This window comes from Patella vulgata, chromosome 2 (assembly GCF_932274485.2).
Source record: "Patella vulgata chromosome 2, xgPatVulg1.2, whole genome shotgun sequence".
Lineage (NCBI taxonomy): Eukaryota > Metazoa > Mollusca > Gastropoda > Patellidae > Patella > Patella vulgata.
The window spans coordinates 30,949,121-31,093,299 of NC_065880.2; the positions used below are offsets into that span (position 1 = coordinate 30,949,121).

The 144,179-nt window shown below is 35.8% G+C and overlaps 1 protein-coding gene and 2 long non-coding RNA genes across 4 annotated transcripts; 1 reads left to right on the forward strand and 2 right to left on the reverse strand.

Moving 5' to 3' along the window:
- The first annotated feature begins 3,226 nt into the window (after positions 1 to 3,226).
- On the forward strand, positions 3,227 to 101,181 carry LOC126811076 (vesicular acetylcholine transporter). 2 transcript variants are annotated; one of them, XM_050536547.2, is made up of 14 exons: positions 3,227 to 3,755; positions 62,012 to 62,146; positions 74,336 to 74,530; positions 77,112 to 77,230; positions 77,493 to 77,546; positions 79,124 to 79,301; positions 80,003 to 80,180; positions 81,350 to 81,540; positions 81,794 to 81,894; positions 82,960 to 83,082; positions 93,249 to 93,371; positions 94,629 to 94,767; positions 95,462 to 95,662; positions 96,172 to 101,181. In XM_050536547.2, the coding sequence occupies exons 2-14, from the start codon at positions 62,096 to 62,098 to the stop codon at positions 96,400 to 96,402; spliced, it is 1,884 nt and encodes a 627-aa protein (XP_050392504.1). In that variant the 5' UTR covers positions 3,227 to 3,755; positions 62,012 to 62,095; the 3' UTR covers positions 96,403 to 101,181. The 2 variants fall into 2 exon arrangements, with proteins under 2 accessions (XP_050392504.1, XP_050392505.2); XM_050536548.2 differs by lacking the exons at positions 62,012 to 62,146; positions 74,336 to 74,530; positions 77,112 to 77,230; ... (8 more) ...; positions 95,462 to 95,662; positions 96,172 to 101,181 and adding an exon at positions 39,346 to 43,856 and having other exon boundaries at positions 3,417 to 3,755.
- On the reverse strand, positions 27,186 to 32,022 carry LOC126811096 (uncharacterized). Its single transcript, XR_007675398.2, has 4 exons — positions 31,920 to 32,022; positions 29,321 to 29,482; positions 28,111 to 28,156; positions 27,186 to 27,548 (listed from the first exon to the last, which is right to left on the reverse strand). It is a non-coding gene; the product is annotated as an uncharacterized LOC126811096 (long non-coding RNA).
- A 38,008-nt stretch (positions 101,182 to 139,189) lies between the features above and the next one.
- On the reverse strand, positions 139,190 to 143,361 carry LOC126811095 (uncharacterized). The gene is made up of 4 exons (XR_007675397.2): positions 143,015 to 143,361; positions 142,426 to 142,488; positions 141,504 to 141,734; positions 139,190 to 140,476 (listed from the first exon to the last, which is right to left on the reverse strand). It is a non-coding gene; the product is annotated as an uncharacterized LOC126811095 (long non-coding RNA).
- Between the last annotated feature and the right edge of the window lie 818 nt (positions 143,362 to 144,179).

The window sequence follows — 144,179 nt, forward strand, 5'->3', positions numbered from 1 at the left end:
CCCTCACTGGGGCAATTTAAATTAAAAATAAGTAAATTCAATCTTTATACCTACCGCACACTTATAAATAACCTGGTAGAGTCAGCAGGATACGACTGTTAATAATTAACCTCTCGTGACGGGATGCCACAAACTTGTTACATTCACATCCCACAGAAAACGTGTTATTTGTATAATCTGAATTGTTGTGTTTTAAGACAGATCAGGCCGTGGTATTATGAATATTTTATGGTCCAATCAAGATCTGTGGAAATTATCGCGTTTAGACATTGATTCATCTTTGTAACAACAGTTAAACTAAATATGCGTAGTGTTTCCAGTGGCGTCCTTTGTTTGGTGCTGACCCGTAAGCGTACCACTGCGGTGTAGAGCCTCGGGCTGTAATGATAATGATATACGGTTTACCCAAAATGAAAACATACTCACAAGGGAGACAATCCACTAAAATGGAAATATTTCCGAAACCTCGTGTCAGTCATGACCAGCTGTGTGTTTACATGACAACTGAAGATGACGTTTTATCGAAATTAGGCAAAAACGTAAGTCCCAAAACAAGAACTATCAATAGAGTTCAAAACATTATAAGCGTTTGCAAGATATGAGTGTATTAAATATACACGTAAGTCTCTTTTTAAAAAAAACCCCCAGAAAACCCATAGAATGGGTTATGATTTGGTGCACAAAAAGTTGGTATCAAATGTATCATAGGTGATTTTTATTGGAAAGTATTTTATTTCTGAAGCGTTCAAATTGAATGAATCGGTATGAAAAGAACTGGCTAAGGTAGGATCAGAGCTGCATTCATCCTACAGTGCGAAAGTTGGTGAAAGACGTTCACGAACACAGTCATTAAGGCATGTTGGCCTTTGATGCATACGATTAATTTACGGACATACAGCGAAAACATTTCATTTACACAAAGTTTGATATGAATAGAGGGACGTTTGGATTCTGTTAAACCCCTTCATGATTATCATCATTTGTAGATAGTAAACTTTTTAACTGTAAGCGCTACCTGCAGAGTACATAATTACTTAGACAAGATGTGTGTAACAGTTGACTCTTTTCAGCAAGTTGTTTGAGGAAACAGATAAAATGATTTCTTTTGTATCATTTATGAAAGTCCATATCTGATTCTATAACAATTTCAACGGAATATATTTTATAATCCATGTCAAACACAAACGGTCACAATTATGGTTATCATAATATCGATCCGGTATCTACGTTAATAACAACGCAAAACATTTCAGTGTACCATTACAACCCTTGTGCCAAAGAGTTCGTTTTAGCTTTAGTTGTGTGCATTGCTCTTCCCACATCCCATTTGGAACGCATGATGGGGTCATCACTTCTGTGGCGAGACGTTAGAGTCCAGTGACACACAGTTCTTTTCTGGCCGATTAAATATACTGGGATAAAGGCCCCATGTACACTTTACACGGGCTAGAATAGCAGAAAACGCATTTACGGTAATTAAATTTTCAAATTTTTCTCCGGAGGGCGAGGCCTCCATATACCGCGCGACGATTGATTGGTTGTTTGGAATTCGGGTCAGCCAGGTAGGCTATATTGGACCAAATTGAAGTTGCTGTATTCACAGACTGGAATAACAGGAAAACGCGTTTGCGGCAGTTACATTTTCAAAATTTTCTCCCAACGGTCCCGTCTTCGTTGACTGTAAACGATTGATTGGAATTCGAGTCAGCCACCTTAATAAGGCTATAATATATATTCGACCACTTTGAAGTTGCTTTGTTCACCGGCTGAAATAGCAGGAAAACGCGTATGCGACAGTTAAATTTTCAAAATTTTCTCCTAACGGTCCCGTCTTCGAGAACTGTAAACGATTGATTGGAATTCGAGTCAGCCACCTTAATTAGGCTATATTAGACCGCTTGAAGTTGCTTTGTTCACTGGCTGAAATATCTGGAAAACGCGTTTGCGGCAGTTAAATTTTCAAAATTTACTCCTAACGGTCCCGTCTTCGAGGACTGTAAACGATTGATTGGAATTCCGAGTCAGCCACCTTAATTAGGCTATCTTAGACCACTTTGAAGTTGCTTTGTTCAACGGCTGCAATAGCAGGAAAACGTGTTTGCAGCCGTCAAATATTCCAAAATTGTCTTTGGGGGGGGGGGGGGGTATACAAGGTCGCTGCTGTCTGTAAACCCGAAATTTTTTCGGGCATTTCGAGCCCCTACGCCTATGATCATATAACACTTGGTATTTTGATCGAGTATTTTACAGCAACATAAATCCAATAAACAATTTATTTTTAGTTTGAGTGGAAAGTGCTACAGGTGGTAGATAATATTTAAATAGAATAACGTGAATCATATATATTGTTTAACAAAAGCAAACTATCAGTACAATCAGTACATTGTAAAATAAAGTCCTCCACAAATCCAGTATTGTATACCGCAATGGACACCGGTGTCCTGATTGACCAAGACCTTGCGCCCGATTTCACAAAGAGTGATATCGTCGTCAACTGTTCTCACTATGAATCTATTTCCTTGATTTCACATTCGCCTTTTACGCTTGTATTTGTTTCCCCCCAAGATAGATTTTTTAAGTGCAGTTTTGTTACACTTACTGTTGGGACACGTCCCTATGCATGTATCATAGTGCAACATGTATGTATAGCTGTTGTTTCATCATGAAGTAACTGTTCTTTTAAATCTTAAACGCTTGGTCCATGGCAGTAAGGCTGTCTTTACTATAGAATGTCTAAAATATAATAATTGAAACTGATACAAATGTGTTGGGAACGCAGTGGTTGTATTAAGCGGGCGGTGTGGGACGGGGGATACTGTTTGGCGAATTACATACTTTACTCTTGAGCTCTGCAAACAGGCGGCCGATTTTATTTTTAGTAAAGTTTGAGATATCTAATTTGTAGGGTTATACATTGACTTACTTTTCGTCAAGTAATATCAAGTTTATTATAGTTTTATCGATGTTGTAATCCGTTCAGAAATATTAGATGTATTTTAATTATCATTGATAATCGTTTTTTAGGCAAAAGCAAAAATAAAAAGAAGAAAAGTTAAATGACACTGGGACATTTTATGTAATTTATTTATGACAACTATGGTTTTTAATGAGCATGAAACCTGTGGGTTTGGACACAATCACACCTTTAAGACTTATTAATAGCTTCATTACCTTCCCAAATCTAATGTACCAATTACTATAGAGTAACGATGTGGGGCAGATATTGAATCGAGTATTGTGTATGTATACGACGATTAGCTTCGTTTCTGCGAGTGATGCCATTAATCAAGTAAAACCCCAATAATGTAGTTATAGTAACGATTCAGATCAATGTTCGATTCATGTTTGCTTCAATTCGCTTCACCAAATCTTTCTTACACGATGTTTTATACTAACTACATAGCTAGAAGGTCCGAATCTTGATAACATAAAGGGCGTGGTTTAATATGTTAATTGAATTCTTCTACCCCCACTATTCCATATACGGAAACGAGACATCGATTCTTGGTCGTATTATCATCATGGAATCAATCACGTGACTTCATTATATTTAAAACATTTGCTACTTGTTATACGACTGCCATTTGGGAAATTTTAACCACCAAAAGACGCGGGTTCTGCTTCTTAAAGGGTTATCTGATCTAATCGCCTGCCAGGAACAATTATCCCATTCTTCAAAAAGGCGATACAAAACACAATTTGCCTCTGTGTTATAGAAAACTATTCAATTCCAGAAAATTGCACTGAATTCTAAGGTAAGAAAACTTTAATTTACGTGTGTATCCACTTGTTTCTATGTAAACATATATATAAACATTTACAAATGCATAAACGTTTATAATTTCGCTCATAGAATATTAAACATACGTTTTTGTGATATTGTGTAGGAAGGCCTACTGGGATAAAACTAACAACTTTCTAATTAATGATGTGACTTCTTGTTGAAACTTAAGTGATTAACCTCAACCCCACACCATACAGCAAAGCTTCAAAATGAAAAACTTATATGCTGACAAGTTTTGTAAATGAAGTTTTTGAAGTATGAGGACACGTGTAAATTCTTATATTGATAGGTATACGTGCGACGACCTTATAAATTAGATACATTTTGTTAGTACCTGCGATATGCACTGAACAGTAAACATGTAAAGGAACTAGTAACATAGGTGATCAGTCTCATTCCGATTTGAGTTAGTGCCTTTCAAAATAAAGGCATTTGTAGAGATTAATAATGATTCACGGTAAATTCATTTCAAAATACTATAATTTAAACTGTATTCAATTCCTTTAGACTTTATAATGACAAATAATGTACTATGTAGTATATCCGCAGGTCTCTGTTATAAATAAATGTACTTAACTCGCATAAATTTAAAACAACATAATATAGTAGATTTCGTTTATGAAATATAAAAATAAATGCAACTTAAATTGTTTAATATATTTTCCCACGTAGATTATGTTTATATACTTACAGTAAACAAAACATCCGACGCTTAATTTTTTATAAACGGGTGTTAATCTAATTAAAATAAACTAACAAAATGTATTTTTTTGTTTTTTTCAAAGAAATTTATTTTAATTTTACAATAACCATATAATATATTGTCTTTATTTTATTTATGCTGTACTTACGAAACTTGGTCTTCTTTTGCACTACCCAATCTTACGTTTATTGAAATTTTTAATTAATTAAAATCTGAGGAATTTAAATCATCTTAGAGGCTTTTAAGTTTCACGTTTTAGATGATTTTGTGATACCTATATAATACACATGTCCAGATATGTTGTCATATTAATTTAAGATGTATAATATGAAACCATTATTTTTTACTAAAGGGTAAATTGGTATCCACAAGCATGTGGGGTTGGGATGGGTTAGAGTGTCGCGCTTCGAGCTGTAGCTGGCCGGTCATCCCTGGCTTGCGGTCGTGTTATCGATCCCGGATATGAGCGTATGTGGCTTGGAGATACGTGGGCCTTCTCAACCTCGTGGGTTTACTCCGGGTTCTTCTACACGTAAGACCCCTGGGTGTGCGCTGAGCATAGTAAAATAAGACAACTTGTCTGCGATATCACCCTCGGTGTAAACGGACGTTAAGCATTAATAGAAGAATCCTCCACATGCAATTGTGTGGTAGAATTGGATTTCGAACTTAAAATAGTAAATAACTATATTTCTAAAAATAACAATAGTTTCCAAGTTAATCTCTAAATATTTAAATGTCATATATTTAATAATGTCGGTAGTTGGTCAGATTACTTTAAATCTGTCGAAATATTTTACCTGTTGACAAGAGGTTGACAAGGAAAGTATTGTCTAGTAGTCGTTCACCCATGTACATATTGGCGCACACATACAAGGACCCTCGGCACTTGTATGTCCAACTAAAAGGGGCCGATTTATTGTTTCCTTTTGATTATACTGTTCTGGTGGTCAGTTATAATATTCTATGGAAAAGGCAGAAATAACACAATCCGGGGGCGGGGGATTCTTCGAAGCTTCGTACGTTTGACCATACACAAATTTACTGGTATTTTCATCTCAAAATGACCGAAGCATTAGGTTTTCTCTTCATAACGTTAAATTTTCAGCGGTTGATTTAGCTATTTTGTGCTAATAGTGGTTGCCATATGGATTACGTTATCATTGCAATACATCATCAGAAGAAGATTTTACTTAGATAAAGCCCAATTTATTCCTAGGTTTTATATAGAATACATGCAGAATATTTATTTGAATTTTAAGTTTTAACAAATGTTATCTAAGAGACATGCGTTTGTTTATTCTGGTTTTTAAAAGATTTCTCAGATGTCAGTCATTTTAAACATGTATCAGATTTAAAGCCTGGGGATAAATTATTATTTTTATCTTTTTTTTTCAATTCTTGATCTGTGACCCTAGCAACGTGTTTGTTTATTTTTCTATTCATATGACAAATGTTAAAACAAGACCAGGATTTATTGGCACGTGCAGAATAGAAATATAAGAACACGCCTGTAAGACTTTAAGACATCGGATATTATTCTTTATTCTTGTACTTTCGACATATGTCAAAACTTTTACCAGATGAAGTAACCAAGATAAAATGTTCCAAACTGAAGTACAACAGTTGCGCGACATTCCTCAAAAGTGGTTTTACAGGGGTTCTGGAAATAGTAAAACTAAACTGCCAACGTCGTCCACAACACCCGTCACTATAAATGGGTTGAACGCCAGAGCTATAAACGCAATGTATATCATGATTGAGGCAGGGTGTACTTATTCTTTTCGAAAAACATGATACTGCTTTGCCATAGGAATACATATTCCCTTGCTCCTTGAAGACCTTGTCTTGTTTTTTCACAAATTCGTGAAGCTTGTCTTTTAGGATTGATAGTACTGTATCTTATTTAAACATGCGTTCTTGTTCATTTAGATCGGATATAATTCAGAAGTAACACAAATAGTGCATATATTTGACTTTAAAAGGAAATAATATCGGTTCTTTATTCGAATTCTCCCAAAATACGAAAACGAATACTTTAAAGTAGTGTAATAGTATATCGACCGTTTCCTTTGATCTAAAGAGATTATTCCCTCTGTAGAGGTATGCAGGTTCTTTATTCTACATAACAACCAGGTATGAGGTTATTATTGTATATAATAACCCAATATCGGGTTAGTATAAACAGGTGTCACGGTATCATTCTGAATACTAACCCGGTTATTTTTTACTTTTAAGTAATTATCAGGTCTTAAATTTGTCCAATATGTTCTCTTTTGTTCCGGTTGTAATTTTTTGCAGAATAGCATCGGGGACGTGCATTATCATTTGCTATATATTTTGATAGTTATTGTTAGTGGTACAGAACCGTGGACCCGGGATAAAATAACACCGTCCAGTCGTTCGGACAGGACGAAAATCCGAGAATCTGTGAAGATGTTGGCGTGCACGCAGAGTAACCCGCGAGAAGGCGCACACATTCCTTCCTAGCACACTGAATGGCGCATGCATTTCCTCATAAAAGGGTTGGTGCAGAACAGTAGGACATTTAAATTACATTTCATTTACATAAAGTACGATTGGTAACGTCTTTTATTCTTCGCAAAATGAGAAGTTCACGAAACAAAACACTTGTCATCACTGTGTGTGAACCAGGTTTCATTTTTAACTTGCGTGTTACTGATTTTATATGATAAGATTACAATCACAAAGTAAAAACATGGTGTCTTTATTTTGATTGCTATTGCCTTGTCCAAGTACAATCCAAGTTATTGATAAATTAGATGTATACTTATTCCCTGTTTTAACTTGGTTAGCCTAGACTACCGGAAGATATAGTTACTTCTTCATGAATTTTCTGTTCCCTTTAATGCCAGATTCTACTAATGTGATTTGATAAAACCAGTTTTATCCATGCCAAAGCATCTTCGCATTGGCTTGATAAGAAGCCTGGTCAGGTCAGCGGAACACAAACTCCTTACTTTGGGTCTTAGTGTGGTATGGATGTAACAAACTTAAATAGTTGAAAAGAAACGAGGCTATGACCTACATTTATTAGACTGTTTTCTTCTCTTGACACTTTCTTATTTTAGAAGAACACCAAATTAGCGATATGAAACGGATTTCTGCGAATACATAGCGAATATAATCCGGGTTCTATTTTGGAAAAGTATGGGGCGAATCACCAATGTCCGGTGTTGAGTTTATCGCAGCTTTAGTCTAAAAGTAAAGCGTCGACAGAGGAACTTTACACCCCATTCCATTATCTAAATTCTACATTTAATTGTTTTTGTAGTTACCCTAAGCCTTAAAAATACATGTATATAGAAGCATAATTTCTTAATCCGAGACCACTTCATCCGGTAATCTGAATTCGTTTTGCTTAATACACTTTTAAGTAATTTCATTATTACATTATATGCATAGCAAATTTTACTATAAAAATAACATTCTAGTGACTATTTTTGAATTTGTGTCCTGTATTTATTATCCGAACAACAAAATACATTACCGAAATCCTCGAACATTGACTGTATCCGCCAAAAGGTAAAGTATAAATTCCTATTTTGCCAGCTTTATCTATGTAGATAATATATTCATATGACACAGCGTGAAAGAGTTACTATCAACCTATTCATTGTCAAGATATAGGCGTTTTAAGGTTTAGTATTGCTATGTGCAGCATACCCTGCTTTAAGTAAATAATTTTAAGGTTATTTTGTTATATCAAATTAGAGCTATTTAATTTCTTGGTGAAAGTGGTGAAAAAAAAGTTACTATCAACCTATTCATTGTCAAGATATAGGCGTTTTAAGGTTTAGTATTGCTATGTGCAGCATACCCTGCTTTAAGTAAATAATTTTAAGGTTATTTTGTTATATCAAATTAAAGCTATTTAATTTCTTGGTGAAAGTGGTGAAAAAAGACGGTTAAAAAAGTTTCAGATTGAGTGGGTGGATATTTGTTCTTTATTATATAAACGTGCTAAATGTCTATACAATTACTTAAATTCGCATTTTTAACTTGAGGATTATCCACATTTACAAGCCATAAATACTAGAATTTATGCATATTATCCCTTAATAAAAATTTCTATACTGGTGGGTGCTTTTGTATATTAGCTGATGGACTGGATATAATGTCTAGCTATTAGCATGTATTTAGAAGTTTGTATCATAAATTGTGTATAATGCCACCATTCGTCACACGATATTACTACAGACTTAAAGTCTTTATAGCGTCATTCAATAAATCATGCTTCGTTCTATTCAGACTTCATATCTTCGTCCAGAACATTCTTACTGGTTGCTACATTGCTGTCTGATGGATAAATACAACAAAAGGAGGGCTATATACAGTGGAATCTTGTAGATTAGTTCAATTATCCTCATATTTTGATGATTCGATTAACAGTATTCCTTTCATTGTACACCCACGCAGAATCTACAAAATAGCCGTCTTCTATCTAAACTCGCCTATCCTACCTCGTGTACGACACGATTCACTATTTATCTGCCAAATAGAGATAGAGGATTTCTGTGAAGCGAACATATTTCGGTATAATATAACCCCGAGGGCATAGGCTACTGACTAAGTCACCATTCCTGCGATATTTTCTGTTAGATTGCGTGCCGCAGTTAATTCACCTTGGACTACCGTACCGTTACCGTTTAAGATTGGAGAATGGGACATCAAACCAATTTGTTCATATACATACGGCTTTAAGCACTATGCCATTTCATAACATGCACGTATGTGGTATATCTAGAACTGTAGCCTACAAATTACACGTATTTATACAATTGGAAACTGTTACAATATTTTTTTTCGTTAAAGATACTACTTGGCGTTTACACCTTTTCACGTCTAATGTCCAGATTGTTGAACATAAATGTATGGTAAGGGCGCAAAATATTTCTTGCTCGGGCACATAAACATTCCCTCGGCGGCCCTAGATATTCTTTTCATTAAAAACTCCGAATTGACGATCAGCGGTTTTAATACTGCAACCAGTAATGTGTGTAATTATGAGTAGGACGTAGAACTTTGTCTTTGGTCTACATTGTGAATTTAGAGGAATGGCTTTAACCTACAACTCCAATAGTTATCTTGTGAATGTTACAACTACTGATGCATGTAATACACATTTGTTTCTGTTGAGGGGAAGAAGATTGCAACAGATATAATTCAGTTGGAAATTACATTAGAGTTAATGACCTTGTCTTATCAATCTTGTGTGTCCCATGGTAGTATCCCCATCTTAGTTGGGAATCTGAAAATTAACAACTATAATATCTAATACAAATCTTGTATCCGTACCCACACCAATTTGGGCTTCTCCGTGTCTATAAAGTTCAATAGAAACTTGAAATTAAGTACGTTCCTTATCTCATTTGTTGTTTTAAATGTAGCGACACTAAATTAAGTTGCAGAAAAGCTCACCCTTTGTGTGAACATGAATTTATCAGAAGTGGTATCAGGTTGTTTAATTCGAGTAAGCATAGTCTTCCATACTACTTGCACAAATATTACAAAAAATATCTCTTCGAGCGAAAGGATGTCATGAATTTTATATAACTTGTAGAATATACCCTCAGAGATAAACCACTTGCTACTACTGCTACTATTACAAAGAGATAATTACAATTTCTCATTTTCGACTTAACTTCGAATTTCACAAACCGATAATGCCTCTATAATCTACTATGTGCTTGAATTGAAGTTTCAGAATAATTTGGTTGTTAATTGCATGAATGTATGAATATATCTTACACTAAATCTGACAGTTGGCTACACCAATATCCCAAGAGACTCTAAATATTCAGAGTTGCTGTCCTTGAAAACAATAGCAGCTCAATAGCAGGAAAATGTATTGGCACAGCATATGAAAAACAAAGCAGTGATGTGGGTTCATGTCCAAATAGAGACTAAAAAATTACTACGTGTACCATGCATGATGCACACACGGTATATAATAATGATTGTTGGGAGTAGACTTAAAATATTTGAATGCAATGAAAAGGGTTATGCCGTAATAAAACTTAAGGGGCAGCTTTTTTGGACCACTCCACACACCATGTGATGGAGACTTAATTAGTAGATCAAAGTTAATTAGTTACGATGATTTGCCCAAGTGGTTCTGTCGATATTATCCATTATATTAGTACTGTAAAGATGGATGGGAATTCTCTTAATTGGACTTAATTAAAAATTAAAATGGTTTTAATAAAGTTTTTGGGTGTCCCCGATGAAAACTAATTCAGTATTAGTCATTTTGAAAAGAGCATAAATTCAAACTGTTTGAAGATAGCAATACTTCGTCAAATCAATGGTTGAAGTATTTATTCCACCGAATAATTTCAGAATGTTGAGCAGCGTTGGTGATGGATTTCCTATACTCGTGTTGGCACCAGACGACGGCAATTCCGTCTCAATCGAAACGCAGCGTCCCATACAAGTTGTAAGATCGTTCATTAAAACTCGGAGATCAATAGTTGGTGTTTTTATGGGGCCAATTACAAGGCAACAAGTGTAGAAGTTCTGATTCACCAAACCGATATCATAGAAACCCGAACTAATGAACTGACCTGACTCTTACTCTTAATAGTTTCTGTCTTCTCAATCCCTCTTATTGGATAACATAGTTTGTTGAGCAATTCATAGTTGACTTTAGCACTAATACTTTCCCTCTTTTATGTGGATTTGTAATATTGACTTTTGTGTGCCTTATAAAAACCCTTTTCTTTGTAATTCATACCAGTCAAGGCTGGTTAATTAGGATTTCATTTCGAGTCCGAGTGGGCCATTGAATTAGTAATATGTCGTGTTCTTTAGTTGTTCATTTTGGATCAACATGGCAGATATTTTACGCGAATCCACATGGGGGTGGTGACATGGTACAATGTCCCAGGTTGGAAGCCCGGTCTTTGCTTGTTAGTCGTGAAGATGGCGAGAATGACAAGTACAGTTTGCATATATATTCGTTTGGATTGTTCGAAAAACGAGACCCACATTTCTGATCCTTGCCTTTGCATAATATAATTTAACCATTGACAGTAATAACTTGATGAAGACTAGGCGGAAAAGGGGCATATATAGTACGTGTTCAATTACAGTTTTAGACGATAGACTATCAAAACATTTTTTTTTTTTTTGCTTCCAATAATTATTTAAATCGATCAATTCTAAAATAAATTATGGTCACTCCAAGTTTGCATTACATGTATATTGATTTCACAGCGCTATATCTTAGACAAATACTGCTATTATTTATAATTGTACTCTCTTTATAATACAAGAAATCCCATTTACACGGAGGTCTTTTTATATTCAGTTGTGCTTTAGAAATTTCATAACGACAGTACATTTACATATTTTTACCTTTGAAATACATGTGAATAATCTGGCTTGTAAGCTTATTCCATTCTTGTCTATTTGGAATCTACATTTATCTTATCCAGCAGCGTTTACCTCCGAAACCAATACCAGTAGTTAGTTTTAACAAGTAACATAAACCCTCTGCCTTGATGGATGAAATGCACAAGGTCGGTTAGGCTTGCCTTTTATGAGAGATCAAATTATACGATTTTCGAACTGTTATGTACAATATTGTCGAGTTCACTACCAACATGTGCATCATACCGAGAACGTCAAATTCATAAAATAATAAAATATGGATATAATATTTTAAAAACCGCCAAAAGATATATTTCAATTCTTAAATTGGATTTAAGTATAATTGGTAGGGAAGAATGTATTCGTTGTTGGCCTTTGCTTCAGTTTGCTCACTACACTGTATTTATTAATTTTTAGCGTTTTCCGAAATTGTATCCAGATCATCGCCTTATCCTCGTTGATTGTTTGACGTTCTAACACATTTTGAGTGAAGCTTGTATCTCCATATACTTGATCTGATAGTTGATGGATATTGCTTGCAATGTCTGTGTAGATTGTGTTTTGTCAAAAGGTTTGCATTTTTGGATTTGTTTGTGTGTAGTGCAGTTCTCCTGCATTTTCTACTATGGTGATTCCTCAACTGACCACTGTTAATTGTATTACACGCGGTTACAAGTTCAAATCTGTTTGTATCAATTTGAACAATTGGCTTCATTTTAAGACATTATACTACGTTAGTATTCTATTTGCTGATATTCCCTATTAACCCACCATGACAGACCTAACTACGATTACCGGCAAACCCATATTGACTTCCAATGACAATTCTTGTACTACAGCACAATACGAACAATACCAAGACGATTTCATCAATACCCATTCAATTCATTTCTTTGTTTATTTCTTGGCAATTGTTTTATTTTACGATAACGTAGAGGGGTGGTTTATTAATTAGTTTTCTCAATTGTTGTATAGTTTAAAGTTATATTCAAATAAAAACAATGCTATACGGAAAGTGGGAGCGGGTATCCTCCCATATCTGGTTTTGCCGTTTTTAATTAAGATTCCTTTGGGTTGTATTCATGATTTAGGTTACCGAATATAGATTTTTAAAAAGCACTGATTTTCAGAATCTATTTTAAGATGACGTTGGTTTGGATTTGTACAAACAGGAAGTTTAAATTCCAGGCGCTCTTTGCTGAATCATTACCCGTTTTGGAAGTACATGTACAATGTCCTCACTCCTAACCGTCCTTCCGTTCACAATCTTTGTAAACGCTGTGTGGATAAGAGATTATGTTTTCAAAATTGAAAATTGATGGAATTGTTTGACTGCACACAATGCAAACCCTGTATTGATTTTTATTGAGTTATTTTCCCTGTCATAAAGGGTCAGAGGTTATATATACACTATAAATCCTCTCAAAATCTATGTTTAAAATAGTTATTGTCAACAAAAAATGGCTGATGGGTGTATGATTTTTTTTTTTTTGATCCACAAATATCGATAAACAATTGTTTCAAAGCTCTGGTGTGTATTTGAATAATTAGTCTTAATTGGGTAAAAAACAAATGCCCCTTATATTTATTCATCTGATTAGTGTGGACGGTTTTCACGTTGCTGTACGGAAACAATCAGTACTTATGGTTTAGTAAGGCGCTAATTCGGTTTCAAACCCCATACCTCTATATATTTACTTCAAGATAACATAAAATTGGTGTAGAATCTAAAAATATATAAACCTGACCACGAATATGTAAAATCTAAATGTAGCAATAAAACTAAATAAATAAATACATAAATAAATAAAAAATTTAAAAAAAAAATAAATTGAAAAATAATAAATTAACCCGGCTACAAATGATACAATGAATGTTCAACCACCCAGAATTAATGAGTGGGTTTTATTTTTAAAGAAATAAAGTAAAAACTTGTATGAAGTGTAATATACGATAGGAAGGTTATCGTAATATGTAATCTTATATATTTCACACCAGTCTTTCTCTACTAGAAGATAAAGTCATAGAGCTCGCATAAATATTTCATCGTAATATAAATACTAAAAATAAAACGCATTTTTTTTTCGCTATGGGAATCCCTTTAATCTGAAGTGCTGGAAGATTGTGCATACTCGTGCACTACTTGTAGTTAAATATTCGAATAATGCCACTTTTCTACCAAGAGAAATTGTCTATTTTTAATGAGTGAATGGACTCAAATAATGACACGTCAGCGCCAAACGGGTGATCGCGACGAGAAAAATCGTTTTGTACATCAATCGGGGTGTCATCATCGATAGATATATTGATATCCCATGCTAGGCTCTGGTCGTTCACCAAGCTCCTTTCAATCGGTTGCCCGAATTCACACAATTAGGTGCCAAATACTCAATTATCTATGTTTTTTTTAGTATAATTCAGTGTGTAAAGGTTTCTGTTTGATATGTATTGCCATTGCAGTACCACTACGCACGTTCAGTTTAATATGTATGCAAATTTTGAGATCGATGGGGCGAAATATAAACTTTTTATCTTGCTTGGGCAAAATACCCACATAAGTGTCTAAATTCCGTTTTACACTCTTTTCGACGAGAGTTTTGATGCCTCTTTAAATGTTGTAAGCTCAGCTCTACCTGATCATTAAACTTATCTCTAAAGAACATATAATGGGTAAAATCATTAGTTTAAAACATATTATAATGTTTGTAAATGATATTATGGAAGTCGAGATAGATCTATAATGTAAAGAAAATGATCCCCAATTAGCGTAAATATCAAAGTAGTCGCACTCCGGCTTTAATCTGGTGATATGAGCAACAAGCAAAGGCGTACTGGAATATTTGATATTTATGGGCCCATGTTCCGTGCCCGAATTTCTCTATTTTTGCCGAAATATCAACAGAAACCGATTTAGCCAACTATACCAAAATGCAACCCTCAATTTCTTTCTCAAAATATATGGATATTTATAACATTAGTGAGATTTTTGTACTGTTGATTGCAATATTACCCTTGAATATTCTTGTTAGAATTTGACCACTATTGGGGGATCACGTGGCTAAGTGGGTAAGACGCTAGCTCGCTAGCCTGGAGGTCGGGTGTTCGATCCCTGCATTGGCCGAGAAAGTTCATCCAGATTTTTCGGCGTGGTTCTCCCTTGTCAGTGATGCAGGACGGATGGGCTGACAAGGAAAGCTGTCTAGTCCTTCGGATGAGACGAAAGCCCAGGTTGGGAGCAGAACAGTAGGACGTTAAACTCTATTTCATTTCATTTGACCACTATTATGAGCAGTGGTTTAATTAGAAGTGCATTTATGTGACCACAGTGAGAGACAGGTTTACTCTTTGCAGAAATGAAATGGGGTTTAACGTCCTACTGTTCTGCTCCTATACTGGGCTACTGAAGACGGGCATACGCCATACTCTTATATCGAATTCCAACTGCCAAGGGATCTTTTACGTGCATGCCAATGTATACACGGGACCTTGGGTTTTCGTCTCATCCGAAGGACTAGACAGCTGTCCTTGTCAGGCCCTCCGTTCTGCATCACTGACGAGGGGGAACCACGCCGGAAAATCGGGATGAACTTTCTCAACCAATGCAGGGATCGAACACCCGACCTCCAGGCTAGCGAGCCAGCGTCTTACCTACTCTTTGTATACTCAGCCAAATTAAAACCTTGACACTCGGGATTTTTGGGACTAGATTTTTAATATTTGGTTTAAGGCAACTATTTTAGTGTTATGTTGTGCACAGACGACCTTGACATCAACAGAAAGCAAGAATACGTCTCGCCGAAAGTCCTTGACATTGATAACGTTCGTGATGTCACAGTACCCCCCAAAATAAAATTTACAGACTTGGAGAACAATCGGAATAAAGTGTTTAGTAACGGTTGTGGCCTCCTCTAGCGTCTCGTACTGGCACACAACGTCTTCTCATGGATCTCAGAACATTAGTAAACACTACCCGAGGAAGACGTCGCCACTGCTCAGCAAGAGCATGTTGAAGGTCCTGCAACGTCAGTGGTGGATTCACTTGCTGACGAACACGTCGACCCAGTTCGTCCCAGATGTGTTCAATAGGATTAAGGTCGGGGCTAAGCGACGGCCAATCCAGGACTTGGACACCGGCATTTCTTAAAAAATTATGGGTAGCAATTGCTGTATGGGGTCGAGCATTGTCTTGTTGAAACGTTAGTCCAGGCCCATGTCTCTGCATAAACGAAAGAAGAAAAGGTTGCAAAATCTGATCCCTGTACTGGACAGCATTTAAGTTCCCTTGGACAACAACAAGAGGAGAACGTCCATGTGCACAAAAAGAACCCCAAACCATGACGCTGCCGCCACTTCTCTGACGCATACTTGAGCGTAACGTTCACCTCGTCTGCGGTACACTCGGGCCCTGCCATCGGCAAATCTCAAAGGGAATCGAGATTCGTCACTAAAGACAACCGAATTCCACTGTCTTTGAGTAAATCTTATGTGTCGTGTGGCCCACACAAGTCGGTTACGGCGACGAAGAGGTGTCAATATTGGCCCATTATAGGGCCTCCGAGCTCGAAGACCAGCAGCCTGCAAGCGATTTCGAACAGTTTGTGCAGTTACCCTTCCACCAAACATCTCTCTACTTGTGGAGGTTGCAGTGACAAATCTGTTTCTAAGATGACGTAATCGTATTGCTTGATCTTCCTGCAGTGACGTCACACGTGGCGCTCCCGTCCTTGGGCGGTCGGCAATAGTTCCAGTTTGAAGCACTCTCATTCTAAGATTAATTATTGTCTGTCGTGAACAATTAAAGGCTCTTGCAACAGTGACCACAGACTGACCAGGTTCTACATTTGAAAGGCGCGGCATTTCCTAACAAAGATGAAAATAACAATTTTAATTTGTTTTTCCAGTTCAAGTTACGTGTGCGTGTTCAGTTTAAACAAAATTGCATAGATTGACTTCACGAGTTTGTGTTTGCACGTGTTTTTCAGTTTTTTCATCTTTATATGCTCAAAAGTCACGTGATCCACGTGACTTTACAATTTTATGAAATTAACGGCTTCTTACTACTTATTATCGTTAGAAACACTTCAAAATTTATTTGACTTACGAGAAAAAAAATTTGTTGAAATTCATCAGTGTCAAGTTTTTAATTTGGCTGAGTATAGAATACCTGCTAATAACACTTATCATTTATTTGGGAAACTTAAGTATGTAACCAATTGTTGTTCTACTTATATTTTACGAGCCAAATTGTACAAGATCAGAAGTTCTGACTTTATCTTTGAACTGCCAGGTAGACCCCACATAACATAAAATTATGTTTTTCCTTTAAATTTAAACAGTTGAAATGCACTAAATTGAATAACTCTTTTACTATCTCTATTTCCATCAATTCAAAAGAAAACAGGTTTATTATTTTGAAAAACACCACAAGACGTCACTGTCTCTTATATTACCCAACGAATTTTTTTTCACATAATGAATAACGCCCTTTGTAGAAACAACAAATTACTATCCAACACTTGTTGAACGACCACAATGAAATCTTTTTAGAAAACTTCAACCAATAAAACCTGTAGTCACCACCGAGATAATTTTACAATAGTCTTATCTTTAGCTACCAGATGAGGCGAATTTCTAGAGCAAAAATTATCTTGATGAAAAGCAACAAGCAGTAATCTCAAGATTTGGGTGTGAACATTTGGATAAGAAAATAACAAGACGGCAGAAAAGTAGTTAAATTGAATATGTTTAGTGGTACTGACTGGGTGAAATATATATTCCAAACAACAACAAAAATAAATCATATTTAGGAACCTAATTATTACACAAATCAATTCAAAAGCAGGTTGGTTCCCTTAATGTGGGGGTAGGGTGGATTAATTAAATTGTGCGCTTTAGATCCTAAGGTATGGCACTGATTCGGGTGGCCTTGTATCGAACCAAAGCTGGAACGTGACAGGCGGACAATGTAAAAAAATTATGCCATACGTTAGTCTCGAAATAACCTAGTTTGTGTCGAGTGGACGTTAACCCCATTTTTCTTTCTCTTATTGTTTGACTGTTGTATCGTATTCATACTATCTGATTTCATCCGTCCAAGTTGAGATAACTATGATTTTATTATTTGCCGTAAATATTCTGAAAGAAACAGACATGTCACAGGTTGTTGTGTATTCTCTCCTATCTGAAGCACAAAATGCACGCTTTGAAAATGAATTTGTTGTAATTGAGATGTTTTCTTTCCAATAGAATTCCCGGCTGTCAGTCGGGCTTTGTTTCTCGATGACGTATTGTACCGAATGCGCTTCAGTTATAATTTGTTTAGGTGTGCTTTGATATAATTTCAAAGCCAATTAGCTTTGTTTAGTTTAGTTAAGTAATGACAAATCACATGTAGAGGGAAGATAAATCAAGTAAGATTGAGTAAATACATTGACAGTAGAAATACTACTTGAGCCAAGAGTGGGTGTGGTCCATATTGACTGAAACATTACAGTTGGTGTTTGTGTGTGTATAAAGATAAATAATCTGATAAACAGACATGATATATCATATATAATGAGTTTACATATTTATCATACTGTTGTCTCGTGAGCACATTATATGTGGTATATGTTCCTTGGTTTCAGTAACAGCGTAATACATGTAATGAAATGGGGCCTACATTTTTGCACCTACTGGGCATATGCAATACAGTGTAGATACAGTGTTCCGAATACGAACTGCCAAGGGCTCTTTTACGTGCACGGGACCTCGGTTCTTCGTTCCATCAGAACGACTAAACACTGTTTTTTCCAGGCCCTCCGTTCTGAAGAGCTTTCTCGACCAACACCGGGGGCGAACCCAAGACCGCCTGGTTAGCGAGCCAGCGGTAGTAGTATTCACGATTTAGATGACGGGGTTACGAAGTGCATTTATACTATTTGTACACGGAAAACATCCAGACAAGTATAACAAATTATATGAATACTATTTCATGGTTATGAGTTTCGTAAAATTTTTAAAGATAAATATTAACTGTTTAATTAAAATACACCCTTTGTGTATCTTTATTTGCTTGACTGCGTTTATATAATCACTGTTACTTTCAAAAGAAAAAATTAGAAATAATACCACGTCTTTAATGAAACAAAAGTTTAATTTGGATTCGTTTATCTTTCGTACTAACGAGCAAAACCATTGCTGATTAGTTCATCAAATATTGATACTAGTCAACCTAATATAAATACGTGGCGCATGTTTTCAATTAATTACCCACTAATTAATAACATTTTATTTCCGACTTTTGCTGATTTTCTGATTGGAGTTTTTGCCTGTTTAATGACATAACGGTAATAAAAACAATGCACTGTTGTCAATATATTCCATGCAACGAGCGGTTTAACTTCGTTTGTAAAAAACGGTTCAAATAAGTAAGTGTTCTGTCGTCGTACTTTATTAAAAAGATTATTCCACAAAATTAAATATAAAAATAGTTTATTTCACCCTACTTTAAAATGTTTGTTTTTTCTCAAAACTCTAAACACAGATAAACTAAGAACATCTACTACTCATACTAATAACAACGCACAACTACCACTAGTACTAACGTCATTAATACTACTACTACTACCACCAGTACTACTATTGCAACTACTACTACCACTAGTACTATCAATGAACTACCACTAATATAATATTAGTACTACTAGTACTAACGTCATTACTACTACTACTACTACCACAAGTACTACTATTGCAACTACTACTACCACTAGTACTATCAATGAACTACCACTACCACTAATATTATTAGTACTACTACTACTCCCACTACCACCACTACTACTGTTACTACTACTACTAGGCGGGTTAAACGACGCCTAAATGATGTCGTACGTAGAACAAATTGAAACAAAAGGTTTTTTGTTTTCTATTGACTCATTATAATGTCCTAAGTAAGGAAAAGAAAGTTTACCAAAATCGGAGTCTAAATAAGGACGGGGGCGTGGCCAAATCCAAGATGGCGGCTGTCGATCAAAAATTGCAAATATCTCTAAAACTATTGGATTTAGATACCATAAATGTATTGCGGACAGATAGGGAGTCGGTACCAACGAGTTCAAAAATGGCGACGTTATGTCTCGACGACGTCACATGACGTCACAGCGGCATATCAGACGTCACATTTCTTCCAAAATTAGTCCATTTATGCATGTTAGCAGTAGAAACGAATGCTGATTCAGAGAAGAGGATTTGCCCATTATGGGTTGATAATCAAGAACCATGTGTTACAATAATGTTAAAGGAAGCTAAAAGTATATAAATATTGCTGCATTGTCGAAAGGTGATACTATTAGTGGCCGTAGGAACACAGATTCATTTCAATTGTTGACAAAAATAGCCTACGTCAATAAAAAGTAATGAAATGAAATGGGGTGATACATACGTCCTACTGTTCTGCTCCAACTGGGCTCCATCAGTATGCTATGAGGGGAATTTTGCCCTGCAGTGGCGCAAAAGCACTCTTATATCGAATTCCAACTGCAAAGGGTTCTTTTACTGGAGAAATGCATTAAAGGTTGAATGGGCGGGGCTGACCAATTTTCACATTTGGGCCACTCCGAAGTAGGTTAATCCCCAAAATCATCATAAGGATTTAGTGTTTTGACACAGGTGTACTCGAGATGTGTTACAAAAAACAATTTTGGCTGTAATGCGAAAAGCGCCCGCTGGTAGTGTTCCTAAAAGCTACACGTTTTACGTTTTAGCTGAAAGTCTGTTGGGATGTATTTTTCCTGATGAGCATGACTAATGGTACTACCCCGGTAGTCAAACACCAGATTAAGCCGTGCGATGGAAATAAAGCAGGGCCTGTAAGAGAGGGGGGGGGGCAACTTGGACACTTGTCAAGGGGCCCGGAGTCTAGAGGGTCCCGGAGGTATGCCACGTAATGGTAATGTTTTAAAAAAACATTTGTTGGTATAAAGTAATTAAAAAATACACTGTTACTTGATCGTAAAGCAGAAGAAAACGGGTAACTTTGCTGAATGTGGGTATCTAGTTCCAATGGTAAGATTAGAATCGGATTCTGTCAGTTCACCTTTTTTGGAAAAATTGGTAAATTTAAAACTATAAGTCACCTGCTTAGTGCCGTGGAGCCCTGACCCGTTCTCGTTCCGTTTGATGCTATCGTCAACGCCAGGGTATCTAATCTAGCATCTGACTATGGTTCTGTAGGAAAGTTTGAGTAGGGAGAATTTTTTTGAAGAAATGTTTAGTGGGTGCCGAAGTAAGTATTTTGAACTTGGGTGGACACTCACCACGTGGTAGGTTATTCCACAATGACGTCATCAAATATGGCCGCCGATATTATATCAATTTTATCCTACCCGCTCTAGTTTTTCGTCAATTTCTATGAAATAAAGGCCAGAATGAAGCTGTTTATTTGAAGAACATATTTTTTTTTATTAATTTTCAAGAAAACACATACCACATTTTTAAGCGAAAAACGTGGAAAAATTTTAAAAAAAAATATAAGGAAATTAGCACATTTACAATGCAACAACAATAAGAATACTTTAATAACACTCAAAAAAGAAGTTCTGTCTTTTTATATAAAGAACTATCTGTGCATACTAATTAATGATGTCAAGCATAGTTACCGCAAGATGTGATGTCACAACACATAGTTACCACAAGATGTAGTATGAAAATATGCATTTAAACAACATTTAGATATTATCTACCACCTGTAGCACTTCCCCTCAAACTATTTTGTGCTTGTACTGTGGAAGTGCATTGAATGTTGCATGGATAGGGTCGACCGATTTTCACCTTTTTGGACTCTCTGGTATTCAGTTCCTATCTGTCCACATATGATCTGGACCCACAAAACGCGACTGTAAAGTAATGCTTTTGTGGAAACCACCAGGGGGTGCTGTTCACATTACTGCGAAAGTTGGTTTTGTAACACATCTCGGTTACATCTACGAAACTGGTGTCAAAATATAAATCTTTCTGATTATTTTTGGGCCAAATGTCAAAATTGATCAGCCCCACCCATTCACCTTTTGATGCACTACTTCTCCAGTAAAAGACCTCTTGGCGGATGAAATTCGATATATGAGTAGGCCGTTGCGCCATTGCAGGGCAAATTTTCCCTCATAGCACACTAAGGGAGCCAAATCGGAGCAGAACAATAGGATGTATAACCTCATTTTATTTCATTTTTTCAACAATTGAAATGAATCCGTGTTCCTGCAGCTACGCTGATACTATCACCTATCGGCAATGCAGCAGTAATTATACTTTAACACCCCCCCCCCCCCCCGTCTCCGTAATAGTAACACATTGTTCTTCTTTATCAACCCAACATAATGGGCATGCTCTCTTGTTCTGCATCAGCATTCGTTTCTGCTGTTAAGATGTGTAAATGGACTAATTTTGGAAGAAATGCGACGTCTGATATGCCGTTGTGACATCGCAGCGACGCAATTTTTGAACTCGCTGATACCGACTTCCTATCTGTCAGCAATACATTTATGGTGTCTAAATCCAATAGTTTTAGAGATATATGCAATTTTTTGATCGACAGCCGCCATCTTGGATTTGGCCACGCCCCCCGTCCTTATTTGGACTCCGATTTTGGTAAACTTTCTTTTCCTTACTTAGGATATCATAATGAGTCAATAGAAATCAAAAAACTTTTTGTTTCAATTTGTTCTACGTCAAATGTTAGTTTGACCAGCCTATACCACCACCACCACTACATTACTACTACTACCCCCACTACTACTATTACTACCACAACATGTCTGTGCATGTCTTTTGTTTCTCACTGCAGTAAGCCTTATATGTAATTAAACGGGCTTTATTAACCAAGAGTTTAATTTAGGGTTTTAGGTTGACAGTACGTGACAAAGTACAATGCGTGTTCTCTTATAATCAATGGTTCGATTCCGTCTTCATTACCTCTACAACAAAATACTTGTTAATACTTTATGAAGCTATACAACGATACATCACGATATCGTTTAGAATAACACACACGCCTTTAATTGTAGCGAGGTTTCGGAAATTTGAAACTTAGATGCTATAGATTAAACAATTAATAAATTAAAAGCTTTGATATAAATAGAGAAAGCGGTTTTTCAGATACACGGCATGTAGAAAGATTGTATAGTAATAAAATAGTAATTCACAGGGTTCTAAAAGGGCAACGTGCTAATTATCGTTCAGTACAAGAGAATCAACATATAAAGACACGATTGTTTAAACGTATGCATGCACAAATGTAATTAACTGCATTCATTAGTAGCTATAAATGCAATTCTCTAAACAATCTAAAGTTCATGTCAGCTTTTTAAATTAAAATTTAGGTGAATCGTAGGACCGGCAATTATATGCATATATAGTTCATTGTAAAATGAAAATGTACTAAGCTACCTTGTTCTGTGGAGCAATAAGAGATATCAGAGTTCTATAAAATCATAAGAAGGGAAGGGGGGGGGGCAAGTAACATCATTTTATTTTATTTCAGCCATTCATTGATATACCCTTTATATTATCCCAGAACCATCTGGGCATATTTATGGAGCCGACAACATACACCATGCCGTGACCGGGCATTTCGGTCATGCATCGATTTATCTATTTCCCTTTAAGGAATGTTGAGTATTTTAGACTGGAATAATTGTTATTTATAATATAAATGAATTGGAAGAGACGAGGATAACTGGTTATTTATCATCATTATCTGATATTATTTATTCACTAGTCAAATCAGATCCAACAACTTCATATCGCATAGTAATAATTGATAATAGTTGATTAATCTTTACGCTGATTCATAACGACAGGTCATTCTTCTTAACCTTGGCTTATTCCAGTCAATCAGATTATGCTCTAATAGTGAATGCCGCCAGCCACTAAATGATGGAGTTGAAATTACGAATTATATTTACACTATTATAGTTACCTAACTAAAACAAACCTGGACAAAAGGAATTCAATGTTTGGCCTCGGTACGACCGAAACTCGGCTGACGCTCGACACTCAATCTCTATGATCGCTACTTCTGGTCCTCTATATAAATGGAAGTCTGCACATGTGAAGAGGTAGAATGAACCCAGTAAATGTTGCCTGCCCAACCATGTATTAGTCCCAAAATGACTTAGTTTTCTTTTGTAGTGAACATTACTTGCCCCTCTCTCTCCCTCTCGGATGGCTTGGTGTGTTATCATAGAATGAAAACGTCGGACTCAATCCACCGATGTCCATACATTGGAACAAAATTATGTGAGGGTGCATAATAATCTACCACTTATTAATTTATTAATTCCGGCATAAATAAATTTAGTTTACACAATATAAACTACTGGGGCTGAATATTCTCTACTTCAAGTTTTAACTCATATATTTCATAATAAATATAGTTTATAAACGGAATTTGTTCAATGTAATGCTACTCTTATATTTCACATACTTTTAAGCACGCCATACGTTTACTTTTTATAATATCCTCTGAGACAACCTCATTATTATGTAAAAAGTCAGTTAAACACGTAATCACAAGTTTACAGCACGTAATAATACGACTAATTAATCTGTCGACAATGGATAGGTGTTGACAACCAGTCTCTTGACACCAGTATTATTGCATTACTGAAATGACACCCCTGGGTATTTATTGAGTATTATATAGTTATGTCCAATGGCTTATATCGAGTGTTTTACGACCGTTAACGACTTTCTACACGATGTAAGTCGTCTGTAAAGGTGTTACATGACACAAACAACCGGACAATAAAATTCTATAAAAGAGATCATTTTTTTACGCTAAATAGCTTTATAAGTACACCGTGCAATTTAAATTACAACAAAAGGTTTTCTCGATTGAATGAAACGCGTATAAGGCTATATTTCAAGGAAATGAATTCGGCCATTACTCTAATTGTAACGAAATAATCTATGTTTTTTTGTAATTTAAAAACGCAATGTCAAATTCAAAGTTTAATTACTGCAACAACTTTTAACAAATGTACATAACAATTGACATAATCGAGAAAACAAGCATCTGTGGATAATTTCCTGAAAGAATTCACTACAAATGCACAAAACCGAAACGTCAGAGAACCATGAAACAAAGCAGTGGTCAGCTGAAGTCAATATCGGGTATGTCCACCCTGAGCTCTTACACATGCCTGAAGTCGCCTTGGCATGGACTGGCACATATGTCTCACTACACGCTGTAGGATTGTTTGGCAATGATTTTGGAGTGCCTGTGCCAACTCTGCAACAGTTCGTGGTGGCACGGCTTAAGTTCGAACCCGACGTCCAATTTCACCCCAAAGGTGTTCGATCGGGTTCATGTCAACGTCGGTAGATACGGTGACGTCCATCAGGAAAACTGAGGTTGAATCGGGATTCATCCGAGAAGATGACATCACGCCATGGTGTGTTGTGCAGATACCCCTTTTTTGCGGGTCATTGCTGTGTGGCAAGTCGATGACGATGCAAAAGGATTTGACTTTGGTAAGGTCGACGGCAGCGTAAACCAAGAGCAGTCAGGCGCCTTCGGGCTGTTTGAGGGCTGATCTGACGTTGCCGTGTCCCAACAGTTCCCCTGGCAGTAGCAGTAGCGGAGGAACCTGTTGCGCAGATGCTGTAGTCGGGTGTGGCGATCTTGAGCAGCGGTTGTTCAGGTGGCGCTCCAGGTCGGGGTCGAATCGCAACTCTTCCAGTGGCGTGAAAGCATTGTCTAAGGCGAGCAATGGTAGATGGATGGACATTAAAGTGTCTGGCGACGGCTACCTGTGAAACCCCCTGACCCAGCATGCCATAGCTCTGTTCCTGTTTTCTTGTGTAAGGAGTGGCATTTTTCCGAAGTGATGAATGTTGAAATTTTGATCTGTATTTAAAGGACAATATTGGTGTCAGTCATTATCACATATGTGATAGAACTAATTAAACACGTTCCAAATATAATTTTATCACAGAGATCATTGCTACGATAGCTGAGTAATACAGGTTTCCTGAATCGGAAGTGACGAACGCCAAAGGAAAACACGAGCCATCCCTCTATGTAACTGACTGAAGTGACGAGTGATAACAGATACATGGGCGAATTTCTGCTCACTAATAATTCCTTCTAAGACCAAAAGTTGTTGTGTGAGACTGAGCCGATCCCCTCACGCAAATAATGTGATGACGCCACCCATATGAAGTGCAGGTGACACTAAACCGAGACGTGCTCGAAGTGAAAAATTTGATATCTGAAATAAAGAAGGCAGAATCGATGTTGAAGTGAGGAAGAAGCCATGCCAAATATGCAAATTAGACTTCAACGAAGTGTTCACTTCAACCACGTGCTTATCGGGTGTTATTCTCACTTCAACTCAGTGCTTATCGGGGTTTTTTGTCACTTCAACTCTGTGCTTATCGAGTGTATTGCTCACTTCAACACAGCGCTTATTGAGTGTTTTGTTCACTTCAACTCAGTGCTTATTGAGTGTTTTGCTCACTTCAAACCGGTGCTTTTCTCACTTTAACCCAGTTCTTATCAGGTGTTTTTCTCACTTCAACCCAGTGCTAATGGAGTGTTTTTCTCACTTCAAACAGGTGCTTATCGGGTGTTTTTCTCACTTCAACCCAGTGCTTATCTCACTTCAACCCAGTGCTTATGGAGTGTTTTTCTCACTTCAACTCGGTGCTTATGGAGTGTTTTGCTCACTTCAATCCAGTTTTTATGTAGTGTTTTGCTCACTTCATTCCAGTTTTTATGTAGTGTTTTGCTCACTTCAACCCAGTGTTTATCGAGTGTTTTTCTCACTTCAACCCAGTGCTTATCGGGTGTATTTCTCACTTCAACCCAGTGCTTATCGGGTGTTTTTCTCACTTTAACCCAGTGCTTATTGGTTGTTATTATCACTTCTACCCAGTAAGGCTGCAGACTTAAACAGTGTGAGGCCTAGCTCACAAACCAGGTGGGGGGGGGCTGTATTTGATCCCAGTGTCGGTCATGAAAGTTACTCCACCCTCTCAGGATATTCTGCACCGTTCGTCTGATCAGTGGATCTAGGCCCTGGCAAAGGATGGTGTTTGTTGTGATAGTGATGGGGCTGAAAAGCCAAAGTTCCATGTAGAAAATGTCGTCCATGTAAAAAAAAGAAACCTGTTTAATTAAAAGAGGACAATTCAGAAAAGCCACATCTGGGCTAAATTTCCCTCATAGCACACTGAATAATCCTAGTTATGCTGCAAAACCGCAAACATGAAACAAAATAACACTTTGATATTTATTATTTATTATTGTTTTCAAAATATTACAACACAATTGATACAATTAACAAGTGGTTGCCATCAAAGATACACCCACATATTGCAAAAGAGAATAAGGAATATAAATAAGGCTAATCCACTCATTGTCCCAATGTTTCATAAAGAATTAGAAAAAAATCTGTTAAAAAAAATTGCAGCCTTATCACGTTCACATGGTTTCCAAAAAAAGTGGGTTAAGTGTGGATTGCTGAATTTATAGGATTTGTCCACTCATGGTCCCAATGCTACACGGCAAATTAAAAAATTGTAGCCTCATCACATCCACAAGCTTTTTTGAAAAGGTTATCTTCGAATCGCTGCATATCGTTGGGGTTTGTGATCTCATGAATCCAATGCTTCACACCAAATCTGAAAAGGATCGGTTAAAAACTGTAACTCCTATCAAATTCAATGTTTTTGGCTATGGGGCATAACTCTGAACTCGGAAGCCAAATCTTCAGCAAAGAGGGGTTAATTCGGGCATGGGAAATGTTGGCGTAAAAAAACTGAGAATTCTAGAGGATCCAGAAGTTAAAAACAATGGATCGTACAATCAGGTGTAATATTCTAGGAAGATACGGTCCAATATATGCCAAAATCCTCTGGATGGCCCACATGCTAAAAACCCAATTTTTGCACAATATAAGGGTCCATAATTCATGAGGTTAGAGTTCAAAATGAATCCGATACCAGATGATTTGAATATAAATATACATTTAAATTTCATTAAAATCGGATAACTGTGACGAGTAGAGTTGTCCACAAACAAATTTCACCGGAGGTACATCTGGACGGACAGGGGCAGGTGTTTTGTAATTTGGATAGCGCCAGGCTATAATCCATTACAGTTTACACATTTCAGGTGTTTTCTTGCATCTTTAACACACCATATTCAACCCACATTCAATGTTGCTATTAATCACCTCTACACCTTATTCGACCACATTCATAGGTGCTGTTATTCTGGTTTAATTAACCTGAAATTAAAACAAAAAAAATGTTCAGTTAAAGATGCATTCCGAAAAAAGTAATTATAGGGAGATTATTTCGAATAAGATATGGTAAGTTTGGATATGGAAAGTAGAGACACCCAATCTTACTAGAAAATACTAAATTCCTGCGGAGAGAGAGAGAGAAATGGGGTTTAACGTCCACTCGATACAAACTAGGTCATTTCGGGTATAATATATGGTTCCATTTTATTTCAATTATTCGATAGCGCGTAGCAGTCTTTAGCAGTGGGAGGAAACTGGAGAAAACCCATGAGATTGGACAGTTGACCCTACTCCTCATCACATACAACTAAGGAATCGAAACCATGCCAGTTAACTCAATGACAGACATGAGCTAACCAACCCCCCAGATTCCCATGGAAACACTAAGAGACACAGTGAAAACAAGCAGATGCCATGCAAGATACACCCACATTTTGTAAGCGGTGGACAGAGAACAAGCCAAAAAAGCGATTTAAGTTTCATCAAAATTGGATAACAATTGTGATCTCTAAATGTGATTTGTACAATCAGTCGCCATAATCCATAAGTTTTGGTCCGATATGCCCGAATATTCTAATGAACCGAGATCTTTGGGATATAAACATACATTTCAAGTTTTATCATAAAAATCGTCACTCTAAAGGGTCCACAAGCCAAAAATGCAATTTTTAATACGATCAGGGGCCATAATCTATAAGTTATGGTCTGGTATGCATGAATATTGAAAGGAAATGAGATCCAGGGAGTTACGACCCAATATGCGCGAATATTGAAAGGATCTGGGATCTTTGGGTTATATACATACATTTTAAGTTCAAAATTGCGACCTCTTGATGGGTCCAAAACCTTGGCTATTTTGTTGGGCAATTTCAGTCTGATTTTCACGAAATTTGAGCTCAACTGTTATTAAGATGTAACAGTGATATAGTTGAATGTTTTTTTAAAATCAGATAATAATTGTGATTCCTGAAGGTTTCACAAGCTCAAAATGTGATTTTTTCAATACAATCAGGTGCTATAATCCATGAAGGAAAGGGGATTAACTAAGGCCTGTATTGTGCTAAGACAAATATGGATAACAGACCACAGGAGTGGATGACGGAAATATATGACTGTATTAAAATGTGGATGCATACAAAGGATTACCTTCCATTGACTGTAATCAACATTGTTAGTGCTGGTACAGGGCGGCATTAAAATCTTCAGCTGTAATGACTGTCAATGACTGATTTATACCAAATACTGTATACAACAACACTTATTATTTGTCTTTCCATCATTCATCCATCCGGGTCACAAGCTCGCCATCTGAAAACATAAAATTATCTTTTTAGATCAGATGGGATGATTCTTCTCAAAGATGCGGGTATGAGTTACATGTATAGTGAAAAAAAGATACAATTTAATTGCAGCAATTTACGAACAATCCCCATACTTACTTTAACAAGCGGTTGCCATGCATGATACGCCCACATTTTGCAAGAGATGGACAGAGAACAAGCTCAAAGAAAGAAGTGATTTTTCATACAATCAAGGGCCATAATTCAGGAAGTTACGATCCGATATGCATGAATATTGAAAGGAACAAAGATCTTTGGGTTATAAACATGTATTTCAAGTTTCATCAAAATCGGCTCAAATTTGTGTCCTCTCTCCAGAGGGTCCAAAACCTTGATATACCATATATTTACAATATTTGCGTACGAGGAGCAGCCATTTTGTCTGGCAGTTTTGGTCCAATTTGTACGAAACTTCGGACTCAACCATCATAAGGGTGTAACAGTGATATATTCAAACGTTTTTTTTTTTAAATCGGATAAAAATTGTGACATCTTGAGGGATCATATCCTAAAAACGCGACTTTTTATATAATCAAGGGCCATAATTCAGGAAGTTACGATCCAATATGCACGAATATCGAAAGGAACCAAGATCTTTGCGTTCTAAATATGGGTCCACAACATTGATATACCATATTTTTACGCTATTTGACGAGGTGTGGCCATTTTGTCTGTCAGTTTTGGTTCGATTTTTACGAAATTCAAACTCAACCATCCTTAGAGTATAACGGTGATATATTCAAACATTTTTTTAAATCGGATAATAATTGTGACCTCTAGAGGGACGACAAGCTATCAACGTGATTTTTCGTACAATCAAGGGCTATAAGTCAGGACGTTATGGTTCGATATGCACGAATATCGAAAGGAACCGAGATCTGTGGGTTATAAACATGCATTTCAAATTTTATCAAAATCAGATGAAAATTGTGACCTCCAAAGAGTCCACAACCCTGATACGCAATATTTTGACACTATTTTAGAATGAGGGCTGGCCATTTTGTCTGTCGGTTTCAGTCCAATTTTTACGAAATTCGAACTCAACCATCCTTAGGGTGTGACAGTGATATATTCACACGTTTTTTTAAATCGGATAAAAATTGTGACCTCTATGGGGTTCACAAGCTAAAAACGTGATTTTTCGTACAATCAGGGACCATAATTCGGGAAGTTATGGTTCGATATGCGCAAATATCGAAAGGAACCGAGATCTGTGGGTTATAAACATGCATTTCAAGTTTCATCAAAATCAGAATTTGCGAACGAGGGGCGACCATTTTGTCTGTCAGTTTCGGTCCGATTTTTACGAAATTCGAACTCAACCATCCTTAGGGTTTAAAAGTGATATATTCACACGTGTTTTTAAATCGGATAAAAATTGTGACTTCTATGGGGTCCACAAGCTAAAAACTTGATTTTTCGTACAATCAGGGGCCATAATTCAGGAAGTTATGGTCCGATATGCGCGAATATCGAAAGGAACTGAGATCTGTGGGTTATAAACATACATTTAAAGTTTAAACCAAATCAGATAAAAATTGTGACCTCAACAGTGTTCACAACCTAAAAACGCGATTTTTCGTACAATCATGGGCCATAATCCACGAAGTTACCGTCCGATACATGCTAATATTAATATCGAAAGGAACCGAGATCTTGGGGAGATAAACCTATATTTCAAGTTTCGTTGAAATCGGATAAGAATTGTGACCTGTAAAGTGTTCACAAGCAATTGTGGACGGACGGACAGGGGCGACGACAATATACGTCCACATGAAAATGTGGGCGTATAAAAAGGATCGGGGAGCGACATTAAAAGTTAACTGGAGATTTTTTTTATCAGACTACATAAACAATCCCACCTATATGACTTAATTATCCCACAAAGCAAAATTGATGCAATTTGTACATTTGGGCAATCAGTTTCATTTTCAGGCAAGTGAAATCATTGAACTACTTGACCTAAGAAGTTAATGTTGAGTTAGGAATGTGTCATGTTTTATTTTCCAGCAACAATCCCAAGCATAATAATTTAATGTCTACTTTTATGCACCCACCGGACTAATGAATACAGATATATGCCATACAGTGACCAATAAGGGAAATTTTGCCCAGAACCAAGCCTACTATATTGAATTATGTCAAGGGTTCTTTTACACCAATGTTTACACCGGACCTTGTGTTTTTTGTACCATCTGATTCTGAACAACTGGATACTGTCCTTGTCAGGCCCTCCCAGTCCCACCACGCTGACAAGGGAAAACCGCTCGAGAACTTTCTTGGCAAACCAAAGACCACTTGGTTAGGGTGCCTGCGTCTTACTAAGCCTAATCATTTCCAGTCTTCTAGGCTAAATTTGACCTGTGAAGAAAGTTTTCTTAAAAATCAATTTAAATATTACCTACACATGTATAAGGTAATGAGTGTCATACACGTCTTTGAATTCTTTACTTTAAAATTGGAATTTTTCTGAAAAAAAAGGGAAATGAGGTTGAATGAAGATGAACATACGCTATGAAGTGGCCTATGACCATGAGGAGGGTGACCCACCATAAATAAATATCTCCAAATATCTCGACAATTACGCCACAATATTTATATATATGCCAAGCCTCAAATCAGTTTCACACAATTATAGTCACTAAATAAACGATCATGTTGTACTTAATAAGCTATGACCATTAATCATCTATAAATAATAGACTGAAAACTATGCTAGGGGTTACCGAAAACTAAATTGTTAATGGTACATTCTTCCAATTTGTGTGAGGTGAATCCATTTTAAATTTGAAAACTGTTGATATGCGTCGTTTTCCCCGCTATGCATACAGTATAAATTCTACCAATTTCCATTGAATTATTTCCTTCGGCATCTTCACAAAGTGTTCGTCATTATGACGGCCATTTTGAAACCGACAAAAAATTGTTAAATTGTACCATCGTTTTTTTAACCTGTAAACAATTGTTCTGACCGTTTTGAATACGACTATAAATGTCAGTTTCCATTAAATTGTTTCCGTGTCTTCAGAATCCGACGTAGGGGCGGGTGCACGGACGGACATGGTTCAAAGCTATAGTCCCTGAGGTTAAAATCATTTCGGACTTAAATTCATAACATACCATAACATACAAACAACAATAACCGAAAATACAAGGCAATATTTTAAATTACATTATATTGATGCACTGACCAAAGAAATAACCCACATCACTGGATCACTGACAAAATGGCGCTTAATATTTCGATTTATTCATTTCCCTAAATTTCTACTATTTGGTACAATGACCGCAGGGTTTTAAATTCTTCTGATAAACAATTTGCGATCATTAATTTGCCGTAAATGTCGGAAAGCGTGGATGAAAATTGAATGTGGCCAGATAAAGTGAATTGGTTAATCACGGGAAAGGATAGACGATGAATAAACCAACGCGTCATGACATATTTGTGTTCGCTTGATTCGTATTTAGGATTGGGAAATGAAGTCGCGTGTAATTTGTCGAATTTCGGCTGTCGTAAAACAGATCACAATTACGGCAACGTCAAAATCATTAAATCACATTATTTCACAGCAGGGCAAGTAAACGACAGTTCTAGGGAATTTATTTGTGTGTCTTCAATTCTATTTTCAAGATTGCAGTGAAAATAATTTATAGTTTCATTTAATCATCGTTGTCAAGATTATACGTTCAAAATGGTTGGTGCTTCAAAATTAGTTTGGGAATTTGGCAAGCACTTATCACTTATTAAGGAGATACCAGATAATTGATGTCAAACAGTCTTTAAATGGGAAGTAGATCAAGATTTTGAAGTTAAAAAAAAACCCCAAACAATTATAGCTGGGTTTCAAATTTTGATACTATTTTACGCTATTTTTAAAAGTGTCTAATAATTAAAATCGGTCGATAGATCAATTTCCGTTTGAAAGTTTTATAGATTTATCATGCAACCGTCAAACATCGAACTCCCAGAACAAAATATCACATTGCGATTGTAAACATTCTATCATTTCCAGCGTTTTCATAAATCTTTGTAACTAAACCGAGTTTCTATATAGGTGTCGATCTTATGATATGATTCTCTGCAAATTTGCAACAAAATATAATAATGGGCAATAAATGATGACAATATCGGTCTGCATTAAAAATAAAATAAATTGACTGGAAATTTTGTGAAAATATTGAATTATTTACATTTAAACTGTGATCAGTTCTACATTTAGAAGGTCTAAATACATATTAAAATAGAAATAAAAAAGATTTTCGATTTTTTCTGTTACTCATCTATCGCCGTTTTCCAATCAAAATATGTTTTGTCTTCTTAACAAACGGTCATAACTGAATACAATATTCTTTTTATAAAAACGTCCTACATCAATACTATGATACATGAAGAATTGGTCTGAAGAAAAGTTATAAAAAGAATACGTTTGAGAAAAGGACTAATAAAATGAAATTAGCAATGGAACCGAAGTGGCACTAGTTATTAAAATCTACACGTTTCGGGCGCCAATCCCTCGAGTTGTCTTGTTAGCCAAAACCTGATTTCAGCAACTTGGCAGAAAAGATGAAACATTATAACCAGTTCTTGATTTATAGCTTTTTATATGGACAATGTTTTTGGCTTGTTGGATGCGTGAAATTATCCACCAGCCCTTCGGGAAATCAAACTGTGAATCTTAACGTCTTTTTCCGTCGAATCGAACGAATCTTGTTAATGACGTAAACTTGTTACAGCGCCACTCAATAATTTTCAATCTTTATTTTTCAGCTCGGAAACACGCCTGAAGGATCAAACACGCGCCTCGTTTATTTTGCCAACATCCCCCAACATGATTTTGGCGAATTTTACCAATTATCCAGTGACTTTTATGTACATTTTCCATTTCTTTTATTGGATATTTTTGTGTGGAAATATTTCAAATCGCTGTAGACTTGATTACTATAGTCTTTGTAAGCCGGTTTTTTGTGCTAATTAGACCATAGAAACAGAAATTCTAGCGTTAAATTACTCGAACCCCATACCGAATTCTCTGCTTTTGCTAATCAATAGCCGCGATCATGTAGGTGTGTATTATTTGCAAGACTAATGATTGATGTTGAAGATAGACGAGATTAACAAGCAAGGTTTTTATTGATTTTTTGAAGTAATTTTTGGCAGCGATTCAATCAAGAGAATAAATAGGCAGCATTCGTTCCTTCAGGCGGCCATATTTGTCATTGCTCTTATCAATGTATGTTTCATCCTGTTAGAAGGAAAGCAAACAATAGCAATTCAATATTACGTTGCTCTTTTAGAAGTTTTTATGTAAGTTGAGGGTCATTAGAACACAACACATAGAAATTAATCATTACAACTTCACTAATTGATCTCTGCCAACAATTATTATTGATATTATCCACTATTCAATTATTATCATTTTTTATCTCTAGTCAATATTTCCGAGTGATGCCTGAAGAGAACCAATATTTATTAAAGTGCCTTGTATAACGGCGTGTTTCGACCATTAATTGGTGTTGGTTTTCAATATTATCCTTGAAGTTTCATCAATTAACAAAACTTGAGACGATAAAGGGACATAAAGGAGATCTTTGTTTGTACATCCGCTAAGCTCGTGTTCATATATTAAATATATGTACTGACTAATGTTTGTTAGGATACTATACATGATTATGGGAATTACTTCTATGTGACATAGAGTTCCTTAACTTTGATTTTGAAAATAGTTGACTTTCTAACTTCCTCAGATATTATGGCCCGATGTATATTTAGCAATGCGAATAATCATGACCTACATGTATATATTATTTGATTCTCATATCCCACGAAATGGGCGTATATTTATGGCTTGACAAGGGCGTATATTAGAGCTTTGACGAGGTCATATATTAAAAGTTCGACAAAATCGTATATTAAACGTTCGAAAAGATCGTGTATTAAAAGTTCCACAAGATTCCATATTAAAGGTACCAAAGGGCGTATATTTAAGGTTGATACGTTTGCCCCCTTTCTGGAATTTTCGGAGGCGGGGGGGGGGGGGGAAGGGATACTTGAGTATCCAACTAAATGGTCGTATATTAAAGATTCGACGAGGTCCCGTATTGACAGGTACGACAAGGTCGTATATTAAAGGCCAATACGTTTTCAAGCCATCTAGTAGAATTAGTCAGAGCAGAATAGTAAGAGGTTAAACCCCATGTCATTTCATTTGAAGTTTCTGATAGTACACACTATTTAAAAAACGGTATATATATATATACCATTTGCTCTGTCCAAGAATCCGGAGTGACTCTTCGTACTTTGGTTCATTAACTTGGGAAGATAATTACCAAGCGTTTCAGACAAGATTCAATTACTGTTTGTTAGTATACAAATTAATATACACTGATTCAAGGTTAATTCGTTGGGGTGTTTCGGTGGCCGAATGGCTTAACGTGCGCCCTTTATATCATAAGGTCTGTCACTGAGTCAAGTGACGTGGTTTTGATTCCAAACTGGTACCTCAAACGGAGTAGGGTTGCTTCTCCAGCCTCGTGGGTTTTCTCCGGGTCCTCCGGTTTCCCCCTGTGCTAAATACCCATATGTTAGTCCCGAAATGATCTAATTTGTGTCGAGTGGACGTTGCCCCCCCCCCTTCCATCTGTAATGTTCTGTAAATATAATTATATGGTTGGATGTTTTGAAATTGATTTCGTGTTTTTATTCCACTAATGGTTAAAAGATTCGCAGTACAAATATATTCTATTACATATGCTATTACAGTCCAGTGACGTGGTTTTGATTCCAAACTGGTACCTCAAACGGAGTAGGATCGCTTCTCCAGCCTCGTGGGGATTCTCCGGGTCCTCCGGTTTCACCCCTGTGCCAAATAACCTTATGTTAGTCCCGAAATGACCTAGTTTGTGTCGAGTGGACGTTGCCCCCCCCCCCTCCATCTGTAATGTTCTGTAAATATAATTATATGGTTTGATGTTTTGAAATTGATTTCGTGTTTTTATTCCACTAAAGGTTAAAAGATTCGCGCTACAAATATATTATATGCTATTACATATTGTTAAAAACGACATCAAATTCGCAGAACGTGTTAAACAGGTGTTCAAGGCTTTGGAATTTATTTTATTTTATTGTAGTACAATAATAGGCTTAAGTAAAATGATTACTGGTTATTTCTCATGATTCTTATAACAATTGTGATTTGATTTTCTTTATACCCTTTAATTTCTAGTTTACATTGTTCAAAAAGATACCCGTTGGCTTAATGGTGTCCATGCGTTTTCTTTGGTGCGTTATACACATGATCAAAGTCTGTTCATATGGCATGCCCATATGTTTATAAATCAGCGTTATTAAAATGAATTATTGTTATTGTCCAAAAATACACACCAACAATGTTTCCAAAGAAATATTTCTTACCTGTTTTCAACAAATGTACAAAGTCTATTCATGCCCTTTGTTTGTTTATAACGCAAAAAGACAATACATCAAACGATGCTAATTACCTTTTGTGGGGTCAGAGTTCATTAATAATATAGATCTAATAATAACTTTACTGACGTAGATATGGGGGTTGTTATTGCTGATATTGGCTCACTGTAAAACCTGAATTTTTCAGACTCAAACCGTATATAGACCAAAAACTCGCATAACATGACGCATAATTATTTCTAAATCTACGTTAAATTACATGTTACCATGGAAACGTTATGTCAATTATCTTTGATTGCATGCCTCGTTTTTATTGAATTTCTGCTCATCCCCCAACTTGGTGTTTGTGTATGTTCATCAATATAAAATTATAGCCCTGTTGAAATGTAATAATTCATAATTCGATTTTTTTTGGTCTCAGAATTGATCTCTTATCTCTCAAATAGTTAGTATCCTTTTATTACCCGCGATGATTAATGATAAACAGCTCATATAATCATAGATTACACATTTGTGGAATTTTCTTCATCTGCGTAACTATCGACACACACTAACAATGCCCATTTCAACTAAATTAGTTAATGAAATAGTGACTTTTTTCGATTTGGAAATTGTGATGATAATTTTTCATTAGTAATTTGGTTATTAATGAATAAACTGGAATAAAAGGTGGATTGGAATGTTTGCTTTCAGACTATATCATATTCAAATTATATCATTATAACTCATGTTTCAGACATTATTTAATTAGGCACAATTTTCTAAAACAAAGAAATTATATATTTTCTATCAATTGTGCATGTTTCTGTTCTATAAAAATATACCCTTTTGAATAGTCTTATGTAAAATCCATTATCTTTATAATATAAGAATTTTGTTATCAATAACAATGGCTTTCATTTTTTGATAAAATATACGCGTCGTGTGGTGCACTTCCCTATTTTTGGGATGCAATATGGATAAAATAAAACCAAGTACGAACAATCCAAACCATTATATTATTTGAAACCTTGTATTTTCAATAAATATTAAAGATTCCTTTCAATTGGATATTATTTGAAACCTTGTATTTTCAATAAATATTAAAGATTCCTTTCAACAGATTTTGAACATTCGTCTTTTTTTTTAAAAAAGCACACTTTTCGATGGAAACAAAAATCAATTAAAAACAATAAGAATTGAAATGAAAGAGAATAAAAGTTGGTTTAATGAACAAATTATTAACTTTGTTTACCATCAGAGAAATAGATAGTTATCTGTTTTATGTGTAACTCAATATTCACCAATCGTTGACATGTATCTGTGAATATTTGGTTAGTGTGATTAGATCATGTTTTTATAAGGATCTGGTATTTTGGGAAATGTCTTCATGGACCAAAATCACATTGCTGCACAGAATGCATTAGTATATAAAAATTATCCAATGAATTCTTCTCTTAAAGTTATATTTTATTTATTGAGCAGAATTTTCATGGTCACTTGATTCAAAAATCAAGGTTATGCGTGAACACTTGCAATGCATGCAAACGACCCTGCATCTCCTCCTCACCCCGACAATTTTATAGAATCAACGCTGCTCTTCTAAACTGAATAGGGACGGCAGTGTCACGAGTTTCTAGACGCAAACGCATGTTAGTTTCAAAATGACAGTATTAAAATATTGACGAGGCATTAAACCCCATTCCTTTCCTTTCTTTGCTGACAGCTATATTCCCTGAATTAGATTTAATTCGCATCTTATAGTGACCAATTGAATTTATCCTCTTATCCACGTACTTTATATGTTAGTTTAATTATAATTATTCTTTAATTTAACATGCATCCAAGAATTTAATTTCATTTATGGAATGAACGTGTTTCCATTATACACACGTATGTATGAACACACTTCTGAAATCCAGTCTCACTACAGTTTTTTTTTTATCTATAGCTAAATCTGTATAGAAAAAAAAATATTTTATGATCAGTAGTGGAATACCGCGTTTTATCATTGAAATAAAAGTGTTATTCCACTGGCTAGTTGTTTTTACCTAAAATGATTGTAAAATCATAAAATAAATAGAACATTTGTCGTTTTGTCGTAAAATATAAGTTTTCTTGCTTCTCGATGAAATAAAATATGTTATTCACTCTAAAACGACAAATATCCTCTAAATATTCAATATTAAAACCTATCTTATATACAATGGCCATATCCATAATTTTCCAGAATGTGTTTTTATATAACAAAGGAGAAATGTATATTTCGTTTCCGTCTATGAAGACTGTTAATTTTGTGGAAATTTATTTAATATTTTATTATTTTATTCTTGGATGGGTGTTTTTAGTGGAGTTTATGTTTGTTTTCATGCGCAAGTGAAGTGTATCACACGTGATATTAAAAATAACTGTGGTTTCCTCTACTTCAGACTTTTGGTACACTGATGCGCATGCCCTTGGTGAATGGAGACTCTACAAGGCAGCTACAAAAGTTAGGATTTACCAGTAAGTAACGAAGACTTACCGAACAACGAATGAAGGGAACCACACAGATTGTTAGAGGGGATTGGACAGCGGATTTAATTCATCGGCCAACATAGAGAGGTAGTGTAATATTGGTGGATGATTTCTAGTGTCAGCTTATTTTTTGGAAGTGAAAATTCGAATATTTCAAAATAGGGGAAACGGTGGAATTAAAACCTCTCAAAATGGGATTAGTGCCTCAACGAGTTTCAGAAAAGACGTCGCTTTATTTTCAAAAATTTCAACAGCGTGTGAACGATCCGACACATCAACGACGACTGGTGCTTGTGACAGTGTGTATAGCCCTATTATTGGATAATATGTTATATATGGTGATAGTTCCTATTATTCCAAATTATTTAAGAGATTTAAATGGAGTAACCTACGGTAATTGGTCAAATTTAACACAATATTATGCTCAGTTTACTACCCCTCGTCCACCTAACGGAACTAATGGATCGGACCACAGCTTTTTTGATCTTAGTGAATGGAAGAAAAAATTGCCGCCCCCGCCCATAACATACGGCACCGAAGGTGGTGCTATTGGGGTGTTATTTGCGTCAAAGGCTATCATGCAATTAATGGTGAATCCATTCACTGGTGCGTTAATCGACAGGATTGGATACGACTACCCAATGATGATCGGTTTGATTATTATGTTCTTCTCCACTTCTGTGTTCGCTTTTGGTGAAAGTTATTTGGTATTATTCTTTGCCCGAAGTTTACAAGGCGTTGGATCTGCGTTTGCGGATACATCTGGCTTGGCTATGATAGCTGATCGGTACACCGAGGAAACTGAACGTTCAAAAGCTCTGGGTATTGCTTTAGCTTTCATTTCGTTTGGTTGCCTTTTCGCACCACCGTTTGGAGGAATACTGTACCAATTCGCCGGAAAAGTGGTTCCATTCTTAGTATTAGCCTGTTTATGTCTGGTTGACGGTATTCTGTTGTTAACGGTGATGAAACCAGTAAGAAAAGAAAGGGCAGCTATTCCTAACGAAGAGAGACCTAAAGGTACCCCTATCCACCGGCTGTTACTTGATCCATTTATCGCTATTGTAGCAGGTGCTCTCGCAATGTCTAATGTTGCTCTAGCTTTCCTCGAACCCACTATATCTCTATGGATGAAGGATACTATGGGAGCTGATGATTGGGCTATCGGATTTGTATGGCTGCCTGCGTTCATTCCACATGTCGTCGGAGTCTACTTGACGGTGAAATTAGCTCGGACGTGGCCAAACAGAACGTGGATGATGGCTGCAGGAGGTTTGGCAATGGAGGGATGTTTCTGTTTAATCCTTCCTTTCAGCCACTCATACGGAGTCGTTATTGTTCCTATCATGGGAATATGTTTTGGAATAGCTCTTGTGGACACCGCTCTGCTTCCAACACTTGGTTACTTGGTAGATGTACGTTACGTCTCAGTCTATGGAAGCGTTTACGCTATCGCTGATATTGCTTACTCTGTAGCGTACGCTTTCGGACCAATCGTTGCTGGATCGGTTGTGCATGCTATTGGGTTCCTCTGGTTGAATATACTTATATTTATAACTAATGTCGGATATGCACCGTTGCTGTTTTTCTTAAGACGAATCTACGAGTACAAACCATTTGAGAATGAATGCGACGTCCTGGTCGACGACCCGCCATCCAAGCATTATATGACGTACGTCCAAAATGGCGGCGTAGATGGCAAACCATCCCCTCTAGAACCTGGACATATAAATCATTTAAAAATAGGAAAACAGAAATCATACGATAGTGAAGAATTAGACTGTTATCCACCCAATGATTCTGGTTTTATATTTGATAAAGATACATCAGGTTTTTATCAACGTTAATCTACAAACGATCTCATTAGAATATCCAATATAATTATATCTCCAGTATTTACCTTAAACTCAACGGGACCTACCACTTACTTTTCAGATTCGATTTTGGTGTTTTTTGAAGTTTATTGTCTTTTTCTTACAAATGACTTTCCGTTGTATTTGGAAAACGTGTGCCGTTCTTATTGCTGTCATATTTTAAAAGAGATTAAAACGGAAATGGAGCTAGTTTAAGTGACACTATTTCAAAGTTTGAATTATTAGATTACAAGTTGTAAATGGTATTTACCCCCCCCCCCCATCCCCTCCTCCAAAACAGTGATGTGTAAACTTAAATTAATTAAATATGCTATCTTGGATATGTCTAGTGAATGTGAACTGTGGTTGTAGAAACTGAAATGTTTAGCTGAGGAACTTACATCAAAGTTCAATTTATATAATATTTTATCTGCATAGCGAGTGGTGTGTGATTAATTAGCTGAAGATTAATAAATTTTGCTCTGATGTATTTATTTATTTATGTATTTTATGACTATGTATATATATTCTTTGTGGAAACTTATTTAATTCTGCAGGGCTGCAATAATCGTTTTAGTTAGTTAGTTATGTTAATGTTCAGCGCGATAATATTTATTCAATTTGCTTGTACTAATCAGTCTCATTATTGTTATAATTATTAAAATAAATGTTTGAAATGAAAGGAATAAATATATTATATATGATGTAGAATGGGATGTAAACTATAAGTTATACCTGTTAAACTTGTTAATGTCTTAATCTGCTGTATTGTAACAAATGCGTGTGATACGCATGTGATGTATCACAGACTGTTAGGTTCCAGGGTTCAAGACTCTAAATGACCCGCGAAAGACATTTAAAGTATTGATTAACTCTCTCCTCTAGGGCATTATGAAATATTGAAATGTTACATTTTTTTACCATAATGTCTCAGAAAAATTATCATGAGAATACCTGGGTAGACTATTTAATATAGCATATAAAATGGTACAAAATTTCAAATTTCTGCTGCCCACCACAATAAAGCTCTAACTGGAGTTTTACTGTAAACCATCCAAATAATGCCCGTAAGAGGTTAAGAGGGAAATGTTTTATTCCCTAGAAAAACGACCCACATGAAATATCATGCCATGTGATACTAATGTCTACATAAACCAAATAGTCGGAAGGTTGCATGGACCTAATGGAAGAGTATGCCCTCTTTGCGTGTTACGTTTAAAATATATAAAAACATTGTTGTTGTTAAAGTATAAGTCAAAAGTGTTACTGTTATCCGTTATTAAAACGTTGTTGTTGTTAAAATATAAGTCAAAAGTGTTACGGTTATCCGTTAGAGTTTTTAAATATACGATTTTTACATCGGTTGTTGTGATTTCAATAATTCGGGCAGGATTCGGTTTAAAATTGCTGATTTACCTAGATAAAGTTTGCTTTTTAGCATGTAATATTTGCCTGGGTTAATCAACAGCAGGGTAGAAAACAATTGTCCCTGTTATAAAGTCAAGTGATAATTTGTAAAAATATTGTATCCAGAATACACTTTGTACATATGTTCTGGGGTTATGTAGGGTGTTAGATAATTACTATAAAATTGTTGTGGTTTTTTTCTTATACTATTAACGCGCTATTTTTGTCTGAATTATTAGCGATGACACTTAGGCCTAACCAATTTAATTGTTAGTTCTTCGGGGCCCTGTTCAATAAATAATTATTGCGTGCGACCTGTTGTTAAAATTTTAAAACTTAAATATTTGGAACTAAAGGCTTTTGAGAAGAGCAAATTTCGTTTTTAAATTATTTTTTTCCTAAAAACATTGGATCTCGATTTTTTGATAGACGTTCCCGAAGATCATAAATTCATATTGGCATGGCCTTAGTATTATTTTCTCAATCAGTTGCCAATTTTTAGAAGGCTGGAAAATATTATTTACTATATGAATACATGACGTTGTGTTTGTGGATAAATGGCGATGTGAATGTTTGAATGTCAAAGTGTGTCAGAGGATGAATGAAATTAGTGAAACAAAAAAATAAGGTGATGCTTACACCAAACTTGTAAATAAATACGGCTCGATATAAAGTGTCACCGGAAGTTCATCTTTCTTTAGTAATGAATCGTAATACAGTTATGGATCTAAAGATGAAAGTAAACTTACCATGACTAACATGTATAGACATATACATACACAGTATTATTTTTAAAACTTTGTGCACGTTTTAAATGTTCGCGGATCACCTGGACATTGTTTCCAGTAAACTGACCCATGGAAGATATATCGTCTGAAATATATCTATTCCATCCTGTCTATTAAATATATTGATCAATTTCAAAATTTATACACTAAATACAGGATGATGCGTTCTAAGTTGTTTGGGAAGAAATTGAAAGATGTATTTCCGGTAGAACACGTTATAAGGCCGCCATCGGAATATATCCTTCATCATATCGATATAAATATATAATATTATATATATATACTAGAGTTCTTCTTAATGATTATTGATTTTATTGTTAAATATGACTTGTAGAAAGAGAAGAATAATAAAATGAAGTTACGATTTCAAAATGTTTTCACATATCATTATTTTTCTTTACAAGATGTAAGAGAAATGAAATGAAATGGGGTTTAAAGTGCTATTTGTCTGCACCACTGGGCTAAAGTAGACGGGTGTAAGTCATACAGTATGTTATGGGAGAAATGTTGCCCGGGATGTGGCGCTATAGGCTATGCTTCTTATGATGAATTCTCATTGTCAATGGACACTTTACGTGCACCTTTTAGTCGTCTTCCCATCCTAACGACTAGACACTGTCCTTGCTAGGCCCTAAGGGGAATCTCTTCCAACACCAGGTTGGTAAGCCATCGCCTTTCGCAGTGAGCCACTGCGGCTTCCAAGATGTAAGCATACAGAGAAATGTACGTAAAGGCCGAAGACGGACATGGCAAACCATGACAAATGAGCAATCCAGGATCTGGGAAGACAGTATCGCTACCGCCGTGAACAGGGATAAACCGAGACATACCGTAGAGAAGCTTTGACAGGCCGTGGTTGAACCGTAGTGGTACCGGGGGTGTATTGTGGCTTACTGTGGTAAACCGTGGTAATAAAAGCTGTAGTACCGGCATCTGTCGTGGCTACACTGCTTTCTCACCAAAATGGCTCCGATTCGCTCCGATCTGTGAACCGGGGAAGAATGGGGAGGTCCTGGGTAAACCATAGCTAATACCGGATTGTATGACCTACGCTTAAAGGAGATTGCTACCTCAGTTGAATTTGTGTACTTGAAATACACATCTACAACAATATATGGAAACCGACATTGGTGGATATTGGACCCTTGCAGTACAATTCAACGTGTGTTCTCGATCAGTGAACACCGAAACAAAGCAAACTGCCCATTTCTAACTCAAACGTGTGTAACAACAATACACACTAGACTACCATACGTTACGTCTTAAAATGGTCTATGTTTCAACTAAGTAACAGTCATTCTATTCTATACCCAATTCAAGAGATTCCAATGATCATTGCAAACGCGTGGAAACCGTTGTTTAATATTTATGGATTAGATACAGAATATTACATGCTACAGATACAATACAGAATGTTACATCATACAGTTACAATAATATAGTTGTTGTAATTTTATACATAATAACGCTCCGTGTTACTCTGTTGTTGTGGTTGTCCACAGATTGCTTTTGCGAAATCCAAGTTCAAGTCCACACTTGCTTCATGTAGTAGCGGGTGTCGATATGAATATTAGAACACCTGATACCAATTTTCGTTGATCAGTCCATATTTTATTGTTCTTTAGAAAATGAACTTTAGATGGATCTAATATAAATATATCAGTACAAACTTCCGTCATTCTTGACGTTATTAGGAAAGATGGATGTGTTTACTGTCTCAAGAAGCAGGTGAGGTTGACGTTCATCTAACGGAACTGTCCGGAAACTGTTCATCTTGTTGACCATCAGATATCATTACCGGTCGCTTGCAACTTCGATCAAAGAGCACCTGTAATCATGTCACGTGACCTGCCAATTAACGTTAAGATAGTGTTATTATGGTATGTAATTACTAGACGAGCCCATATTGATTCCCTTCGCCAGCAATTTTCTCATTAATTTTGAAAAGAAAATGCTTGATGAATGAATGAGGTGAGAATGACGACAATCGATCATGGGTCTTGTGTTTAGAAATGATAAACTTTCTATTATGACTTAACCGTCAGTGTGGAGTGTAAACACAACGAACGAAAGTCTTAATGGCAACCAAATTCAATTTAATCACCGTGGAACAGACAGCAGCATTTTATTCCTAATAATTTTTTCAACCAGTCTTATGAATACCGTTTGTAGGTTCTGATTGTCGTAAATTACATGACGTCACATCTGTCAGTTTGATTGTGTTTCTGTGTCGTTATATCCTTTCTCGTGTTTTTTAATATCAGACGATTATCTTAATTACTTGATTAACTTAATTTAAATTTTATAACACTTAAATGAAGAAATATTACCTTCCGCACTTATTGACACCAATATGTTTCTGGCACACGCCGATATTAAGACTATATGACAGCCGGTGTCAATGGATTGAAGGAACTGATTCATCGAACAACCTGACAAACCCTTTATTAACTAAAAATAAGAATAGGTTTTTGAAGTGGGTTTTGATTATATGAACCTGTATATTAACCGACTTGTTTATATTCTCCGTGAAATAGTAAGCCTACATGAAAATTTCGTGGAATAATATTGACGTGTTTATTGTTGTATTTGGGTTAGATATATACAGACATATACGTAAACTAAATGGGTTCAATTTATAATGCAATCACATTTTTTACCACACAATCATTGAACTATTATGACATTCTTTACACAGATAACTATTATATTACTTTGAGAATAGATTTCTATCCTGCATGTCCGCCATTTTGAAAGATTTGTGTACTCTTTTGTTATTCGATTCTAACCAGGTTCATGCACACAGAGACTAAATAAGCATTTTCAATTTCATTACATATGAAAACTGAAGCGGAATAAATACTATTAGAAATTCTCAAAGTATACTTAGTTTTTTCGACTAAAATCGTCGAAATGGAAAGACAGCATTAGTTCTGTTTGATATAAAGGAGTTCATGTTCATGGACATTTAATTATTAGCCACATCCCATCAAAATGCTTATAAAAAAAACTAACCCCACTCCCATTGTGTGCGCACATGTATTGCAAAATAATAATGCTTAGCTGATTGCAAAATGACTTATTTTCCTATCCCTATGCAAAATGAATATTTCTTTATCCCCGAGCAAAGTGTTCGTGACAAACTTTCTTTCAAAACGGAAATCGATTTTTTGGAGAAGCAAATGTTAACAATTGTATTTAATAAAACAAAAACTGAATTAGCTGTGGCAATTGGTTGAATCTATTAAAGACAAAATTAAAGCGTATAGAAACTATACATATCAATAATTCGCACCGAGAATTCAAACGCTTGCATTCGTAAATCTAATGTTTGTAAATTTATAGCCGTGAGACGTTAATTTAAAACATAAAAAAACAGATTGCTTGATGTGAATTTGTTATATTGTTCACTTTCAGTCGTGGCTGTTTGATAAAATTGGCGCGTTGTGTTACAAGTCACTCGTTTAACGGGCAATTTTGTCCAATCAGTGAACGTAATTGCTTTTACCCCGCAACGCGGATGGTGTTTAAGGTTATTTTAAAGCATGGCTGCTCCTTCATTGCGTTATAGGTTTGAATGAATTCTACTCACGATATGGCAGCCAGTGGAAAATATTCCCTCTTCTGCTAGATTTACCAATTTCTTTTCAGCTAGGCCAACAAATTCTTGCAGACATTTTGAACAAAAAATGTTATAAAACTAAAACTGACAAAGTTGAATACTGGAGCTAATTCTAAGATCTGTGGTTGCAGTCGTAATTTAGGATCACAGATCAAACAATCACGATCTTCTTTTATGGGAAAAAAACTTTCAAACATTGTATCTATTCTAAAAAGGAATACGTCGTGAGTAATCTATATATATATATATATTGAGCAGCGGTGACTCAGTGAGTAAGGCACCCACTCAGTAAGCAGGGGGTTGGGGTTCGATCCCGGAGTTGACCAAAAACATTCGCCGGGATTATCTAATGCCGTTTTTATTAATTCAATTGTGCAGGATGGGGAATCAGGCAAGGAACTGGGTCCATTTGTTTGGGTGGGACGAAAAGGCGAGTTACCCGTGTACACACACCTTGGCCAGCACGTAAAAGAACGCTTGACAGTTCCCCATAACACACTGTTTGGCGTAAGTATTGTTGGTGCTGAAAAGTAGAGCTAATTTTAAGTTAGACCGACAATTCGTCCACCAATGCTAAGACCACGGAGTTAAGTCCACATGTTAAATACGCGCTGATCATGACCAGGGCTAATAAGAGACTATTAATATTAGACAGGTCGTGCAGTGCGTGGGGGTGTCAATCAAATATGCACAAAACCAGACCCAACTTGTCCCCGGTAATATTTACAAATACGACATCTATATTCCTTGATATAATGTTTATAATACTTCCGTCGTTTTCTCCAGGTCCATATTAGCGTAAAATTCATGTTTTATCTCAACGCCTAAGACCGACGCACGATGCGCTTTTCCCAGTCACATTCCCGGAATCCACAAAATTATTAAATTGCTTTGGTCGCCTGTTTCATTGTGAATATAGAAATCGTCGTACTGGCTAAATCCGGGATATTTCGATTTGACATTTTTTTTATTTGATTTTAAAAAGGGTTATGTTATGCAAGATCTTTTGTGAGTCAAAAGTAACCGTATAATATATACATAATGATTAAAAAGTAATAGTGTTGTGAATAACAGATTCACAGCTCCTGTTAAAACATCCTAATGAATTTATATTAATGGGTTTGAACTCAGTAAACAGATGCATTAAAACTTAATTTTATTATGTAACGGGATGCGCAAACGGTTGCCTTTATTTACATTCCAATTAAAAGCTATTAGAAACAGATATTAGGATTTTGGATAAAACATTAGTTCTAGTCGAACATATAAGTAAAGAAACTTTTGGAATATCTTAAATGCACACTTTATAAATGTTCACAAGTACATATGAGTTAGTATTGTACGCTGGTGTTGTTAAATACACTATCATAGTATTTTCACACCTGATTATGCTTCATTGCATTCTTCTATTCTGGAATCATTAATGAAGATCCAACTTAAGTTTAAAGAATGTTAACAAAACCATAAGGATAAAAGAAGTTTGTAGGGGCGCGACCAGGAATTTGAGCGGAAGGGGGTTTCCCGCGAATTTTATTAAATACTCTTCAAAAAAAGTAGGGGATATTGAAATGCAAACACCTATTCAGGTTGTGATATGATAAATAGTCCTTGACACTTGACATGCTTTGAGAGTATGTTCACAGATGAAGAACTTATCGCCCCAACAGAACCACTGAGCCGCACTTGCGACACGCAATAGCGCCATACACGTGGGAGTGGTTCATTGTCAAATTTGACTCTTCAAGAAAGAGTTGACGAAAACTGCCGCGTGCTGATTTATCCTATCCATGTTTGCTTTCCTATCGGTTCTTGCATAAGATTTACTGTTTAGCGTATCTTTGCTTTAGTGTATTACTTTTAATTTGCAATGGGACGTCTTCAACATGATGAACGTCTACGTACTATTGGCATGCTCCAGATTGGTTCTACACAGCGAGCAGTAGCCAACATGCTTAATGTGCCACACTCTGTGATCAGCAGACTGTGGAACCGGTACCAACAAACACACAATGCTGATGATAGACCTCGTTCAGGTCGTCCTGAAGGCACTACACTAGCCAAGGATCGATACATTCGTACACAGGTCCTGCGAAACCGAGGACTAACGCCCAACCAGCTTTCTGTAAACTTATACCAAGTTATAGGAATTCGAGTTACACCCCAAACGATTAGAAATCGGCTACATGCAGCCCATTTGCATACGCGGCGACCGTGTGCTGTGCCTCCATTAACTCGCCAGCACATGGCAAACAGGCATCAATGGTGTAGGCAGCGTAGAAATTGGGGTTATCGTGGATGGGCGCGTGTAATGTTTTCAGATGACTCCAGATTTACTCTGGATTTCACCGATAGGCGTGCTCGCGTTTGGAGGCGTGTAAATGAGCGTCATGCCAACGTTAACGTCAGACAGCATGACAGATTCGGGCGTGGGTCTGTTATGATGTGGGCAGGAATCACCATGACAGGCAGAACGGACTTGCATATTGTACAAGGAAGGGTTCACTGGTGTGTACTACTGTGACCACATCCTGGCACCGTTAGTTCTGCCATTTGCTCAACGCGCGTTTCATCTTTCAAGATAAGAATGCTCGTGTCGTGAATGACTACCTCCAGCGTCACCATACTGTCCATATGCCTTGGCCAGCCATGAGTCCTGACCTTTCACCTATAGAGCATGTCTAGAACATGATCGGGAGACGTGTTCGTCAACGTCAACCGACAACACTGCAAGAATTGGCCGTGGCACTGCAAGAGGAGTGGGTCAGATTGCCCCAAATCGTGATTGGGCGGTTGATTATGACAATGGCACGACGAATTGCTGAATGTCTGAGGATTGGTGGAGCAATTACTCATTATTAAGACAAAAATCAAAAACGTCCATTTTCACTTTTGACAGTGTATCTCTTTGCGAGTGAAATGGGGCCGTCTGGTAAGCTGCCCATATGAACTGTTTATGTTTATGTGTGGGCAATTAGCCTGTTATTAACATACACTGGTTACCTCTAATAAAAACTATATATCAAAAATTCTGAGACATTATGTCTGCTCCGTTTGGTAATAGGATTAGACTGGGTGAGGCCAAGGCGATGGTAATATTTCGCACGTTTCTTGGATCGAACTTATATGCTCTGCGCGAGCAGGGGAGGTCCGGACCGCCAGACCTTCTCTCTGGGCACGCTTCTGGTTTGATGCTTTGGGTTATGTAACTCTGAATCGGGAAAATGTTGAAATCTCCATTTTCCTGCATATCTCCGTGTTTAATGTGGAGATCACTTAATACCTCCAACTGAAACTAAATCAGGCCATGTACAAGCTGGGAATCGAAAGCGAGCAAGCTGACTCAATGACAGACCTTATGATCTAAATCGCACACATTAGACCATCCAAGTGACGTATATATGGTCTTAGGGTGAGTTTTAAATAACTTTAGAGCAAACTGACTAGTCAAAAAAGAATACATTAAGTACGATAAACCATTTTGGCCACATGAACCCTGCAAATGAAAACTTGTCATTAATTCACACGTGCTCCGAGCTCACCGTGTGTTGTGGGAAAGCCCACGAGAACAAATATGTCAGTTATAATATGTGATATTATTGGAACTATTTTTGTATCACTAGCGTCACCATCTACAATACAAAAGGAATAATATTGCATTTTTTTTAAAATCATGACATTATTCCAATCCTTAGCGTCTGCTATAAAGAAGAGATAAATTCACGCTCACCGGTCGTTTCTTTTTAACTTAATAATGTATGAGATCTTTTGTAAAATTGACGTTGAAATTTGTTTTGCCTGCGTAGGTTTGGGGGCTCCCTGATGTGTAGTTCTACAAGAAAACTGTCTTCTTTCACTGAAGAATTGACCCGTAAATTAAGCAAATGACACCGGACACACCAAGAAGCAGGAATTATAATCATAGACAGAAATGATAAACTGAGAATCGATAGAATTCAATTTGTTTCTGCTGGTCTTTTATGGTCCAGAATTCTGGTTGTATCAATAGTTAAAGTGATATATGTCTACTCCATATAAAGACAGGGGACGCTACTAGCTGTCTATTTGATCTATAGAGAGAGGGCGCTACGAACTATATTCTCTTCTGTTAAGTGGTACAGCGCTCAACTAGAGAACTTTCATATATCACTATAGACATTTCCTTTCATACCGAATATCGATCAATATTTTGAGCTTCAAGATGTTTAAATTTTCTGCGACTAGTTTCTAGAAACATTCCCTATCTAGGAATCTAATGAAAGGTCTATACAATATATGTAATTCTTTATCAGTTTTATACTTCGATTGACATCTTTCTTTGTATAACACACGTATAAATACTGCTTCTTTGCCATTTAAATATAATACTCATAGTTTGTAAGCTTCTGAAAACGGTTTTAACTATAATTTAAGAAAAGAGATATTCACAGGCCACTGACTAATCGATGAGTTAATCCTTAATCTGCCTTTAAATACGAATGTAAGACTCAACGTCTTTACTGTCTTCTGTACATATATATAAATATAAATATCTAATAATTCTTTAATCTTCTTTTCACTAATCACATTGTAAAATATTGCACCGTGTATACATAACATGTTATTGTCTCCGATGTCACCGCGGTGGAAGCGGACGTAAAATACAATTAACTCACACACTCAACGTCTTCACAATACAGTATTTTATTCTTACATGATTTTATTCTCCTATTCTTAAACCTTATAAGCCATATAGAATTAGATTTCACAAATTAAAAACACTTAAAGCTGATGGTAGGATACAAAAACCAAGAGAAGATCCAAAAGGTGTTGTATACAAGGTAAATTGTGAGTGTAGTTGGGCGTATACTGGCGAAACATCCCGACGATTTCAGTGAGAACAAAAGAGCATCACACGGCAGTTAGGAAACAAGAACATAGCAAGTCAGCAATAGCAGAGCACATCTACCAAAACCCAAAGCATAAAATCAAATGGGAGAATACAGAAATACTAGCCAGAAATTTATCAACATGGTAAAATAGAATTCTACGAGAAGAGCTAGAAATTCAAAAACATAAGCCAAAATTAAACAGAGACTCGGGACAGTGTCTCCCTTATTAATGTGTGTGTGTTTATTTTTAATCAGTATATGGTTTCCTTCCCCTACTTTTCGATTTCTTGCCTGCGCTGTTACCCCCCCCCCCCCCTCATCTGCTAATTAGTGTTTAATTTGTTATCTATATATTGCTATCTCTCATCTCGTTAATCTCTTACAATTATTAGTTTGATCTGCTAAATTCACCCCGTTTCTAATTGTTATCAATACATTGCAGTCTTTCATCTTGTTAATCATTTGTAATTGTTTATCCATATTATTACTTCTCCCATCTTGTTATCTATATTTTGCACCACATTATATGCTTGATATCGATATCTGTATGTGTATCGAAACGTAGCATGTTAATTAATTCAGAAGTAGTATATCAATATAAGTGTTTTTAACATTATTTCTTGTATATGTAATTTCTCTTGCATTATGTATCTTAAATGTTTATAAGTTTTGATTGGTTTAATTATTGATTTATTTAAGCAAAGGCTACTAATACATATTGGACAGTCATAGTTCTATTTTTATTTCACGTGTAAATATTCGTTAACCTTTTTTTACTATATGTTATCATTGCTTACTAACCATGGCAGCACATGGTTCATAAAATATAATTCGTTAGTCAAAGTTCAGTTTGAGCTGAAAATTGTTGGCTGCACTTTAATATGCGCGCTAAATCATATTTATTTTTCATAATATGAGCGTAAATTGCATATGTACGTAAGCTTTAAGAGCTAAATCAAACAAGCAAATAATTAACTAATTTACGCCTAAATGGCAAATCGTCAGCTACGCCGCCTATCAGGAACAGTGTCGCCTCCTACAATTACACACCTAACGTGCAATTTACAAATAGTGCCTCTGCACAGCCAAGTGAGTTAGCACCCCCTCCCCCCCCCCCATCCTTTTATAACTCATAGTTCATGTGTAAATCTATTGACTTAAAATTGTACATTGTATTGATTTTGTATTTTATTATGCTTTGACACAATACAATATTGGAACTTAAACTCTCTCTTCTATTTTAATTTAAGGACACACGCGTATGCCACGAACATGCCCCTTTAAAGTAACACCACATCCCCGTCCATAGTCATAGTGACACCACATCGCCGTCAATAATCATAGTGTCACTTCAACTTCACTTCCATCAGTCCATAATCATAGTGCCACTACAATTTCATATCTACTTCGCCCATAGTTAAAGAACGGAATGAAATCGGATTTAATGTCGTCTCGTAAACGTACACTTTGGTCATTTTGAGACAAGTATATGGTAATATTTAGTTATGTAGGCCACTCCTGACAAATCCAGTCACATTTCCTACAACTAAAATATCAAATAGAAATAATCCCTACTCTTTCTGAAAGGCTATATTTTATTTGTGATTTTTTCTGAAGTTCTGGTAATAATTTTTGTTAGGATTTTGCAAAAAATAAATTCTTGTTGTGATACTGATTCCATAATGTTAGTATATGCATATTAAGCAGTCCTTGTAGTACAGATTTATAAATGGCCTCCAGAACTAGCCACATACAGTTAACATGTAAGACCATGATCAGATTAACGCCATTTTCATTCAAAAGATATCTTCCATTCAAATATTTATCAATCAAAAGTTCTGATTTTCCTGTGATTTACATGTAGGAGGCATGGATGGGTGATTTTATAGATTACTACACTTAGAACCAATTATGCGTAAAATAATAAACAGCTTAGGTATAGAAAACTAGCAGGATTTCTTCTAATGCCAGATAATTGTTAACACTTCATTTGAGACAACACCTATTGTTGTACTGAAGAACATCGATAAGTACGTTAAATACATCGTTAAGTCCGTTAAATACTTGTAAAGTTGTAGTGAAACATGAATCAATCAGATTAAAATATTTGATGATATCCATTTGATTGCTGAAATGGATATCAGCATCTGAAATAAGTTTTATTTTCAGAATATTGTGGAATTTCGCTAAATCTATGGTGGCTGAAAGTGTCCATAAAGATCGCCGTGTTTCTAGATACTCGAGAGTCGCCTTTTTCGTCGTGCTGACTTAACGGCGATTCTTACGTGACTTAACATGACAATCTAAATGTACGCTTTTAGCCACCATATAAATCTTTAGGGATATATTTGTTCAAATCTGTACAAAGATTTAAATTTATTAACGGAGTGGAGGTGGGGGAATACCATTGATTGGCCAAAGAATATATATCATTGATATGTATCGTTTACGATATAGATGTTTCAATATCGGTTTAATTTAGATGTGCATTTAAAAAAGAGTGCTAACGTCATGACACCTAAAAGGACAAATAATTAAATTCAGACTTATTGCATGGTGACTGAAAAGGAACGTAATATTACAACTTACAAGCCACATTTGTTAGATGTATCGTGTGTTTTAGAAATAGTAAGAATACCCTACCACGTGTACTACACCCGTCGTGGCTTTCAGCCAACTAGAGCAGCTTTCAGCCAACTAGAGCAATGATTTAGACTTGGATTTTAATCTAGGTAGGTGGAATCCTCGGAGCAAAATGCCACCGACAGAGTCGCCATTCCAGTACAACAGAACTAATGGATCTATGTAAAGTGGTATCGTGTATTATCGTAAACATATCCTGCTTCGTACACCACACCATTCACTACGCATAGCCTTATACTCATCTAGAGCGAATGTTTGGACTTGTATCCCAGAAGTAGAAGCTACTAGGTAGACATAGAAGATAACATCGGGGTCAACGCCCACATGCCAGAGTATTCTTTTTTTAAATTTTATTGTTGAATCCTGATAATGGTGGCGTCTGGCCCGATACCTGTTGCTGTCGTTACACCATGGTAATCCAAGGTGTGGTACATAGTTAACATATTGGATATCAATAAAGACTAGTTTAAAGACGGGAGATAAACAATACACGTTGATTGTTGACGATGTCACCTCACTGATCAATACAACAATCAATCAACCATAGATCAATAATCACTTATTAACTATTAAAATCAATAGCAAACAGGTGCGTCTTGTATTCAAGCAGTTAGAAAATAAATAAATGATTAGATACCGTTTTTTGGTAAAGTACCAAGTTTGTTTAGGAATAAATTTGCAATTTACATTCATGACATAATTATCCACATGAAACTCTGCATGCATTTATACTTATTCTCAAATTACCCTTTATATTCTATATTTTTTTGACGCAAGTTGATGGGTGCCGTGCACGATACACGTAGGCTTACTCTTTCCGGAACATCTGATACCACTTGTCACTGCTCTTATCTGTGAAAAATGTCATGTGGCAGTTTCATATAGCTGGAGGTTCATCTGTCCACAGATCATCAATTATGTCCCTATTGACTTTAATGTTAATGAACGCTTTCTACCACAGATGGAGCAATATGAAAAACTTGAGATGCACAAACTGGAAATGGCACACAACTAAACATGCATCTGTCTGCTCTACATTTCAACCTTACCAATCTCTTAACTCTCGAATCCCTCCGCCTCAAACTCATGAATATTCACCGACACCTGGCAGAAAGAGAGAGAAAGACTATAAATAAATTCGGTCCTTACATCGTGGGTGACGAAGTAGGAATAATTGTGTCCATCTTGATTCTCAGTTTATTATTATGCTTCATGAATTATGGCTGTGTGACTAAGGCACTGGTTCACTAACTGAAATGAAATGGGGTTTAGCGTCTTACTTTTTTCTGCACTGTACCATACGCCATGCAGTGTGCTATGACTGGAATTCAGCCCGTACAGCAGCACCACGGTCTACTCTTATTTCGAATGCCAACTGTAAGGGACTCTTTAAAGTTCAAAACCTTTTAAATTTACTTTTCTGTTATTCGATTAAGCTATTAAGTTTGCGTTTTTCATGTGTTTTTCAACTAAAAAAAGCTTACAACGACTGTAAACGTATCTATTCCTTTATGTGTTTGTATCACGACCTCTGATTGGATAATGTCATTGTTCACGTGTCTGCGGTATAGGGCGATAGCGTACCTAAAAGTTCGGGAACATCAGACTAATCTAGCAATGGTTAGATGTTGTAAATCTCGCAATCGTTGTCCCAGAAACATGTTCCTTGTCAGGCCCTCCACGGGTCACTAAACAGGAAGCTCCGAGTACGATCCTGGTGTTGGACGAGGTCCCGTGGTCGGGATCGATCCATTTAGGCATGTGTCAAGTAATAGGGTTATACTTTTATAGCCCTATAGTGCAAATTTAACATTCCATGTTTTACAGTGTGACATACTATTTTATTATTCGTGATCATAGAACGATATTGTCATATTAATAATTGTTCGTATTGTATGTAACCTTGACAATATATGACATGCAACTTAAACATTTGTCAAACGACTTATCACTTACCCTTAATATAATGAAATGTGTGATGCTAAAGAAAAGTTTAAAAATGTGTAACAACTTAATTGGGCGGTGTCTATTTAAACGCGCGAATCGGAAATGTTAGTTCTGATTTGTAATTTCTAGGCAATTCAGAGCGCAATTTTCGATTTTGAGAAGGTCTCGAACCGTTCCAATAAAGGAGATGTCACGTTGTTCAATCTTTAAATAGTTGGTTTTGTTCTGGAAGCTCTGAACTACTGAGTGACCTAAGGCCCCGTAATTATATTTCATGGTGTCAACAATGTGACTTTCATTTTCTCTTATGGCTTTTATGGATTCTAGTACATCATTGACTTTCGCCTTATACCTGTCAGGAAATCTTAATTCAAACCTTTTGTTACCAATTTACGACCAAAAGACAGATGTCAATGAGACAAGGTAGAATTATTTAAATATATAATCGTAGTAAGTTCATATTACATGCATTCACCAATCGACTTGACACTTTCATATTTAGTTAAACTTTATTTCGCCCCGACTAAACATGAGCGTTGATACCAACCATGACCGAATTCCACGACCCCCGAGGACATACGATATTGATCATATCCATAAATAAATATGTCATTTTATTAATTATATTTTATATTGTGAGGGTGTCTTTCCTTATCTTGTCCTTAACAATGCATTCAAGTTGAAAATATTGTCAGGCGATGAACTCTTCTGTCATAAATGAATTGTTATCGCCTTACATTGTACAATTAACGCAGCATAATTTCGTGGTGGAATACTATGGACACTCCATTGTTACAATCTATCTTACCCATATTTTATTGAGTAAAGATAGGGTAGTGTAAGATAAATTTAATGTAGCACTCGGATTTTGTGATAAATACGACATTCGCGAAAATTACGCTCTCATTAAGCACGATTAAAATACGGTGTCCAAAAATCCCGAAGGAAAGCATAGGCCGCACAAACGATCAAATTTCGTATTTCGAGGTTTTTATAATTAACACAACCTTCAATTTCCTACAGGGATACTAAATAAACTTTCAAAAGAATGCCCATTACTTCTGCCCAGCGTAATCCAGTTTATTCTTTATATTGTATAAAGTTGGCTTTTAGTTTTGGTCTGACAATTTCCACAATCGTAGAAACTGAAAATAACTAACTTGGTAATCTTTTGATCATGTTTTTGAATGACTTTTGGGCTAATCAAATTTACACAATCTTGTTATTGCTGATCGAGAATCGAGAGGTTTTTTATAATTCTCCATTAAATTCGAAAACTGTCCTAAAAGAAAAAAATGTTTCGTGGAAAAGTATGAGAAATAAACGAAAATTAGAAATAAAACAATTGAATCATTCATTGTAAGTGGACTATTACACAAAACAATCTATTTATTTTATTCCATGCGATGACCTCAAATCAAAAACAACAAAAAATACATCTATTAAGGTTATTATTTTCGAATTAATTTCTACCGTAATGTTTTTAAAATGGCCATTCAATGGAAAAAAATGGCTACAATACAGAAATAATAATTTAATGATAAATTTGTGAGGAAAGTTTAGCGTAACTTTTCCGGTTTTGCCTCACGGCATACTATTATTGATGGGGGCTAGTGTGGCTGGACGCGTAAGGCGCTAGATGAGTTCTTGGTTCAGAGGCGGTGTTGTCCAGCTTGTTGTCCTCTTGTCATTGGTAGAGGACGGAGAGACTGACACGGAAGAACGCTTAGTCGTTCGGATGAGAACCCATGTGCTTTTTTCATTATTCCCCAATCTTGAAACAGAGCACTCTACTACTCCTTAACACCAGGGTATGTTTCATGTAAAGACATTTATTTAAGTGGTATGTTAAAATTTCTTTGTCACGCGCCTTTCGAAGAAGGTGGGGGACTCTTTTGGGATTGCTGCGCGGGCGTGTGGGGTGCTCACTGTTGGCTTGTATTAGTCTATTTATGCCATATCAAAGATTTTAATGATGAACACGGAGATTCCACAACCTGTTTAATGACCCAACCTTAAAACTAAGTACCTCATTTCTTTGATTGTATCAACAACCTTAAAAGTTACAAATCTTCTAGTCTAGGAACTTTTAAAAAGGTCTTTTTGTGTGCTTTTGTGTTGGCGCGTATGGTCGGTGGACGCTATATTACCATATGCATCTTTCGTTAATTAAAACCATTATAATTGTAATAATTAAACCCTACTATCAGTTATTAGATAAAAGAAGAAAGGCGGTATTAATCAACTATTGTTACCATTGAAGGGTTATTTGTAGCAATCCAATGATTATCGATAGATATAAGGATTTTGAGAACCTAAAAGCATCTGGCAAATGTTGCCGGAACTTGAATCATCCATTATACATAATCTGATGCAAACGACCCCCTTGTTTTTGATATCCACAGAAGACAACGAAATTCCATTATACAAATACAAAAGTAAATGTGAATGGCAGAGAGAGTATGTATATCCTGTTTCGTGCATAATGTGATAGCTAAGCCAGCGGTGTAACACATGAATTACCCCAACAAAATATATTCACCAAACAGAGGCGGTGTAATACATGCATCACCCCAACAAAAAATATTCATTAAAACAGAGGCGGTGTAACACATGAACCACTCAAACGAAATATACACAGATGCGTTGTAACACATGAACTACTCAAACATAATCATATTCATTAAACATTGTGTACTATATAATTTCAACCTACACTTTATTTTAAATCCTGTGATTTAAACATCTTCCTCTACAAAGGGTTATACCACATGGCCATGTGTCCATTTTATTGAGTAAACACCGAAAGCGGTACGTCTTTCACTCTCTATTACATAACTATATATTATATTTAAATAAACGTAAAAGCAGCGACCGGCATATGTACAATATTCGAGACATATGCGGTAAACATAAATTAATGAATGTTTCATAATTTGCAATTGTGAATTCAAATTGATCACGTGGACATTTTTGAGTTTATCACATTTGTGGACATTTGTTAAAGGTGAGGGGAGCAGGGAGCTCATGCGGCGGGGTGATTTGTCGGTTTGATATTATATTCTTTTCTCGAGCATATGTATAGATTTAACAAGAGCAATTGATCTGTTTTATCAGATGCACATACGGAAATAAAACTATAGTAATTACGTAAGATCGATATGGCAGTAGTTTTAAGTCTTGAAAGGTTTGTAAAATTCAGTCGAGATTTCAAATTTGCTACTCTCTGACGCAATATTGTTGTGGTAAGTGAATCTGTTACCTTGCATATAAGTATTATTCTGTGCACCTAATCTTGCTTTAAGTTGATCTACTAATTAACACTGATGGGGTTCTCGTAGACTGCACTTGTTTAATCAAAATATCCCGAGAAAGTTCATCGGGATTTTCCCGACGTGGTTTCCCCTTGTCAGTGGTGCAGAACGGAGGGCCTGACAAGGACAGCTGTCTAGTCCTTCGGATGAGACGAAAAACCGAGGTCCCGTGTATATATGCACGTAAAAGATCCCCTGGCAGTTGGAATTCGATATAAGAGTAGGCGATAGTGCCGCTGTCCGGGCAAAATTTCCCTCATAGCACACTGTATGGCGTATGCCCGTCTTCATTAGCCCAGTATAGGAGCAGAACAGTAGGACGTTAAACCCCATTTCATTTCATTTCATTTCATTTCATTTCATTTCATTTCATTTCAAAATATCCATATGTTTATTGAATTTTATTTCGATTTTACAAAGACTTATTTTATCAAACCAGTGTAGTGGATACATTGTATGCCCTTAAATATTGCATACTTTGGGAAAGTATTGCATGTTTTCGCATGTAGGAACAGTGCAGTCCTCTCGCTTGGAAAAGGGTATCAAGCTAGTAAAAAATGATGTATACTCATTATCTATCACTAAAACAGTGATAGATACTTTAGATAGGAAGAATTCGAATTAAGACAGGTATCCAAATTCCCTTTCCCGAATTTAAGCATGTAACACTATGCCCTTCCACAGATATGTGTGACATGGAACCCACGAAAGATAATAGGCCTTATCACCCACAGCGCTTATATTAGACCATTCGGCCATCCAGCCAGAAATTTAGGTAAGTTGATGATCCAAACAATAGAAAACGACCTCACCTACTGTCTTATATCGTATGTTAAAGTTTCATACTACATACCACGATTATTGATTTTGAAGAAAACAAAAGAATGTTCATTGTTGATAAATTACATCACTTTCAATAAAGGGTGGTTAGGCTCATAATGATAAATGAAACCAGGTTCATTTAGTTTGCAACAACAGAACTTCAAAACTTGGTAAAATAGATAACTGGAGTTTAAATCCCGTTCGGCACAAACTAGGTCATTGCGGGACTAAAATTGTGGGAGAAATTGATTTCTAGAAACATATGTAACAACGTGTGGGTAAAATAGCAAACACATGTGTGTGTGTGTGTTGGGGGGGGGGGGGGGTTGCTGCACAATGACCGTTAAGGATGTATGTATTACATTTTTGTTTTGGTTTCTTTGAAACGTCAATGCCATGAACAATACTGGAGGTTATCTTTGAAATGAAATGTACAGTGCCTTGTTCTTTAAAGAATAAATAAGATATTGAATTGAGTTGATCTACCGTGTTTTTAATACTGGTTAAGTTTTCGTTTCGAAAGATAAGCAGAAGACGACTTGTTTACTAATTTTAGTTTCAATTTTGACTTACTTTATGAACTCAGGACCAAGAAGTTGATTGTATTACAGAATTGGCTTTATATATAGATCGGTGCATTGAACTAAGTCAGATTGTCATCCCACAAAACAAATCAACCCATAAACTCAAATGAAATAGAAATTTTATTAGTAAACCTGGCTGAAAAATTGTTTTTATGGTCGGAAAGCCGGATATTCTAGCTGATTTAGAGGTCTGGGTATTTTAAAGTAGCACACTTTTTAACTTGCCCGGTTGGATACATTTGCTATTTTTTTAGCCAGTTGTCCCTTTGAAAACATTCCATAGTATTATTATTATTATTATTGATTTATCAACTTTTGCTCACTCACTATTATTAGAGGATAAACAACTGAGATTAAAGGACTAATATGATACAACTTTACAACAAATATATGTAAACTGTTGAAAAGCGCATCGCATTAGGTGTTCTCGAAAGCGTAAGTATCGGATGATATCAAAATTTCGGAACACTAAAGCTTTGTTTATGGGTAGACAATCGAGCAATATCGATTCTATCCAATAGAGAGATATATTTTGTAAAGAAATTGGAAAGGAAGGTGGTAATCATAGATATGAGTTTGGATATATTCCATATAGCGAGTTATCTTATTTGAAATTAATATATTATTCGACATGCTTAAATCATCATCATCATCATCATCATCGTCATGTCGTCGTCATATCCACGACCTATGTTATAGCTAATATTATCTAACGTTTGAAACATTACAGGTGAAGGTTTTTAAGTGTATATTGAGGGGAAGGGGGATTCAGTTACAAGAAGAATTAAGAAGATATTCAAGGTTAAAATTCAAAATGGCAGGCAATTCCGGTCAAATAAATGGATCAGCTGACATATTACAAAAGGTATGGAGCACATTAAAACTACTGTAGAATTATGAGTTTCCAATGTTAGTGAGATGACGTTCTTAGTCATAATTATTTGTTATCGCAAACAGGAACAACATCTAGTCCTTCTCGTTGGCGTGCACTTAAAGGAACCCTTGACAGTTGGAATTAGATGAAGAGTACACGGGTAAACCTTGGTTTTTCGAACCATCCCACCGACTAGGTACTTTCATTGTCAGTTTCGCTAACATGTAAAGGACGGGATTGGAACCCGTGCCAAGACCGCTCGATCGACTATCACGCGCCCTGATCATTCTTACGAAAAATACAATATAATTTTATCACAACCGAAGTTATAAAATTTAATGCATCAGATTCTAGTCTGGTGTCTATGTTTGTTATTGATTTTAATGATTTAACTTATCTACTATGTAGGGGGGTTGGATGGCTGAATGGTTAACGTGCGCGCGCTGTATCATAAAGTCTGTCATTGAGTCGACTGGTGTGGTATCGAATCTCCGGTTGTACGTGACAAGGAGTAGGGTCGCCTGTCCAACCTCGTGGGTTTTCTCCGGGTCCTCCGGTTTCCTCCCACTGCTAAAGACCCCTACGCGCAAGCGAATTATTGAAATAAAATTAAACCATATGTTAGTCCCGAAATGACCTAGTTTGTGTCGAGTGGACGTTAAACCCCATTTCTCTCTCTCGTATCTACTATGTAGCTATTTCACGAGACATTCCAACCAGTCGCATAATCCCCCACGGAATACAATCAAATATAATGTATGAATATAGGCGTTTTTAATAATAAATACGAACATAAAGACAATATTCAATCAACTGTACAAAAAACATTATTGTTCTAAACGTATTCAAATATAGCACAATAAAGGTACAACAAATGTATGTTCGCTAGGAAGCGTATGCATAACTTCCCTCGTACACGAGATCTTTCTGTCGCTTTAGCAAGTCTACATTGATTTATATCTGCTAACACATGAGTATTGAGCTGCTTGCTCACTAACCAGGAGGTCCAGGGTTTGATCCCGCTGTTGGCCGAGAACATTTCCAAAGATTTTCAGCTGTTTACCTTTGTCAGTTGTAAAGAATGGGGGGGGGGGGCTGGCAAGGAACTGTTATATCTGTCGGATAGGACGAAAAACGTGTAGGCCGTAGCCCCGCTGTCCAGTCAAAATTCCATCATAAACTCCATTTAATTTCTTCTATAACAGACAACGAGGATCAAATAAACAATCGAATACAAAAACACGAGACAGATGTTGTGTTCGGTTTATCAGGTAAATCAAATCACTTTACAAATCAGATTTTCTGTAACAATTACAAAAAGGGTTTGAAATTAGAAACTGTAAATTGTAACATAATTAGGTCTCTCGTAATTGCCGTAAACAGAAAACGATTCGAACGCAGCAATAGTTAAATGTTGGTGGTTATAATATCAGCATGGTTGGAGACACAGTTTAGATGGTTTTGAAATCCCACTTTTTGTAAGCTTAGATTACACGTAGGAGTGTATAATATTGTCATCACCACTGCCTCTCCATCCCCGATTATCAAAAACGCTTTACACGTCAGAGCTTTGGGGATTTGTTTTCTAAACTTGCTGGGTTTGTTTAAATGGGATCATTAAATTGTTGAAATTGAGATTTTGGGTAGATGTATTGCCACGGACACGGTATCCCCTTAAACTCTCTACAGAGTTTTCGGTCCTACTAATCACCCACATAAGTGAAACTGAGAATAGAAAACATATTGTGGGTTCTTGTCAGTGATTAGTAATAGTAAGACCGTCTTTTGTTTTTGTTTTGTTCGTAATGTCTTTAAAATTTTTTTATGAAATCATTTAAAATATTGGATATGATGTGTAGGATATTCATCTATAATACATCTTTCCTTGTCCGTCACATTTTACAATGCGCTACTGACAAAAAACGCTATTGTCGGCGATTAGTAAGACCATTTAAATTTTGAATATGTGTAGAATAAGCATATCTATAAGATATATTTCCTTGTCGGTCACTTTTTGCAATACCTTGGGTGAAAATATGAAAGTCACCAACGTAAATATGAAAGCCACTTTCAAAAATGTGAAAACTGCCTTCGAAAGTGTTAAAGTCACCTTCCAAAATGTGAAAGCCAACTTTCAAAATGATCACAACGGCGCATATTGTCCTATATTCAACCCTAAAAATCTCTTAATATTTGATGTTTGATGGGTGTGCTGAAAAAATCCGTATTGCACACGAGGACATAAATATGTATTGTAGGTTATCTTTTAATAAAATCAGCACACCTTCTATTGATTGTTTCCAGATGATTAGATCCAACTCTATCAATCACGTTGTTTTTCTTCACTTTCAACAAATCAATCTACTTTTATTTTCACATCTCCAATTTCTAACAACTAATGAAAAAATAAATCACAAATCATGTGACCTGTAGTAACCCGCGAAGCATGTCACTAATATTCCCGCCAAATATCTCAACGTCTGTCATTAATATCAGCAGCCGAGAGTGTGGAATATCAGCTCGTTTCCCACCAAGATTCGCTGGTTTGTGAAAAACAAATTAAGTAATTTAAACTGACTGTTGGAACTGTGTCTGGCTTTGTCTTTAAATATTGATTCATGTTCTTCTTTCTCGCCTTTGTTCATTCTACGAAGACGTTCATTTCCTTCAATTTCTTGTGGTAATTTAAATAGCGAGGCGGGCAAAATTTAGTTTACTGTTGTTTTTATCCGATTGTTGCAATTGTTATCAATATGGAATTGAATTTAAGCTTGTTTTGCGTCAACTGTGAATTAGTTTATATACTTTTTACAAATAGGATTGACTGCATATAAATTCACACCATGAAATGTGATTTTTGAAATGTAAAATTTAAATGCAATTGAAGATTTTTTAGTGAATAAATAACTCTGCAAGCTTTACGATCAAATAAACAAATCAAATAATATGAGATTGGTAATGAATAATCTAAATGTTTACGTTATTTAAATGCATTAAATTTACATTCCAAAGTAGACAATAAGCTGGTGATTTAGAATTAATATTAAAGTTTTCGAATTTTTGCCTGTAAACATTTGTTTTGAATCGTACAGTCAGCTAGTTTCCATTTTGTATTAAATTATGTAAATACGACGATTTATTTAATAGTGATAAAATATTTATGAATCTAGCAAGTTTTCCAGTACAATATTGTCTTACGACCATTAGGCATTTTCAGGACGATTAAGCCGGTGTGATGTTAGCTGTTTAGATTCCTATAACGGGATGACAATTTTTGATCCGTCGCAAACAAAGACTGAAGTGCATGCACGTCACCTGTAGGAATTATGGCTAGAACGCCCTATATCCCTTCTTGTTTGAAGGGTTCACATTGCTTACATGTGCAAACTTTGTAATATTGTTGTATTTCTCTATAGAGTTGTAAGCGCCACTCCGATAGTTACTTTAATCCTACACGCTACGTTTCAAGCAGTGTTTGGTGTACATGCACCCCCGTCCAAATGGACTATCGGAATTTTTATATTTTACAATGTAAGAATTGGCTCAATATTTGATTGATATCGCGTGTGTCGTCTTAGATCTTAGAACAAATCGGGAAATTGTTCAAACAACATTGATTACTAATAAAGATAGAACATTAGATATTAACAGATTTTACCATTATCAGTTTGGAGAAATAAAATATTATTTTCTGGTGAGGATTCTTGAATCCAGATTATGTACATTGGTTATTAAATAATATACCTCTCTATAAGTAGAAATCAGTCGAGTTCACCACTTTTAGTAAGTTGTGACGGAAGCAAGATACAGATATACTTTTCTGTAGACTGAATTACTTTTTCTTTACACTTTAGTTTGCTCAATACTGAGAGACTTACTTTTTCTATAGACTGACTTGGTCTACAGGATGACTTACTTTTTCTACAGACTTACTTTTTTCTATCAACTTAAGTTCTCTCGAACAAATGAAAACATATCTCGTGTGTTTGGAAGTGACCGGAGTAGTATTAATGAACATTAGTATTTGGGCTTGATGGATCAAAAAGTATTGATTAACAATAAAGATGTAGCCAAGTCAGATAACGACAGATATTATCTTTTGTAACGAATGTAATAACTTTATTTTGATGTTATGATCTCAAGGGGGTGTTTGAGTTTGAGCTCTTCGGTGGCTATTTACTTTCTTCAGTGGGTGGGTGTGCCGCTACTTACATAACAATTGTACGAAGAAAAAAATAAGGTCGCTGGTCCTACCGTACTAGATTTATATGGGTTCTCTGCTCCTTTCTTTCTGCCAAGTAATATTTGGCGCTTAAACAAAATTATAAAATATAGATTTATTAAGTATGTGTTACGTTTCTAAATTGCCAAATGTTATCTATACCAGTTGCTACAATGTCATATGTATGTAGTGGACATGGTCGTAACTGAGAAAAATGAAAATAAAACCAACACACTGTATAAGTTGTGTGATTGCGATTGGCTTACTCTTCATTGTAATAAACAATATTCTCGTTAAAATGGGTGCACGAATCTATTACTGGTTGTTGAATGATATCCCCCAAAACGATGCCCAGATATCATGCATATGAACGCGGTTTTATAGTCTTGGCTTTTCCTGTTACCATGTAAGGTTATTGAGTCTTCTCTTGTTGCCAGCACCTATTGTTCTAAATGACCCATGATATGCCCTACAACACTATCCTTAGTGTTGTCAGTTTCCAGGAATCAGACAACAGTGTTCGGGATATAAATTAAATATCACATGTTTGCTGGTGCTTTCGTTGCCCATTCAGAAGACGATATTCATTTTTTTTTGGCCATTGGTCCGAAAAGTCACTGAATAACTCTTCCATATTGCCCGTCTTTAGTGAAACAGACAATCATTTAACTGATAAAAGCTAAATTATGGTAGCATTCTGAGCAGCCACACAAACTTTGGAATTCTGCTTTAGGATGTTGACCAGTTCCCGACAAGGCAGTATAGCATGTACCAAGGGAAACATTTTTCCATGAAAAAACTCATGAATAGAATACATATGAGTTTCTATCACGGTAGTAGCCTAAGTGTCGGATGCAACATGATGGTGGATGTTGTATGTTATTGAGAATATCATAATTATGTTGTCATCGTCGACAAGGAGAAGGAAATTGTCGCCGTTGGTTGTTTATTGATAGATCTAAGACAGAACGAGCTCTAAAACCTTCTTTGGTAAAGCTGGTAAATTCCTGGATCTTTCTCGGTAGATACATCTATCCTAAACTGCATAGCGTCGGACGGCCTGGGGCACTTCACAGTTTTATAAATAATGATAAAATAATTAGTAATCACAATTAACTGTTTAAAACTTGGTTATAATGCAATCATTTTAATCGGTTACACTTGCTGCTAGTCACTTTTAATATCACTGTTATTCTTGCTGGGTAATCGTCTAGGATCAGCACGACCTCAATCCTTCATGTCGGCAATGAAGGCAACAATCGTTATCTTGGGCTCATTATAGAATGCTGGTAAATAAAAACTCCAAATGCGTTACATTCCGTCTTAGTGCCTTTACCCTGAAAACAATGTTGATCTTGTTTTGTTATAATAGTTACCTATATTTATTATTCATCATTTTGATAAACATATTCATACGACATGAGGTCACTGCACTAAGTAAAGAAGACGAAAACCTCAGGTACTCACCAGAGTATAGCTCACCTTGCTGGACTGGGAAAATTAACACATACTACAACGAATTTAAGATCGTGGACTAAATCCGTCAAGCCTGCTGGCAAAGTTTTGTAAATCTACTTTAAAGTTTTTAATTCTAAGGGGTATTAGTTCATCACTGTAAGTTTTATTCACATTTTCGTGTGCTTTTTATTCTTGGAAAATAAAAACTTAAAATGATGTAATGTTTTCTTTATACCAATTTCACAATGTCCATCAGATTCATGGTTGAGTGAACAGACAGTAATCAATTATTCTAGTAAAATCTAATTTCGTTTCTATTTTATAAAAATATATTTCTATGTGAGATTTTCAACATACCAATTCTATGTTGCAAGCGAGGTCATGTGATTGATTTATGGAATCTGTCATCAGGATGACCAAATATGGCACATAATTGATGCTCATTAAGGGAGCAATCAGTGAATCGGATGATATCGGTATTATTACCGCTCTTTGATTAGATTCGTTAAATATTCGTTAAAGTTTCTGTATTGGCGAGTTGAAGCCCAGGGGAATATCTTATTATGTAGTTTGTCTCTATTTAACGTTTATCGGTTTATTTGACGGCAGATTTGTATAGGATTCATGTCGAATAGTACATTTAAATATTCCAAAGATTTGGTTTCTAGCTTAAGTCCACGAAATGCAGAAATTAATAATAATCATATGTATGTGTAAAGAAAGCTTCGAACCCCGCAACAGAAATGAAATGAAATGAAATGGGGTTTAACGTCCCACTGTTCTGCTCCTAAACTTGGATAATGAAAACGGGCATACGCCATACAGTGTGCTATTGGGGGAAATTTTGCCCGGGCAGCGGCGCTACGGTCTACTCTTTTATCGAATTCCAACTGCCAAGGGATCTTTTACGTGCACGCCAATATTTAAACGGTACCTCGTTTTTTCGTCCCATCGGAACGACTAGACCCCGCAACAGTGTTGGATGCTCTGATAATAGTCCACATTATAAAGAATAGAATAGCACGTCACACCTAGTATAGAGCGAGAAACAAATTATAACATTTTATCAGCAACGGAAATGATCATAACAGAAGCCAGACAAACGTTTAACATATAGTACATTAAGGACTTGTATCCACACTTGAATTCGATAGTACAACAATAAAAGGAAATCTCAGTACCAAAGTATCTAAACAGGTTGAGTTCAAACTAAAAACATTAAAGATACAAGAAAGTGTCGATGGTTTATTTGGATTCAATGTGGTTATGTTAAATGTCTTGTGAATTCTAAACTTTTATTTTACCTAAATTGGTTTATTATTTACTAAGAAAGAGATACCTATCTATTTATAGCGGGTCTAGTAGACATTTTACAAAGGAATACCTAGTTATTTATAACAGGCCTGGTAGACATTTCTTTTTTTTTTAGAAAAGGACCCTCAGTTATCTTTAGCTGGTCTAGTGGACATTTTTAGAAAGGGATATCTGGGCTAGCAGATAAAGCGGTACCCAGGAGTTTGTAGTTGGGCTAGTAGATACCAAGAAAGGAATACCAAGTTATTTATAGCTGGGCTAGTAGATAGTTTTTTAAGAATGGGGTACCTAGTTATTTATAATTATTCATGTTCAATCGTGTTTTATTTACTTTGCCGCCAAACGGTTATTTTATATGCCGTTAACTAAACACATGACATGGATAAACCCATATTAATCTAGTTCGTGGTTGTTGCTCTTTAATACCCACGATCTGATAGGCAGTTGGAAGACACTTTTTATTTAATAGTAAGCTGCATTAATGGCCATAATCCTTAGTGAATGATGAAGATGATGTTCCTAATGTTGGAAACATTGTAGAACACGGTGTCCCAAGGGGATACTTATTGAAACGTCGTGCTTGTGTATAATACACCAGTGATTGTTGTCCGATATAATTGTGTTAGTTTTGCAATAATGACATTTACAAACCATTGTGTTGAATTATTAGGAATGAACCATGATCTGTGAAGTATTATTATTTTTAACAATGGATAGCTGTTATGAAACAAGAGTGGGTTAATTTTGATGTTTTTATTATTCAAACATTGGAAAACTAATAAGAATAAGAGCTGAATTTGCAGTTAACCATGTCAACTTGACACTAGGATGGTAGCCAATTTAAAGTTTACAGCCGTTTTGATTGTGGTTTCCCTACATAAATTGATATAAAAAATAAAAATATAGATCTAAAAGTGACGGTGTCTGCCAACAAGGCAGCTGCGGATGCTGTCTTTTCACAGAACTTGTTCTTGTTTTTAGATTCACATTTTGATATTAAAAAAAAGTTTCTTAAGTCGAATTTTGTTGTATTGTTTTATCAAACTCTATATTTTGATATATAATAACATATCGTCTAATGTTAATTTTGAAAGGAATTTATCAGTCTGAGTACATTATTAACAAGTAAAAAGTGCGAGAAATTATCTGAAATCGTTACATAGGGCCATACATTTGAATTCAACTCAGCTGGGTTTGGTTCCAAGAAAAGCATTTCATGTCTGTTAAAGCTGCTCGGGGCAACGTGTTTGCAGCCATTATACGTCGTTCATCTGGCTGTGGAGACTGTAATGGGTTTTCATGCCTCAATCCATTCTTTCCTTTAAATGACCAACTATTAGTTCGGTAATCAATGGCCCGTCTCCATCCTCCGGGCGCTCTTTCCTTAAGTGCAACTCAAGAACTTTATAATTCATACGCCCTGCATGCTACTGACTACTCTCATCCATTTATACATCTAATTAGTAATGATTTCAAACTGTATTTCTTAATGAAATAAAATAGAAACCAAACATGTTTTAATAGCTAAAAAAGCATTTGAACTTCAAAAATATATCAAAGTATCAGGCAATAAATAACAAATGCATCAAAAGATACCCGAATTAAAATATATATTAGGGTATCAGAAAACTTTCAAATTTAAATACAGATTATATGGATATTTTATAGCGAAATTTCAGTAATTTTTTTATTTTTTTGTGACTAAGTATAGCAAAAACATTTTTACAGATCAAATCGCTTGAACATCTGAAATATCGACTTTGGAATTGTAAGACAGTCCTTTTTCACCACTGTCCACTATTTTGACACATTGTCCCTCTTCCACCGCACGTTATCGAGTCCCGCATTGTCCTTATCAGGCATACTAAAGTTAGAGATCATAACTATACACATTCATATATAATTGATGGTATGCCCTGATTAATGATGATTAAAGCAAAAAAAATTAAACCAAGTTAATATAAGATAGTATATGTTTCATTATACTGATTATATTCGTAATGATCCGTGTCATGAGGGTGAGGTGTCATATTTATTTGCAACAAGGAGATTAAGTTGCACAATATGCTATGTTAAATTTGATAATGATTACAATAATTGTAGAATTGTATATACGATTGGAAGTATTATATCACATCATTTTGTTATAATTGTGATGTATAAATTAATAGAGACTCTTATTATATACATTCCCGACCCCCCCCCCCCCAAAAAAAAAAGCAAAAAAAAGAAGCACATCTTAGAATTTTAAACTCGTTTTATGAAAATTGGTCGGTCGGGGCGGGGGGTCGGGGTACAGATAAGTTCAACATTCAGAAGTGGAAATTTAAGAAGCCTATTAATTACTTAGTCCATCCAGGACATGTTTAGTCTCGTATCACGGGTTAAAATTCACTTACCGGTCATGTTGTCATTATTTTCAATATCTTAGATTTACATAAATTCTTTGACATATGTGTGAGATGTATTATTTTACACAAGATGGTGACTACTGGCATTCATGTAAAAAAGGGTATTAATAATTAAACTGAATCTGAAGTAATGTCAAATAAAATATGTAATTTAATTAATAACAAAACATCAAGATAAAATGGGTAAACATATATTTACATTTTTAGTAGTATGTGACCTAAAACATAATAAAAATTCATTAAATGTAATATTTAAAATTTTCTGCAAATCCGATGTATATAGATACAGACGCATGCGGCATTTTCCTTTTCAGAAGTTGTGTGCCAAACTGAAGGCTAATGTGTTACGAACGCCTGGCGCCCATGATACAAACCCGTTACATGGTTGATTAGAAAATACACCTTTATCTTTTGACTCAAGAATCAAAATGGATAAATATAATGGGTATAGCCTTTAGACTAATAATGTATTATTCTAACGTGTCGAGTTTCATGTGTAGGGCGTGGCATGCTTACCCTTTTCTATAACCCATGTCACGCTTTCTGTTACTAGGGGTGGTGTTACTTTACAAATGTTGATATTCAAATTTGGGGCCCCCTTCAAAAGTTGCAGTTACCCTACCTATTTATGAACATATTTTTGTTATTACTTTCTGTATCCTCTAACCCCACTGTACCCCCCCCCCCCCTTCCCACCCCCTGAAGTTAAGGGGTTTAAAATGGGGTTGAAAATCCAGATTTCACCGAATATCTTCATTATTTCTCCCAGTATAAACCTCATCTTGACTATATTAGGGTTTTCGGGGTCGCTGAGTTCATTGGTGATGTTAAATTGGAGATTTGAAAATCCAAAATGGCGGAAATCCAAGATGGCGATATTATTTCATACACGTTGATGATATTTTCTCGGTGTTTAACGACATAACATTTACTGTTACATTTTCTTGTCTATAAAACATTCTATGTATACTTAACTGTATACTCACCTATATTTGTCTATATTCTCACATAAAGTAATACCGTAATGACCTCGCCAAAACCTAAAAAAAAAACGCTCTTAGGCGTGAAAAGAGTTAGGTCAGAAATTTGTATATAGAAACAGCTAACGTATATACCATCACTACCAAACATATCAAAAAGAATATACTAACTCTCTACACAAGATGCCAAAATCTCATCCAAACGCGACAGACAAGGAAAAATGAAAAATATAAAGAGAATGTTAAACTATCCAACACTAAATATTCTGAACTGTTTGATATCTATTGCGAAGATACAGAGATTAGAAAGCACCTAGAAAGTTTTCTTGGTGTGGAAATGGACTCTGTCGAATTTTATTTCTTAGAGAGAGAGAGAGAAATGGGGTTTAACGTCCACTCGACACAAACTAGGTCATTTCGGGACTAACATATCGTTTAATTTTATTTACATAATTCGCTTGCGCGTAGGGGTCTTTAGCAGTGGGAGGAAACCGGATTATTTCTTGGAAGATCAACAAGGTGAGAGGAAAATAGTATGGGAAGAAACTTGATTGATACACAGTGGAGGAAAACTATGGAGACATTGGGGCATTAGAGAAGCGTACTAGCGAGCAGAAGAAGAAGTAACTCATCTAATGCCCCAGTGTCTCCATAGTTTTACTGTTGAGCGGTTTTACCGAATTCCTTTACCAGAATTTATAATTTTGACTAATAATTAAGATCGATTGTATTTGACCTTTTATTATCTTGTGAAATATGGTTGTCAATCGTAATGCGTTAATTATATTGATCTAGTATAGATATAGAATTAATGACTAGGATATAATATGCTATAATCAGATTAACGACGGTGACTTCTAGTAAGTAAACAATCATTAAAATATTAACCGGGTATATTAAACCGAATCCTGCTGTTATTATTATTGTCCTTTTAATTACATGGAAGCTTTATTTAAGGCACCATTTTGTGTCTCAAAGGAACGGTTAATATCTATGATAAACTGATCTAATTAAAATAAGACTGTTTCGGAAATGAAATTTATATGGCTTAAATAGCTGAATAAATGCACAAATATTATTTAAACTGTCTATCAAAGTCAGCAAAATATGTAAATATTGTGAACATTATAAAACCTAATCAACCTCAAGCGGAAATCAATTAAATATCTAACACTGTTCTGCGGAATAATAATTGACCCTATATGCTATATTTTGCGAGTAGATTTCGATTTCTTAAATCAAACGAATTATCGCTTCACATGTTGTTGACAGATTACACTTATTCTTTCCTGTATATTTGTTCGGTGGAGATTGGATCGTTTCAGGTCTTGGGTTAAACATGTGTTGATTTGACTTGTCGTTGAGTTAGTGTTGAGTTATTTTATCTAACTTTACAATCACACAGAGACCTTTTTACACTTATTTCAAATTGAGATATTAACAATTCGCTTTAACTAGGCGTTAACTCTACTCACACATGCGCCTTGCGTCAAACACACACGCTGAATTACAATTTTGAACATCTAACTCACCAATACATCTGTTCCCTTCTGTTCTTTAACACCAATTTAAAGTCCCGATGCGCCATTTTAAGCAATATGAATCACTTTACAACTACGAATATGAATACACATAGTTCGGTTCCGTTCCGTATTTACAACGATATGTGGAATTGAAAATTTCATTGATCTACCCTACTCAAGCGTAATTTCGACAGTCATAAATCAAATGGAGAAGTTATAATGTACGAATCCCCCTAGTCATGGTCACTATACATGTATTTATTTATTTCCAGGACCTCCTTCCCAAACTACCGGTTCCTAATCTCCACTCCACTCTAGAGAAATACCTATCATTAATGAAGACAGTTTTGACGTCGCAGCAATACTCTCGAACCAAATATTTGGTTGCTGAATTCGGTAAATCTGGCGGCGTAGGTGAAAAGGCACAAGAATATGTGATAAAACAGTTTGACCTTAAAGATAATTGGGTAAGTTTCTGAGCACAGATGATGTTATGCTCCATATCTATGCACTCGTTTTTAGTTGTTTTGAAGGCTGGTACGACAGTGAACGTGCGGTGGTACAAGTTGCTTTTTGCTTTTATATTTTTTTAGGTTTTGAGGACGGAGGGGTCTATGTTATTTTTGACGAAATTGGATATTAATTTTCAATATAAAGTTTATGAATTAAACAGTTAAGCTTTAGGTGGTTTTGTGCCCGCGGCAGTGTGTACCTTATCTGATACAATTGTTAATTTATTGTATTATAGGCAACTAACTTTTTTTATATGTACATTTTTAGAGAAGACTCAATCAACGGTTACAAATTTCATTTTAAGTGAATGGGAAATGACATGGTCTTAAGAGATTGATTTCTTGATTTTTCTAAGCAATAAAAATATCAATTCTTAAATCTGCATTTGATGAAATGTGTGACACTTTAGGTGCGTTCACACTACGGGTTTAATCTGAACTGAATTCAGAATAAAGTCTTATTCCGGATGTAGTAGTCACACTCAATTCGCTAAAAACCAAACTGATCGAATCTGAAATAACGAGTCTGCTTATTTTTCCGAATTCAATCTGGAACAACTATTACGAATCGAGTTTTTCGCTGTCAAGATTTGGATGCTTTGCGCTTGATTCAGATCAACGGCTTTACCGAAACCGAATAACTTTGCGCGCTTTTTCCCTTCTACTTCCGTTTTATCGCTTGGAGGGAAACATGTGTATGCAACTGCTAATGTTGATATAGCAAACAACCTAGGTACGGTTTGGGATAAGGCGGAGAGCCTTTTCCTTCCTCAACGTTGGGGAGACGGAGATGTAGAGGTGGAGGGCACGCACCGCAACCAGGCAATTTACAGATGGCTGGCCGAACTTCTGGCAGTCCGGGGATATGAGAGGGTGGCCGATCAGTGCCAATCGCTTTATCCCGAAAGTTCGCCATGATAAATTTGGAGCCAATAAATCCGAATATCATTTTTCACGAAAAAACGACGGGGATTACGGTCCGAGCAAACATTCTGCAAATAAATAAATATAAATATTTCAAACACAAATCAGTTGGGGTATAGTTAACATACCCGTAGCCCTTCTTCACTGAAACATACTGCGGTAAAATCAGCAGTTAAAAATCCAAATACAAAGATATGGTGTGTTCAGACTGATCATTTAAGGTCTAGACCTTAGGGACAGGGCAGGCTAGCTCTAGCATGTATTGTATATAGCAGGATGAAAATGATATAAAATTAATTGTTTTGCATTATGCATGGTTAGTGCTGAAAGGAGTTTAATTGTGAAATGTATCTTCGCTAGTCGAGAGTATTGTACATGTACATACTTGTTGATACATAGTAAATGCGACCAGAAGAGTAATCATCCTCATTTGCCTTTGATCCTGGTGCCGAAGAATTCGTGTCCAGAGCTCAAAGGCAAGATACTGAAGGTGCAAGACCCGGCATCGCTCATGTAGCCTTGCTCACTAAAAGAAATTAAACATTAGCAACAGAAATAATGATAAATAATCAGCAGGATCACCATGACCCCAGGTAGCTATACAAATTCAGTGGGATACGGTTCAATTTGAATTCAATCCGAATAATGTTGTAGTGTGAACGCCGGAATTCGGGTTGAATTCGCATACAGTGTGAACGCATCTTTACTTTACACTACTTTGTTCATTTTTGGATTTGTTAATTCGGAATGCCCTTAAAACATATGGTCATTACGATTGCATTTTTTTTTAAAACAGTTACTATTTCGTGATTTTGTCTTAGTTGTCCATTAGATTTGAATACCAATTCGGTGTGATTCAAAACTTTTTCCAATATGGTTGGGCTGCAAATTCTGTGCCTGTAAATATTTAGCAGGCGATGGAATATCTTCTCATTACAGTTACAGGAGAATCATTAAAGTTTTTCAGTTGAGCATGAAAGACCGGGATATATTTACATTAGTGTAATTTACTGGTGTATATTTGCTCAGAGTGTTTCTTTAGTAAATAAACTTTCTTTAAGATCAATTCTTCTGGTTTTCATTGAATCCTCATTCAATATTCTCGATTTTCGATGTCAGTTTAGTCGAGCTGGAAACTTAAAGAGCTGTTCCAGTTCAACTACTATGAAATGTATCATATCCTGTTATAAAATTTAACATATAACATGGCACAAATTATTTGCAATGCCTAAGACAGCAATCGCAACCTGGAAAGGGGGTAACATAAATAAAGAATGCCTATCTCCACTAATGGACCTGCATACTCACGTTGTCAATTTGAGTAGTTCAAAAATAGTTAGCTTTGAATTGTAACATACACAAAGTTTAAAATACAACTAATACAACATCCGCTATGACACTGGCCTTGTTTTAGAGTGAACGATGATTAGAAATAAAAGGGGGTAATTTATATCCTTAGCAAATAATACGTGTATGAGAACCGCACTACACGCAAAACAAAACCAACAAGACCAACCTGCGGACAAGTCAAACTACATACACTGCCAATCAGTCGACCAGAAGACAGAATATGCTTACGTAATTTTGATATTTTAATTTTGCTTTATTTCAGAGTTATGACTGGTGGTTAGAAGATATGTACATGAAGATCAGATTAGGATTACCGATTAACTCTAATCCAGGGGGTTTATTCCCAACACAAACTTTTAAAAACCAGACACAACATTTACAGTAAGAATATCTTGGTTATTAAGGGGTGTTCGTCATATGATTTATCAAAACGATATTGGAGTTTTTGATTGAAGTGAAACTGATCAATGTAATATTCATTTTCCAGATGATATTGCTGTATAGCCATGCATTTCTTGTATTTAAGGCGGTCATAATAATGATATTGATCTGCACAGAAAATGTTTTTGTTGGTCGGAAATATCGGTTCTAAATTAGATATATTTTCACAAAAAAGTATATAAAATTGACGGTTCTGTTTCAGGTATGCTGCCAAATTATTATGTGGAATTTTAGATTTTAAAGCGAAAGTAGACAAGTAAGTATTACAAAGAATTTATACGCGATTATAAAGGATAAACAAATTCCCAGCCAATTAAATAACGATAGGAAATGAACTGAAATGGAGTTTAACGTTGTCCTACATTTCTGCCCCAATCCGGCTGATGATAAATTACCTACCAAATATAATTAATGTTGTAGGGAGTCCTAAGGTGATAAGCGCAATCAGATCGATTATATGTAATAAATATATCCGAATTGAGAACGACCAGTATAAAGCTGCGTTCACACTAGGGGTTCAATCTGAATTGAATTCAGAATAAACTATTATTCCGGACTTTGGGGATACACCCAATTCGATAAAAACCGACCTGAATCTGAATTAACGAATCCGTATATTTTTCCGAATTCAACCCTGAACAATTATTCCGAATCGGGTTATTCGCAGTCAAGATTTGAGTGTGACACGCTTGACTCAGATCAACAGTTTTACCGGAAACGATAACTTTGCTCGCATGTTGGGATGTAGCCTACATAGCCGCAGCCATTCGTCACTGAAACAAATGCTGCGCTAGTACAGAGTCAAGAGTGAAGTACACGTACATACGTGTTGATGTATAGCAAACGCTATCAAGAGAGTAATCATCCTCATTCGCATTTGATTTTGGTGCAAACGAAATCGTGTCCGGCGCTGCATGGCAAGGTGTCGAAGATGTAAGACCCAGCGTCGCGGATGTAGCCTTGCTTGCCTCAGGAAATTAAACATAAGTAACATACGATCACCAATACGAATGTCTGGCGCATCCATTTTGCATATGTATGACCTTCGCTGCGCATTCAGTGTGGCGCTTTTCATTCTGAATTCAATCCGAATAAACTGTAATGTGACGCACCGCTTTTAAAGCGGGAAAAACCAATCCGAATTCCGGAGACCGGTCTCTGGAATTCGCATTGAATGTGCATGCAGTGTGAACGCAGCTTTAGTTGGACATTTCAGTGATCGGTTGTAGTGGGTTCAAGGCATTTTTATATTAAAGATTTATTACGGATTCAGTACCCCAGTGACCTTGAAAGAAGGATCGAAGCGGTTAAGTAAACATGAAATCATTAGTTTGTAGAATTAGTCATAATGTCTTTGATTTCCTCAATTTGCTTCTTGTCAATACAATAGTGGTTCAATGAAGCGTCCAAAATAAATAGACGTTTGCACTGTTATCCTTAATTTTTCGACTTGCTCCGTTCATGTAATTTTGCATTCTGGCTAACAAATCTGACCAGTCTAGTTTCTTTTTAAATTTGAACTGATGTATTTTTGATGATGTGCATGAATTTAAGAATTTGAAAAAAAAAAAGATGTTCGAAATGTCTGCGCATTTCCGGGCATAGTTTAATTTCAGTGTGACATAACGGTGCAAAGCCATTCAAGAACAGCAACTGGAAGCGGGTTATGAGGTGCTCTATGAATTTAAGTTGATGCATACAACGCTTTTTTTAATTGTTTATCAATGTTAACATTTCAGAGAGAGAGAGAGAGAGAGAGAGACAGAGGGAGAGGGGGAGACAGAGAGAGTATTGACTAATGATGTATATATACTATTATAACTTTTATTTCAGTGGGTTATTAATACCAGAACGTGCTAGTCACAGTAATAAGGGTCAGTTACTGTGTATGGATCAGTGGTATAGGTTTTTATCATCATTTCGTGAACCAGGAGTAGGCCAAGATATCCAGAGACAAGATGTCTGTCCACGGGCCGATGGCAATAATGTAATAGTTGCTTGTAGAAATAGGGTAATATGCTTTAATCCCACCCCTCCATTCATTTTCTTTTGTTTCAAATACATGTAACAATAATGGTGACATGCGTACATTTGATATGTCCGTGTTGTTATCCCTCTTCGTTTTACCCCATGTGGTTAGAGTTGTCTTTAAGGCGAGACGGATCACAGTTTGATTGCGCCATTGTAAAGACGAAATAATATCAGACCTCGTAAAATTAATGGGGAATAGATGTATCGGGATAATTTGATTAAAGGGACATCAAGATGAAAACAAGACTGAGTATTACTTGAAAACCATATCCAGGTTGATATTCTAAATAAAAACTGTGTCCTAAACTTAACATTGGGCTAAACTGTTTGACATTCAGAATTTTCAAGATCTCTAATCACGCATTAGTGTAAATTATTTTATCCTACGCCTTTATAATCACGAGGCTGGATTTGAAATATTTTGTGCCTATATCCGCTTACATGGAAGTCAATAGATCAACTAACCCACATTTTATGTAATAATCTGCTTAATTATATTGTAAATAATATATTCTAAAGCCTAGACTTTATGTTATAATCCTTTTTATTACACTATAAATAATACTTTATAGACCTTAATTGTCTACACTCTATATAATGAGCACATCGAACTTTCGGTCTGTGCCCTTTTTAATCGTAGATTTCCAAAAAGATGTCTCATTACATTTACTTTTTTTCCAGTATTTTAAGTTAAATTGTGGTCCCATAGGAACAGTTCCCTCCATAAAACAAATATTTGAATGTTTAAATGAAATAGTCGATACAGTATTAGATGAACCATGTGAAGCACCACCTATCGGTATATTGTCATCAGCAGATAGAGATCAGTGGGCTAAAGCCAGATTGAGACTTTTAGAAGGTGAGAGAGAGATGGAGAAATGGGGTTTAACTTCCTCTCGACACAAACTAAGTCATTTCGGGACTAACATATGGTTCAATTATATTTCAATAATTCGCTTGCGCGTAGGGGTCTTTAGAAGTGGGAGGAAACCAGAGGACCCAGAGAAAACCAACGGGGTTGGACAAGTGACTCTACTCCTTGTCACGTACAACCGGGCAAATCGAAACCCCGCCAGTTGACTCAATGGCAGACTTTATGATACAACGCGCACGTGCTAACCATTCGGCCCCCACCCCGCTTTTAGAAGGTGAATATAAGAAGTGTTCTGTACAATAACTAGACTAAGAGTATCAAAAATACAAAGTTATGTATTGTTTAAATATGCCAACTTACAATGTGTTATTACAGTTGATAGTAATACGGAAATATAGCTATTTTTTAAAGTCATTTGGCGAATCCCTTGCAAATTACAATATTGTGAATGCTGGATCTCAATAGGGCGTATCAGCACCAAAATGGTTCAATGCTATTTAGTAATTACAAAGATATAACGAACTGAACATTTGCCAACATTCGGCACCCGCTGCAGACAACATAAACGGGATATGATAAAAAAAAAAAAGCTCCACCCGTAATCTTCGCTATAACTTAAGTGGTCTGGGCCTCATTTAAATCTATTGTGAGCATTATCTACCGTTGATCTTTTGATTACGTCTTCTTAATGTTAAATAATCATTTTAATCAATATGAATACATGTTAGCATGGATTAAATCTGATATTTTCCGTAAAATACAAATAACTATCATAGATGTTATGTTTTTTTATGATCTGATAGTTAGCATGAATTAAGTCTAATATTTTCCGAAAATACAAATTCATAGATTGTAGGTTTTTGGTTACGTATATTGTCGATTACTAAAAACCTACGGAAATAGGGGAAATTGTCTGAATGTATCTATGGGAATTTGGGGGGGGGGGGCATCGGCAAAACAAAGTCATACGTCAGATCTAATCATATCTGTACAGGTATTCGAATGTATTACTCATCGGTTTCTGAAATATAAATAAAATATCATAACTATAATTACTAGTGTATATCTTTCACTAGGTTGAGTATGCTTGCCTATCTGTTATTGGAAACTTCATGTAACGGATCATTCCGTATGTGCTTTTGCATTTATTGTAGACCCGGTTAACCAAGCCAGTATTAAAGATATTGAAACAAGCTGTATGTTATTGTGCCTGGATAAACAAACGTTACCTTCTGAAAATTCGTTTGATGACGATATTGGTGACGTAGCATGCCTAGAACACGTGTTACACGGACAGGGATCAAAACGGAACAGTGGAAACAGATGGTTCGATGTCACATTTCAGGTAGACCAAACCTAGCTCGATTTCTAGAAATAGATCTTAGTCGACTTTGCCCAGTTGATTTTCAGGTTTTAGATACATTTATTTGTGATGTATATATTTGCATACAGATAAGCCCTGTTTGCGACGTAAATTCATTAAAAACATGTTTTCCCATTTTTAAAAATCAGTATTATATCTTTATTTCACTGAGCATTGTAGCAAAATGCAGAGTTTAAATATATTTCTTTGAATAATTGTTTATAATAATTTGTAGTTAATCGTAGCAGAAAATGGAACAAATGGCTTTAATTATCAGCATTCTATCTGTGAAGGCATGGCTGTCGTTGATTTCTGTGAACACGCTCTAGTGTATGAGTAAGTATAAAGATGGTGTATTGTTAGCTTTGCATATGTTAAAGGCTCAATACCACTCTTGTTGTAACTGAATAATATGTCCCAATCTTTATTCTGGTCAACAAATTGTACTATTTTAGAATATTTCAATTAATTGATGATACAAATTTCATCTTAACACACCTTATTTAAAAATTTTGAAAAATTCAACATAATGGTTTGAAACGTCTAACGTAAACCTTTTCAAATGAAACTTCGATTTAAAAATATTTTCGAACCCTCTGGACAAGTAAAATAGGATGTAATGGATAATTTACACAACAGGTAGGACACTTAAACATCTAGTACTTAGAATAAGGCTATTTTTTTATTTTCTGGAGCTTTCAAGCCAGCAAGAGTGTTATTGTCCCTTTAAGGTAGATCTTAAATAATACCATACTGTTTAAAATGTCGTTCATGTGAAATGCGGTAACGGATATTCCCTGTGGGACGTTTTATCGGCAATAATTCTAGCGAGCGAAAGAACTGCGGGTACATACCGAAGTTACAAGTAGTCGCTCTTACTGCTACCGTTGTCATTGTGTTGTTTAGTGTATATTTTCGACCTGAATTATCTGATAGAAGTATGTTGTTGATTCAATTGAACCCTACCTTCTAGTAGACCACCAGGGATATCATCATAAAGATCTGCTTAGGGTCATAGGAGTTGGTAATTCTTTGTACTTTCGCCATCATGAAACCCATTTACTATATTTGGTAACGGGATTATTTAAGACAATTCCATATAACTTTACTGATAGAATAGATACGTATAAGTACGAAAAGTCGTATTTTGTTTTAAGTTGCTTTATTGTCCGAACTAATGGTGAGCCAATCTATTTTAGCCAAACAGGTTATCCAATATCCATGTGCCCAAGTTAGAAAGTTATTACTCTAATAATTATTGGATCTCACTTGATCTCTGGGGTAGATATAGATGAAATATTCTTTTTACATAATCGACATCTTTACTAAGATATAAACCAAACCTCGGTTCGTTTGTTTCTTCGTCTACTCCAAGAGATCTGACGCCATCTTTATTTACAGAGAACGTGTAGACAACGTGACGTCATTGAATAAGCAGAAATTGGCCAAACCTAAACAGTTAGAGTGGAATGTGTCGACGGTAACCCTTGACGATATTCAAGTAGCCACGCAACAAATGGATGGGTAAATATTGATTGGTCAAATATGCCATATATCAAGTTTAATTCCGCAGAATTTAAAACTGGCACATACCATTGGATAATAAATGATGGGCACATGTTTGATTCTCACGGTTAATACTTGTGTGTGTATTTGTCGATGTAATAAAGATTATTTTATTGAATAACGAAACATCTGAGCAGATCTCACCATCTTTAATTGGATTCCACGTGTCACGAGGGGAAAGTACCTCATTAAAGAAAAACAGATCATTTTTCATACAAATCAAAGAAAGGTTTCGATTTTTAGCATTCATTGCTCCTTAGCGACTGCTCTGTAGGTCGTTCATTGTTGCTACAGCCCATTTCTCCGCAATAAAGATCTTTTAAATTCTAGTTTGAATCATAAACTTCGACATATTTGTATTAACAAATAACGTCGGTCACGAAAACTGGCGAAGGAAATGGTCAACGTCCTACTTGAATACATTATAATGAAACCACAAAAGGTTCGTCCTAAAGGAACATGCCTTTCAATGTACGAATAGTATCACAACGTATTCTTATAAGCAAATGTGGTATACCGGAATGACATAAGAGAATAGTTAGTTTTAAATGTTACTAACAACATTTTCTTGTCTAGTTTACACCAATCAAAAATTCTGCTGATAACTTTGAAAGAGGTAATATTATTTTTCTGGAAGAGTTAATATTTTGCTGAAAGAGGTAATATTTTGCTGAAAGAGGTAATCTTTTGCCCAAAGAGATAACATTTTGCCCAATATGTTGCCGAAAGGGGTTATACTTTAGCGACAGGGGTAATATTTTTGTCAATAGGGGTATTATTTTGCTTAATGAGGTAATATTGTTGCTAAAAGCGATGAGAGGGGTCTCTTATGCTGAATGAGTTAATATTTTGCTGAAAGAGATAATATTATGCTGAAAGAGGTAATATTTTGCTGAAAGGGATAGTATTTTGCGTAAAAGATGTAATTTTTATTGTTATTATCATGGTTATATGATAGTTATAAATCAATTGTAAAATGTCACCAAATTCGATAATGTCCCTCTAATTTTGTTGTGTTTTTTATAGTTCTATTTGCAAGATTTAAATTATTCAGTATTTAGTCCCAGTTTAATCACCGCTTGAACACGAATATAAACGCCCACCGTCTGGAACAATTCAGATTAAATCTATTTAAAAGACCCCCCCCCCCACCACCACCACCTGGCAGTTGTGGTATTTGTTTTAATATGTAGTTCTAAGCTGAATTCACATCTACCGACACGACGTAAGATTGTTTACATCACTTAACTAGGCCTAATGTGCTGTATCTTTTACTGAACTAACATAATAATCTATTATCCCTTGGCTAAATCATGTACAATATTTGTATTGCATCAGAAGATAAATCAGATTAGAAAAATATGCAACGGCTTGTTACATCTTTAATATCCGCCTACTACACACTATAAGAATGATACAAAAGTTCTTATTTTCAAATTTAATCGTAACAAAATAAGAGTGAAGTTTTGTGCACGGGGAATGTGGTGCTGTTTCTATATCTGAGTATACATGTATATAATTATATTAAGTCTACATCCGAAAGGATGTGGTTTTCGTTACTACGTCCGTGTCAGATTTGGATGCGACCTCAAAAATAAAACTTGCATTTTACGATTGATATTTCAGTCTAATAAATATTCCTTATGTTAAAAGATTTAAGCAGATATAGATCGATTACATGTATTGAAATGTTAAATTAAGTTAGTTTCTGAAATTGTAGAGCTTACAATGTTTAGAGTTACCTAACTTCAATGTGAATTAATCTGGAAATTTAGGCAGCAGATTTCTTTCGTAAAATTTCAGCCAAACCCCTAAAATTTCACTCTTCAATCATCTAAAGATAGATCTTTTAAATAGTGTATGTCTAAAACTCTGTGATGGTCTATATTTATAAATAAATCAGCCAAAGGTTTATAGCCAAATATGCGTTACAGTCGTCTGGGTTTCGAAAAATTCACATAAACTGGTATTTTATGAAATGAGTGTATTCTGTGCAATTATTTATAAGGAATATTCTACTTTGCCAGCACGCAAACCCATAGCATAAAACTACTTGTTCGTTTGAATTAGACTCATTTTGTCATAAATTGGCAACGACTCATGGATTCAAAGGGATATCTGATTTTTGTGGTCAAATAATGCACCCATAAAATGGTTTATACATGTAAAATCCGGCAATATATCGATTGATATCGACTGTATCTGGCCAACAGCCAAATGAATTGACCTCAAGTCAAGAATCTTATTTAAGAGCTTAACTGGTGTTGTTATTTAATATTGAGTCTAGGGGAAAATGGCGACGAAGGAAATTAGGTGTTGAGACTGAATTTGGTTGCTTCAACTAAATGATATTAACATCTTAAAGCGTCATGCGCTGAGATAACTAGGACGAGTACTTGCCCTGCCAATACCGCGTTTACTCCTTGTATGGAAGCCAATACACAGCATGCCTTCAAATGAATCTATGAGAGAGAGAGAGAGAGAGAGAGAGAGAGATCCACTCATACCAACACTAATCTGTTCGTTTCCGGGCTAACCTGTGGTTTACTTTTATTTCAATAGAGATTAGACAGTTGTTTTCATAATCGTTATCACTTTAAAGCTTTCAATTCGTGACTAACGAATGTGGTAGATTAATAGTCCGTATTTAGTTAATATCATAACTGTTTTATTTAATTATACTTAGTTATATTTGTTATAATTGTGGAAACATAACTAGGTTCTCGATATTTTAAAATAAGTTTTACTTCTTAAATATATTGTTTTTATTAGGGGGGGGGGGGGGCTCAAATCTAAATGTCGATATTTCACTTCGCTACTACCTGCTCGGTAACTGAATTCTATGCAAGTAAACTTCATAATTGCATGATGGATAGTTTTACAAAACTATTGAAACTTGGCGCATTTTTTACAAATGTCGCCGAATTCGAACAACTACCCGTAGATTATAACAGATGAACTCCTAATATCACCCGAGCTGGATGCGGACGTTAAGCCGGACATCATTTCAAGTCAAGATATTTTTATGTTCCTCATTCAATAGGGTAAGATATAAACTAAAGACGTCCTCTCCATTAAATATATAAAATAGAAAGAAGAAAAGCATTATTCACAAACTATATGGTCTGTAATAGATCTTGTTGAAGAGGAGAACAGCTCGGTGTGTAAAATGTTCTCATTGTAGCACCATACTTTCTATCGATGGTCAAAAATCAATAGGCAGAGTTAAAAAGTCGACTGACAAACACCAAACATCGTTCATTCATGTCCAAATTTCATGGGCTAATATTTGCAAACCAAATAGTTCCACTCAATCCAGCAAGTTGATTTAATTAGGCTAACATTTTAACAGTCTTGGTGAATTGTTGATCTTAGACTTTACGCCTGTAGTCATCATGGTTCCAAGCCTTTAACCATTTCAGTAATTTCAATTGAACCTTTGGACGGATCATGGACTTATATAAGGGAATATGCTTATTTTTTGTAATTGCATTTGAATCGTTCCAGGGAGGCTCCGTCTCAATTATCACTAACATTTGAAAATTTTATATAAAATATAATTTAAACAAACAAACAAACAAATGAAACCAAACATGAAAACAAAAATAAAAGTTAAACCAATAAATAAATAATTAATTAATTTGTCTGGTTTGTTTGATTCATTGTATATTGTCAAAGAAAGGAAAAGGTCTTGATTATTTTTTGCGGCTGCATTACATCAAAATATTTGCATTAAATGAAAACGTTTCAGACGCTAGATTTATGAAATAATTAACAAATAAGCGTAGGTTGTTAAAAAAATAATTACACCCGAGAAGCAAATGCAAAGATATAATTTTTGTTATATTTTGTGGACGTTTACGGTATAATAATTATACATTTTTACGCAACGTTATCCTTTAAATGATCACCATGGAAACAAGTGCTTGGCTGTCAAAAACCATATTGATTGGCTAATTTCAAAAAATATCCTTCAAGTGGAAATAAAATTTGTTTTTATGGTTGGGTAATTTTCATCTTGAATCAAAAACACTTCAGATTCTGTAAAATGGCTGTTTTTCTTGGAAGTTTATCTGGTAGAGAAAATTCATCGGTTAAGCGTTTAATAAAATTGGCCATTTGTCAAATAAATGAGCAGATTGCACAATCACGTTATATCCATTTTATTTTTAAAAAATAAAATTGGAAAGATAAAAACAACGAAAAGAGAAAGAAAATATCTTCACCATGAAATGGAAAAATGTTTTAGAATTCACAATAAAAAGATATCCGTTTAAAATTGTTCAAGCAGATATTGTAATATAACGATAAGTGCAACATGATCGCAATACCTACGCAGTCAATAAATGCAAGTATACACGATCAGTATAACATCAACGAGTAAACCGTTTCGATTAAGGTCAAATAAAGTGCTAAATTGAGTTGAGTTATTACGATTTTGTTTCGTTTACTTTGGTTTCGTAGTATTAATTTTAGTTTCTGATTAGTATAACATCAACATGTGGTACGTCACCGAGTAAGCCGAGTTTATCTGATGTGATATTTCGATTATTGGTTAGAAAAGTGCTATCCGTTTAAATTTTCATTTTGTTTGCTGTCGTTTCGTTCATTAGATTTAGGTGTTTATTTTTGATATACCGTATCGACTGTTGGCCGCCAATATCACTGACAAATTAAATTCTAAAGCGATTTTATTTAATTATAAGGACAAAGAATAAAGTTGTTTGAAGTATATATCTGGGCCCTTATTCACGAAAACTTAAACTAAGATAAAATCGAAATTTTAAGAAATACTGCAATTCGATTGGCTGACCCGTAAAATCAATTTGCATATATCCAATGCAGTTGCAGTATTTCTTAAAATTTCGATTTTATCTTAGTTTAAGTTTTCGTGAATAAGGGCCCCGGATAAAAAGCATTTCCTATTTAGTGTAAATTGATACATAAAATAGCACGCGGTGGCGTAATATCAGTAAAAAGTACCATTCTGTCCCGATCAGTTTGTTTTACGACGTCCGCATGTAAACAACGCACGTATTATTGAGTCATATGATATGAAGCAACACGTAAAACTATACTGGATGTGACCTTTAAGGTCTGTCATTGTGTATAGTGTTAAAAGAAGGCTTTCGCAATACCACCGTGAAACAGTTGTCTGTTTGGGATGAGTTAGGTTGTTTCCAAATAAAATAAATCGAGTCAATTTTAATTTTGCTTTGAATTTTTTTATCATAGATTCTTAGTAAACTTACATTTTTTTTATAATATTAGTTATATCATCAGTGAGCAAATTTGTGGATATCAGTAGATGCTAACGATATTTTTTTTACAGATGTTTGGTGTGATATTTCTCCAGCTGCTTACCCGTTTTCTTAAACGTTTTGTTTGTTGTTTATCCAGTGTTTGGTTTAATGCTCTAACTTCTCTACATTAAGTAATCTACCCAAAATTCTCTCCCATCGAAGCTTTAGTCAATGTTCGCAAAGTTATTTCTGCATCACTTTATCCATGTATTAGTTTGGGGTTTTATGTTCAATTTTTGTTTTAAATATTCATCGGATTGCCTGTGTAGTATTCATATGATGTTTGTTTTCTGTGAGTAATTGGGCTATATTGCCTATTTCACTAAATGTTCATGCTACTTAATAATTTTATTCGTATTGCCCCTTAAATGGGACTGGACAGTAAATGCCCCATAGCGTTATTTGGACTAAATTAAAACAAAACGCAAAATGTGATCGAAAGCAACCATTAATCAATATTTAAACCCAAATAGAAAACATTTCTGGGAGTCGTTTAATCTAAAAACAAAAACAAAACCTTTGCACGAAATATCAAAAGATTTATAAAAACAATAAAACTTGGTGATTTATATTAAAGGTTTTCTACTCCTGTCATTAAGCCAGCTAGACACATAACATAGTTTTAGAACGTGTGACATTGCAACCCCAGTCCGTCAAATTGTGCAGTTACGATGGTTTTTTATGAGCAAGGATATTAAGATTGGTTGGAAGTTAATCTAGCGAGCTAGAAGAATTAATGAGGAGGGAAATGGGCCTAATCTTATCGCGGGTCCCGAGAGGATTAACTCTCCAAGTCAAGTAATTGTCCTGCTAGTTTCAATAGGGGAGGTATTTGCTGCCTGATAAACAGGTTTATTGACAAGTAATTGCGACTGGAAGCAGGTTAGAGACTTGGGTAATAGGATAAAGACTGTCATTTCCTTTGTTTTTCTTTCATTCTAACTTTTCATCTTTATTCATCCTATTTCTGTTGCGTACCTTAACATAATAGATTGTATAAGGAATTATTACTATTTGGCACTGGACTTAACATAATAGATTGTATAAGGAATTATTACTATTTGGCACCGGAATCTTCTGAGACCCAAGTAATGAGATATTAATTTGTCTGCGCTTAAGAGCAATATAAAATATATTACAACTGAGCTATAAATTAAATATTTGGGAAATCTGGTGCAAATAGTAATAATTCCTTATACAATCTATGTCAATGGTTTTAGTCAGTTGAAAACGATAGGAAAACGCTTCGAAAGCTAAAAGTATCCTTCACCAAACTGAATTGTAACATGCTTTCCACATAACATGCAAGGTAAAGCAATATACATATCTTATAAGCACATTGTCATTCTGCTCAATCACAAAAAAACGATGGTATATTACGATGATATATTTGTTGATGCTCTATGATATTCTGAATATGATGTGGTATGGAAAATTTCGAAAGCAACGTACCCGTTTTGGACATGCTACAGCTCAATCATGCATAAATATACAATATGGAAACAATGAATCGTATAAGACGTATTGGTCATTCCAAGAGAACACAACATATGATATAGAGTTTAAGAATTACTTGCCTTTTCAAAATTTGTTATTCAGTTGTGGGACTTAAAGTAATTTGAAAATACCTAATACCTTGATTTAAACAATGATAAGGGTTTAAAATGATAGTAGGATTTTCGCCTTTTGTGTGTTCTAAAAAAACAATCTGCAGCTAACTAAATTAGTTTGTATTAATGTTGATGTAAATATTTAATTGGGGTGGGGTGGGGTGATATTTAGATTATAAAATATGTGTTCCTGGTGCATTTTAGTTAAAAACTTCAGATTCACTATTGCAAAGTTAAACCACATAATTTAGCAGTCTTGAAATAAAATGTTATGTCCAGATTGGCATCTTCTTGATTACAAAGAATGTAGACAAGTGAATCGTTTTAGATTGTTCTGAGGATTAGTTTTATGCCCTTTTCTAATCAGTGGCCAAACTGTATTTTTAATTGAAATTTTGAATGTAATCGAAACATTTGTCTTATGAAAATCAATAGATTCCAATAAAAAGGCCAAGAATATTTAAAATCAAGTGTTGACAAGTGTCATCTGATATCGCTACTTGAACTATCGTGCGATATTTATACAATTTTACCGAATGTAATAAAAAGATAATCAAACGGTCCCATGAAAGAAACATGGGTTAGTGTGGTATCGATCAGGTCTAGAGCTGGGAGAAGGGTTTATAATTTCAAGTCTTATTCGATTACTTCGAAGTTACAGTTGTAATAAAGTAACATCAGACCCATATCAACCCCACAACTCTAATCTTTAACCTTAGTTAGAAATGTGTATTAGAAAAATACCATCTCGGGTCCGTTATTTGAATCCGTCTCACGCTATTCATCAGTCGAATGTTTTCTCTGTAATCACCAGCCTTCAAACCCCATCACTTTACGTTTCCTATAATTATTGAATCTTTTCACTGCGCCCTCTGACGTCAACATCATATTTCATGTGGTGTATGAGTGGATCTCGTGCCACGTACTGGATGCTAGAACGTTATTTCGTGTAACCGTAATGAAATCAGCCAACCTAGACCATTAATGTGCGATTTCTGACACGATATGAAAAACTTTAGATTGGTGAAACCAAAATGCAGCAAATACGCTTTCTTTTTTCCTGTTTGAACTGAAGATTTATTTCAATACCGTGTCTATATTACAGCGAAGTTTCTGAGGTTTAGTTTTTCACAATCACGTGTTAGTTGCGTGAAAAGACTAAATAAGATATGTAAACTAATCAATTTAAAGTTGAACATGACACCCAGTAGAGTTTGAAACCACTGCATGCTATAAAAGTTTCTAACATCAGATCAAATGTAACTTTTACACGAAACTAAGTTAAATCGACGATAGACCCTCTTTCTATGATCCGTACTAAAATATTGAAATGCAGACAAAATTATAAACTGTTTCAAGATATTTTATTCTGTTAACATACTCAATATTCGCTCATGGACATAATATAGAATACTATGAAGTGTTTTATATAATTAGTATGGCTGTATGTGTTAATCCCCCACCCCACCACCAGTCTTCAAATTATGCTTTTAGGCTTGCATTTTTGTTATTTTGTTATACCTTATTTATGTCTCGAAATGCGCAAATGGCATCTTATGCGCATGTCATCTCAGATGATTTTAACACAGCGTTTAGCATAGATTCTCTTGATTTTAACCATCGGCGAACTGCTTCTGATTTGTCTGTGCATGTCAGTTAACAGATTCACCAAACCAGTTTCAATAGTACGATAAGTATATTTCTTTAGTGACCGCCATCTTGTCTGGGTTTAAATTACAGCAGTTTATTCTATAAACAGCATATTTGATCAAAGTAGCGGAAATTGTTGAATTCTTTTGTTCTTGATAAAAAAAAAATCTCCTACTCTTAAAAGATGACTTTGTTTGAAACAAGTTTTATTTGCAACAGGGAGATATTGGATTTCTTCATGTTGATAGGTGGGGGCAAAAGTGACTATAATTTGTAGACAAATTTGTTCATTCCTTATGTTCATTCCTTTGAGTTATTGAATGGTGGGTGTCGTACATGGGTCAGTGTATACTTACTCTTTCCAAGCTGCCTTATACTAATTCTCATTTAAGAGTTCATATAGCCCAGCAATTGTCGTACGTTTGTAATTAAACCACTGAGCTATAGTCTCTGCGTATGACCTTTAGTCCGCCATGTAGTCCGGTAACATGTTGGGATTCTGAAAGCCCAGTCCAAACTATTATTCTAGTTAGCTTTCCAAATCCGCATCCAACATGTTAGCCATAAGTATTGAAGGGGCTCGTGCTTGCGGCGGGGGAGGCGCAGTTGGGGTCTGATTACTCTTTCTAGGAGACCGGGACCTGATACACGTTAGTTCATGTCACTTACCAACGTCTGCGTTACCATTCGTTATCGGGGGGGGGGGCGAATGGTTAGCACGTGCGCGCTGTATCACAAGGCCTGCTATTGAGTCAACTGGCTGTACGGTTGTACGTGACCATTAATAGGATCGCCTGTCCAACCTCGTAGGTTTTCTCCGGGTTCTACGATTTCCTCCCACTGCTAAAGACCCCTAATAAGCGAATTATTTAAATAAAATTGAACCATGTGTTAGTCCCGAAATAACCTGGTTTGTGTCGAGTGGGCGTTAAACCCCATTTCTCTCTCTCATTCGTCATCCAAGACTGTTCATGTATCGTTCTATTTTAGCATGAATACAATACTATGTATTGGGTGATAATTCATGTGTATCGTATTTCGTATTCTCTCTATTTTAAACACAAATCTTGTCATTTGCATTTTCACTAAAATATCAAATATCATCACGGCTTAATCTACGCTAATATGTACTCCGATTGAAAATCAAAATAACAACGCTAGATAACCTCCCGGCTAGGTTTCAATCGGAATCAAAATAGGCCTATCAATTATGTTGGCCCATAACATAATGGCGACGAGCATATCACATAGTGAGCAATATACATCGATGACATTTTAGTTTAGTAAACACTGGACGGAATTCAACCATTTTTGGACCGATTTCGTGTTGGGAATGCCTCTTCACAATATTGTAGATTACAGGGGGTTCATATTGTGCTAAATTGACGCAATGAGAATTTAATTTGATATTACAGGTTAATTTGTATATTTGGATTTTATTTTTATACATTCCAGATTGTTTGCTTAGTCGATTTTTTTAGTTTGATATTTCAGGATAATGTGTCTTGGTAAATTGTGTATTTAATTTGCTTATTTCATATATATTCTATTGATATTTCAGGTTAATTGCTGATGTACAACTATCCGTTTTAAATGTTGATACTTTTGGACGCGAATTCCCTAAAAAACACAAAATGAGTCCCGATTCTTTCATTCAACTAGCTTTACAATTAACACATTACAAGTAAGTGTGCTTATATTGTTGTTTGGGGCGGTACGTCATCACGGACGATATCTTACTCACTGACATGATGTCCGTATCTCGGCGTGGTCCGAAGGAATCTCAGGTTCCCACTCGTCAGAGTTAGCGCCTATGGGGCAAACAGGTAAAGGGTTGCCAGGGCGTACACCAGTGTACTAGTTGGCGTGCGGGTTAAAGAATCCTTGAAAGTTGGATTTCAATAAAATTAAGTGTAGGCGGAAACGCCGCTGTTCGGGCAAAATTATCTCCGCTTGTTAATCTCAAAATACCAATCTCTTTGTATCATTAATACCAAAAATCTGCAATAAACAATATAATTAATTTTTTTTTAGAGATGTACAATAAATCATAAATAGTCGATCAAATCCAATAATTGATACAAATGAAAAATTCAATGGAATCCGTAAACACACTTGACAGTAATTATTTTATATCATTGATTCTAAAATCGTTTATCAGATTTAATAAATATCTTTATTTACAATCTAGACGTTACATTATATAACTCAATTAAAATAATTGTAACAATTATCTGAACTTCCCATCTACTGATTGATCAGTATAGGATTAAACAACACCATTTTCAGACTACTTGGTGCCGAGGAACTTCCGGTTTTATCGATCACGTGATAATTATATCGGAAGTAACAAGAGATTAGAAGTAATTTGTGACGCGTTTATCAAAACACGTGTTCTTTTATAATAAGCGATTTTACCTTCGATAATTGAGTCATCAATATATTATCTAGTGGGTTGTTAAGCCTTGATTGAAATGGCAACAGACAAAACAAGCATTCATTAAGTAAAATAAGTAGGCATTATGCCCTATGTAACACACTCAAAATTAATACAAATATTTTGCTAGATTTTACTACATTACGACGTCAGTTACAGATGTAAAATAATAAAGATTGATATTGTGGACGTTTCATCCTTAAACTGCAGTAACGAACTGACCATGTTATGGAAAAGACATGTTTTCGAGAATTAATTATACGAATTGATAAGCTGCTACCAGATAAATCCAAGATTAGCATGAAATGAAATTATGTTAGAAATGAAATATCCTGCCTGCTTCCATATATCACTACCCGAATTTGATTTATGCATTTATTGACTTTTAATTTGATTTCCATTTGGGTCTCGACGGTACTATAATATATTCATACACACGGACTTATTTATGGATAATTCTGGAAAAAGAAGTGAACAAGTAAACAAATGGAAACTTTATTTCAGGATCCATGGTACACTAGTATCAACGTATGAAAGTGCATCTGTGAGGCGTTTTCGGTATGGACGTGTAGACGTGATAAGGGGAAATTCCCCTGCAGCTTTAGAGTTTGTTCGAGCTATGGTTGGAGAATGGCAAACAACTGTAAGTTTTATAACTGAAAAGTAAAATGGCCAACTGTTTACAAAAACTAATACATTTTCTCATATGGCAATTCCATCAATTGAATTGGACAATCTATAATAACCTTACAACATTCAAACTGATATTACCAAAATGACCCCCGATTACCAGAATACAATAGTTCTACTACATGATCGTGACCAAATATGGTTCTTGATTAACTGTCCACACGACATCCCTCATGAAAATTAATCTTCGTAATATCCTATCAAATGATAATATATCAATAATCAACCACTTGTTGGTTTTTTTACTACGTTAGATGCTTGTTGAGGTGTGGCACATTTCAATTTTCCGAACCCAATGTTGATACATAGTGTGATGAGTGATAAACTCCTCAAAGGGCACCATCATCCTCCTCAAAAAGTAGGACATGTACTTTCGATTTTAACTTAAATCATTGTGTAGGTTACCCCATATTATGTTGAATTCCCAGGAATCCTACTAATCCAATCGATTGTCTAGAGCGTTGCTTATTGGTTTGTCATGTGCATAAATGTCTAAATAATAATTTATATAAAATTTGAATCTAGAAAAATACCTACAATAGGCATATTTGACTCTTACATAATGCGTGAACATCCCATATCAAAATTGATTTGAATGTAAATTACCATGTAGGTTAACTTTAATGTTGACCTTGATGTACTTGCAGGATGAAGATAAATATGCTTTAATGAAGGACGCTATCTTGTGGCAGAGTAATTATATGAAGGAATGTATCCAGGGTTACGGTATAGATCTACATATATTAGGTTTACGCGAGGCATGTAAGGGGTTGAATATACCATTACCAGGTTTATTTACTGATGATAGTTACAGATTGTTTAATAACTTTGCTCTGTCTACTAGTCAGGTAATAAACAGTTCACAATATTCATTACAAAATTCTTCACTACCAATCCCAAGTGGCACAGTTGTGTAGCTTTAGTTCGGACATCATGATCCGGACTTAGACGTTTTATCAGTTAGCACCTACTTTGGCTATAAATCCTCACTTCAACAACCTTATCGCCACAAAGCAGGATTTGGGCGATATGTTCGAATTGGTTGATATTGCATGACTGAAAGAATGACCATGGATTTAACGTAAACTATAGTATATTTTCACGAGTCTAACATTGCAATGATTCTAGAATCGGTCATCCAGAGTAGGGAACGTTTACTGACTGTCCATCGTTATGGGTGGCTACACCAATCTTACCTTTCACTTTCAAGCCGATACGAAGATAACAAATCTAAACATTTAGAGTGGATAGCTTGTTCTAGACCACATCTTTAAGTAGCAGTTTAATCGAATCCTTAGAAATATGTCCTGCATTTATATCTTCCTATTTTAATTGCATACCACATTTCTTTTCATAGGTTGGTACCAAAAACATGACAGCTGTCTGTTATGGCGCTGTTGTACCAGAAGGTTATGGCGTCTGCTACAATCCTCGCCCATCGTCTTTCTATGCAGTAGTGACGTCCTTCCGGCGTTGCCTAGATACCGATTCCACCATGTTTGCCAACAGTTTAGAAGCGAGTTTATTACAGATGCAGGGTCTGTGTGAACGATGTGATATTACTGAAGTGCCCAACCATCAGTTATAGATAAACAGGGTTATTTTCAGTAACTTCTTTTAAATTAGTTTCATAGAGGATAACTATTGAAATTATAATGTAGGCATTATTCAACGACTTCTAAAAGAGAGTTTATTAATGACTTTATAAGAACAGAAGTAGACCTTTTTTGAAGTCATTGGTCTACAAGAATACAAATTTCGTTCAGTGGCAGTGTGGAACATTAATGCACTGTGACACTGTGGCTATACATGTAGTAGATAACAAGTGAATGTAGATAGATTATGGAATTGGTAGTGTTAGGTAACCTGTCGCGCAATATATTTTACGCCTGACTCAACTTTTTACAACCTTTAATATGTTAAATCTAAGTTATACTATTGTTATACCACATAGTGTACATATGTAGATGATAGTTATTAATGTTATTTTTAACGTGTATAATATGTATTTTTATATAGGTAGTGTCAGGTAGTAGGGGTTAGATCTTTATAGAATACCATATTAATTAAATATTGTTGTGTAAAATATGGAATATCTGATTTAATCAATAGCAATTGTCTTCTCGCTTGCCAGCAAATTATTACATAGAACGGAGTGATTAAAATTGAAACTTAATTCTTATACCAAAACACTGAATTAATTTTATTGTTATTTTGGAACATTGTTAATATTTATCTATAAACGTTTTCGCTTGTTGCGCCTGGTTTTTCTCCTTCAGAATTAAGTCTGATATTCCATTTTTAAAAGTAATGTAGTCAGTATATTGTCCAACACCAACAAAGGAATGATGTTTTATAATGTCAGTATTATGAAACAGTAAACCATATATCCCATACATATCACATAGAGAAACATAGTTATATTTAGTAGCAGACGATAGTTGTGATAGAGTAGTACATAGTTTTGATAGTATTTTTAAATGAACAATACATAGTATCTGTTAATATACAACTTTATGTCAATGAGCAGTATGATCTGTTAATATACAACTTTATGTCAATGAGCAGTATGATCTGTTAATATACAACTTTATGTCAATGATGAGTATGATCTGTTAATCAATATAAAACTTTATATCCATATACATAATGAGCAGTATGATCTGTTAATATTCATCTTTATGTCAATGATGAGTATGATCTGTTAATTAATATAAAACTTTATGTCCATATACATAATGAGCAGTATGATGTGTTAATAATTAACTTTATGCCAATGATGAATATGTTTGAAATGAAAAAGTAAATACAGGACTGGTAGTGCATGAAACATTGAAATGCAAGTTAAAATACACTAATGATGTTGCATTGTTGATTTCTGGTTTTACAGATATTTACAATTGTTTAAATACTGTTACAAATGTCAAAGTAATCAACGGAAAGCGAGTACCATATGAACTGTAAGCTATATGGAATGCAATCAAATGGACATGCTCTTTACGAAAAAGATACGGAAATAAAATAGAAGCAGTCTGTGAGATTATTATATTATTCGTTTTGTGTATATTCTTTTTGTTGTTTTCTTGTTATGAATATATCGACTATTATTATTTATGTTATTTTCTTTATCCATGCGTGTCAAATACACGTACTGGTAAAAAGTTGGTTTCAATACAAAGTTATTGTTGTGATTCAGTGATTGTGATAATATTGTGATAAACACGATATAAAGGTCGGTATAAAGTGCAATACGTTGAATTGGTTATAATTATGGAAACCGTACACTTATTATAATAATATAGTTCACTTATATGATATGTGTATTCAACATTATTTGTTATATTTATATTATTATGTGTTTATGTTCCATACATATAGACAGTTGTGTTGATGAATGCGTGACACCCTGACTTATGGAATAGAAAGATTATGCTGATTTAAGTTTAAAACGTTGAACAGTTGAATACAGTTTCTCAATAATGTTTACGTACAGATGTAGACAATTGTCTTTAATACCTTTTCATTTTTTAAAAAAAAAAAAGTGCAATACGTTTTGTAATATGTTACGAATACGTGTAGGTAGTTCTATTTATTTTTTTTTATTTTATTATTTTTTTTAAAAAAAAAAAGGTGCAATACCTTTATGTGTTAGGTATAATAACCGGAACAATACACTTATATAATGTATTTATCTATTATTATTGTTATTTGTTATATGATAATTGGTAATATTATTGTTTACCTATAGACAGTTTGCTCTATATTATATGTCATAGACATGTACTGTATATCATTATTAATGTTTTAGAGGACTATAACAAGTAATACAACAAAACAGCAGTTGGCTATTAAATTACCAAATCAATTCATACATTTTATGTTAATTTGCACATTTTAAAAGGTGGTTTAATATGACTAAGATACCATGGTGGTGATGCTTTAAAGCAGATGGTATATGCACAAATAACGACATCAGCTACTAGAATCAGCTTAGAAATTTTTCAACATCCCTTCCGTTCAAAGACCACATTAAAATTATTGCTTCCGTGGCCTTACTGTCGGAGTCACAACTTGCAGTTGTTTACTGGAACATGTAGAAACAGATAAATATTGCCATTTTAAACTTGTAGACGCCATATTGACACATCCCCTGGTATTTTTGACGTCATTAATAGATTCTTGAAGTATCAAAAGAATTTAAATGTTCATCCGAGTAACTGTCATGATCATATATATTTTGTTAGAATTATAATGAACATGTCAAGGCGTAAACGAAGATGTTTTATCAGTTGTAGATGCCATTTATTTATTTTTTTCTTACATAACTTCGATTTACCACAAGTATAGTTCTAAGAAATCAGTCTGTGAATATAATGTGGCTGTAATAGAACAAAGCATATTACTAACTATTCCATATAGATTTTGACAAATATTGTCTTTATACACCCACATTGTCGTCGCCCCTGTCCGTCTGGACGTCCGTCCGTCCACGATTTGTTTGTGGACAGTCTACAGGTCCGATTTATCCGATTTTGACGAAACTTGACATATAGGGTTATCTCCTAAAGATCTCGGTTCCTTTCGATATTGGCATGTATCGGGCAGTAACTTCATGGATTATGGTCTCCGATTGTACGAATCACATTGTTAGATTGTGGAAACTCTAGAGGTCACAATTTGTATCCGATTTTGATGAAACTTGAAATGTATGTTTTTAACATCAAGACCTCAGTTCATTCGATATACGCGCAACGTCCTGGATTGTGGCCTCTGATTGTACGAGGTCACAATTTTTAAACAATCTAAAAGAAAAACGTTTGAATAACGGTTGAGTTCGAATTTCATGAAAATCAGACCGAAACTACCGCACAAAATGGCCGCTATATGTACGCAAATAATATTAAAGTATGTAATATCAAGGTTGTGGACCCTCTAGAGGTCACAATATTGATCCGATATGGTTAAATTTAAAGCAAGCGTTTATTCGCGCATATCGAACCATAACTTCCTGAATTATGGTCCCTGATTGTAGGAAAAAATGGCGATTTTAGCTTGTGGACCCTCTATAGGTCATAATTTTCATACCATTTTAAAAATCGTTTAAATTTATGACCGTTACACCCTGATGATGGTTGAGTTCGAATTTCGGAATAATCGGACCGACACTACCCAACAAAATGACAGCCCTTGTACGCAAATAGACTAAAAATATGTAATACGAAGGTTGGCCGTTTTTTGTCCGATTTTGATCAAACTTAAAATATATCTTCATATCCAAAAGATCTCAGCTCCTTTCGATATTTGCGCATTTCAGACCATTTCTTGCTGGATTGTACGAAAAATCACATTTTTAGCTTGAGGACCCTCTATCCGATTTTAAAAACCGTTTAAATATATCACCGTTGGACGGTAATGAAGGTTGAGCTCAAATTTTGGGGAAATCAAAATGAAACTGCCCAACAAAATGGCCACTCACTGTATGCAAATAGTGTAAAAGTATGTAATACAAAGGTTGTGGATCTTCTAGAGGTCACAATTTTTGTCAGATTTTGATGAAACTTAAAATGTTTATACCCCAAAGATCTCAGTTGCTGTCGATATTCGCTCATGTCATACCATTACTTACTGGATTATGGCCCCTGATTGTACGAAAAATCACTTATTTTTTTAGCCTGTTCTCTATCTATCTCTTCAAAATGTGGGTGTATCTTGCATGGCAACTATTTGTTCATTTTAAAGTGACTTGAAAGTGATCTGAAAAAAAAACGACGGGGGGGGGGGGGGGTTGTTGTTAAATAGTCGGCTTGTGATCGTTATTTTCAAGAATATTGTTTTGAATATGGACCACTTGTATATTAAAAGAAGTAAATAAACATAAAATTGTTGATATGATAAAATTAGTTATGATTTGTGTAATCATATTACCAATGACCACTGCATACAATTTTTTGCAAATTCACCAAGCAGTTATGGGCCAAACCATAGATATCAGACACTTGGGTGTACAAGATGTGAACCTATATGAGGACTTTAATTTTATAGGTAAAAAAAGGAGTCAAAACTAAATATTAAAGAAAATGTAAGTTATAATGATTTATGGGATAGAAAATAACCTAAGCATTATATCATGTTTCTATCATTGATTTTCTTCTTCTATGATACCAAAAGTGACTGCAACCAGCTATTTGGCTCAATTATAACAAATCATACGTCTGAGGAATTTATCTTTCAGATAACGAATACCAAAAAATACGGCAATTTAAGGGTTTTATGCCTTAGTTTAAGTTCAGCCTGTCAGGTCATATTATTCCATAAAAGTATTCTTAACACAAATTATTATAGAAATGTCATATCCTAATACACGGTATCAGCCTTAAACCTAGGACAGAAAACCATTACCGATCACCGATGTACTTGATTTGTAAATACTAGATGCCAGATAAGATTATCTAATAAAACGTTTACTAACATAAATTTCATACAACTGATGTAAATCTAGATTCTATAGACTTAATGATGGTGTTACATCATACGGTTCTGCACCAACTTGCATTAGGAAGACGGGATACTTCTAGGGGAATTTTGACCGGACATCTACGTTGCCACTTACGCTTCGTGGAATTCCGTCTGTCTATGGTTCTTTAACATGTACGCCGACGTGTACACGGGGCCTCGGGTTTTGTCTCATCTGAACCACTAGACATTTCTCCTTGCCACACCCTCCGTTCTGTAGTCCTAACCACGGGGGGAAAATGCTGAAAAATCCCGAAGAATTTTTTCGGCATACACCGGGATCGAACCCGGTACTTTCTGGATAGTGAGTCAGTGTCTTCCTCATCCTCACTGGGCTAAGTGCTGACGAAGCTGTAAAATGTTATCACTTTGTTTAACTGTTTGTGGACTGTCTGAAACCTAACACTTTGATCGATGACTAAAACGGCTGTATAGACAAAGTGGATTATCACCGGTCTGAGTAATATTAAAGGGCTCAACCATCTTGATAACTATTTTATTAACCTGCAACGTTTCGACGAAGATACTCTTGTCTTTATCATCTGCTTGATAAGGACGAGAGTATCATCGTCGATATGTTGCAGGTTAATAAACCAGTTATTATTCCATAAAAAGTTTTTATTGTGTTACTGTTAAATTACTAAATGTCACTCAAAGAAGGTAAAAAGAGAGAGAGAGAGAGAAATGGGGTTTAACGTCCACTCGACACAAACTAGGTCATTTCGGGACAAACATAATGTGGTTTAATTTTATTTCAATAATTCGCTTGCGCGTAGGGGTCTTTAGCAGTGGGAGGAAACCGGAGGACCCGGAAAAAAACCCACGAGGTTGGACAGGCGACCTTACTCCTTGTCACGTACAACCGGGGATTCGAAACCACGCCAGTCGACTCAATGACAGACTTTATGATACAGCGCGCGCACGCTAATCATTCAGCCATCCACCCCCCACCCCCCTCAAAGCTGTTAAAGATGGGTTCCCAGAAAATTATTTATCGGGTGGTTATTTCCAATAAAAGTATGGTAATTTTGGTATATATGGAAAGTAGAGATATCCAATCTTATTAGAAAAATACTGGATTCCCCGAAAAACACTCATGGAGCGTATACGGGACAAAAATGTAAGGGTTCCCCCTAATCAACAGCCCGACGATTAGGAATTTCTGCACGCGTGATTTCAAAGGTCACATTGAGCGCTTGATGTACAAATTGATAAACATTATGAAGAGTTAGACGTACAACACTTTCTGAGTTAAAAATGACGGAAAAAGACGCGGGTATTGGATAATCCGAGAATTTAATTAGGATTCGATATTTGTTATAAATAATAAGCGATTAAAGACAACATCGTCTTATGTATGCAATGAATTCTCCTCTGACTTCCAAGAGAGGTAAGTCACGTGACGTAAACATGACCTGGTTTGATCGAATTTTTATAGCAGGACATTCCTTCGCAATTACAATGTTTCAGAAGGATTTGAAGCAAAGTCATGACAAATTAATTACATGTAGTTTGAATATGTTTTTAGTCCATATATACCATTAAATCACCCAGTTTGTACGCGCGAACCCATCTTTAATGTTGACTTTGAATTTCACAGATAATATAGAGATGCGTGTAAAGGCTTTGGTTAATATATCACAGACGGTTAGAATTCGAATACAAAACGGTTAGAATTCGAATGCGAAGCGGTTAGAATTCGACATCCCACCTCCTTATCCCATACACAGAGTAAATGAATTCAATTATGTAATACTTGCATCTCTCTTTTTGGTGACCTTATATATATTGTAGATCGAAGTTGCCAAATGAAGACAATAATATCATAGTATATTAAATAAGCAGTAGAATTTGTGGCAAGCAGGAGAACTAAAATGATTCTTAGCTCCTGGACCCGAGTTTTGTAATCCAGCATAAATTCGTCCTAATCCATTAATTGGCATCCTTGGATATGAATCCCCAGCATGTGAGTGCTTTAGTGGCTGGTCGGTGTTTCGAGATATCCCTTTAACAACCACTAAGTGGTGTGGGATTTATCGTCGATTAAGTTCGACACTTCGATAATATGCTGGGATTGATGCAATTAACGAAATAAATACAATTATTGAGTGATACGAGAGTGCTCTTAAATCTGTTAACATACTAGAAATGTTAGAACACGTTATCTTTATTTTCCAGGTTTACAACTTAATGTTTCGAAAGTCACGTAGCCAAAAAAATTAGAAATTGAAAAATGTATTACCAAAAACATTTCTAGGAGTGAGTGGAAAGTATCCTGAACGGGTGGTATAACATAAACTACTGGTACTGATTTAATATACTATATAGGAAATACACATTTGGTTACTCTTGTGGTTAAAAGTTATAAAGTATGGACGATTGATTTGTGAAAAAGATAAGCATCCTTTCGTCGTTCGTATAGTTTTACGGTCGCTTCCACCTTGGGTGATATAGTAGACAAAATAAACATCCAGAATAAATATATCATAAATACTTTGACTTTTCGTATTTAATTGAATATTGTATTTAACATCAGGGGTCGTGGTGGCTCAGTGTATAATTTTCACTAACCAGGAGATCCGGGGTGGTGTTGGTCGAGAAAGCTTTCTGGGATTTTCCAGTGTGGTTTCTCCTTGTCAGTGGTGCAGGACCGAGGCAAGGACAGCGTCTAGTTGATCGGGTAGGATAATACACCGAGACCCCTGTATACATTGGCGTGCACGTAAATAAACCCTTGGCAGTTGGAATTCCAAATAAGAGTATAGGCCGTAGCGCTGCTTTCCGGGCAAAATTTCCCTCATGGTACACTATATCCCGTGTACCAGTCAACATTAGCCCAGTCGGTGTAGCAATTTAGGACGTTAAACCCTATTTCACTTTATTCCATTTATATTTAACATCCCAGATTTATTAGCGATTGAATTCAGCCAAAAACAAAATAAGAAACATTTAGAACTATTCAAATCAAGTTCTGAACAATAGTAACACTCAGAATACAATTTTATTCCTGGAACTGTGGAGAAAACAGTGTTAACATATTCTATAATAATGATCATCTGGTTTTCATCCACTTTCAACAAATTACAATAATTCCCAAATACATCATAAATATTCTGTCGACAAATGAAGAAAAAATCACCATATGTTTTACAGGAAAAAAACAAGTTGATCGTTTGTTTAGATTACTGAATATTAGCAATTATGCAGCGCTAGATGTTTTCTAATTCAATTTATATCTGGGAGAATTAAAAAAGGAAGTAGACGCTCTATGGTCCCTTTTTTAGTCTGTATAACAGGCGTGCTTACCACTTCTAGACATATACTATTCAAAAAAAGTAGGGGATATTTGATTTTGGGGGCATAATACTAAAATATGCAAATGACTACGAAAAAAGTCACTATAGAACCTAACAGAAGAAACATTTCCAGTTACATGTGACGCCCAAACGCACCAATAGCTACCGCATGGAATGCAGGTGATGCTTGGGATCATCATGGGGGTCCAACCAAAGATTTGCACGACTCTGACTTTGAATGTTACAGTCATTGTGGCATTGAATTCCAGGGTGGAAACATCAGTTTAATTGTTTTAGTGACCAGAAAACAAACTTTGATATGCGTCGGCTTACCCAAAATGAAAGGTTACGTGCCCTTGGCATGCTACAGATCGGCACAACACAGGCGGTTGTGGCGCGGACGATGAATGTTTCTCAGTCTGTCATAAGCAGGCTATGGTCCAGATACCGTGATACACAATCTGTACAGGACAGACCACGCTCAGGTCGACCAAGGGCGACAACTCAAGCCCAGGATCGATTTATCCGTACCTTGGCCTTGAGAAATCGTGTCATCACAGCAAATCAGATCAGCGCTCGTCTTCAAACAGACACTGGTGTGAGAGGGAGTGGCCAGACGATTCGGAATCGACTGCATAGGGGTCACCTTCGCGCCCGACGTCCTCGCGTGATCCCTTGTTTGAGAGATCATCACATTCAGGCAAGACGTCGTTGGTGTAGGGATCGTCAACACTGGGATAATCGACGCTGGAGCAATGTGATGTTTTCAGATGAGTCAAGGTTCACTGTTGATTTTTTGGACAGACGTAGGAGGGTGTGGCGTCGTCGAAACGAGCGCTTCCAAGACGTTAACGTCATCAGACATGATCGATTTGGGGGTGGTTCTGTTATGGTGTGGGGAGGCATCACTGTTGCTGGAAGAACGGCTTTACATGTTGTTTCAGGGCGTGTTACAGGCCAGTACTACCGGGACAACATCTTGGCAGTCCATGTTGTGCCGTTCGCACGACGTCATGGCCGCCGTTTCATCTTCCAGGATGACAACGCAAGATCGTTACAGGTTACCTCCAACAACAGAACATCACCACATTACCTTGGCCAGCACTGAGTCCCGACCTCTCCCCCATCGAGCATGTCTGGGACATGCTTGGACAGAGGTTACGTCAACGTCAACAACGTCCAGCCAATGTCCAAGAACTTGCTGCTGCGTTGCAACAGGAATGGGACTTGGTTGTGATGCTGTGGTAACTTTGCTGTTTGACCCCGGGTATCATTTTACCCTTATAATGGTCAGTCTGTGCCTTACTTAGTCTAACGATCATTTGGAATAAATCGATGAATGTGAACTTCATTTCATTTTGTCATTTGTTTCTTCGTCAGTTTCATTAGGTGACTTTAATAACACTTAAAAATCAAATATCCCCTACTTTTTTTGAATAGTATATTATATTGTTATAGTTGAATATGGAACAGACTACTTTTTACCCTGTGCTTGATAACGACAAGAGGACAATTGTTGAAACGTTACACTATTAAAGTTGCTAGTGATTGTTATCCATAAAGTTGTGTTGTGTTTTTTCAAACTATTTTTGTATAGTCCCTGTTCCCATTTGTGTTAAAATGTTATATCTGAAAGCGATAAAAACTACATAAAAGGATTAAGGTGGACATTTATTGTTGACAAAATCCTAATCTCCATATTGTTCCATTTCTCACACCGTTAAATATTTCGTTTTATAACGACATATATATTCTGTCAGTGATCCAAGCATACACCATATTGATGCTATAAAAAAATTGGGCGGCCTAATGGAAAATGTCATTGAGTCAAGTGGCGAAGTTTTGATTTCCAGCTTGTGTGTGACAAGGAGTAGAAGAAAACTAGTTTGTGTCGAGTGGGCGTTTAATATCTCTCTCTCACTCTCTCCAACCATTTTTAGTCCCAAAATAAACTAGTAAACAACTCTCTCTCTTCTCCCCCTCTCTCTCTCTCCCTCTCTCTCTCTCTCTCTCTTCTTAGAAAACGCGATAGTTAGATTGATAACTATGGAGGTTCTATTCTCTACCTTCCAAACGATGGGTCAGAACACCATTAACTGAAATTATTCTGAGATTTTGTATCCTGTTCTAACAAACTCCCTCTTTAACCATACACTATAGGTGTATTTACGGTGGCCTTTTAGTGTCTGCCGTAGGTTGATTTGTACCTTTTTCTTGTAATTTACCTCATATGAGAAATCGCAGTGAAAACTATAAACTATGATAAATCAAAACAAAACATGAAAAACCTTTTCTCCACGGTGTAAACCTTTTCTCCGCAGTATAATGTTTTTTGTTTTTTGGGGTTTTTTTTTTGTTGATTTATCATAGTTTTCACTGCGATTTCTCATGTGAGGTATATTACATGAAAAAGGAATAAATCAACATGTTGCACTAAAAGGCCAAACTATGTATTCCCTTTTATATAAACCGAATCTAATCATTACATAAAATAAAACATACTACGTGATAAATAAGTTATGAAACAAACAAACTATGTGTAATCAAATTTTAAATTATATCATTTGATGATTTGGCCAGCATGCGGGAAACAAACTCAATGTAACATTTTCAATGATAAGAACTTTGTCTAACAATATAGAGTTTGTTAACTGGAAATATTTGGCTATATTCCCATTTATTCCGGTGTCCTGAAAGCGCAGAAAAGATTTAAAATTGGTGTGTCTTTCTATAATGTGGATCGTGACTGGTTTGGGTAGGGCACATAAACTAATTCTTGCTGCTGTACTCTCCTAATTCACAATGGGAAAAATAATGTGATCCAATTCGTACTTTTTTTTTGGATTACACTTACAGCATCCAAAATCTGACTGTATATATCTACAAAAAACCAAGATTCGTGCAAAAGAGGTGAATAAGGATAGTTTTAAAATAAGTATTACTGCCACGTAGTTTCAATTGAAACGAGTAATATAATATAAAACTAGAACATTAATTGTTCAAACCTAGTCTGCAGTCGGTGCAGAATAGTAGTACGTTAAACCCCATTTCATTTCAAACAGAGTCATCTATTTCGTGTGTTCTTTCACCGCTAGTAGAATTACTGCAACCAATCACTGCGTTATTCACCCCATAGATTCACTGCAATAAAATATAGTAGTATAGATCATTAAAGGAACTAAACCTCTAAGACAATATTTTCCATAATATTCATTATTGGCCTATGTTAATCAATATTGATATAATGAGTTAACTTACTGTGAAAATATGTGATCCTGTCTAATATTCAAGATACCGTGAACATTTTAATATCAGTACACGACGTCATGTACTCTATGCTTTGTAATGAACAAAGAAAATAAACAATGCCACAAGAGAATGTGGAAGTAATTAAAAATGCTGATTCACAAACGACAAAATAATAATAATAAATGTAGAATGTACTAAGCAGGCAAATACAACTGTCGTTCCATTCGGACTGGTCACGCATTTCATCGAACTTAATTGATTAGAAATTACAATAAACAATTTAAAAATTGAATGTAAATCACTTTGTATATATTTATATTACATAGATATGTGCTTTTGGAAGCATTCTCGTCTATTTTACGATTGCAAAGAGGCATGCGCCCTTTAAGTGCAATCAAAATGCATCGGCCTCTAAATACAAAAACATGAGAAACCAGTGTAATAGTATGTTGGCTTTACCTATGAACGTCACCAGACGGGCATTCCATTCCGTTAGCAAATTAGTCAGACTTTAGGTTCTTTACTTTCATTTTATGTTTAGCGAAATTCGTTTTCAATATAGTACCATGAGTAGTTCAACATTGTACGGGTGGTTCAATAATAGATTGGTTGTTTTCTTGTTCAAATTGCCTTTCATGAATTCATAAATTACAGATTATTTGACAAATGTCCAAAAACGATCTAGTTAGTAATGCACGTTAAGAAGAAAAATTATGTCATAAAATTACGTGTAGTAGATACATAGCTATTGTTTTTAGGTTAATAATCTTCCCTTCTAACTAGAGTCACGAGAAACTACATGTATATATAAATGACATTTGCAAGTAAAAACTAAATACCAAGGTGTCACCCGCTCTTTTTGTAATTGATAGCGCTGGTGCTATCTGAGCGATTTCATAATTTGTTCGTCAGATTTAACTTTAACCTTTGGCTATGCCATGTGTATTAGTGATAGACAGATTCGGTATTTAACCACAATAGCTGCTACGACGTTATGTCACCCGAGCTTTGTGTGGTTAAGTTGGTGTGAAAACTGGACAGAATGGTTTTAAGTAATTATTTTATTAAATCAGCGACATGTCGTGAATATCGCTTTTAGGTATCAAATATACTACTTAAAATGACCGCGACTGGTCAATTTATTCCATATCGCATTAATAATAGGTCTGACTTCATTAGCGGGTGGCACTGGGGTGTAATTTTCATGTCTATGTCCGCTCAATTGATAAAACTGGTATTTATAGATTCCTCTTATATATTCAGAAGGAGTTGATCATTAGTTCTCGTCGTTTATAGTCATCAATCAAAGACTGTAGACGACATTAAGATTACTGCGCCATCTAGCGAGGTCAAGGGGCACACTAAATAGAGGCATCGAAATAGAAACATCCCAGAGAAACAATTGGAATATCCACGAACACATGAGCAAAGGTTCAGCCCACGTTATCAATAAGATTGATTAAAGAATATTAATTACTTAGGCTCTCTGTAAGTTTAGAATTTAAAAATCAGTTGCAGGAAATAGACTATAGATGTTAGCGCGGACGTCAGAGAGAACGTATGAATGTGATATTTTGCCGATGATTAAATCATTAACCAAGACGATGACGAACAGTTTGATGGTGAAGTAAAAGAAATCAATTCGCCCACACGATATTTTATTTCTTCTTGATACTTTGAATAAATGACTTTGTCAATATATATCAATAGAAACTGCTCCACGTGAAATAAAAATTGCCTTCAATATTTTAAAGAAACTATTTTCTGCAGACTTGATAAATCTGATTTTTTTTATAATAAAAATGACAAACCCATTTTGGACAGACATCTTTAATCCTGGGAATAAATCATACATTTAAGGTGTCTAAGTGCGGGTAGTTGAAGCTCTCTTATTGGGATAATGACACAATTGAGATTAAATGAAATAGGGTTTTGCGTCCTACTTTTCTGCACCCACTGGGTTAATGAAGACGGACATACGCTATGCAAAGTGTTGTGGGGGAATTTTTTTCCCGGACAGTGGAGCTACGACCTATTCTTATTTCGAATTCCATTTTTTTAAGGGTTCGTTTACGTGCAACGTAACCAAAATGAAAACCCGAGGAATGGGATAATGACACAAGGGCCCAATCTTGAATATCGCATGACTAAATGTTTTACATTCCCAATCACTACCTTGGCTCGTAACTCTCAATCACCCTTTAAGAAATTTAAAGCACCGAGGCATAAGGGTTCCGGTAGGGTTTTCTGTCAATGGCGCGAGACAAAATTTGAATTTCGACATACGTTGGAGTTGATCTGGCGTAGACATGCTCTATACCGTAAATAAGGTCAACAGTAAAGGTATTATAGCGACCGACTTTTATATTACTATAAGTTTTATTACAAGTTGATATCACAACCATCTAACGTTTCAACGGAATGCAAACACATTAAAACCGCCATAGTAGGGCTATTGGTCTACAGCTAATGGACGCGTAAACAAAGTAAAAGAGGGCCCGCAAAATAGTGCACATGTAAATCATTTGCGCGTAGGGGTCTTTAGCAGTGGGAGAAAACACACGAGGTTGGACAGGCGACCCTACTCGTTTTGCGTATAAGCCACTTGACTCAATGACAGGCCTTATGATGCAACACACACGCGTTAACCATGCAGCCACCCAACCCCAGCAAATTAGTGTAGCATTCAGCGGCGAGCATCTTTATAGCGAGTAAAAATTGCACAAAACCCAAAATTTGAGATAGACCTCATGAACTTTGGGAGTTGTTGCGACATTCTCCTTTTGTATGTATGCAATCATGTCAACAATAGGTAAATATGAATCAGATTAACTGAATAAATCGACCAAAATGCCACATTATGAAAGACCAAGAATAATACATAGAACCGTCTTCACATCATATATATACATGTATATAGCCCCCACCCCTCGCCTCGGGCAAAGCAGTGCACAGGAGCTCCTATGTCAAAGGAGTAAAAATGTAAATGGTCGATAAAATTGAACATTGATGTACCGGTTCTTGAAACAAATATGCCAATGTACATACGTTAAGACGGTCCAGGCCATTCCCTCTAAAGTGTGACATTGGTTTATCTATTGTCCCCTGCAAATATCTGTTTTTTTCAACTTCCACTACTGTTGTAATTAACGGTCGGAGTAAATGGTACGGGCTGTGGCATGAACAATCGTAAACCATTCCAGGGGGTGTAACTCCAAATACCCAGCAGGATGCAGATCACCAATTTTTCTCACTTAATTCTTATCCATATGCCCAACCTCAACGTTTTCCAAAATTTCCGCGGGAATATTCGCTCCCTACCAAGGACTAGTGACAGAGGCATGGTCAAAAGGTTGTACGAGATTGACCATGGACAGCAGCCGTAAAAGCAAAGTTTGTTTTTCGTGTCGTATAATTTTTGAATTATTCCATTTTAATTTAAATATGGACTCGTTTTTTTTCTGGGCCGACCGATATACGATTTCGATTACGATGAGTGTCATCTTGTTTAACTCTAGGTATCTATCAATACGGTTAATTATTATATGACACATGTCGTAGTATATGAGTTGAATATTGGTTTATTATACAGGTGTTTCCAGTACTGGATTAATTAATCTTTCAATCTGACCAGATGTTGACCACTTCCAGGTCGATAATTATTTGCACTTTAACGCTTTGGCCGACCACTAACGGCTCCTGGTAATGTTAAAGTGGTTTAATAATTTAAAGAACTTTCACCTGTCTGGACTTGTGAATAATGTATTAATTAGATTCCAGTGATAAACATTTCTTTAATCAATATATCATTATAGACTTGATTACATGTAACGGGATTATCAGACAATAGAACATGTATATAGCATTGTACCTATGTGGTTAATCCGATCAAACGTAGTACTGTTGTGAATGAATTAAAGGGACATTCCACGGATAGGGAAAGTATATACGAATATAGACGTAGGAGTTCATTGATATTTTAAATTAAGATGGGCCCGGACTTAAATCGTGATATCTGTTTTTCAAGAAAAGGTAAATATTTTCTAAGATTTTAAGATAAATTTCTACATGATGTGAAATTGGTTAATTTTATTTTTTAAAAGGTGGCATGTCTTACAAAAGATAGTTCAAATGTATAATGTAATAATATTTTGGTGAATATTTCGGTTTAACGTCCTAATTGTTTTTACCAATCGGGCTATTGAAGAAGGTAAATGTCATAAGATCTTGAATTTATTGAAGCTTCGTTTTTCCCTGTCTCGCACATCGATTTTATGTCCTTAGTGACCCCTTAATATCGAGTATAAAGTGTTTACGAAGATTCCAAAAAAGTATCTCGTAACCAATGTTTTAAAAATTGTAAGCAAATGTATCTCGATGACATATCTCCTTAAGCGGAGTTGCGAGTACTCAAGCCAATCAAGACCATTTAGGTAGCCTGCATGTGTTTTGACCCGTAATCGACCATGTCTAAGGTATTAGCACACCTTAGTTTAATCTGCCGTGGTATGTTGTAGCGATCACCATGGTAATATTTGTTGTTGTTTAGTTATTCATTACCAGTGGTGGAGAATAAATAGTAAATAATTGATAAGTCGAGATATATACATGTTCGGGGCAGGTTGTTTATTTCCGTGGTATATTAATTATATAGTGGATAATATCGTCTCGTGTGGAAGCGGGCGTTTAAAAACGTTATCTAACGTCTAGCATCCGGACATCTAAAGTATTTAGCCAACGTTCATCCTCTGTGGAAACTCTTAACAAGTAAATAAAGAACGTGTGAATATCTTTTCATAGTATAGTATACATTTAAAGATATCAGTGACAATAATATTCAATAATGAGGATTATATGGTCAAACGGTAAGTAGATCATGTTTTATAATTGTAGTCCAGGGTACAATAAACCTTTCTTGAATTCAGCCAACGAGAAGAAATAAATTTTAAAGAATTGCTCCCATCTAGTTCAACTCATCGTTTATACCACTGGAAACATTATGATACTTTTAGTTAGACAGATCACACAAGTAAGATAATACCCGTGTAAAACATAAAATGATTATACGAAATAATAAGAATACCCTGCTTATTACACGACACGTATCTATTCAGTGTCTTCTGGATTTGGTTGACTTTCGTTAGTTGTTAACAAATAATAGGAATACCCTGTAAGCATCTAATCAGTATCCTCTGGATTTGGACGATTTTCGTTAGTTGCAAACACATCTCTATGTCATTAATGTAACCGCCAAAGGTGACCTATACATATTTCCAACATGCACCAACATGTACATGTTGGTGTGCACGTAAGGAAGCCATGGCAGTTGAAATTTGAAATAAGAATAGTCTGTAGCGCCGCTGTCCAGGCAAAACAGTAGGCCGTTAGACCCCATTTCATATCCGGAAATTGAATTACTCCCTATTAATGGACTCAGACTAGTAATTATTTGCCCATTGACTTCAATGTTAAATGGCTGTAACATCACAGGCTGTAGCTTTTTGCTCAACATTCCGTTGGTTCCAATCTTTATAGGCACAATGGGGACCACATTTGGCAATCTCCTCATCATAAACTTGTAGGGGGTTGACTGTTTAGATTTTTTGCTACGGGGATTTGAAGTTGACTAGGGTGAAAATCTCACTTCCGATACAATGATTGCTCCGCAGAAAGACATTTTACACCCCCTATCCCTCCGCTGTAATATCATCAGTATTACCCAAAACAGCTATAAAATAGCAAATTTGATCCCTTTTCTCCTATTCTAGACCAAAAAGTCAACCCAAAAATGCAGGAAGAGGGGAGGAAAAAATTAAGGGAAAAATTGTCTATTTATAACTCGCACTACATTCGTCCATCATGAAGTAAGGGGAAATAATTACTAGTCTTAATCGTAATTCAACTCGTCCTTTATAACACTCTAATCCGTATCTTTTGGATCTTTATGATTTTCGGTAGTTGCAAGCAAATCTCTATGTCCATAAAGTAAAGGTGGCTTATACATACTTCCAATATAAACCAACACACATGGTCCAACCACATAACACTGATTTAAATCAAAAATGATATAGCTTTAGCAGATTTTGAAGTCAAATTATTCTGCAGTCACATTGTCCTTCTTTTTTTCTATTTTAGGTAGGATACCAAGAAAAATATTATTGGCGTTGACAGCGTTAGTAACGTTTTCATTCATTACTCTATCGCATTATCCTGAAGAAATAAGATCGACACCGATAAAAACAAGTGATGGAGAGAAGTTTTATATATGTCCGATACTGACGGGTGGTATAGGAAATCAAATGTTTCTTTATGCATCAGCTTACGGTATCGCCAGATCCACAAACAGAATAATGGTAATGGAAAACAATACCTTGAATAATGTGTTCCATCTTGATATTATACCATCAAGTCGAACTCTCTGTCATTTTGTACCTAAGAAGGTTTCTACATATGACTGTGCTTATGATGAAGATATGTTAAATATACCTGCCAATATAAACTATCAAATAGGCGAGTACTTGCAATCATACAAGTATTTCTATAAGTATGAGCAAGATATTAAACGGATGTTCAGATTTAGACAATCTTTAATAGACTCCGCTAATCAGTTTTTAGCGGAAGTGAGAAGGAATTACACAGAAAAATTGACGACGACAAACACGTCTACGATTACGTTTATAGGTGTTCATGTCCGCCGTGGGGATATGTTAGATGACTATTATAAAAAGTACGGGTATGTGTTACCGGGTCCTGACTACGTACATAAAGCAATGGATTTTATGAGACGAAAGTTCCAGCAAACCGTTTTTATATTAGCCTCAAACGACCTGCCGTGGGCAAAATCAAACTTCTATGGGAACAATATATTTTATAGTTCAAATACGGATCCTAATTTAGACTTGGTTTTACTAGCCTCGTGTAATCACAGTATCACAACTGTCGGATCGTATGGATGGTGGTCGGCATTTTTAGCAGGGGGAACAACTCTATATTATAAATATCCAGCGCGAGAAGGTTCTCCTTTACGGAAAAAGTTTAGTTCTGATTACTCGGATTTCTTTTATCCAGGTTGGATTGGCCTAAACTGACGACAAGAAACGATAACTGATAACGCGAGGGTGGGGTAGAGGTGGGAGGGGTGGTGCTTTCCTTTATACTCGCCTTATTAAAACCTGGCCATAGACCAGTGACATTTTTCAGGGCCCGATTCCTAGAAAATTCTTAAGCACGTTCTTGTGCTTAGATTTAAGTAGACTTTGCTTTTAAGTAAACTTACCTTATTTTGTGTTCCCAGAAAATTCCTAAGAACGTTCTTGTGCTTAGATTTTAAGTAGACTTGATTGTAAGCACAAGAACGTTATTATGCGTTCCAAGAAAAAACTTAAGCACAACTTCGTTCTTAAACATAGCCAATCTAAGCACAAGTCCCAAGCAAGGTATACGGCTTGCTTACCAACCTTAAGTCTGTTTCTGCTTCAGAAAGATGGCTGACCGTAGAATTATTCAACGGCATTTCCGACACCTTTTGATACCAAAGAGACAATTACAAGACAGTGAAAATCCAAATTTCAAATTAAGAATGCTATAGAAAATTTCGCTTCTAGGCCTACCCTGAAACCATTTTATTTATTTGCCAATTACTAAACAATAGGCTACAAACACCCAGGCTACTTTAAGATCAGGCACTCTCACAATTATTCAGTTAGTTTGTATGTGTCTGCGTTTTTTATCTTGTGGCACATTTTATATGTGAATAGGGGACATGTCAAATGCATCGAAATGAACCATATTATATACATGTATGACGTCAATGAAGCAGACGACAAATTTAAGACGTAATTCGCATACCAAAGTTGTTTTTATGACGTTAAAGAGCATCGTAGTCTCAGTTTATGGTAAACTTTACCAGTCACAATGTGCTTAGACTTATACTTGACTTGTGCTTTCGTAAGAATGGTCTTAAGAATTTTCTAGGGACGGTATTTTTATAAGTTTCTTACGTAAGAAAAAATGAAGCATGATTTTGTGCTTACTTTAAGAATTTTCTAAGAACCGGGCCCTGGATTGTGACAACCAAGCGAGAAACTGGGACTATAGGCATTGTTAACAACACAAGTTCAGTATTATGTACATATTATTGTAAATCAACCTAGCATAACTGAAATTTGATATCACCGACCTCCATCGTGGATTTTCCGGAAAATATGTAGTGTGTGTCGGCATTGGATTAAGAATATCAACCCAGGCAATCAACTCTGCTCGGATTCATTTGGAGGTCGGACTTGCTTCCGTATACTATGTGTGCAGAAATGTCACAGAATATTTCTGACAACAGAATGGTAATGGACCATATTGGGACTGATATTAGAGTGGCCCACAGCCTCTATTATCTGTACTATATAAACTGACCTGTTTTAACAGCATGTTGTCACGCGGATCAAAACTTCGTTTATGAGAAAAGTGCTCTCACGGGCTCGCTCGTGCACTGTAGGCAGCAAACAGTTGCCCAAAATAGACATTCACGTGACAATATCCATTCACTTATTTATCAATGAAGCCATGTAAAAAAATATTCTTTACTCGTTGGACTTTTAAAAATAAGTAGTTACGAACTAGATTAAAATTTGGACTAAAACTCGGCGATTTAATTTCTAAGTTAGTTGATTGTAACCAATGACGTATATATTGTAACGGTTCTCGGTTCAGAGTCAACTCGTGTAGTTTCGCCCTTTTTCTATCTTTTAAATCCACTCTCGTGGCAACATACCGACACTGCAAGACTGTGGAAGTTACTTTTATTTAACCGTAAAACTCTGTTAGTGGGCGCTTTAGTTATTTTAGAAGTTACATTGTTGCTAGCTCTAAATACGCAGAAAAAATTTGAGACTGGAAATTAATTGAACGAAATTTTCCCTAGTCTCGATTAACCAGACGTGTATGATTAAAATAAAATTACGGCACTGGTCACAAGACTCAGATTCTAATCATTTTAGGGCGTTGCGAATTTGGCCTCCGGTTTTGTGTCAAATTTAATAGGAGGATGGGCCATTATGGCTATGCCATTATTCGTGTTTAGTATCCTTATGCTTTCGCGAGTAAAAACTGCATTTGCAATTTCTAACATGGTGGTTACAAAACCTTTCAGTTATTATAAATCCAGCAACAACACATTTTTCTAGAACTGAAATATAACTAAAAATACGCGCATTGACTGTTTCATAATTATTAAAAATATGAAAACGCGACACGATGCGTAAATTGTGCGTCTTACTTTCAAGAAAAATAGCTATAAAACAGAAATTAGCTCATGGCAACTGATAAATACAGACAATCCCCCTCTCTCTCTCACTAAGGACAGCACACGCGTACAAATGTTAAATTCAATCGTTAATTGTACATACGTAAAACAAAAAGAATTCCGTAAGAATTCGTTTTTCAGAGCAAAATTTGAAACTTTGATGTGACCAAGAAACATAACTCTTTTTGATGAAAAAATCTACCGCTGTAACGCCAATTCACATATTAGAAAGTCCCATTCAAATGGTTAAATCACACAAATATCCAACTTAGCAATAGTTTAATTGTTAATGAATGATGATTTTAATGGTGAGTCTTATCATATTTGTTAGAATAAGCCCCAAATATATCTCGTTTATTGGATTTTTAGTTCTATGCAAGAACCACTCTACTGATATTCCTTTTAGAAATGCATGGTAATCTTATTTTTCATTCAGTGAAGCACATAATCTTTTTAGTAGATTACATGTGACAATGTCTAACGTCCATGTTCTGTTTTACACTAATTTTAAGTCTCACTGTATCCTTTTAGCGCAGTATGAATTACTTGCAAACTACAATATTGCGACAGATGCATCTCTAATAGCAATATCGGTACAAAATTGGTTCAATTCCTTTCAGTATTTACAAGGGTGTGTTGAATTGACAATTTATCGATCAATTCTGCTCGCTGTGTAATAAGCTGCCATTTTGTTGTAGGCGAATAGAAATGATACTCTGATAGGTCTATTTTAAATCCGATTGAATACAAGCCGGGATGTTATCTAGCGTTGGTATTTTGATTCTGTTTTCTTAATTAAATGTCAAATAACCAATTGATGATATTTTAACGAAGAATGCAAATGACATCAATGATACAATAATTATGTTATATTTATAGCACAGCTTTCATGAGTTAACAGGTTTAAACATTGAAACCGCAGGTCGAGATGTTAAACCTGTTAACGAATGAAGCGTGCTATAAATGACCTGTAACATTGATACCTGCTCAACATGCACGGTGTTATTGCACAGAAAACTCACACCACTTCTCTATATGATTTCTACTAAAACTAGTGTAAACCAGCAAAAGAGTGCAATAACATTGAACATGTCTAGTTATTGCACGGTTAAGCTCCACCCAATTTACTAGAGGGAAAACAATCTGCTTATACAACGAAAAGAACAAAGGATGATTTCCCGTCCATGTTACAAATCAGGTTATTCCACAGGTGCCTGTAACGTTGGAAAATATTTCAAAAATAACATTAAGCTATGACTAAGTATATGTCTGAAGTCTGTTACATCCATGCTCGTAAGCGAGATTATTTTATCTAGTTCACGAATCGATTTTATGCGGAGTTATTTAAATATTTTGTTACACTTTTGTTTATTTTATAGTTTTGTATATTGGGATCGGGTTTTATCTTAATCCCAATTTCGGCACAGAAGGCAGTTCTTATTATTTGGCACTTTCATACAAATATGTTGTTAGATTTGTTATTGTTGTTAATTATTTATGTTTTTTATATTATGTAATAATAAAGAATCGTAACATTTTTTATCGAAATTCTTTGACTTAGATTATTACAATACCACTTGTATGTGCTTGTATATGACCATATACCCCCACCTCCGGTTCGTCGTCCACCATCCAATTCGAACATTTTGGAGACGGCTTTAACAATTAAATCTTTTTAAAAAATTATAACAATTATAGGAATAAGGAACCTATTGTCAGGTCGGCCTGAAATGTATGCATTGTTAAGATGTCTAAGACAATGAAAGTTATCGAATTACAATAATTTTCGTTAAATACTCCTATCCTGGGTTCAGATGCGCTAAACAAAGTACGTTAACGAATTTCAATATTTTCTTTAAATACCCCCGGAGTTATTGTCATTGATCACTTTATATAAAAGCTCGTGTTCAGATGAGGGATACAAAGGAGCTGATCGAGTTATTGCCTTGGCTCACTTTGTATAAATCTTATGAACATAGTTATGGTCCGATCAGCATCTATTCAAATCATTGACACATGATATTATACTTTCCCCAGGCTCCGTTATTCATCTGATATGATAATATCGTTATTGTTTATTGCTTGCAATGTCCATGTTCCCCGGTTTGTCGACTGAGTTTCTTTTTATGGGTGGCATTGTTCTCATGAACTTACTAGATGTACATGTATTTACTTGTAGGCCCTTCTCAACACTGCCTAAGCCATCATCTTATCTACTTGAATTATATATTATTCCTGTTTAGATGCACAACATCCACATGAGTTAACTCCCGTGGGTTTATTTAGAATCTTGCCCGTGTTTAGTGATGCTGTTCGATTGACCTAAATGTGTGTGTGGTTGTGTGTCTGTGTGTCGCCTACAGGCCGCATTTCTGAATGTATCATTTTGAAACTTTGTATACTTATTCTGTGTACACTAAGGAACATCCCTATCGTTTGGGGTGCATGTCCAACCCCCAGGGGCAGATCCATGCCCATTTTCTTTTTGTCTGTCTGTGTGTCGCCTACAGGCCACAATTCTTAAGTGATCATCTTGAAACTTTAATACTTATTCCTTATACCATAAGGATGATCCTATTGTTTTGGTTGCAAGCCCGATTCTTAGGGGCAGAGCCACGTCAATTTCTTGTATTTGTTTGTTAGTCGTCTACAAGCCGCATTTCTTAACGTATTATCTTGAAACTTTGCATACTTATTCTTTGTACCCTCAGGAACACCCCTATCGTTTGGGGTGCATGCCTAACCCCCGGGGGCAGAGCCACGCCCAATGTGTGTCTTTTGTGTCGCCTACAGGCCGCAATTCTTAAAAGATCTTTTTGAAACTTTGCATACCTATTCCTTATACCCTATTCCTTATGCCCGATTCCCAGGGGCAGAGCCAGGTCCATTTCTTGTATTTGTTTGTCATCTACAAGCCGCATTTCTTAACATATCATCTTGAAACTTGGCATACTTATTCTCTGTACCCTCGGGAACATCCCTGTCGTTTGGGGTACATGCCCATCCCCCAGGGGCAGAGTCACGCCCAATGTGTGTCTTTTGTGTCGCCTACAGGCCGCAATTCTTAAAAGATCTTTTTGAAACTTTGCATACCTATTCCTTATACTCCGTGTCTCTGTGAGTTGCCTACAGGCCACGATTCTTAATGGATTGTCTTTGAACTTAGGATATGTATTCCTTATAGTCTAAGGACGACAACTGCATGTCCCGACCTCCAGGGGCAGAGCCACGCCCAATTTTTGTGTTTATCGTTTACAGGCCTGAATTCTGAATGGATCAACTTGGTACTTGGCATATGTATTCCTTATAGCCTAGGGGCGTCAACTATTTTGGTGAATATCCCGGCCCCAGGGGCAGAGCCACGCCCATTGTTTGCCTTTAGGGCCCAAAGGCCACAATTCTAAATGGATTATCTTGGAACTTGGTATACTTATTCCTTATACCCTAAGGACGGCAACTATTGATGTTGTCATTTCAATAACAGGGTAGTACCTACTTATATTGTTCCATATCCAACCCCCAGGGACAGAGCCACACCCATTTTTTATATTTATCGTCTACAGGCTGCAATTCTGAATGGATCATCTTGGAACTTAGCATATTTATTCCTTATACCATGAAGACAGCAACTATTTATTTTGGTGTTTGCCCCGACCTCCTGGGGCAGTGCCACACCCACTTTTTTGTTAATATTTTGTCTGTAAATTTGGCAAAACAAACCCAACGCCTAGCCTTCTTTGCCTCTTGTCATATTACAGCCATTTTATATTTCATTCTCTTCATTTTAAAAAAGTACCATAATCAATCAAAGCTGGAATGTGGACGTATATTGCAGCGTTAGCGATGCTCTCGTTTTACATAAGCTAAGATCTCTATCATTTAGACGCTGATTAATATTTAATACTATTCTGATTGTATTATATTACAAGAATATCCCAGACTCGAATCAAGGCGTCTGTTGAGAATAATATCAGTAATTTTCAAGCATGATTATTATACCATTAATTGCCAGCAGTAATGCAAGCACGGAATTCCTGACTATAGATTGTCCGGGTTCGACTCCAAGAGCAGACCAAGAAGAATATCGAAATTTTTCAAGCCTTATTTCCACTTGTCACTGGTAGGCTCACGTGTATCGTAGTTTTACGGATAAGGTCCACATTAAAAACAACACATTTGGTGGAAGAGTAGGTGGAAACACCACTGTCTAGCATTGCACAGAAATAATTATCTTAGTCCGAGCAGAACCGACGTATTGCGTTGGCCGGGGCATACTTAAAACTATACCTTTCTTTTTTATGAGCTCGAATCCATAATGTTAAATATCCAATTATGTTAATCTGGGTATTTGGGCGCCTTTATACAGTTTGAGACCGGTGAAAAGAGTCATATTCCGTTAGCAATAATGGGAGCCATACAAAATCAACTAATGGCCACACTGGAACATAATTCAATCTAAATGTATTTCCATAAACACGATTAAAATTGCTTTCATTTCATTTCCAATAACTATTGTCAGGCAGACTTTGACGAAAACATATCACTGCAAGGAATTTTTAAATCAAAACTAACAATTTGATTAAAGTCTTGAGATTCAGTTTTAATCTGATTATAAACTTAATGATTTATAAAAATTATTTTTTTAAACCCCCCAAAAAACAACAAACAAAATACATCTATGCTATATTTATATGATAAACGTGTACATAATATTTTAAAACACAATGCGTGAATATTAATAATGAGATGGCTAACAAACGTTTTGCGTAATTCTGTACCTAGATTACTAGATTTTTGACTCGTGGACTTTGGTGTTTTGCAAGGGGCAAAGTATATAGACTTTTCGTGAATACCGTATACAGAGTTTTCGTGAATACCGTGTGCCACTTTTCATGTGAGGAGTTCACGTGGCCCATAGACTTTGTTTGTACTACAGTTACTGAAATGGTACGACGGGCGTGTTCGTCGTTCATTCAAATGACCTGAAGTAGTTTTGGTTAGTGGGGAGTCGTTACACCGTTCCAGTATTATGCACAACAAATTACAATTTTGTTTCCCATTTTATGGGTTTCATTTTGTATCATCCTTCATAAAAGGGCTGTCGGCCCCTTGCCTGTCCAACCTCGTGGGTTTTCTCTCAAGCTCCCGGTTTCCTAACACTGATATAAAGAAGCGAATTATTGAAATAAAATTGTATCATGAGTTAGTCCAGAAATATTCGCAGAAAAGTTCGGTTACATGCCTATAGATAGGGTGCCCCGAGCAGTCTAATATAGTCTCTAAGAAATTTGGTCTTACCTGGAGAGGTGTTGACTGTGCAAAGACGAATTTCTCAATGATGACGAAACAGGCTCGGGCACGCTGAGAGCACGTGCGCGGAGCAAATATTCACTAACAGGGCTATTGTCACAACATCAAATGGTATATAAACCCATGTTAAAAACTCTTTTCATCACGCGTTTGTCTTTCAATATTATTGGATCGCTAACTACGTTAAAAATTCTAAAAATTATTGTTTTTATTTTTCAATTCGCTATTTATTTACAAAGTGCTGTCGTTTAGTTTCGGCGATTTCACATCTCCCAATAACGTGTGCTGGGCAAGATAAGAGTACAACCGGTATTTTTCTTTTAATTTTGCAAGGTTCGTGAAATCATCGTTGAATTGCCCAAGACGAGTTTTACCAAGTTAGGAAATTTAACAAATTGTTTCGTATTTTAAATTTGCTACCGGGAATAAATCGAAACGAAGGTTAGTCTCGATTGACCAGATTAACTGTTCGGGACTATTGACTTTTAGGGTTAAGGGGAAACAAATCTTTTTATTTTGTTTAGGAATTGACCGACGGACTCTTTAATTTGTTGTCAATCGATTCAGTTAGCAGGCATGACGTCCAACGATGAATTACTATCCAGCATTGGTTTGGGCGATGACTATGATCTCAGTACAATAACTAAACTTCCCTTCGCAAGTATTACAAATAGGCTAGTACTAGGCATCATTAATAAATGTCCGACCAATACAGAGCACCAGTCTATAATTACTGCTTTACATGACGACAGCGTGACGTTTGATGACAACGGTATTCGAAGTAGGCTGGTCAGACTGAAGACAAAGACTAGAAAGCTGGGTAAACATATAAAGAATTGTGATAAATCTTTAAAATTATATGACGATTATCTCGACAGCCCCTTTTTCCCCGGGATAGTGGACAAGACACCATCGGCAGATACCAGCACGATACATTTAATAAATAGAGGGACACAGACATCTGCCGATGCGACTATGACTAAGTTAAATAGGAAAAAAAAGTATTTATTAAGAAGGATCAATAGGTATACAAAAACAATTTTCCGTTTTAAAAAATCGACTACGGAAGACCTCAAAAGAATTGATTCGCGCGAAGGCTATAATAATAAAGTTTTGGCAAATAAAAAAACTGGTTGTAAGTCCCAACCTCGTGGGGAAGAAATAATTTTGTATGATGTCGAAAATCCAAGATACACTCCAGCATGCCATAATTTGGTCATGCAACTAAAAAACCTCAACGTTTCCGATAGGAACGTCGACGCGGTTATAACCGCATGTTTGGCTGGCGCGGGACTCAGATCTAATTATACTCCAACAAAATCTACAGTTCAGAGAATATCATGTGAGCGCGTCGGTGTATCTTTAAAACATGTTTCGGAAACCCTAAAGTCAGCGAAAAACACCACTTTATATACGGACGAAACTACAAAATTTGGCTCCAAATTCGGTACATATGCAATAACCGCTGACTCGACTCATACGCCAATTATGATTGGTCCTCGAAATATGGCTGATAAATCTGCGCAAACTACTCTTACAACTTTAAATGAAATTTTGGCAGATCTTGATGATATGGCTGGGCCCATGAGTAAATCTGTAATTTTCCAAATTAGAAATACAATGTCAGACAGAGCCAGCACCGAAAAGCTTTTTAACACTTTATTTACACAATACAGAGGCAATATTTGTTCTAAATTAGTAGAAAACTGGTCAGATTTATCAGATTCAGAGCGAAATATTCACCTAAATATAAATCATTTCTTTTGCGGTCTTCATCTACTAACTGGTTTGGCCGATAAAAGTGCGTCTGAATTGAAGAAATTTGAGGAAATGTATTTTAAAACGTATTCGGCCCAAACGTTTAAAACCGCTTCTTCATTTTTGCCAAAAGAACCTGTGTGTGTTCGATTGATTCGGATCATCTGTAAAGCCTTTACACAGGGTGGGGACGAAAAGTCGGGTTGTTATTTGCCTTTTAAGTTGTATCTCAAGTCCCTTGGGATTTCAAAATTACCACTAACGCCATTTCATGGTAACCGGTTTAATATTATTTTCCACAATGCCGCAATTGTAAATTATATGGCCAAGCATATTAAAAATTTTCTTGGTGATTTTGGAACAGAAAATAGATTGACCCAAAGCATATTTTTAGATATCAAAATTCCGTTATTTCATATTGAATGCCAGGCTTTTGGCTTGATAGATAAATTAATTACAGCTCCACTGTGGCGCATACTAGAAAGCGGCATTAATGCACTTGACATGAAAACTATTTATCAGAAATTACATGATTTTTTGGAAAACCCGAATATTTGAAAACTTTATTGAAGGTAAATCACACCCATTTGAATCTCTAATCAAAATTGAAAATGATTTGGTCCTTGCTAACCTGACGAAATTTGATTCTGATTTAACTTTTAATTCAACCCTGATCCATGTTTTGGAAGTCCTCTTTGCCGAGTTTAGAAAGTACATTGCAAAAATTTTACTTGAGTATCGAGATGACTTTAATCCTTCCTGTTCGAGTTCTGCCATGCCTTACAACAAATTACGGGAAACCGTGTTCAGTCATCTCGATAGATTAATGAGGATCGCGCCCTCGTCTAATATTTTTGCCAACGAAGCGTCCATTTTATATAAAATGAATAAATCTGATGAATGGCTAAAAAATCTTTCACCTGATAAACGTAATCTGGTCTTAATGGATGCTCAAACGATAACTAAAAATCAACTTTCTAAATTTAGGCAAAGACGGGAAGAAATCGAAAAAAAAAGCTAGCGGTTCTTTTGGCGAAAAAGAATGAATTAATACTAAAGGGGAAACGTGAGATTAGGAAAAAAGAGCGCCTAACAACAGAAATTGTCGGGGTGGGTCTTTGGAAAAGTAAAGAGGGTATGGAAAATGGGCTTTTGCAACTTACAGATAGGGAAATGAAAGAGTCACTGAAGGCACAGCTCCGGTTTCGTAGGTATGTTTTAAATCAGCAAGTTTCCGATAAGTCTATATTTTATTTTTCTGTCGCCGGTAACGAACACTCGATTTTAGTTTTAAAACAAAATTTACAAAAATTAATTGACCTGGCTGATCCTACCTAACCGGAAGAAACTTTCAATGCCCCTTTTTAGCGGTTATAAAAAAATACAATTTCTCCATTCTTCGTTTCTAAAACCATTTTATTTGTCAATCCAGACGTCCCAGCAGACCGACATTCCGACACTTCTCACAGTATTTTAACAATTCATTATTTAATAACTGTTTTCTTTAAACCAATCGGTTAATTTTCGGATAGCAATTTATTTTTATACGCCCACATTTTCATGTGGACGTATTATGCCGTCGCCCCTGTCCGTCCGGACGTCCGTCCGTCCACAATTGTTTGTGGACTCTCTACAGGTCACAATTCTTATCCGATTTCGACGAAACTTGAAATATAGGTTTATCCCCAAAAGATCTCGGCTGCTTTCGATATTGGCATGTATCGGATCGAAACTTCATGGATTATGGCCCCTGTTTGTACGAAAAATCACGTTTTTAGCTTGTGGACCCTATAGAGGTCACAATTTTTATCCGATTTTGTTGAAATTTGAAATGTAAGTTTATAACCCAAAGATCTCAGTTCCTTTTGATATTTGCGCATATCGGACATTAACTTCCTGAATTATGGCCCCTGATTGTACGAAAAATCACGTTTTTAGCTTGTGGACCCTATAGAATTCATAATTTTTATCTGATTTAAAAAACCGTTCTATTATATCACCGTTACACCCTAAGGATGACTGAGTTCGAATTTCGTGAAAATCGCCCCAAAATTGACAGACAAAATGGCCGCCGTTCGTTCCCAAATAGCGTAAGAATATGGTATATCAAGGTTGTGGTCCCTATAGGGGTCACAATTTTTATCTGATTTTGTTGAAACTTGAAATGTAAGTTTATAACCCAAAGATCTCGGTTCCTTTCGATATTCGTGTATATCGGACCGTAACTTCCTGAATTATGGCCCCTGATTGTACGAAAAATCACGTTTTTAGCTTGTGGACCCTATAGAAGTCATAATTTTTATCCGATTTAAAAAACCGTTCTATTATATCACCGTTACATCCTAAGGATGACTGAGTTCGAATTTCGTGAAAATCGGCCCAAAATTGACAGACAAAATGGCCGCCATTCGTTCTCAAATAGCGTAAGAATATGGTATATCAAGGTTGTGGACCCTATAGAGGTCACAATTTTTATCCGATTTTGTTGAAACTTGAAATGTAAGTCTATAACCTGAAGATCTCGGATCCTGTCGATATTCGCGCATATCGGACCGTAATTTCCTGAATTATGGCCCCTGATTGTACGAAAAATCGAGTTTTTAGCTTGTGGACCCTATAGAGGTCATAATTTTTATCCGATTTAAAAAAACGTATTATTATATCACCGTTACACCCTAAGGACGACTGAGTTTGAATTTCGTGAAAATAGGCCCAAAATTGACAGACAAAATGGCTGCCGTTCTTTCTCAAATAGGGTAAAGTATATCAAGGTTGTGGACCCTATAGAGGTCACAATTTTTATCCGATTTTGTTGAAACTTGAAATGTAAGTTTATAACCCAAAGATCTCGGTTCCTTTCGATATTCACGCATATCGAATTGTAATTTCCTGAATTATGGCCCTTGATTGTAGGAAAAATCACTTTCTTGTTAGCTTGTTCTCTATCCATCTCTCGAAAATGTGGGCGTATCCTGCCTGGCAGCCGCTGGTATAAAATATGCCTACTACTAGATCTGCTTTGATATCGTGCTTGAAAAGTTGCCTTTGAGATACACGAAGTAAAACTTAACTTCTGTCGCCGGTAAGGAACCCTTGATTTCAGTTTTAAAACAAAATTTACAAAAATTAATTGACCTGGCTGATCCTACCTAACCGGAAGAAACTTTCAATGCCCCTTTTTAGCGGTTATAAAAAATACAATTTCTCCATTCTTCGTTTCTAAAACCATTTTATTTGTCAATCCAGACGTCCCAGCAGACCGACATTCCGACACTTCTCACAGTATTTTAACAATTCATTATTTAATAACTGTTTTCTTTAAACCAATCGGTTAATTTTCGGATAGCAATTTATTTTATAAAATATGCCTACTACTAGATCTGCTTTGATATCGTGCTTGAAAAGTTGCCTTTGAGATACACGAAGTAAAACTTAACTTTTTATTTTGTCCCAAGGGGAACAATTTGGAATATATGTTTATTACAGATTAGTTCTAAATTACATATCTGTGTTTGGTAAATAATGACTATGTATTATTTATTATCAATCGATTTGTGAATTGTCGTAACAGATCGTGTTTTGGGGTAAGATTCGAGTTACGCTTTGTTTGATAAAGTGAGTACACCTGCGCTGATTACCTTAATTTTTAACCTATTTATCTTTGGGAAAACCTGTATTTCTTTCGTATAATAGCTGACAAGATAATATTGACTGTTTTATAAAAAAAAATATCTGCCAAGACAGATGTTATACTGTACATATAAATGTATGTAAGAGTGTTGTAATAGACGACATACCGTTATGAAAGAAGATCTAACATACAGGCATGTTGATTCAGAGGGCGTTGGTCACGATGAGATGTGTTTTTGTTAATGTTATCGATCGCTTTCAGTCCCTATAAAGTTATAGGAAATACATATTAAAATAATCAGCATATTCATTCTTGTGTAAATGCTATCATACAAGAAGGAACGTCCTCCCGAATTTGAATTTGTTGTTAATTATGTATCTTATAGTTTGTATTCACTTATTCAAACCCAACTTCAAAATGTCAATGTACATCTCAAATCTGTACATAACTTGATCAGCTATTGCATATTTTTCATTTAGATTGATTAAAATAGTCTGTCATTATTTATTTAATACTCTAATTACTCCATGAAACTTTTCGTCAATATACATACTTTCCGAACATTATTTCTTAAATGGGACATCAAATATTAATTTACAAAGGCACATTCACATATAAATACCAATATAAATAGACCGATCTGTCTATGGGTATACAGAAAATATAAATAGATTGGTCTAATATATCTACAAAAACTTAAATAAATTTAAATTGGACTGCACACATCAAAATTAAGCACACGGGAATGGCCGATCCCAAACTGAGCTGCATTGCGCATGCTCTGAAATCTTAAATTCAATCGAAACATGGAGCACATTTCATCAGATAGCAAATTACGATTTAAACGAATAGTCCCGAATGGTAGTGGTGTTCATTCTTATCGGAAAATAAATCAATAATTTGAAATAACCAAGAGAACATAACTCCGTCAACATTGAAAACCCCAAACAAATATGTCCGCGGATGGTGCACAAAAGCAGTGTATTTTACAATGCAGTCGAGTTGATATATCTTGTGAAATATAGCACGCAGCTACAGTTTCTTGGCAGTTTATAATAAAGGATCATCTAGGGTTGTTGTTTATATAAATATAGTGCCATAACTGTAAATAGTTTTCGAGATTTTTTTCAGCTCGAGGCACCCTACTATAGAGTACTGGTGGGCTGTTGTCTTTTATATGGATACAACTGTTTTGTATATTAGTCGTCCTAAGATAATATATCTCCTAAACCCGTGGTAATCGTTAAGTACGTATACAAAGGCATAAGCGACCAAGTAGGTGAGAGTAATCCTGTGTAAATCATTCATCTCTCTGCATGGTTCGTAAAATTCTAAGCTGAGCTCTGCGAAATTTTACGTTTTCAAGATCATCCAACCAAAAGTTATCCGTTCCAGATCCGTCCATGGTTCCAGTCAAGAAACTTCTGGAACAGTTTTCTTTATCAGCAAACCACCATCCACCACCATACTGGCGGGCACAATGGTTATTAGCAGTGTAATCTTGATCATATGTAGAAAAACGAACATACTCCAGACTGAGATCAACTCCGGTCATCGAATTTCCGCATGGATTAGTATCGGGGCCGTAATATCCACCGACACTAAAGAAATATCCGTCTTCTTTACTGGCAATAGTGAAATAACTATAGTAGGCTTGGCACAACGAATGGTCGCCCTTTATTATAAATATATTGAGGGTGAACTGACACCAAGGAAAGGTAAACATTGATAACAAATGATGAAAACCAATCCATGAGTTCATGGGGACGTTTCCAAACCCATCTTCATACTCGACCAAGGTACGATTGAAATTTCCCGGTTGACAGCGACTAGTCCTATGAAGAACCGTTGCCCAGCCACCTGAACAGAGAATTTCAAATGGTTCTGTAGCACTTGGTGGCTGTATGCTAACCAACGCTTCCTGTTGAACTCCGTGTTCTACCGCGTCGACACAATCTGAAAATACAGTATAATAATCCATTATAATCAGGTTTCTTTAGACTTTCAGTTGGATTTTTTTCTACCTTAATGTATAGCTTTCTGTGGCCAGAAATGTACTTTAAACCAAGAATCGCTGGCATAGGCGAGTGGTTTAACATTTGCCGTTTAGATCATAAGATATGTCGTCAAGTGGAGCGGTTTTGACTCCCCGCTGGTAAGTGACGAGGAGCAGGAAGGCCTGTCCTACCTCGTGAGTTTTCTCCAGGTCGTGTGGTTTCCCCAAACTGCTAAAGTCCCCTGCCGGCAAACGATTTATTGAAATAATATTGAACAATATGTAAGTCCCGTCGCCGCTACTGTGGCAGTTAATGTGCTCAACTAGATATTCAAGCGACAAGCTTAATCATTTTATAAAGTAATCAACAGTACCTGTAAAGATGTGTTCACATTTGTTACCATAGTAACCCAATGAACAGTCGCATCCTTTCTCATTACAATCCATATCCTGGAAATCAAAATAGATAGTAATTCTATGAAAATACAACAAAGATAATCATTCAAGAAAGCTTTTCCATTTACATATAACAATAATGAATAAAATGGGATTAAACGTCCTACCTCACTGTACTAACCAAACCTATGAAGACTGATATAAAAATAAATATACTAAGGTTACCAAATTCGAAAAATTATTTTAAAAGCTGACAAACCTTTTTATAGCAGGTACAATTGCTTGTTTCTCTATCAGTAATGCAATTATTACCATCGATATACTTAGTGCACGAAGGCTCGGACGAACAGTACATCAGTCTTCTACAATCTACCTTATCAGAACAATCTATCATACAATCTGTCTCATCCCGAGTAGATCCCTCCTGCATACCAACAGTTGAAAAACAGGTATCATATATAACGTTCGTTTTAGAGAATTGGGAAACCTTGGAAGCTTCTGACAAACTTCTAAGGACAAACATGAAAACAAGCAACAGAGCCATGACTTGCTACTTCAGATGTTTACCGAATATTACAATTTCGCACCCGTTTACAGCATTATTCAACCTGCCTCAATGTGTATTTTTATCTGCTTTTTAAGCCCCCAACAATAATATCATGAATCGAAGGATTGTGTTATATTTTATTGATATATAGCTATGTTTACTTGGCCAATTAAAATTAGAATTAAACAAAATATATAATTAATTAATAGTTTAGTAATGCCCCCGAGTGGTTGTGTTCTGAAGAGGAGGATTTTGTATATTTTTTTAAATTTCTGACGACGTGTAGATTTTAAAAATCAATGTGGTAAACATTGAAAAAATATAATAATAATTAAAGGAACAATATCACACCACAAATACCCGTACTAATTGCAAAAAATATATTCGAATCGGTATAAATGTTTTCACGGCGCGGTCGATGATCTGTTCATAAAGTTCTAAATTCCTTTCCATACGAGTCAGTTTATTTCATCGCAACAATTAACTATATGTAGTCATAGGTTTCGTGGGCATTAAATAATGAAAGTGTGTAACGCATATTATATTGTAGATACAATTTATGGGATATGTTAAGGATGACGTGATATTCATCATTTTCATTTTTAAATTAGAGTTTCGAAATTTTGCACTATGTGTACCAGTAAATTGTCCGTTATGGGTCTTTCAAGTGGTCAGTTTTAGAAAAAAAAGCCCAGAAATATTTTGGTGTACATTCTGACCGTAGCCTTCCATATATATTTGTTGTTCATTGATTTTTATAATGCAATAATAACCGTGGGTATAGACAAACCAATCACGTGTTTTGTGGGGGTTAGAGAATCTAACACTTTTTATTCGAAAACTATTTACTTAATATAAAAATACAACATATATTTATGCTGTAATAACCTCGGGTATAAACAAACTTATCACGTGTTTGGGTGCTGGTGGTAATGAAGGGGAGGGGTAACGATTTTCATTTAATAACTATGTCCATAATATAAAGATACAGCATATAATTATACTGTAATAACCTCGGGTATAAACAAAACAGTCGTGTCTTTTGTTGGGATTGAGGGTATAACACTATTTACTCAATAACTATTCACATAATATATTTATATTGCATTAACCGCAGGTATAACAAATAAATATATGCTTACATACAACACATAACGATGGGAATACGAAACATGGCTAGAGCTTATACGAATTCATCTGCCGAAGGAATTAATATAAATCACTGAACTGTGATGCATAATTCTGTGTTTAAGAATTCAAAATGTTTTTTTTTCCATATTGCCATCGATAAGTAGTTGGTATTAGTATAATGAATTCTGTTTGTTGTTCTCTATAATGTGTTGGGAACAATATTTTTATTTTGAGTGCAACATGAGTATTTAATAATACGGATATAATGGATTTAAAAACAAGTAAAAGCTTATATAAATTCACTTTCATGCAAATTATAGATTTCAATACAATTACTAAAATTTACAAATTTCAAAAGTATATCTTACATATTTACATTGACAAATAAATAAATCATCATCATCGTCGTCATCATCCTCATTTAACATTAATCATTATCGCCTACCAATTACCTTATTTATTCAAAGCGTTTAGTTAGTTTAAAATACTTCTGAACGCGACTAAAAATGACTTCGTTGTACAAATTACTTACGTCGGGATCGTCATTTAATTAAGAAACGCTTTATGTGTTTGGATTTTAAGTGGGAAGATATTTAATGATGTAGTGGACAGGGTCCATTTGATCGTTTGTGCTGAACTCTTCCTAAATTTAATCTTTCTTGACATCTTCCGCGCGATGATTCCTGGCGGGAATGGTAGAAGAGAGTTAATATGTTATAATTCGGTAGTGCGACTGTCTGCGTGTTAGTCTATGTATGGATTCAAGGCAGTGAGATCGAACGAGTAATGAGAGGTGAGAGAGAGTCACTCGACACAAACTAGGTCATTTCAGGACTAACACATGGTTTAATTTTATTTCAATAATTCGCTTGCGCGTAGGGATCTTTAGCAGTGGGAGGAAACCGGAGGACCCAGAGAAAACCCACGAGGTCGGACAGGCGACCCTGCTCCTTATCACGTACATCCGGGGATTCGAAACTACGCCAGTTGACTCAATGACAGGCCTTATGATACAGCGCGCACGTGCTAACCATTCGGCCAAAAATCCCCCCTCCCCCCGAGTACTAAATGATTTTAATGGATCCCAGTATCAAACAGACCCACATGCTAAAACCTTGAAATTCCCCTTGAGAAAAATGGCAACTTTTTTACCCTTGGTTTGTGAAATTTCATTCAGTCTTTCGGTTTGATGAATAAAAAGAACACCTGTAGGAATCGCACGTGGTTTCCTTCGAGTGAGAAACGTGTGACGCCATAAACCTATTACGTCATAGTCTCGATAGATATTCTCTTCCGGACGAAGATTTTCGGAGGAATTCATCGCATTTTGGAAATGTAAATTGTAACGTCGATTTTTAGTATGATATACAAGGAAAGGTGCTCAACAAGTCGGTAACAAAAAACATCGAAAGGAATTTGTGGTGGGATGGCCCCCATAATGGCGTATTTTGACTAGACTAACATCCATCCTGTGATCTATGCTCGAGAAGCACCTGGCCCTGTCTTTCGATCTGGCTAGTTACAATCTCCTAATTTGCGTGTGGAGATCTGTCGAGATTAGCACTACCCTCAGATGAGTTCTGTGGGAAGGGAAACCCCCGACAACATCCCGACGATCCCGTCTCCCAAGCCAAGGTTTAAAAGGGCTTGCACTCATAGTCTGTTGTTGTTGTTGTTAGTGTTAAACGTCCGCTTCCACCGAAGGTGATATCGCAGACAAGTTGTCTTTTTTTTTTTATTTTCATTATTTTAGCGCACGCGCAAGGGTTTTTCCTGTGGGAGGAAACCGGAGTACCCGGAGTAAACCCACGAGGTTGAGAAGGCGCCCTTATCTCCAAGCCACATACGCTCACACCAGGGATCGAAACCACAACCGCAAGCCAGAGGTGACCGGCCAGCTAGAGGTCGAAGCGTGACACTCTAGACCACTAGGCCATCCCAACCCCCCATAGTCTCGACCAGGCCTACATAAATACTATCAATACAAAGTTTTGTTCGCACTGTCCCCCGTCGTTCTTTGTTCCCTAGCTGGTATCCACATTAATATGGCGGGCGCCCAGCGGTCTTACAGAGACATAAAATTGGCAAATCAGCCAAGGATTGAGAAATTATAATAAACATCATTAGAAGGTTTAATTTTCGTCACTTTTGGTGGCAAATTATACATCTTATTAGGAGGTTTGGTGTTTAATGATCATGGAGGTAAACATAGATTTAAAGCATGAAATACATTAATCAAAACCAAAAGGGTGGTCGAGATATCAGATGTGTATTACACATTAATCATTAGAACGTCTGGTGTTAAACTATAATGGCGGTAAAGATATTACATGTATATTATACATCAATCTGGTGTTTAACTATAATGGCGGCCAATATATTAAATATACATTAATTATTAGAACGGTTTGTGTTAAACTATAATGGCGGTAAAGATATTACATGTATATTATACGGTTATCATTAGAACGTCTGGTTTTAAACTAAATGGCGGTCGAGATATTAGATGTATAGTGTGGACCAATCAATTAGAGCGACTGATTACGTAACCTCAGTTGAGTTAATCATTAGAAAGTCTGGTATGGATAAGCCGTCTAGAGCTAATCATTGAATTAATCCAGGTTTGAATATTGAGGAGAAATATGTTCACCAATCCTTAATCATTCTAATACCAGCTATTAAAGACGGGAGGACGATAGAATATGGCGTTGCGTAGATCAATGCGGGTATTGATTGCTCCATAATGTGGGTTTTATAAAATAATTTACTCTTTTATACGATATTCAGACTTGCAGACGGTGTGATTGTAAGTATAACATATATTTAAGTATTCTAATTTACATAAAGATATATATTTATCTGCGATATTCGTGACTAAAAACTTGTCTACGATATCACCTTAGGTGGAAGTGGACGTAAAACCCCAGAAACGAACGAACGAATCGTGACTAATAAAAGCGGGGGTCTGCACAATCTAAATAATTTAGCGCGTGTTAACAATCAAAAGTTCAACAGATATAAAAATAAGACGCGTGTCGATTTGTTAGATTGTCTACGATATCACCTTAGGTGGAAGTGGACGTAAAACCCCAGAAACGAACGATTTGTTAGCTTGTCTGCGATATCACCTCGGTGGAAGCGGACGTAAAATACAACTAACTAACAACAACAACGATTTGTTAGTATCTTTCTCGGCCTGCTTCTGAATTAAACAAATTAACACGGTACCGCAGAAAAGAACAGGAAAAGAACAATAATAAAAATATAAGAGGAATCAGTAATTACTCAACTACAGAACTTTCAATATACATGGTACGTAATGACATAGTTCTGTCAAATATAATTATTTACAAAATATTTAGAGAGGGGTGCAAAGGGATACATCATTTTATGTTTCATTACATTCGAACATTTTGAAATCGTTAAGCAACAATAAAATTTGTCATTGTTAATTTTATTTATCTATTTAGATGAATTCAAAGATGTTGGGTTGGATCAAAAACCGATGTCGAAGACGATCAGATCCGGCTGGTGGCAGGGAGAAATGTGATGAAGAGATAACGCAAGTGAAACCTAGAGTATCTGATTGTTCAGTTTATTTTACACCTGATGTTACCTGTCCTAGTAGTAACAACTATGACAAGAATATTGATGATCACATCTACGAAGAAATTGATGTCAACGAAACTTTCGCATCATATGATATAATTAGAGAAATAACGAATCTGACAAAAAGAATGGAGGACGAATTCGGTTGCAAGGAAAATGTTTGTCCTCTTTCTAGAAGTAAAATTGAACAATTCTGTGCTTGTGTTGACTTTGAGTCTTATGACAAAGCTACTGCAATAACTGAACCGCCAATTTATGAACTCGCACAAAATCCCTACTGTCAAAGAGAACGAAGAAGTTCACATGGTTATCACCGACCACCACCGAATCTCCCTCTTGGATCTCCGGTAAAACCAGAAACAATGTCAGGAGATGATAGTAGTGGGTTCTATGAAAGTATTGGTTCGGAATATGATGGTAGCAGTGATAATCAAGACTACTGGTATAACGAAAACGGTCTTAATGTTCAGGAAAATGGTTTCCTGACTGTAAATGATGATGAAAATGATTACGAGGAAATTGACATTAAACATACAATAACACAACGTAGACACAGTTTGAGTTCATATCCTGTGTTCAAATCACCACGAACATTATTGCATAATACAGTTAAAGGGAAGGAACCCTGTTTGTCAACTACAACCCGAAGGGGAGCTTCTATTAAACGACTGAAAAAGACGAGTCGGCTATCAGTACTAAAATTAAGAAGACTATCTTCAAAATTAGCAGTTTAGAAAGATTTCTTTAAAAATAAAATACAAATGTTCGATGAGTGCTAAATTATGCTGTTTTTAATGCGAATATTAAAAATTTATCTATTTACAAATTAATAAAGTATACTATTCAAAAAAAGTAGGGGATATTTGATTTTTAAGTGTTATTAAAGTCACCTAATGAAACTGACGAAGAAACAAATGACAAAATGAAATGAAGTTCACATTCATCGATTTATTCCAAATGATCGTTAGACTAAGTAAGGCACAGACTGACCATTATAAGGGTAAAATGATACCCGGGGTCAAACAGCAAAGTTACCACAGCATCACAACCAAGTCAGTAACGGGTAAATCCTCCTCTGTTTGCCAAACAAGCATTGATCCGACGTGGCATACTCCTAATGAGATGTCTAAGGTCATTTTGGTCCAGATTGTCCCATTCCTGTTGCAACGCAGCAGCAAGTTCTTGGACATTGGCAGGACGTTGTTGACGTTGACGTAACCTCTGTCCAAGCATGTCCCAGACATGCTCGATGGGGGAGAGGTCGGGACTCAGTGCTGGCCAAGGTAATGTGGTGATGTTCTGTTGTTGGAGGTAACCTGTAACGATCCTGGCCCTGTGACATCTTGCGTTGTCATCCTGGAAGATGAAACGGCGGCCATGACGTCGTGCGAACGGCACAACATGGACTGCCAAGATGTTGTCCCGATAGTACTGGCCTGTAACACGCCCTGCAACAACATGTAAAGCCGTTCTTCCAGCAACAGTGACGCCTCCCCACACCATAACAGAACCACCCCCAAATCGATCATGTCTGATGACGTTAACGTCTTGGAAGCGCTCGTTTCGACGACGCCACACCCTCCTACGTCTGTCCAAAAAATCAACAGTGAACCTTGACTCATCTGAAAACATCACATTGCTCCAGCGTCGATTATCCCAGTGTTGACGATCCCTACACCAACGACGTCTTGCCTGAATGTGATGATCTCTCAAACAAGGGATCTCGCGAGGACGTCGGGCGCGAAGGTGACCCCTATGCGGTCGATTCCGAATCGTCTGGCCACTTACTCTCACACCAGTGTCTGTTTGAAGACGAGCGCTGATCTGATTTGCTGTGATGACACGATTTCTCAAGGCCAAGGTACGGATAAATCGATCCTGGGCTTGAGTTGTCGCCCTTGGTCGACCTGAGCGTGTTCTGTCCTGTACAGATTGTGTATCACGGTATCTGGACCATAGCCTGCTTATGACAGACTGAGAAACATTCATCGTCCGCGCCACAACCGCCTGTGTTGTGCCGATCTGTAGCATGCCAAGGGCACGTAACCTTTCATTTTGGGTAAGCCGACGCATATCAAAATTTGTTTTCTGGTCACTAAAACAATTAAACTGATGTTTCCACCCTGGAATTCAATGCCACAATGACTGTAACATTCAAAGTCAGAGTCGTGCAAATCTTGGGTTGGACCCCCATGATGATCCCAAGCATCACCTGCATTCCATGCGTAGCTATTGGTGCGTTTGGGCGTCACATGTAACTGGAAATGTTTCTTCTGTTAGGTTCTATAGTGACTTTTTTCGTAGTCATTTGCATATTTTAGTATTATGCCCCCAAAATCAAATATCCCCTACTTTTTTTGAATAGTATAGCTTAAATACTTATTATAGTTGCTGGATATCGATCGTAATTTTTGACCAACGGCAATAGTGCTGTTCACACCAACCACCATCCAAACATAACTAATTTACGACCGTGCTCTAGCATATTTAGATTGGTAATTTAGGTTAAAATATGAAAAAGACGAGTCGGCTATCAGTACTAACATTAAGAAGACTATCTTCAAAATTAGCAGTTTAGAAAGATTTCTTTAAAAATAAAATACAAATGTTCGATGAGTGCTAAATTATGCTGTTTTTAATGCGAATATTAAAAATTTATCTATTTACAAATTAATAAAGTAACTTAAATACTTATTATAGTTGCTGGATATCGATCGTAATTTTTGACCAACGGCAATAGTGCTGTTCACACCAACCACCATCCACACATAACTAATTTACGACCGTGCCCTAGCATATTTAGATTGGTAATTTAGGTTAAAATATGCTGTGTATTGTATCGTATGCTTGTTACTGGCCACAAGCACTTGGTTCTTCCATGGCGAATCTTGAACTGATCACTAGCATATATCGAATGCTTTTAACTCTCATTTTGAAAACATTCCTTCGTTTGCTACAGTTTGCCTTTACGAACAAAGCCGCGCTATGCGAAACATCAATTTACGTAGCCAAACATTTCGAAATGAACACTCTGTCGAAAAGCTGACAGCAATAGCCAATATTAAATATTCCTTCATATTTGATCAGGCACTGATATCCATTGTTTGGGTGGGGTGGGTTAGATGTAATTTTCTAGATTCGCTATTTAGCCAAGTTGGTTTTGCTTACAGTTTCGGTGGGGGGGGGGGCACGTTGGCTAAGTGGGTAAGACGCTAGCTCGCTAGCCCGGAGGTCGGGTGTTCGGTCCATGCATTGGCTGAGAATGTTCATCCTGCAGATACTCCGGCGTGGTTCCCCCTTGTCAGTGATGCAGGGCGAAGGGACTGACAAGAACAGTTGTCTAGTCGTTCGGTTGGGACGGAAAACCGAGGTCCCGTGTACACATTGGCGTGCACGTAAAAGATCCCTTGACAGTTGTAATTCGATATAAGAGTAGGCCGTAGTGCCGCTGTCCGGGCAAAATTTCCCTCATAGAACACTGTATGGCGTATGCCCGTCTTCATTAGCCCGGTTTAGAGATAAATGGAGCACGAAACTAACTCTTGTCACAGCTCTTAATCGTCATTAAGGATATAAGCAAAATTTCAACGCAGAAGAAGTTTTAAAACACAAAACCTTTAAACATTATACATAATTTATTGTAAAAATATTATTGCATTCGACATACAAATGTAAGGATCTGTCCTTACAAAAATACATGATACATATATTATAAAATAAATACATTTTTGTATTGTGGAATCATAAAAGAATTGTAATAAGCAACAACACAACAACGATATTGGACGTTAAAATTGTAATAAACAACAACACAACAGCAATTGGACGTTATAAAATTGTAATTAACCACAACAAACAACGATTTTGTCCTAAAAAATGCAGATGATTAAACAGTATGAATTCTATTATTTCCCATTTTTGACTCCGTAAAAAGGAATAACTTCATTATACAATTTTAGCTCATACATTAACATGAAAGCTGCCAAGATAAAAAAATATATATTCACAGAAAAATGATTATTCATCATAGAAATATAGTCAGATGCAAAAATACAAATATGTTGATATGCTATGTATTATTCGTTATAATAAGCATCGTTATAAAGCATAGAGTTATAACAATGAGTGGTGTATTATAATGTATACGGAGAGAAAAGGGCGGACGTTTCATACCTAGAGACTCGAACAGAAAGGAAGTATTTTTTTCTAACAATATTTATTCAATCAATATTTACATATAAGACACAATATTTAATTATGAGATCTGAAAACAAGCTGGAGCTTATATAGATTCATTACCCGTAAGAAATTATTTGCAGAAATATAAATACACTGTTTATAATTGTAATCATGAATTACACACGGTTACAAATTATTAAAGCAAAAATATTTACTTTCACTTAAGCCAACATTATGTAAGAGCTAAATGTGTCTATTGCAGGTCTTTCTTTAGGCCTGAAATGTTATCTAAATTATTAATTAGACATTAATTAACCTATCCAGACCATAATCAACTCTAGATTGTATCGCTAACCTGCGATCTTTAGTGGATTGTATGACTGTCCTTTACGATTTAACGATTAAATGGATAATCGAGACTATTCTGTTTATCGTACTGACTTTAGTAATGATGATCAAGACTAGGCGGAAATCCAATTGCTTTGTTCTCGGTTCATAGTGGATCAATTTGAATGAAATGTTCAGCAAATTGCCTTTACATTATCTAGTTTTTAACTATTATAGTGAGAACTGCCAACTCGTTATCGAATCTCCCATAATGTATCTTTAAAAAAAAGTCATCTTGGATATAGTACAAAACTTACAGAGAGTAGCGACACGATTATCTGTTCTCTTTTGAAGTATTTGCATTCACAAATCTAATTCCTCAGCTGTGGTTTAAAGTTTGGAAGTAAGCAAGCCACCAGATTCTGAAATAATAACATTTGGCCAGTTGTATAACGCAGAAAAGCATTATAATATACATTTGTAAGTTATGCAGGACTATCAACGAAGACGAATGTCACTTTGTAATTATTTGTAATTGTACTCCTTATAAACCAATATATTTATAATACCACCCCCAAACTCCAATACTTTGTAAATCTTATGCCCTCTAAAAATCCGGAAACAATTGTCAATTTATCAAAATTCGTCTACTATTCCTTTTGTCACAGGAATATTTTATTGAAAGAAAAGTAGTACGTATCAACCAATATCGCCGTAAGAAGCTTCAATGTATTAAATTATTAAGTATATATTTGTACATTTGTATTTATTGTATATTTACACGTATTAAGTTGTTAATTAACTAAGCATTTTAATTGAATAATTTACTTATATCTATTGTGTATATTGTATAATATACGTTTACATTATAATTATCAATGATCAATGTAAAAATAGATTTATATTTATGAAATTATTATCAGTGATAATAGATCATCTTGACATATTTATATTAAATATCTAATATTCTACAAGTTATATTTGATATTAAATTAAGACTCTGAATATTATATCTATCTAGCTGTCTATGGGACTTTGGTCTTTCATGCATGGAATAAAGATTACTACATTGTATAACACAAAAAATTAAAAAATTGAATATAAATCAATTTATATCGTTAAGGATCCAAAGAATAGAGTCATACGCCCTTTAAAACTGTAACTTAACAGCAAAGACACTTTTACACCTGGGAATGTTGCTGAATTTTCTAGTCCTTGAACGTTTCCGCCTTGGTCATTTTAGACTCGTGTCTTAATTTTGTAGCATAATTAAATATAGTCATAATTTAGCCGGTAATTAGAAGTAAGGATGTATTTATAAACGTCTAAAATCCTATATTGGTGTGCTGTAATGAAAACATGCAACACAAAGCCCGTAAAAAATATACAAATGCATTTAGAAAACCCAAAACCTACGAATATAATGTGAAAGTTACTTCATATACGTACCTGTATCAATTAAACGAGTGGTACCAATATGTAAATCAGACATTGCCATTTCATCAGCAGGATTTTTAGAATCGTTAAATTCTCCTACTTCATTGATCGTAGTTCTGGGATTTGGAACTACGTGCCTATTCCTGCATCGACTAATCTTTTTTCTATGGTAAAACCCCAATGTCAGAGCTAGTACCAATACAAGACATAATGTTACTAACAGTATCACAATTGTTTGAGATTCTGAAAATATAAATCAATCTACATATATCAGGGAATATATGCGTTTTAAGAAGAGACATTATATAATGTATTGTTATATTTCGGCATTGGAAATATATATGATTACAGATAGAATCGTGTGTCATTGCTCTGTATGAATGCCTAACCTCGTGGGTTTTCTCTGTGTCCACAGGTCCCCCCCCAAGATATAAACAAAAACGTGTACAGATAGACAAATTGGGTTTAACGTAAACTTGACACAAACTAGGATATTTCGGGACTAACATATGGTTTAATTTTATTTCATTAATTCGCTTGCGCGTAGTGGTCTTTGCAGTGGGGGGGGGGGGGTGGACCGGAGAATCAGGAGAAAACCCACGGGGTTAGTCAAGCGACCCTACTCTTTGTCATTTACAAGCGGGGAATCGAAACCATGCCACTTGACTCAATAATATCAGACCTTATGACGCAACGCTCATGCGTTAACCATTCGGCCACCCAACCCCTCCCAGCGTCCAATCTAATTATTGAAATAATTAAAAATGTACCCTATATTAGTCACTAAATGACATAATATATAGTCTGTGTTGAGTGGACGTTAAATTAATCTCTCGATGTACATATGCATTGGCCATGGACATTAACTACTGTATGGCGAATAAGTATAATGTTACCAATCTCGTTTAAATAGTAAATATAAAATGTCAATAACCTGTATTTGAGTTGCCTGTCTTTTGATATTCTGCTATACTAAGTTGAAGGCTTTCTAGGTAATCTGAAATATAATTTACACACCGAAATACTTTCAATAAAACGCATTGTAGTGTTTTATTTAAATAAATGATTTGCACGTGTGATTTAGTTTAATTTCATATTTCTTTCATACACTGTGTTAAATGGGAAGCCATGCATGCATGTATAATAACAAGGTAAAGTTGGTCGTGTTCGAACGATACGAAAATGTCAAACATGAATGAGACAGCACGGCGCTTACTCGAGACCACGTCACTACATATAACTCTTCTTATTGGTTAAAAAATATTCATTCATAAAACTGCCATGTAACCCTGACATAGAACTGAATTACTGAAATTATGGAACCAGCACGCATGGTTTGGGGGTCGAAAAGGGCGTCTACACCCGACGCACCAACTAAATCAATCGGTTGAGGGTCAGTCGGTCGTATGCTACGCGGATTGGTGTGGTAGGTAAAGAATCTCGAATCATATCGCTATAAATAGAAAGGGGATTTCCGCTAAATATAACGTAAAATAATATTTCTTAAAGCAAAGCAAATTTACCTGGACAACGAGACTTGCAGTCTGCCAGATTTCCACGTTTTTCAGCATCATCACATATAGTACCACAGTGTGAACATTCATTCATATATTTATCATAATAATAATATGGCGCACACGCCATGTTGAAACGTTTAATTGTGTAGTATATAAACAGCTCTTTTAGTATTGCTCCTATCGATCTGATACTTTTTTGAAGGTGTTAATAATCCGGTAACAAGTTGCTGGGTTTGTCTTAAGATGTTCTACCTTTCACAGATTCAGCTATTTTAGATTCTAGCGTTACACCGCCCGGATATAATGTACACCCGACATTTCAACATGTAGGTATGTATATATATAGTAACCAAGCTGTGATACCCGATTTTGGTTATGAACACTAAGTCTCTTGATTTATATCTTGTTTTAACATGCAGGTAGACACACCTATACTCCAAAGTATTGAGCATCGGTTGGTTTAAAGGAATTAAACATCGGTTGGTTTAAAGTTATTGATTTAAGGATATTGAGCATCGGTTGGTTTAAATGTACCCAATATCGGATGGTTTAAATGGATTAAGCATCGCATCGATTGGTATTGAATATCAGTTTAATTTATTTATGTCTTTCATTCATAGTGAGCATTTTCGGACAATATCTAAATGTCCAAGACTTGGGCCACTCGAGAGAAAAATACTCAGATTGATTATCTAATTAAGAAAACAAAATCAAAAGATCAACGGTAGATACCGGCTTATAATCCATGGGATTAAAACTATTTTAGCGGAGATTACAGTTGGCGCTGACCTGTTTTGGTCATATCTCGTATATAGCGTCTGCAGATGATTCCAATTATTGACAAGTTTCCAAATCTTATATCATGTGAAATGAAATGAAATGGGGTTTAACGTCCTACTGTTCTGCCCCTAAACTGGGCTAATGAAGACGGGCATACGCCATACAGTGTGCGATGAGGGAAATTTTGCCCGGGCAGCGGCACTACGGCCTACACTTATATAGAATTCCAATTGCCAAGGGATCTTTTACGTGCACGCCAATCTGTGTACGGGACCTCCGTTTTTCGTCCCATCCGCACGACTAGACAGCTGTCCTTGTCAGGCCCTCCTTTCTGCATCACTGACGCCGGAAAATCTGGATGAACTTTATCGGCCAATGCAGGGATCGAACA

Coding starts and splice junctions, on each gene's coding strand:
- LOC126811076 (XM_050536547.2), top strand. CDS start 62,096: ATGGCAGGCAATTCCGGTCAAATAAATGGATCAGCTGACATATTACAA. Junction 77,231..77,492: donor AACCAGACACAACATTTACA/GTAAGAATATCT, acceptor GTTCTGTTTCAG/GTATGCTGCCAAATTATTAT. Junction 93,372..94,628: donor TTACAATTAACACATTACAA/GTAAGTGTGCTT, acceptor ACTTTATTTCAG/GATCCATGGTACACTAGTAT.